Source organism: Ictidomys tridecemlineatus, chromosome 10 (genome assembly GCF_052094955.1).
Source record: "Ictidomys tridecemlineatus isolate mIctTri1 chromosome 10, mIctTri1.hap1, whole genome shotgun sequence".
NCBI lineage: Eukaryota > Metazoa > Chordata > Mammalia > Rodentia > Sciuridae > Ictidomys > Ictidomys tridecemlineatus.
This window is the reverse complement of record NC_135486.1, coordinates 47,066,201-47,204,406: the sequence shown is the minus strand read 5'-3', so window position 1 is coordinate 47,204,406 and position 138,206 is coordinate 47,066,201. Positions and strand designations below refer to the sequence as shown.

The following is a 138,206-nucleotide window of genomic DNA, read 5'->3' as shown; positions in this document are numbered from 1 at the left end:
ACAGGAAGAAGGATGAGGTCAGTACAATAGATATTTTGAGAGACAGACTTTATTCACATAACTTTTATTACAGTATATTGTTATAATTGTTCTATTTTATTAGTTATTGTTGTTAGTCTCTTATTGTCCCTCATTTATAAATTAAACCTTAATGTTTAATTTATAGAAAAACCATAATATACATAGGGTTTGCCACCATCCATTGTTTTAGATATCCCCTCGGGGTCATGGAACTTATCCCCCATGAGTAATGGGAGACTGCTGGAACTATATTGTCATAAATTTGTAGGTGGATCACCTTATAACATAACACTCAACATTTTGACCCACTTTGTTTTTAACTCAGTGGTTCTTCAACATCTACAAAGGTTTTTTTGTTTTGTTTTTTTTAAATACATAACAGCAGTGGAATGCATTACAATTCTTATTACACATATAGGGCACAATTTTCATATCTCTGTATACAAAGTATGATCACGCCAATTTATGCCTTTATACATGTACCCTTTTGTTGTTTTTTTGTATTACAATTCTTAATACACATATATACCACAATTTTTCAAAACTCTGTTTGTATATAAAGTATGTTGACACCCAATTCAAGTCTTCATACAGGTACTTTGTATAATGATGTCCATCACATTCCACTATCCTTGCTAATCCCCTGCCCCCTCCCTTTCCCTTCCACCCCTCTTCTCTATCTAGAATTCATAAATTCCTCCCATGCTCTCGCTCCCTATCCCACTATGAGTCAACCTCCTTATATCAGAAAAAACATTTGTTTTTTGGGGATTGGCTCACTTCACTTAGCATTATCTTCTCCAACACCATCTATTTACCTGAAAATGCCATGATAATGCTGAATAAAATTCCACTGTGTATATATGCCACATTTTTTTATCCATTCATCTACTGAGGGACATCTAGGTTGACTCCACAGTTTAGCTATTGTGAATTGTGCTGCTATAAACATTGATGTGACTGTGTCCCTGTAGTATGCTGTTTTAAAGTCCTTTGGGGTATAGTCCGAGGAGAGAAATAGCTGGGTCAAATTTTGTTTCATGAATTCTAACACTTCAGATGAGATCTTGGTTGGCTTCTCATCTTCATGTGAGCAGAGATAACTAAAACCTTAGGCTGGCACTCACAGGTTTCCTTGGCGTGTAAAACATAGTGAATGGTTGACAACGATTTATGTGATTCAAGTCTAGAGTCAGGAAAAGGGGATTTGGTGTTACAAATCCATATGAATGATTCCTTGATTCTCATTGTATCTAGCCACCCACTCAAAATTTACTTGTCTCTCTTGTCCATCAAGTTCCACATCTCCCAAACTTGGAGCATGTATGCTGTTAAGCCTTCTGTAGACATTATCTCACTCGATTCTTAAAAATCAAGCCCAGGAAGGAGCTATCCTTAGTATTTCCATTTCATGTGGGGAAAGGGAAGTTTAGGATGATTAAGTAACTGTCCAAAGATCACAGTAAGTAGTGCACATTTCATTTGAACATACATTTTTGGCCCCATGCCTTCTTGCTCATTGTTGATGTTAATTTGATGTGTCAACTTGCCTGGGCCATGGAATGCCCAGATATTTTGTTAAACATTATTCTGAGTATGTCTATAGGGGTGTTTTTTGCACAAGATTAACATTTGAACCATTGACTAAGTGAAGCATCCTGCACTTCCCAGGGTGGATGGGCTTTATGTCATCTTTTGGAGACCTGACTAGAACAAAAATCTATATGAGTGAGAGTTCACCCTCTCTGCCTGATGGTTTTCAAGTTGGGATGTTGGTCTTTTCCCGCACTCAGACTGGAACTTATACCATTGGTTCTCTTGATTCTCAGGTCTTCAACCTCAAACTTCAACTACAACACCAGCTCTCTTCCCCAGTTCCAGGTGGAAGGTCATAACACTCACTGGCCTCCATAATTGCATGAGCCAATTAAATAGATAGATAGATAGATAGATAGATAGATAGATAGATAGATAGATAGATACTATGGATGGATGAATGGATGATGGATAGATAGATTATTAATTCTGTTTCTCTAAAGAACCCTAACTAATATGCACATTTCTTCTCCAGTCTCTCCTTGTTTTTCTTCTTTCTATAGATAATGGGCTAGAATTTTACCAGATACCAATGCCCCCTCGTAATACCCTGTTCAAGAATCTTGACTGGTGTTTGCACATGAAATTCTCAGTCGCCATGGACTGAGCCTCCCTGTCTCTACTCAATCACATCCGTTCTCTTCTAGTATGCTCTCTGCCTCTTTCCAGTCCAAGAGTTGAAAATGCCCCTCGAGATGCCTTGGCATACAGGGCCCCACTTTAGCCAGCCCTCTGACTTCACCTCCCTCCCTTCCTTCTTCTTCATTCCCTATGCATCCAGCACCACTGGTCATCTGTCTGTCTCTACAACGTGCTCATTTCAGAGACTTAGCACTTCTGCTTTGTTTCCTCTGCTTAGAACACCCTCCCCTGGAGTTTGGCATGACTACCTTCTGTGTGTGGCTCAGAGTTCAACTCCACTGCTGTGAAAGAGGCTCTCCTTGAAAGCCACTCTCACTTTTTTTTGTTCTTGTTTTTTTTTTAGTTGTAGATGGACGCAATAGTTTTATTTTATTTATTTATTTTTATGTGTTGCTGAGGATTGAACCCAGTGCCTCACACATGCAAGGCAGGCGCTCCACCACTGAGCCACAACCCCAGTTCCCCTACCCCCTACCCCTTCCTTTCTATAACACTACCCTATTTCACTTTCCCTAGCACATTTGTGAGTATTTGAAATGATTTTGTTTATTTTTTACACATGCTTATTTTGTCTATCACCACTGAACCAAATACCAAGAAAACAGCTTCGGCAGGTTCACCGTTATTTCTCTCATAAACAGCACCACGCAATAATGTTCAGTGAAGATGTGTTAGTTGACAACAACCAGGATGTCAGTGTCTTGCTCATTCTTGTCATCCTCTTGCAATAGCTTCATTCCTCCCAAATATACATCCACTGTTTCTTTCACAATCCAAACATGTTCTGTAGATCATCTTGGATGGTCTCATTTCTGACTTCTTTTCCATATCTTTTTTAAAAATCTACAGAAAATCCTCTTATATTGTACGCATTTTTTCCTACACACCTTTTTTATTTGTTTACTTTCCTTTCTGTTTCTGTTTTAGACAGGGTTTTGCTGTTGCATGAGCTGGACTCCAACATGTGGGCTCAAGCATCCTGAATAGCTGGGACCCCCGGCACAAGCCACCGTGCCTGACTACAAACCACTTTTTTGATATCATTTTAAATATGTCACAGTTTAGGGCTAAGTGTCATATAACTTGTTGTTTGTTTGTTTTTTAATTCCAAGAAGATGTGACACAGTAGATAATTTAAAAGGAAAATGTAGGTGTAGTCACCAAAAAAAAAAAAAAGTTTGTCTAAATTTCAAGAAATTCTGTAGGTTTCAGTTCTTCTTTTAAAAAATGAAGGCAATGGCCAGGTGTGGTGGCACACAAGTGTAATTACTGTAATTCTAGTGGCTCAGGAGGCTGAAGCAGGAGGATTGCGAGTTCAAAGCTAATCTCAGGAATTTAGTGAAGCCCTAAGCAAAACCCTGTCTCTAAATAAAATATTTTTTAAAAGGGCTGGGGGTGTGGCTCAGTGGTTACATACCCCTGATTCAATTCCCAGTACCAAAAAGAAAAAGAAAGGCAATGGAGTATTAGTTGGTCTCAAGGGCCCTGTCATACCCCCATGTTCTGTTAAGTCTATCATCCTCCACCCTTGGTGCTAGATGCTTAGAAAATGTAAAGGCTATGTGTCACTACTTCTGCACCATAATCAGAGTCAATAGCAGGTGACAACAAACTCTCAGCAATTTCACTGAGTTAGTAACACACTGGGGAAGAAAGCTTTGCCCCTTTCATCTACTTTATTTCACCAATAAATAGTCAACAGTTATATGAACTCTCAGTATCCTCTGGAGATCAATTATAAGTACCATCACAGGATTGAGAATGAGGAGGACATGGTCACACAGAGCTTAATCTAGGCTCAGTGGCAAAAGAGGAACCAACTTGCAGGACTTGTCAGTGTGTTTCTCATTTTGGTGACGCTATTGATTCAATCATAAACATTAATTCATGAAGTCAGATGTGATTTTTCTCCCTCTAGATGCCCAGAATCTAATTGAAATTTGTCTCAAACCTATGGTGGGTTAGTTTTCTATAGGGTTTAATTAATTACTACAAATTTAGTGGTTTAAAACAAACACTAAATTATTAGGCTGAGATGTTTCTCCAGGCTACTATTTTAATTCTGTATTTCTTTTGTGAAATCAACATTTTCACAAGCTTTCTAGTTGTTTTAGTTTGACTTTTCTTCTTCACTCATCTCTCTCTCTGAGATGTTTTTTCTTACTAGTAGCTGTTGACTTCTATATATTAGAGGTGTATGACAACTGTCCTATTTGCTTTTCTCAGCTGGTGGTTTTCTCCCTTGCTTTAACTCTATCCAAACTTCCTGGAGAGCTGGCCTTCCTATATAGGCCTGTAAGTCAAAGTGTTCATGTCCTCCTCATAGATGTCAATATTATAGTTTGGGTGTTGAATATCCCCCAAAAGTCAAAATGTTAAAGGCTTGGTCCCCAGGGTGGCACTATTGGAAGGTGGTAGACTTTAGGAAGAAAGATCTCTTGTGAGGCTTTTAGGTCACTGGGGTCTCCAAAGGAATTGTGGAACCCTAGCCCCTTCCTCTATCTCTTTCTCTTTTCTTCCTAGCTGATGAGGTATTTTGTTCCACCACACACTGCCACCATGAAGTGCTGCCTCACAACAGGCGCAAAGCTATGGAGCCAAGAGATCATGAACTGGAACCTTCAAAACAGTAAGTCAAAATAAATATTTTCTCTTTGTAAAATTTCCTTGGGTATTTTGTTATAGTGACATAAAGCTGACTAACACAGTCACTATAACATTTTGTATACTAAAGGTGTATTATGGTGCTGTCATTTTTTTTCCTTGTTTGTGCCTTACTTCAGCTTCATTCCTCAACTTCCATGAGAAGTTGGGCCTTGTTATACATGACTAGAAATGTCCATATTATCCTCATAGCCATTGTTATGGGGCAACCCCTTTACTTCTTGCTAGACCCCTTCTGGGCTCTGATTTCCTGTGCTATAATCTACCCATGGAGGTCACACAGTTTCTGCGGTAGTCTTAGCTACATCTACTGATTAGCTTTCCTGGCAGCTGAAACTTTACTCTTCTTAGTTTTAGTTCTTTCCAGATAACCCTCTCAAGACTTAACATGCCAAATGTTAAAAAAGAAAAAGAAAAAAAATGGGAGGAAGGAGGAGGGGATAGTAACATTTAGCCTAACCTACTCCCCATCAGAAATCTATGATCGATTCCATAATGAGTAGGGACTGGTAGTTACAACTCATTATAATTTGCTTTGAAACATATTTAATATAATTGTTTAATAAGCTTATTTCTAGGGTTCTTCCAATGCTTTCAACATAAGCTCCATTATGAAGATAAATCCTCCATGAAGCAGGACTATATCATTGTTCTGTTAATTTTGACATCACCTAAGAACAAGAGAAAAAAGTGGGTGTTTATAGAGCTATCATTTGAACAATGTAATTTTTATCTGATAGCCAATGTTTATAATGTGAAATTTGTCTTATATGGGGCTAAAGATTTTCCAACTAAATGCCAGACCCAACAATTTTACATGATCTTAATGGAAGAAGGGACAACATCTAAAGCCAAAATAGTTATAAGGGGACTCTTTTGCAGGATTCAGTATTTAAAAAAAAAAAAACATAGGTTAAAGCTGAAACTTCCAGAGAAGTCTGAGAGAATAACAAGAATTTCAAAGAGTAGTTGCAGAATGGCTAGAGTCCAGGGTGAAATTAGACTTCTAACAGATGAGACTGGTAATAAACAGGATGTTTAAATCTACAACTGAAAAATAAAGAGTGGGGTGGTGAAAAGCACCAGGCTTCAGTGAAAATGAGGTTATATGAGCTAAAAACAAAAGGAAATAAGAATTGGCCCACACTTATTTTACTCAAGTTTTCTCCATTAGGGAGAATGGTTTTGAAATTACAAATAATATTATAACAAGTAATGTAAATTTGGAGTTCCAACTCAGTATACTCCTGAAGCTACTTAAAAGTAAAAGTGGTTGTTTTAAATTAATTTGGTTCTTAGGCTCAGATTCACTGTTTTTTTTTTTTTTTTATCCCAAAGTGCTTAAAAGCATTCTGATATCATCTTAGATTCATTCTTAACTATACTTTCGGGAATTTATGAAGAATGGGAAAAATTCCAAAATCTAGAGGCAAAAGTAGGCCAAATTTTTAAAAGGTTATAAATTTTAGACTAGTACATATGATATTGGTCCCTGGAAACTCTGGACTGAAGTTTCAAGTCAATCAGTTGTTTGCATTTTGAAAACTTCATAGTATTCCACCACAACAACATTTTTTTTAAAAGAACAAGTTATGTCAAGCTAATCACATTTATTTTTTCCTAAAAAAATTATTATGTAGCTGAGTATGGTGGCACACACCTGTAATCCAAGTTACCCAGAAGGCTGAGGCAGGGAGATTTCAAGTTTGAGGGCAGCCTCAGCATCTTAGTAAGGCCTCAGCAACATAGTGAGACCTTGTCTAGGGAGGAAAGGAAAGAAAAGTACAGGACTGGGGACCTTGTTCAGTGGTAACGTGTCCCTGGGGTCAATCCCCAGTATCCCCCACCCCAGCAAAGGAAAGATTACTAAGTTGATCAAGTAATTTGCTTATTAAATTCACAAATAATTTTCTATGGGGAGGACACCAGGGATGGAATCCATGGCTTCATGCATGCTAGGCAAGCATTCTAACTTTGAGCTACACAAGGAATTTTATTGAACCCGGTGCTAACTGCTAAGAACTTTTCTAGACACTGGCAACCTAGGAGAACAAAATGAAACAAACTCTTGCTTTCAAGAAGCATGAAAGTTAGTGGTGAGGCAGACAAAAAAGGAATAGATATATGATATGTTATGGTTAAGAATGCTGTAAAAAAATAAAGCAGGATAAGAGGATACAAATAAGAGGAGTAACACTGAAAAGCTACATTTTGTTATAAGCAAAGCATTCTAAATGACTGTGTCACTGGAGCAGATCTAAGGAGGGGGACTTCAACTCGGGACAGTAGGGTCGTTGACAAACAACTCAGAAAGGAATTTCAAGACATTGTAGAAGAAGCACAAATAGATTTATTTAGGAAAGCAAGGAGCACAAATTCAAATGATAATGCAGGCTATCTCAAGATAGATCAGGGTGGGAGAGGTGTGTTGGGGGTCCTGGACTTTTCTTCTAAAGGAGACTTGGTAAGGGGTGGGCATGGGAATGTTTGTGGGTATGACATCAATCTGGTGATCCTAGGATGGTTTATGATGGTCTGGCAATTCTCAGGATCCTTAGGTTAACATTTTCTCCATTATCCAATCAATAGATAACATTGAGAAACTACCCTGTATTATAGATTTCTTTCCCCTTTGCTCTATCTATTCTAAACATACATATATTAGTGGGATAAGAGCGCACAGTTTAAGAAATTTTCTTAAATGGGTGAATTTCCAGTAACTTTAAGATTTTAAGTGAATATGTGTATATTTCCCAGAAATTTGGGAGAGTGGCAGGCCTGGGGAAAACACTGGCTTGGGGAGTGAAGGTGCGAGGAAGTTCAGCACAAATTTTTTAGTTTGAAATCATAGTCTCTTTTTCCCTCCTGTTGTTTCTTTTTCATCTCTTATTTCTTCTATTCTATCTCATCTGCATAATGTATTTTTGGACAACATGATGAAATATAGATTGATAATGTAATGTTCTTCAATTGAATTCTTCAACCCTGACACTCAGTAATTGACATGGAAGCAAAGGGTTGGATTCAGGAATGTGCATCCGATTGCTTCTGGTCCAGTCTTGGATTAACACTGGTATTTATAATTTAGATGGAGATGTGGGAAGGCATCATACCAGATGTTCAGGGCAACAAATCTAAGAGGATCAATGGCACAAAACCAACAGAGAAAACCCAGAAGGACTAAATGTTGGTATTAGGGATCTCTGAAAATCTGTTTCTCTCTAAAAGCAACAACACTGGAAAATATAACTAAAAATCATCTTTTTTTAGGACTCTGGAAATTAGCTAAAACATTGCAACAATTGGAGAAGTATTTATACAAGACAAAATGGCTAAATGTTGATAACCCGACTGCAAGCTCTGTGGATCTTGAGCTTTCTGGCTGCTGATCCTCTGATCCTCAGTCACATAGATAGCTTTGGAAACCAACAGCTTTGCCATTATAGTACGATGAAAACCAGCAGTCTAGCAGTCACCACAGTGGGAAGAAGCTCCCCAGAAGTTCCATCCTCAGAGAGCTGCCACTGTTTGACCTGTCTGACAGTGCTCTAGAAAACTCCACCTGCGGAGCAGACCTTTATTTCCTCTAACTCTGAGCTCACTAGTGTGAACAGCCTTTCTCAGGGATATAGGGCAAAACAATCAACAACAATTACTTAATATTGCAGCTGCCTGAAGCTGCAATAACAGTTGGCAGGCAAATAAAACGTTGACCAAAAAAAAGTTAAAAAGGAAAGGCTAGGGAATATTCTGTCCATTGGGGGCTTTTAAAAGCTCTCACAGATTTCTGGAACTCTAGAAGGTCATGTGCATATGAAGAACTGTTCAAAAGCATGAGAAAAGCTAAACAGGCATTAATCACCATTGGCTGAACTTAAGGTTCTGCAAAAGCAGGAAATTAAGACTCAGGTATAATTGTAAACTCTCTGCAAGAGCATTAAAGGTTACAGCTCCAAGGCATACATAGTCACTTGGCAAAGGTGGGGAAAGTTACTGGTGCAAGGCATAGAAGAAACTTTAGGTTCAATAATTAGTTGAACACTAAACTAACCAAGCAAACTTCAGTGGTAAATCATGACTATGAAGAATAAAGACTTTACATAATCAATTCAGGACAGTCACTGCTACTACACAAACATTAAAAAAAATATCAAACCCTATAGAGGTGGGATCTGATTTCTAGAGTTGCCACATTTTACTGCTTAAGATGTAGAGTTTAACACACACATACAAGGCATACAAATAAACAAGAAAGCATACCCGTTACTAGAGCCAAAAAAAAAAAAAAAAGTCAAAAGAAAATGTCCCAGAGGAAGTCCATACTTTGGAAACAATACTATATAAAGATTTTTAAATCAGTTAATTAATATGTTCAAAGAACTAAATGAACATATAAGAATGTTGTACCACCAAATAAAGAATACCAATAAAGAGACACAAATTATAAAAAGAACAAAGTAGAAATTTTGAAGCTGACAAGTAAAATAAGTGAAATAAGATATTTACTAGAGGAATTCAATAGCAGAATGAAGAAATAATGAACTTGCAGGTAGGTCAGCAGAACTTGCAGGTAGTCTGCAGAACAGAAATGAAAATGAATGAAGAATAATGAAGGGACTCGGAGACTTGTGTGGAGCATCACTATTTGCACCAATATATGCATGAGAGTCCCAGAAGGAGAGAAGAGAAATGGCAGAAGAAATGTAAAATGATTGGAAACTTCCCAAATTTGATTTCTTAAAAACACATTGGGTTAGCTATGTTTTTAAGGGGTATATAACTCAATGTTAGAACACTTGACTAGCATAAGAAAGTTTAGTCCCCATCATCACAAAAAACAAATAATATATCTACCCAGCCCTAATCTCAATAAAGTACAAATAGGATAAACTTAAAAGAGTCTTATACCTAAACACGCCATAATCAAAATGTTGAAAGACAAGAACAAAAAGAGAACAGCAAGACAGAAGCAACTCATCACGTATGAGGAATTGTCAATCAGAGAAACAGTGAACCTCTCATTAGAAGCAATGGATGCTAGAGGAAGCTGGATAACATAGTCTATGTGTCAAAAGAAAATGATTATGAATGAAAATAACTACATACAGCAAAATATATTCTTCAGAAAACAATGCAGAAATCAAGACATTTCTGGATCAACAAAACCTGAAAAAAAATCATCACTAGAAGATGTGCCCTATAAATAAACACATAAGGGAATCCTTTAGGCTGAAATAAAAGGACATTAGTTAATAACCTGGATCCACGTGAAAAAAAATAAGGAATGAATACACAAATATAAAAGGCAATATAGCATAAATATAATTTTAGTTTGTAACTCTTCTATATCATTTAAAAGATAACTGCATAAAGCAATAAGTATAAACTCTATTGAAGGTTAGGCATAGTGGCCTGCACCTGTAATCCTAGCAACTCAGGAGACTATGGCAGGAGGTTCACAAGTTCAAGGCCAGCCTTGAAACTTAGTGAGTCCCTGTCTTGAAATAAAAAATCAAAATGGTTAGTGATGTTGCTCAATGGTAGAGTGCCTCTGGGTTCAATCTCAGTGCCAGGGTTGGTGGGGGAACATCACAATTCTGTGAAGATATTATTTATATGGTAATAATACTACAAAGAAGAGTTATGTAAGAGGGAAGTTTTATACACTAATGAAAATTTGTTATAAATCCAAATTAAATTGTTATAAATTAAAACTCAATTACAAGGCAAACACTAATAATATAAATATGTGAAATGACAAGAGAAACAAAAAAGACAAGAGAACTAAAATGGTGCACTAGAAAATATACAAAACAAAAGAAGGCAGTAGTGGAGGAAAAGAAGAGTGCAAACTACCCCAATATGTCAAAAAAGTAATGACAAGGAGGAGGGTAATTACACACTTGTAATCTGGTGGCTCAGGAGGTTGAGGCAGGAGGGTCACGAGTTCAAAGCCAGCTTCAGGAACTTAGCAAGACCTGAGGCAACTCAGAGAGATCTTGTCTCTAAATAAAATACAAAAAAAGGACTGGGGATGTGGCTCAGTGGTTAAGTCCTCCCACCCCCCAGGGTTCAATGGCCAGTATCAAAAAGAAAATAAAAAGTAAAAATGAAAATAAAACCAAAACTTATGAGATATAGCCAAAGCAGTGCTTGGAGTGAAATGTATAGGTAAATTCCTATTTTTTTAAATGAGAGATTTCAATAAGCTAACCTTGCAGGGGCTGGAGTGTGGCTCAGTAGTAGAGCACTTTGCTTCTAGTTTGGCTCTCAACATTGCATGCATTACATGCGCGCGCACACATACACACACAAATTAACCTCCCACCTGAAAACACTGGAAATAGAAGAGCAGGCAACATCCAAAGAAAGCAGAAATTAAGAAATAATAAAGATTAGAGAAGAAATAAATCAACAATAGAAAATAATAGAGAAAAACAAAGGAAACAAAAATTTAGCTTGACGAAATGATTGATAACATTGACAGCTCTTTAGCTAGACTGACCAAAAATTTTTAAAAAGAATTTATCTATCTATAAAGATATATCCTTATATCTATATTTGAGAGAGAGAGAGACTAAAATTAGGATTGAAAGAGGCAACATTATTACTGACCTTATAGAGTAAAAGAAATTTTAAGATAATACTATGAACTTTGATATGCCAACAAATTAGACAAAAATAAGTGAAATGAACAGATTCCTAGAAAGATACAAACCCCTATAACTGGTTCAAGAAGAAAAAGAAAATTCAAGCAGGCATGTAATGACTAAAGAGATTGAATTAGTAATCAATTTTTCCCACTAAAAATCCTGTGACAAAGTTGAGGTCTAGAAGTCTTCACTGCTAAATGCTACTGAATGTTTAAAAAAGCATTAACAAAAGTCCTTCACAAACTCTTCAAAAAAATAAAGGAGAGATAATACTCCCCAACTTTCCATATGGGGCCAATATTGCCTTGATATAAAAACTGAACAAAGATATCACAAGAAAACTATATGACAATATCCCATATGAATATAGATGCAAAAGTTCTCAACAAAATATTAGCAAACAATCCAATCCCATTTAATGTATAAATAGGATTATATTCTATGACCAAGACTTCTTATCTCAGGAATATAAGGTTGGCACAACATACTAAAATCAAACAAGATAGCACACCCTACTAGTAAAGGTAAAACAAAACAAGAAACCATGATTACCTCAATAATAAAAAGTCTTAAATAGAACCAAGTTGGTGGGATCACACTTGCTGATTGACTTTAGATCTTATTACAAACCTGTAGTAATTAAGATAGTATGGTGGGGCTGAGGATAGAGCTCAGTTGGTAGAATGCCTGCCTTGCATACACAAGGTCCTGGGTTCAATCCCCAGCACCACACACACAAAAAAAGATAGTATGGTACTGGCACAAGGGCAGACATGAAGGCAAATACAATAGAAATGACAGTACAGAAATAAATCCTTACACTGGTCAATAGGTTTTTAAATTAATAATCAGAAAACTTTTCACAAAGATGTCATGACAAAGTGGAGGCAGTTGTGACAAATAGATTCAATGAAGAGAGAGTAGTGCTTTTAACAAACGGTGTGTGATGACTAGATATTCACAAAGTGTGAAGCTGTTGTCCTATTTCACATCATATACTCTAATTAACTCAAAATGGATCATTGGCCTAAATATGAGATAAAGCCATAAATGCAGAAAAAAAATTAAGAGTAAATTTTTGTGAACTTGTATAAGCAATGACTTCTTAGATATGACAATAAAGTGTATCAAAAAATAAAGTATGATTATATATATAATTATATTATACTTTATTCTTTTGATTAAAAGAATAAACAAATTAGATTTCATCAAAATTAAAACTCCTGTTTTTCAAAGAAAGCCATTAGTTAGGTAAAAGACAACACATGGAATAAAAGAAAATATTTTGAAATCATATGTCAGATAAAGAACTTGTATAAAGAAAATATAAAGAACTATTACAATTTAACAACACAATCAAATTTCCAAACAGACAAAGAGAATGTGACATTTTCCAAGAACACACATACAGCCAATAAGTATATGAAAAGATGTTCAACATCATTAGTCACTAGGGAAATACGAATCAAAACCACAGTGATACAACTACTTGATACCCCTAAAAACATTTCCCCTTATTTTATTTCCCTGGTACAGACTGTATTCTCTGGGGCATCCTCTGCTCACTCCACCCTGCACTCCATGTTCCTCATTAGCTCCTGCTTGTCCTCAGAGTTCATCCTACCTGATATCACTTCCTGCAAGCCTTCCCCATCTCATTCCCACTCTTTATTTAATGTACACTGGGAACTGCTCTCCTGAGTTCCCAAGCAATCTGGGCTCACCTCAGTCACAGCCTCTAGCATGCTATGTTGTAATTGCTCCTACATACACATCCCTAGCTGAGAATAGTTTCTGGATGAAGACACTTGTTCATTCTGTATCCTCCACACCTAGTATATAGTAAATAGAAAATGCTCAGCAAATGATTTTTCAATGACTAATTGAGGGCTGGGAATATGGTTCAATAGTAGAGCACTCTCCCAGCATGTGCCAGGTCCTGGGTTCAATCCCCAGCTCTGCACATTTAAAAAGCAGTGAAGCATAATGACTTATGAGTCTCTAGACCCACCAAAATGATAATGAAATTGACACAGAAGAGGATAAAAAGCATTGACTGCATTAAAAATATGAAGTGAAAAAAATGATTCCTTGAACTGTATGCTGACCAAATCATCATATAGAACTCCAGATCAAAGGAGTAGCAATAACAAATAATGAAGGACTCAGGGAACACGAAAAGTGCAATAACTGTATTTCATCTCACGTACGGAAAAGATACACAACTGGGCATATTTTGCCTGATACGAAAAATGAAAAACCATGTTCAGACATGATGATTACCCTACTTGATCAGACATTTGAAAACATGGTCCATGTGAAGACAGTATATTGATAGTATACTTTTGAGATTGGGGACTGGGCACAGGGCAAAGAGGTAACCATTGATAGAACTAATGAAAGAAAAGTCACCCAAAAGCAGATTTCAGTCCAGCAAACTTTTTAAAAAGAAAAAACTATTAAAGTGAGCCTCTTTGTGATTTCACTGTCATAAAAAAAATATTTACTGGTAATAGCAGCAGCTAAATTATACTTATTCTTGTTTCAGGTATTTCATTGAAGCTTTTATTTGCATTGTGTCATTTGATCCTAGCAATCTTTTATGCAGAATACACCAGAATTAATCTTTACTGATACTTTCTTTAAAAATCTATTTGGCAAGCTTCATTTCAATGCATTCTGCAAAAGACAGACTGATATGTTCCTTTTAAAATGGTTGAATGTATATGTACAATGACGTTCCCTATTTTATTATTTTCTCCTGTCTTTATTAATTTTGCTTGTTATTGTTATTGCTGAGTTGAATACTTTGGTTTATTTTTTAACCTTTCATTTTCTAAGACACGTGCATTTTAAAACTACAAAATTTCCTCTGAGTATTGCTTTGGCTCTATGCCATTTGTTTTGATAAAAGTTCTTACAATTTATTTTTAAATAGTTTTGCCTCAATTTTACATCCAAGAACCTAAGATATTTTTAAATTTCCAAGTAAATAAGGGTGTGTGTGTGTGTGTGTGTGTGTGTGTGTGTGTAGCTAGCATAGCCATTATTTTGTTAATTTCTATATTTATTGCATTGTATTCAAGAAATGCAACTTTTGAAACTCATTCTCTTTGGAATTTGTTGGTATTTTCCTTGTGGATCAATAAGTGGCCTAATTTTGTGAGCTTCTGTATGTTTTTAAAAAATATGTGGTGGTGGTGGCATCTCTGTTGAACATCAAGTTTTTTTTTCTTTCTTTTTTTAATTTATTTTTGTATATACATGACAATAGTGCAGTGCATCACAATCATGATTATCCATTCACAGCACAATTTTTTGTAACTCTTTGTATAAAGTATGTTCACGCCAAATTATGCCATTATACATGAGCTCTCTTATTTTTTTGCATACAATTCTTTTTTAAATATTTATTTATTTATGTATTTTCGTTTTGAGTTTTAGGTGGACACATTATTTTGTTTTTATGTGGTGCTGAGGATCGAACCCAGTGCCTCATGCATGCTAGGCGAGCACTCTACCACTGAGCCACAACTCCAGCCCTGCATATAATTCTTAATACACCTTTATACCACCGTTTATCATATCTCTGTATAAAAGGTATGTTGAACATCAAATTTTACATATACTTATTAGATGTGTGTCCATTGTTCAAATGCTATCACTATATCATTAATTTTTGTTTATTTAATTTTATTTTTATGTATACAGTTTCTCTTTGTACTTCTATTTGTTGTGTTATGTATATTTTGAAGTTCTTATTAGATGCATGAGGCTAACAACTTCTTTTTTGTCGTTGTGGTGGTTCTGATTAGTTATACATGACAGTAGAACCCATTTTGACACAACAGACATAAATGGAGTACAACTTCTCACTCTTCTGGTTCGTTAACAACTTCTTGCTGGCCTGTGTTCTTTTTTTTTTTTTTTTTTTTAAAGAGAGAGTGAGAGAGGACAGAGAGAGAGAGAGAGAATTTTTTTAATATTTATTTTTTAGTTCTCGGAGGACACAACATCTTTGTTGGTATGTGGTGCTGAGGATCGAACCCGGGCCACACGCATGCCAGGCGAGCGCGCTACCGCTTGAGCCACATCTCCAGCCCTGGCCTGTGTTCTAATCAGCATGAATAAGTCTTTTTTTCCTTTTAGTGCATTTGGCCTTAAATTCTATGTTTGCTTCCCATTAATATTCTCATGCTAGAGTATTTAAATTTAATTTTGCATTTTTGAGTAGTGTTATATTTACATGGCTGAACCTTGAAAAGTTTCAAAAACATATTCAGAGAAGTTTCTCTTTCACTCTGGTATCCCCCTAGCCAGATTTTTCCTTGCCAGACCCAAACCCTATCAGTGTGGATTTGGGGTTGAGCAGGGAAGGCAGACTTACTTGTTTGAATTGCCACCTGATTCAAAACTCTGAATGTGATTTCAGTGACATGGATGCAACTAGGTTTGCAAATTCTCATGTTCAAACCAAAGAGAATTTCTCATGCTTTATCTATCTCAGGGCCTGTGGTCTATGAAAACCATTCCATATTCCAGTATCTACAGCATTTCTAGCTTGTTGGTGGAGAGGGGAAACAGGGAGGCAAAATAGACGTGGAATCAGGGAAGTGTTGACATAGTCCTGAGATAACCCATCTCGAAGACATTTTTCAGTTTTATATCTGAAATGCTCACTCATGAAAGGCTTTTTGATGTTTTAAGACTATTGGGCTCAACCAAATAATCAATCAACAGTTGTAACTGATGTTTATTGTCTTGACACGGATAATCAATGTAGACACAAGCCAGTTCCTACTCTTGGACCCTTGGGATATATAAAATTTAGATAGGGCTAAAAAATATTTACAAAACAAGTAAGTAATAGCAAGAAAAATAAAACCAGGCATCCAGGCATATGCCTTGAATATTTCTGCTGGTCTCAGAAAAGTGCTATTGCAATAATTCACAGAGCCCAATATATAGAGAAGGACATAACAGAGATAGATAGGTTGAGAGAGAGAGAGAGAATTATTTCCTCCTGGCTATTTCTTGCATGGAGCATTTGTAAAACAGCCCCATGATGTTGATGAGAATCACACCCAAAGCATGATTTATGTTATCTAACCACATGCATTGTACCACTCTTGTTCATTTATCATCTTCTAATTTTTTCCTATACTTAATCACGTGCTCTTTTCTTTCTCTCCCTCCCTTTCTCTTTCCTTTCTTTCTCCACTATCCTTCTCCCACCACATCTGATGCAGCATTCCCATCAAGCAGCCTGAGCAAACCCTCCCCTCTGTGGGCCTTCCTCCTGAGAAATTAGGTGGCTGTGTCAATGCCTCTGATGCCTATTTTTACACTCATGTTTGTCCGGAGTCTGACGTGGTTTATCACAGTCTCTCTAAAGGCCTATTGTTCAGCACTTCAAGAAGAATGTTGTTATATTGACTGTTAGTGCGTCAGCCCGGCTCTCTCTGGAGGAGCCCTTGGATGAAATTAGACAATTTCCATTAGGAGACCGTGCATTATTAGTCCCTGGTGCCAAACTGGAGAATGAGCCAAGATGACTATTTCTGGCCAGGCTCACCTCAGGAAGGAACCTTCTTGGCTTTAATGGGATTTTGCTATTGTTGGTTGCCTTCTGTTTGACACCAGGCCAGCCCAGGGTTGGAAATTGTTTAGAAAGCTGCATGAAATATAATAGAGCCCCAGCCATTTGCTGAGGCACATTCCTGCACAATGTTTATTTTGAAGAAGGGAAAAAAATATATTGTCCTTGGCAGACAACAATTAAAGAAAAAAAAAAGAAAGAAAAGAAAGAAAGCAGTAACTTGAATCCCTGACCATATGCTTCTTGTTGCCAGTTGTGTTTAAAAACTCTCTGCTGGTATCACAGAATTTCTCACTAAAGCGATAAATCTCTTGTAATATTTATAAGCGTCTTCATTACAGACCCAGGAAGATATTTAAAGCCATCAAGTCCTTTCAGGTTGAGGTTCTGTGGCATGAGTGGGTGAGAAGGAGAGGAGGAATATTCCAGAATCACACTGGTCCCAATCTGGGTCCCAGATGTCAAGTCTATAAAACTCCTTCTGCCTTTCTCTTGAGTCAAAACAGTTCTAGGAGCTGAGTTTTGAGAGCTGGTTGTATTCTGAGCAAAGTTGATCACAGAAGCAGTGGAGCATGTTGGAAATAAAAATCCTCTTTAGACTTGGGGACATTCTAGGTATCAACCTTTGATCAGCATGGTGGTGAAATTGTTTGGTCTTTGGGTTTGATAAAAACTTGATCACCATCAGGGCTGGGGTTGTGGCTCAAGCGGTAGCGCACTCGCCTGGCATGCGTGCAGCCCAGGTTTGATCCTCAGCACCACATACAAACAAAGATGTTGTGTCTGTCGAAAACTAAAAAATAAATATTAAAAAAAAAAACTTGATCACCATCAGAGTTTGAGTTCAGAGCAAAAGTTGACTCTATTTTGTCATTATTACAAGAACTGTCTAAGGATATTGAAATGCTGGATTTTTTTTTTTTAAAACAAGACTGAAATCCCTAACTCGGTTTCTTACAAATTTATTTAGTGTCACAGGCTTGGTCATCTCTTATTGTCCAACCCTTTCTGGGCCAAGTTTGTATGTGTGTGAAAAAATGATAAACAGAGTAAAACAAAAAAATCTAAGATGGGGTTCAAAAAAGCAATCAAATTCACTTCAAAGAATCCCTTGGTTGAGTTAAAATGCTGTTTCCCAAGACTGTTCAAGGATAAAATCTTCAAGTCTAGAAACCGGTTCCATCAATTGACATTTAGATGTCTTCAGACTTGTCTCCTTTCAATTATGAGGTTAACAACTTGGCCTTTTCCTCTTTACTTCTTTCAATAAATAATATGCACAACTAAGTCTTCACTATCAATGACAATGATGGAAAGAGGGGAAGAAGAGACAATGAAACGGTAGCCACTAAAGCTAACTGCCCAATCAAATTTAGACATGAACCTTCCTCTTTTTCCATGAAATCTTTCATCAAAAATGCTGACCCATTGCCAAAGCTAATGGGTGGTGTGAAAGTCCTGCACGCAGCTCATGTTCAGACTTTTCTAGTTCTTTCTAGGCAATGTGGTCCTCTTTTCACCTGAAGGAGGACAAGGAATGCAGTCACAATTGTAATAAGTTCCATATGGCAGGCAGAATTCTAAGATGATCCCCAAAGGCCAGCCTCCAGTATACATGCTGAACACATTCATTCCCCTCCTTATGAGTGTGGCTGAGTCCTATGAATGGGACAGGACATCACTCCTCTGATTAGGTTACATTATGTGTGTGTGTGTGTGTGTGTGTGTGTGTGTGTGTGTGTGTGTGTGTATTTTTAAAGATGAAGAGATTTTTGCAGCTATAACTGAGATCCCAAATCAATTGAATTTTAGTGAGCCAAAAAGAATGTTCTCTTGTTTGGTCTGATTTAATCAAATGAGAATTCATGAAGGCAAGCCTCAGGACATAGACACTGTTTAGTCATTTTGTACTGCTATAGCAAAGTGCCATAGACTGAGTGGCTTATAAACAATAGAACTTATTCCTTACAGTTCCAGAGGTTAGAAGTCCAAGATCAGGGTACCACTATAGTGAGGTTCTAGTGAGGGTTATCTTCCTGGTTGGCAGATGACTACCTAATTGCTGAGACTCCATGTAATAGAAAGAGAGCTAGAGAGCTTTCTGGGGTAATGGGCCTTAGATATGCAAGATTCATTTGGCAGAGGATGGGCACTAATCCCATTCATGAAGGCTCCACCCTCATGACTGAATTACCTCCCCAAAGCCATGCTTCCTATCATCACACTGGGAGTCGTAACTTTATTACATAAGTTTGGTGGGGGTCATAAACATTCAGTTCATAACACCCACTCTCTTGTGAACTTTGAAGAAACAAAGAGCCAAGTTGTCAGCTGCCGGTGGATAATGATTTTAGTTCTATCATTGTGAGGAATTAAACTTGAATGAATTTGGAAGTGAACCTCCAAATGAGCATGCAGCTGGTCAGCACTTTGCATCTTGTAAGACTCTGAGCTGAGGACCCTGCTGAGCCGTGCCTAGACTCCTGATCACAGAATCTGTGACATAGTAATGTGTTATTTTAAGCCATTAACCTTTGGGACTATGACAATCACCTTTAGACAACTTGACCATTTCTGAAATGATGGAGGCTGAGCCTGAAATCTGCTGTTGCTGTAGGTCTACCCTTGGTTATCTGTGGGGATGACCTCCAGTGAGCTGGAAATTTTTCAGTCAATGCTTCAGGTCTCCCAATAGCCCTCAGCTGGACATGACTGGATTCAGGAACCCAGAAGGACCACTGGCCCTTTCGTTTTTATATATAGTAAGAAATGACACATTTTTGAGACTACACTAGCTTGAGTTTGAGAGTCCTTTTTGATATTTATTAGCCATGTAACTTGGCCAATTCATTTAACCTCTTGGAATTTCTCAGACTTAAAATGGGGGCTGTAATATCATTTTTTAGAGTTATCTTGAGAATTAAATGAATAATCTATGTGAAACCCCTTGCCTGGGGCCTGGAATGTAGTATGTGCTAAATATGTGAATTTTCTTTGAGACTTAGCTTGAAACTCTGTTGGCCTACTGGGTTCATTATCTTGGGCTGGGGCTATAGCTCAGTTGGTAGAGTGCTTCTCTCTCATTATCTCTATTCTGCTTAGTAGTAAGTTACTTTAACTTTTCTCTGTCCCCATTTTATCAAAATACTACTAAAAATAGCATTATTGCTTATTGTATATGGCTGTTTTAAGTAATAAAATAATGCAAATGAAACATTTATCATCTGCACAGCACATGGTAATGCTACTTTTGTGCTATTATTATGCCTCTACTCCCAATTCCCAAACTGAAATCCATCAGTTCCTCCTCCATTGTCTCATGAGCTTTGATTGGATTTCTAAGATAGCACTTCTCATAGTCCCAATATCTGTGTTGTAAGAAGTTACATGCATTTCTTTCTGTCCAGTTTCATCCTTTGCTTTAAGAGAAAGGAATCTATGACTGATACATTTCTTCAATCCACCCAGAGCCCTAGCCATTTCCCTTCCACATAGTAGATGATCAAGAAGTATTGACTTACTGAATTTTTAATTGAACAGAGTCAATATCAGATACTACCTATGCAACCCAAGAAATGGCCGTGATCTGATGGGATCATTTAGTCCTCGATTCTGATCAAATCGCCTCAAGTCAATGCATCTGCAGCCTGGTTTGAAATATCCCTACATAACAGGATGTCCATGCCATTAACCCATCAATCAACCAGGTATTTATTTTCCAGGAATATATTCATCTAGTAGATACTTCAGTGGTGCAAACCAACAGGCAGGAGACAGATTCCTGCCCTTAGAAATCTTCATAGCCAGCTTTAGCAACAGCGAGGTGCTAAGCAACTCAGTGAGACCCTGTCTCTAAATAAAATACAGAATGGGGCTGGAAATGTGGCTCAGTGATCCAGTGGCTCTGAGTTCAGTCCCCAGTCCCCCCCCCCAACAAAAAAGAAAGCTTCATGATATGGTGGCCATATCCTCCTAGACTGGGGGCTCCTTTTGGCTCTAATATCACTCTCCCTGTGCTCCAGCTGTGCTTACACCTTCTCCTCAGGAACCTGCCCAGGACAGCTGCCAGCCATCCTCAGCCACATGAATCTTGCATATTTGAGGCCCATTACCGAGTCACCCCTCAGACCTTGCCTTACTTATGTTCTGCCTGAAAAGCGGATATATTGATGATGAACCGCCTGGTAGGGCAACTGTGAGAAATAACTCATTAACATGGCTGCGCCGAGCAATGAGAAGTCCAGAGAACCCGGCCCAGCCGCTTTCCTCGCACTCCATTCATTTTCAAGGGAAAACAATTCCGATCAGAGCTATAAAAAGAATGCTGAAGATAAAGTATCCCTCGCTCCCCACCTCGGGCTATTTGTTTTCAATGAGGACCAGGGCACTGGCCAGCCTCCTTCTCAGCCTTTATCACACACATTTCTCATCTGTTCTTTTATTCATGCTGGGTCATTTTCATTGTCTCCTGCTCAGAAATGTTTGATAACCATCTAGGCCGAGTGGCATTAGGAAAATCCGCTGTTCAACAAAGGAAACTGCCATTGTGCCCCCAAGCACTTCAAAGCTCCCACAATGTCTTATTTTTATTGTTTCTTTCTTTTTTTTTTTCTTCTTCAAAAGTATGAACAATGTGGTTTGCATCCTAAACCATCTGTGGGAAAATAAATTACTCATTGGTTGATCCTGAGCTGCTGATGACTGACAAAAAGATGTAATTTGTGCTAAGGTTTATAAAAATGCTTTAAATTATTTTCCAAATAGAATACAATAGCAACTGAATAGACCTCATGGCAGATATCAGTAGAAACCAAGGGTCAAAATGTCACTACTAGATTATTCCAGAGTTAATTTTAGCATACCTTTATGTAATTATTAGTTCAGTATAACTGAGAGTTTATTGTATGTTAAATATTATGATATGATAGACCTAAGGAGAAGAGAAAGTGCCCTCATTTTCATAGGAAGGCACTGACATATCTATTAGGCACTATAGCGAAGGACAGCAACCAGGGCCCAATGAATGGTATGGACAATGAGAATAAAATTTCAGTGGACTTAAGACCTTCTCAACTTGGGCCTCACAATTCTAAGAATTACTCTAGATAGCCCATAGGGTTAGTTTAATGAACAAATTCATCAGGACAGAACTGACAACACATTATAGAGACCAGGAATTAAAAGGAATACTGCAAAAGGCAAGGAAGTATAAATTTACACAAAGCAGAATAGTGCAAATCTAGCAAAAGCGGTTTTTCTAGACTTTTTTCCATCTCAATCAACATTTGAGGCCTTTTTCTGTGATATTAATGCCCCTTTATTCAGGTCAGTTCCCTGAACTCTCAAATGAGGGCAGGGAATGTTCCTATCTTGTTCAAACTGTCTCCCTAGCATCTAGCAAGATGCCTGGTACACTGTTATGTCTGCATTTTATGAATGGATTAAGGAATAAAAGCCCCAGTTTAAGACTCATCTTCCATAAGGAACTCAGCATTTCCTTTCTTTTCCTCCATCAACTGCCTTTTTTGTGGACATCACTGGCAAATGTTTGAATTAATCACATTGTTGTTCATATCGCACAATCATCTGCTCTTTTCTTACTTTATTTTACTTTATTATTTCCTCTTCTTATTCCTCTAGATTGACTTTTATTTCTCTTTTTCTCTCTCATCAGCATCCATTCCAGAGAATGCATCTGTAGATCCCATTCCATTCCTTACCATTTTCATGAAAACAGATCTTAGTTATATTGCCATATATAAATAAATATATATATGTAATATATATATATATATATATATATATATATATATATATATGTATTTACATACACATGTATGCAGTCATGCACCACTTAACAATAGAGATACATTCTGAGAAGCATAGTATTAGGCAATTTTGTGCTTATGCAAACATCATAAAGTATATTTACACAAACCTGGATTTTATGTCCTATTACAGATGGATGCTATATGGTTTAGCTTATTGCTCCAAAGTTACAAACCTGTGCAGTATGGTACTGTATTGACCATTCTAGGCAATTGCAATATGAGAGTATTTGTGTATCTAAATAAGGAAAGTGAATGTACCAGGTGATATGCATTTTACAACTCCACTATCATCTTCATGAGACCACCACTGTTTATGTCTGTCATTGACCAAAACAACACCCACTATTACATGGTGAATGACTCTGTGTGTGTGTGTGTTCTTTTTTTAAGATTTTTTTTAAAGATGTATACAATATATTTTATTTATTTATTTATTTATTTTGGTGGTGCTGAGGCTCAAACCCAGTGCCTCACATGCGTGAGGCAAGTGCTCTACCACTGAGCTATAACCCCAGGCCCTGTGTGTTAATTCTGACTCCTGCATCCTATTTCAGTCTTTGTCCATGTCATCTCATGTAATCTTATACTATCCATTCCCTGAGGAATGTACACATGGTTGCCTCTAACTCTTCAGTATTTCAATTGCCCCTACTGGGTAATCAATTCTTTTCCTCTTGATTATGTTGGTAGCTTTTAATTTTGAGTCGATTTCAAAACCAGAAAAGCTGAAATAATTTGTGCAAGGTACTTCCACATACTGTCTACATAGACTTAGCAATCATTTACACTTTGCTACAATTGTTTCAGCATTATCTACTTATTATATATATATATATATATATATATGTGTGTGTGTGTGTGTGTGTGTGTGTGTGTGTGTGTGTGTGTGTGTTTTTAATCATTGGAGAGTAAGTTGGAGATGTCATTAGCCCTTTTATCCCTAAATATCTCAGTGGTTTATTTCCTTAAGAATGTAAACATCCTCTTACATATCAATTTCATTATCAAAATAAGAAAACATGGATACAATACCATTATCTAATCTATAGTGCATATTCCAATTCTATTATTTGTCTCAATATGTATATAAAGCCGGGCACAATGGCACATGGCTGTAATCCAGTTGGCTCAGGAGGCTGAGACAGGATGATCACAGGTTAAAGACAGGCTGGGCAATTTAGTGAGACCCTGTCTCAAAATAAAAAATAAAAAGGGCTGGGCATGTGACTTAATGGTTAAGTGTCCCTGGGTTCAATCCCTAGTACAAAAAAAAAAAAAGAAAAAAAGATATAAAGCTATTTTGGTCTCCCAAGGCAATTTTCATTCCAGGGTTATGCATTGTGTTGTGTTGTGCATATCTCTCTTTTTTTAATTTTAATTTTATTTTTAACTGATATAGAAAAACATAAAAATTGTACCTAATAATGTATTTCTACATCTGACATGTCTCTTCTCTCTCTCTCTCTCTCTCTCTCTCTCTCTCTCTCTCTCTCTCTCTCTCTCTCTCTCTCCCAGGAATAGAACATAGGGGTGCTTAACCACTCAGCCATATCCCCAGCCATTTTTTTAGGGACAGGCTTTCACTGAGTTGCTTAGGGCCTTGCTAAGTTGCTGAGGCTGCTTTGAACTAGATCCTCCTGCCTCAGCCTCCTGAGCTGCTGGGATCACAGGTGTGCAGCAGCACACCAGGCCTCGTTTACTCTCCTTTTATTTTAAATAGTTCCTCCACCCTTTCTCTCAACCTTGATACTTTTGAAGAGTACAGGCCAATTATTCTGCAGAATGTTCTTGTGTTAATTGGTTTTCTGTCACTCTGACGAAATTCTTGCAAAAAACAACTTGAGGAAAGATTTACTTGGGCTCATGTTTCAGAGGTTTTAATCCACAGTTACTTGGATCCATCACTGTGGGTTTGCGGTGAGATAGAACATCACGGTGGGGAACATACAGTAGAGCAGAAATGCTCACCTCATGTTGGATAGACAGCAGAAAGAGAGAGGGAAAGAGAGAGAGGTAGGGAGAGAGAGAGAGGGAAAGATGGGGGAGAGAGAAAAGAGGCTGGTGACAAAATACAAACTTTAAGACAAACCCCCAGTGACCTCCTTCCTCCAACTCGGCCTCTCCAGCTGTCCCCACCACCTCCCCTCAGCACCACCACATGGGTGCCATGCTTTCAACATAGGAGCTTTTGAGGGATATTTAAGATCCAAACCATGACAGACCTTCCATTTGGATTTCTTTAAACATTTTGGATAGTGTCTACCATATAATGGCAGTATTTTTTCTTTAGAAATAATAAGGAGTATATTGGGAGATCTTCTGAGTCTACACAAGTCTTCTGATCCTCCCCCAAGTTTCACTTTTCAGTTTTAGCAGCCATCCATGAATTATTTTCTATCTCCACAATTCCTTTTATCATAAAGAGGAGCCTGCTCTTCGCTCACATTTTTCTACTTATTTACTTTTTATTACTATCAATATGGATTGATGGACTTTTGTTTTAATGAGTTTAACTCATTACTATTACCACTCGATTATAAAATTACCACAGATGTGGCCAGTCACAGCCCCATCACTCTAGCGTCGATATAGTTTTTGATATATTCCCATTATAGGTTAAGGAATTCCTGGCTTTGAGTTCTGGTGCAACATATTCTGGGCTCACCTTGGACTTCTTTCTCAGGCCCAGAATGAGCCTTCCCTCCAAGAAGCCCTGAATTGCTTTAATGGAAAATAGCATATAGAACCAAGATATAGAATTATTGTTACTAACGAGCTTTTAGATCCTCTGGGAGCATCTAAAATGATGTTCATACCAATACCCTAATCTTTTAGTTCATAACGCAGCAAACATTAACTTCTTTTTTTGCTGTATTTGCAACCCCAACAATGGGAAATCTGGCTCCCATTATCCCCGATGTATTTATGCATTTGCTAACCCCTACCATTTTAGTGAGCAAACTTACTGCAATGTGTTATTTCCAGGGATTGAACACAGGGGTGCTTAACCACTGAGCCACATTCCCAGCCTGTTTTCATTTGTGTATTTTGAGACAGGGTCTGTCTAAGTTGCTTAGGGCCTCACTGAGTTGCTGAGGCTGGCTTTGAGCTTGTGATCTTTCTGCCTCAGCCTCCCGAGCCACTGGGATTATAGGTGTGTGCCACTAATGCCAGGCTCCAGATTTTTTTTTTATATATAAAATTTTCAGAAGCAAAATGCACACATTTTAAGTGTACAAGTCAATGAATAGTGGTAAATGAATACACTTACCAGTCCACACAACTATGAAGATTTGAAATATTTCTGTTTTCTCTGAAAGATCATAACCACCTTCATACCACTAGCAACCATTTTTAATTTTTAATTTTTTTCACCATAGATCTTTGTCTATTTGACTTTATATAAATAGAATCATGTGGTACCTACTCTTTTGTTGTTGTTGTTTCTCTTGCTCAGCATGTTTAAGAGATTGATCCATGTTGTTGCATGTTTTAGCAGTTCTTCCTTTTAATTGTTCTATTATGACTATACCACAATTGATTTATCTATTAATCTATTCATAGATGTTGAGTTGTTTCCAGTTGTTGTCTATTATGAACAAAGCTGTTTAAAACATTCTGGTAAAAAGTCTTTTTGTGGACATATGTTTCCTTTCATTAACCTTTTGAAAAAAGGCATTTTTTTTGTTTTGTTTTGATGTCTATTGTTTTTCAATTTTCTTTGTCATTGATTTTTTTCCTCTTATCTCTATTATTTCTCTCCTAATATTTGCCATTAGTTTAATTGTACTTTTTTTCTAGTTTCATAAAGTGAGAGCTCAGATTATTAATACTAGGTCTTTTCCCAATATAAGCATTAAAACTATAGTTTAAAAAGACATAGCTATCTAAAAACTATAGTTTTAATACCAACAGCTATCTCTTTATATATTCATATTCATACCTCTACACAATTTATTGTTAATGATTTTTTAATCTAATTCTTTTGTAGTAAAATGCTTTAAACTTCTGAAATTTATTTATTCAGACTATTATATAGTCCAGCCTGCAGTCTACCTTAGGAAATTTCCATGTGCACTTGAAATGAATGTGTGATCTACAAATTTAGGTAGTCATGTTCTATAAATGTCACTTAGATGAGTTAAAATAAATAAAAAAATAAAATTCAGATCTCCCGTATTTTTACTATTTTTGTTTATTTGTTCTATTAATTTCTGAGAAAGAGGTCAAAAGTATCTCTACTTGTAACTGTGGAATTGTTTATTTTGCTTGTTAGTTTTATCAATTTTGTAATATTGTTATATGTGTACCATTATTATATGTGTACATGCTTAGGATTGATATGTTTCCTGGTAAATTCACACTTTATTATGATGAATTTTATCTCATCTCTGGCATTGCATCAATCCTTGAAGCCTATTTTGCCTGATATTAATATGATAATAATAAATATATAGTTAATATTGCTTTCTTATGTTTATTGTTTGCATTGTATATCAAGGTCCATTCTTTATTTAATTTTTTTTTATGTGGTGCCAGGGATCAAACCTAGTGCCTCATGCATGCTAGGCAGGCACTCTACCACTGAGCCACAACCCTGACCCATGGTCCATTTATTTCCAAGTGGTGTCCTATGCTTAACCACCTCTCTTGTAGACAGCAGGTAGTTTGTTTTTGCCTTTTTATCCACTGTGACTAATGCTGCCTATTAAATTTACCTATTAACATTTAATGTCATTATGAATGCTGTGTTACATACATTTGCTCTTACACTATTTGCTCTTTGTTTTGAATTTCTCCCATTTGTTTTCTGCTTCTTTTTTCTTCTGCTTTGACCAAATTCCCTTAGCATTTCCTTTTATCTCCTCTCCTGGATTTAGATTTACCTGATCGTATTTATTTATCTATTTATTTATTTATTTTTATTTAGTGTTGTAGTTATCCTAGGGATTGCATAAGTATCCTTATCACTCAGAGTTAGCATTGCATGAAATATAGGAACAGTGCAATGTATAGTTTCCTTTATACACCTCCAGCTTTTGTGCTATGTTTGCATATTTTCTCTATATGTTATAAATCCCAAAGAGAATACTCTAATTTTTGCTTTAAATAGTCATGTGTTTTAAAGAAATTAGAGAAAAGTACTTTCAATTCAATCACTGAGTTCTTTATTTCAACTATTATATCTTTCATATCCCATATTTCCATTTGGCTCAAACTCAAAAGTTATTCCCCACTTCACATTTTCAATATCCTTTATTCAGCTTTGAAGATTGTTATTAAATTTAATTTACAATCCTGGCCTTCTCAGTCCATTAATTCTGCTTCCTCTGGTTTTGGCCTTTGTTTCATGATGCTGTTTTCTCTGGAGTTCTCACATTTTTTCTTCTAAAACTTAGTCACTGCAGATTTTTTGGCTATCTTTACTGGTAGTGCACACTTTGTAGGAGGGTCAGAAGCCTAGATTCGAGATTTTATGGCCTCCAAGTGTGTTGGGAAAGGGGGCCTGCCTCAAAGCACTGCAGGGTGATTTTGCAGTTCTGTTGTCATTACCACCCATGGGAACCCACTTCTTGAGGAAATGCCCAGAACCCCCACTTTGGCACTGCTCATTTTCAGAGACCACTTTTCTCCATGGTAATTTTCAAGCTCAACACATCATCAGGGTGCTTGGGTGAGAGATACTCAGAGAGGGCTATCTAGGCAGCCTCCACTTACCACCAAAGTCAGGTATCTAGGATTTTTACTCTGTCATTGAGAGGTATGATTATTTCCCTGTTCTGTAAGATCCATGCAATCAAGAGTGATCTACGTAAGTAAATACAAAGGAAGAAAAGGAACCCAACTGGAAGTGTGTGTGTGTGTGTGTGTGTGTGTGTGTGTGTGTAAATTGGCTCACAGGATTATTGAGGCTGAGAGATTAGAAGGTCTAAGGTTGGCAAGCTGGAGACCCAGGAAAGTGGATGTGTAATTCCAGTCTGAGCCCAAAGGCCTGAGAACCAGGGAAGCTGATGGTGTAGGTTCTAGTCTGAAAGCCAGCAGGCTCAAGACCCAAGAAGAACGGATGTTTCAGTGTAAGTCTTAAGGCAGGAAGAGAGACTGATTTTCCAGCTGAAGCAGACAAGCAGAAGGAGTCTCTTCTTACTGAGCTATTTCATTCTATCCAGACCTTCAACTGAATACACAAGCCCTACCTACATTGGGGAAGGCACTCTGCTTTACTTTGTCTTCAAAAGTTAATCTCATCCAGAAACACCCTGACAGACATAGCCAGTTTAATGTTCAACCAAATATCTGGGCATCCCAGGGCCCAATCAAGTTGACACATAAGATTAAGCACAACACCCTCTCTGGGATGTTTTGTTCTCTTCCATTCTGTGTTGCTGTCCCCCACAATCACCACAATCCCTACTTTCAGGACCAGCAACTCCCTCACACTCCTTAAAGACAGAGATTTGAGAGGAAGCCAACACCCTGATCTAGCTCACTATCTTTGGTGGAAATTAAATTTTTCAAAACATTTAAATTCTACCTCCTTAGGAAACCCCTAAATTGTGGGATCACTCTAAGACATTTTTATAAGTGATGTGGGGTCCTTGTTAACAATTTTCTTAATATTTCTCTGACCTTAAAGAAATGTAAGAGAAAAACACAGACTTGGCTATTTTTAAAATTTTTTTCTTTTTAGTTATACATGACAGTAGAACGTATTTTACCATATACTTTCATGGAGTATAACTTCTCATTCTTTCCATTCTTGTGGTTGTACATGGTGTGAAGTTACACTAGTTGTGTCTTCATGTATGAACATAAGAAAGTTAAGTCTAACTCATTCTACTGTTTTCCCCACTCCCATTTCCCTTCCCTTCTCCCCATTCCCAGTCCAATCAGGTGAATCTCCACTGCCCCGCACACTCCTATTGTGAGTCAGCATCCACATATCAGATAGAACATTCGGCCTTTGGTTTTGGGGTATTGGCTTATTTTACTTAGCATGACAGCCTCCAGTTCTATCCATCTACCAGCAAATGCCATAATTTTACTCCTTGTGGTTGAGTAATATTCCATTGTGTATATGTGCCACATTTTCTTGACCCATTCATCTATTGAAAGGCACCTAGGTTGGTTCCATAGCTTAGCTATTGTGAATTGAGCTGCTATGAACATTGATGTGGCTGCAACAGACTTGCTGTCTACCAAGTTTTATTTGTATGGTTTTTTGTAAGAGTGTGTTTTGTTTTTAATAAATGAATTCTAATTTGAAATTTGATTATCCTAGTCCTAAGAAATACAACAATTTGTGGACAAAAAGAAATCAACTATAGAGAAGTGGAAATTTTGTATAAGACAATTAAGGAGATTCGCTGAGTGATAAATATTGTATTTCAAGTGAGCTTTTAATCCCAAAGGAAAATAATTTTATAGAATTAATGTTATTGACAGTACCTGATTTCTCAACCCTTGAGGGAGATTTCCTAGCCTTCCATCCAAATTTCCCTTTGCCCTCCCCACTCTGCTCCTTTACGTAATGAATGTCTCCAAAACTCCATTTAGAAAAGGCTGCAGAATTTTGACCTTAAATCAGGAGGCTGAGGCAGGAGGATCATGAGTTCAAAGCCAGCCTCAGCAACAGTGAGGCACTAAGCAACTCAGTGAGACCGTGTCTCTAAATAAAATACAAAATAGGGCTGGGGATGTGGTTCAGTGGTTGAGTGCCCCTGAGTTCAATCCCCAGTACAAAAAAAAAAAATGAAAAACTGAAATTCAGATAAATATGCCAGATACCAAAGTGCTGTTGAAACCTAGATCTGGGATCTGGTATGATCTATTTGTATTTGACTTTGTATTTCAGTATGTGTGAAACCACCCCAAAATTTTTGAGGAAAGAGAGAAAGAAGTGAAATTTCCAACTGCATCACTACTCATTCATTTGTCCCATGAAGAGCAGTGGTCTGGCTACTCTCATAGAGGGACACATGCTTAGATTGTCTCACACGTTTTATTTCCTTCGAAACAAGATGGTCTCAAAAGAGGGAAATGGTTGTCAGGACCATGAAAGCCAGTGGTAACTTTGGAAACCCTCTAATGACCTCTTATTTTACAGTGGGGGAAAAGAAGCCCAGGTGGAGTCCATAGTTTATTCAAGATCATTCAGGTGCAGCAGTGGTCTCTCCACTACACCAAGACTCACTTGAATCCTGACTTTTAAAATGTGTCCTTTAAGGCTCTCCTATGTTAAATGGTGTGTGCTGCTCCTATTGACTTCTTAAAATGATTTTTTTTTATTGGTAGTAATGTTTGGATAGAGGGTGAAAGGAAAGTGACCACAACACTCGGAGTGACCAAGAGATTTTTATTGCAGCAATGCAAAAGAGGGGAGAAAGAGAGAGAGTGAGGAAAGAGAGAAGAAAGCGGGGGAGAGCAAAGAGAGAGAGAGAGAAAGAGAGAGAGAGAGAAGAGAGGGAGAGTGGGAGAGCAAGAGAGCAAGAGCAAGAAAGAGAGAGAGCAAGAGAGGAGGACAGAGAGAGCAAGAGCAAGAGAGCAAGAGCAAGAAAGAGAGAGAGCAAGAGAGGAGGACAGAGAGAGCAAGAGCAAGAGAGAAAGACAGAGAGAGCAAGAGAGGGGGGCCCGACAGGAGGGAGTTTTTATAGCCCAAATCTAATGGCGTCTCTGGGTCTGCAAACTACCTTGTTGGCACAAGGGGGCTTAAGTGTTCAGTCTTGAGTGCGGGTTGAATAGTCAGCCTTGAGCGGGGGCTTGGGCATTTGGGCTTGAAGCGAACAGGTGATAAAGAACTAGACAGAGGGTTTGAGAAGCCAGGTCATCCTGCAGCTAACTTTGTTTGGCATGCCCTGCAGACCACTTATTCAGCCTGTCCTGCACCTAACAGAGGGTATACATGAAGAAGTCTAATTTAAAATAATTGACATTAGCTTTTTTGATGAAAGGATCTTATAAAATCATAATTGAGGGAGAGCTACAGAAAGAGGCCAAGGGCACCTTCCTCTGCTTTCACAACTCTGAATGACTGTCAGTGGGTGATTCACTCAATTGTCAATTGCTTTTCTGGAGCCACTATGATGTGCCAGACTATATAAGATACTGGATCTACAGATCTAAAGGACATGGTTCCAGGCAGTTGAGAAGACAGCCCAAGAAATCATGACCTTCTGGCCAGGGTGCCAAATGCCACGATGCAATTCTGTGTGGGTGCTGTGGAAGCAGGCATCCTCACACTCCACTGCATTCCTTACTTATGAGTGTGTCGGGTCTTAGTTACCCATTCTCCCCAGCACCCTACATCTTACCAGTTCAGAAGTTGTTGATGAATGAACACATAGCTAAGTATTCTAGGTGTTAGATACACAGTAGAAGGGGATAAAGGTCCGTATAATTTTGCCTATACCCACAGGTAGCTCACTAGCAGCTACAGAAAACATCTGACCCACAGACTTTTGTAATTGGACATGTCTTGTGTTATTATTTTTTTTAATTGCACTATATCTTACTTTAAAACACTTCCAGCTTTTCTAGTAAGAGCAGAATAGCTGGCAACACTGTGTGCTTCTTTCATAATGATCTGACTGGTTAGAGCTAAGTGGAGCTTAAATCCCGTGATAACTAATTTTGTCTGTTAATGTGATTGAGCTCAGGGCTGCCCAGACAGCCCTGAGTGTGTGTGTGTGTGTGTGTGTGTGTGTGTGTGTGTGTGTGTGTGTGAAGGTGTTTCTGGAAGGTATTAGTATTTGAATTGGTAAAACAAGTAAAGAAGATCCACCCTCACCAGTGCGGGCAGCATCATCTCATTTACTGAGGGCTCCAACAGAACAGAGAAAGGAAGGGGAAATTCTTCCCCTCCCTCCCTCTCTCTCTCTCTCTCTCTCTCTCTCTCTCTCTCTCTCTCTCTCTCTCTCTCTCTCTCTCTCTCTTCTCTCACTTTCTCTTCTTAAGCTGGGACATCCACCTTCTCCTGCCCTCAGACATAGGCTTGGTTCTCAGGTCTCCAGACTCAGACTAATTGAACTCCTAGCTTTCCTGATCTCTAGCTTACGGACAGCAGATGATGGACCTTCTAGGATTAAGCAATAAGCAATTTCCATCGTAAATCTCCTTATGTATACATCTCATTGGTTCTGTATCACTAAGGAAGCCGTTGAACACAGATCCCCTTTGATCATGTGGGGTCCTGGTCCTCTGGTCACAGGAGCCTATACCCCACACCCAGATCTCTTCTCTTGTTTGTGTTATGGATCTTGGCACATTGGATTCTTGGTCTGGATGCCACCGGAGGTTCTTTTAGAGAAGAGCAGGGATGCCTGGGAAAACGGGGAAAGGATCCATAGAATCATAAAGGCCTATGAGTCAGTGAATCCTGAACACAGGGTTGAGCCAAGCTGAAGAGAAAGACATTGGCCTGGAGGAGATGAGAGTCTTTATTGATGCCTCAGTTGGTTCCAGCCACAGTTGTCCCTGAGGATGAGGAAGGCTTTCTCTTCAGTTTTCCTGGTGGGAAAGGAGATTTTCAATCAACCCTGGGTTTTCATTTGGAACTTGAAACTTACCAAACAGCCTCTTTGTTGAGGTTTATTGGAGCTGCAAGGAAGCCCAAGTCCTCTGACCAAACCCCTCCTTTAACATTTAAGGAAACTGAGGCTAAGAGAGGCCAAGGTCACACAGCAAGGGCAAGAGTTGAAACAGAAAACAACTCCTTCTCTATCTGGCCTGTTACTATACCAGAGGGGGGAAAAAAGAAAAAGAAAATAAGGGAGAAAAGGCAGTTGTGAAGAAACAACATGAAAATATGAAACAGTGTCCTGCTTTTACAATAGTCAGAATTCAGGTTTCTTGTTCTTTTTTTTTTGCTTGTGTGGTGCTGGGGATGAATCCAGGGTGCATGTTACACAAGCACTCTACCAACTGAACTATACCCTCTGACCCAGAAGTTTTTTTAAATAAGGAAATGTGTTTTAATAATCCTACTTCTATGGTTGGGGGATCCTTCATGTCCCCAAGGAATCTTAAGAAAACCTGCATTAAATTCTTCTCCAAATCTGTGTGAGTCGTGACAATTATAATAAACTCAGAGTGTGTGTTTTCTTAGAGTTTATTTTTTTAGGGTAGGAAGAGGGGAGCTATGAAAGGACTTGGAAAACTCTACAATTGTAATAAGAATGGGTGCTGATTGGATCATTCCAAAATCAGGCATAGCCTAGTCACATCTATATCTCAGTCAAGAAACTCTATGTAGAGAGTTCCCGGGGAGGGGGGTGTTGAGATGACAGTAGGATTGAGTGGGATGTAAGTGGACTGCTGGTGGCATCATGCCCCTTCCCATGTAGGACATATGTATACACTGCTCCCTTTGCTTGGAACACTATTCGCCACTTCTAGCCCTAACTGCTCACCCCACTTTCACCAGCTGAAGCAGTTACCTTCAGGGTTCAGAGAAAAATGTTCCCTTGGCCCCCTGCACTTCTGCCTCCCCACACTTCTTTTTTTAAACATTTTCTTTCATATTCTTTAGGCTTTATTTTTTATTAGTTGCTCAAGACAATACAATGATCTTGACATATCATACATTTGAATCCAATAGGGTCTGAATTCTCATTTTTCCACGTGTACAGATTGCAGGATCACATTGGTTATACATCCATGTGTCTACATACAGCAATCTACTCATTTGTGTAATTGGCTGCTTAACACCAGGCTTCCTGCTGCATAGTAAGTTCCATGAGGGACCGTGATGCCTGGGTCAGTTTGGCTCATGATTAGCACAGTGTCTGGCCCACAGTAGAGGCTCAATAAGCATTTAGTGAATGACCATAAGATGTCATCTCTGCCTCTAATACCTCACAATTTTTGTAGAGACTGCTTAGAGGACAGCTAAACAGTCAAGAAGCTTTCAACACAGCTACAGTTGCCTCTTCTGCCCCCAAATATGACCTTGAATCATCTCATCTTCCCACTGGCTACTGCTCCCAGGATATAGAGAGGATTGATTGGCCTGAGTTTAAACAAGCACCCTAGACGTAACTTCTAAAGGCATTGATTGACTGCTTGGAAGAAGTGAATTCAGCTCACTGTCCCAGACACTGGTGTGGACACATGGCTAAACAGGATAGAAATGCCCTCCAGGTGGAGCACAGAGATTTCAGGTAGAAACCCCAAAGTGACATCCCAAGGACAGGAGCTCCAAATTGCATGGTTTGGTTTTCTGTTGCACTGCTTCTGTCCTGGACAGTGCTATAGCATGAACTCTTTGCTGTGGTGGGGTAAATTGATTTAATCAGAGTAACAATTCTTTTTTTTTTTTAATCTAAAGCAAGAACTTTATTTTTTTTTTGTATTTTTTATTGGTTGTTCAAAACATTACAAAGCTCATGGCATATCATCTTCCATACATTTGATTCAAGTGGGTTATGAACTCCCATTTTTTACCCCAAATACAAGTTGCAGAATCACATCGGTTACACATCCACATTTTTACATAATGCCATATTAGTGACTGTTGTATTCTGCTACCTTTCCTATCCCCTACTATCCCCCCTCCCCTTCCCTCTCATTTTCCCTCTCTACCCCATCTGCTGTTGTTTAATTCTCTCCCTTGTTTTTTTTCCCCTTTCCCCTCACAAACTCTTATATGTAATTTTGTGTAACAATGAGGGTCTCCTTCCATTTCCACACAGTTTCCCTTCTCTCTCCCTTTCTCTCCCCCCACAGAGTAACAATTCTTCCTAAAAGATTTCCTAAAGAAAAGTTAAACCATTTGCAAACATGAATTTTGAGTCTTTGGTAACAAGTTACTTTCCACACATCTCATGGCACCCAGGCTGATGACCCCTGCCACATAACCAATATTCAGGCACTTAGATGCAGTCTGCAAGGTGTTTTTACTTCCATTATGCTATTAGATCCCCCACAACATTAAGGGTAAGCTTTTTCATCCTACCTGCTTTATGGATGTCCAAATAGATTTAACAAAGGTTTGGAAACCTGCCTGTGCTCACATCGTCAGCAGAGCAGTGCAAGGGTATGGACAGGCTGCAGTCTCTGCCACCTGCCGGTCCCTCTTGCTTATCCCATGAGGGCCAAAGGGTTTTCAACAGAAACAGTTGATGCTGATGTTGGAACCTGGATCCTTGCCTTCCAGCAGGCAGCCAAGCCTGGACATTAGCACATTACCACAGGAGCAATCCCATCATTTCCAGTTGGGAAGTAAGAAAAGAAAAGCTCCCCATGTGTCAATATTGTGGTCTCCTTGTTGTTATTGTTGTCATTGTTTTTTATATATTTAATGTATTGGTGCAGAGGATTAAAAGCAGGGCCTGTAGCATGCTGTGCCTGTGTTCTGCCCCTGAGTCACACTCCCAGCCCCTGACATTGTTATTGAGCTTTCTTGACTCACCCACCCAGAGACCTGACACTCACTCTCTGCAGGTTGTATGTGTGTGTGAAAGGGGAAGACATGCAAGTTGCCTTGTGCGTTTGTACAAGAGGCAAGAGCTTGTGGAAGCCCTGTCCAGGGGCTGGCTTTGGGAAACACATCTGGAGGTCATGTGGAAATGCACTGCAGTTGAGTGGCTATGCAGGGTGGGAGGGGTACAGGGAGGAAGGAGCTGGACCTGCGCCTCAAAATCAGCCTCCAGGTTGTTGTCCTCAGAAGAGGGGATCTCAGGGGAGACCAGAGTCCTGGACACAAAACAAAAGGGTAATAAGGGAGGAAGCAAATGAAATTGCTTATCTCATTTATTTATTTTTCCTTTCCCATTTCCTCTTATGCTCCTTCAACCCAACTTCCCCCAGTCTCTGGTTTCCCGGCCACTATCTGGCCAACAACCTCCCACATTAGCATTCTCAGACCCTCTCTGCTCCTAGTAATCTCTTCTCCAAGCCCTGCTGAGGGCTGTATTTACCACCACACAGGATTTCCGTAGATGATAACAGTGGCAGGGCCTGGTCGCTCCAGAGCTATCCCTCCTTTCTCTTCGGGTGTCTATTTACAGAGAGGGAAGAAGCTTAATTTCTCCCAAGAATATGGTATCCCTTCAGTGTCTTCCCTACACCCAACAACTGAGCAAATCTCTTAGAACACAACACTTCGCTCTCTGTCCCTCCCTCCCTGAATGCTGTGGATCTTGATTTTAAATAAAATGTATATTTAAAAAAATCTTTTTTTGGTCTGTTTTGTCTTGGTCTTCATGTGTGGGTGACCCAAATGGAGATCCAAGACACATAAGAAGCACTGAGGTGAATTGTTTGAGGTCTATTCACTCTGAGGATTGTGGGGAAAGGGCCTCCTGGACAGATCTGGCCAATCCATGAGGGGATGCAGTGCCTCTTATTGACCAATCTCATGGAGCATGTGCCCACCACAGAGTGTTCACTTACTCTGGGGCTGGCTATATCCTGGGACTGTTGGATTTTCACTCAAAAAAAAAAAAATTAAAAAAAAAATATATATATACCCTCACAGGCTTGAGGTATTCTTTGTTTAACTTCTTATCAATGTGACACACACATTCAGAAAAGTACACACTCTACCAGGTCCATATATTTTTCCAAAGCACATGTGCTCAGGCCAATTGGCACTCAGCTTAATAACAGAATCTTTCTCACATTCAGAATCCCTTTCCTAAGCTCTAACCCAGTCCCTCGCCATCCCTCCCCACCCAGGGTAACAGTCCTGACGCATCAGCTCTGCCTCATGGAGTTTAGATTTAAGAAGCCGGGTTCCAGAAGTGCACAGAGAAGAATGGTTTTCCTTAATCAACAGTATCCAGGGTGGTAGGGTAGGAGGGGCCTCATGGAGCCTGATGTGGGTTCTACTTATTTTCAACAGTCAACATCACTTAACTAACTCCTAAACACCACATGAACTGCGAGGGATTTTAGGAAAAGGATCATCTTAGTGAGAATCACAGCAGTGGGCAGATTGCCAAGCGTGGAGTAGAACTGAAATGAGATAAACAAGACAAAGGCATTGTAAAGAGCTAGGAGCTACAAGAAGCCAGGGCCTCCAGGGGTGGACTGCAAAGATGGCAGGAAGTGTAGATATACGTTAATATTTTCCCCAATGGGAGAGAAAACATTTCCAGTCTCTTCCAGCAGTCTTCATCTCAGCATGGGTCTTCACATTTCCCCCATTTCTGAAGACACTATTTTAAGCAAAACTAACCCCTCCACCTCTTAAACAAGCATTGCACAGAAGTATAATGTGAGACACCAGGAGAAATTTTTTTACTGTGGTAAAATAGATATAACACCAAGTTTACTACTAGTACAGTGGCATTTTGTACATTCACAATATTATGTGACCAATACCACTATCTAAAACATTTCTAACACCCCAAAAAGAAACCCTGTACCCATCACATAGTTGATTCCATTCTCAAAACCAGGATTGGAAGCAGGTGGAAGGCTTTAGCTGAAGGTGTGTTGTACAGACCTGAGGGCTCTTCTGTCCTTGTAAGGCAAATGCTAACATTTTCTTATACAATACCCACATATGTAGCTTAATTTTTTTCTAGTAATCACATTAAAAAAGTAGAATTTAACTCTAATAATTAAACAGATGAAGTTAATTCTAACAATTCATTTAATCTAATATATCCAAACTATGATCATTTCAATATGTAATTATTATAAAAAAGATGACGGAGATATCTTATACTCTTTCATTCATACAAAACCTTTGAAATCTTTTGTACATTTCATACAGTCCCAGTGCCCAATGGACACATGTGCTAATGACCGTGTGGCTCTGAACAGTATGTAGAATGCTATCAATGGGCTAAGTCATCTCTTTAAAAGATGATTATTAAGTACACAAGGATTCCAAGGCTATAGTTCTATTTTTGAACATAAATATTTATAGTCTTAATTATAAAAGCAATATATTTGGAAACTATCGACACAAAAATTTTGCACAATCATCAATACAAGAAAAGCTATCACCTTTTGCTCTTGGTATGTCGCGCATCTTGATAGTATGTTTCCCACATTGTGTGCATCATCTAGTGGTTTTTCCTCCCACTCTGGGGTGAAAAACTGAAGTCCCACATGGCCACTCACCCAGAGACAAAGAGTAACTTTTCAAAGGGACATGATTGTGTGTCAGCACACAGGGCCATGTGGAGTGATCTCTGAGAACAGCTGCAGGGTTGTCCTGTGGCCTGGCAACCCTTCTGCCCCATCAGCAATTTTCTAGCAAAGCTGGAGGTTGCAGAGACCAACGCAGACACTGGACTCACAGGGAACCAGGGGAGCAGCTCTGGCAGTTTTAGAGGCCATAATCAGTCAAGCCTTGTGGAAAATAAATCCAGAATGGTCAAACATTTGCTTCTCTTCATGGTCACTCCACTGACACGGCCAGCACATCTTCTCTTGGGCTACCTGGTGTTTATCAGGGCACCATGAAAACTCTCTCTCCCTCAGGGAATCTGTAAAAGGAGGGGAAATGTCCTTTTTCTTGAGGACTCAGGAAGAGGAGAGAAGGCAAGGGATGAATTCACTGTCCTTTCAAAATTCTCTCTAGCCTCCAGCTCTGTGTTAGCTTTCCATCAAAATACCTGAGATAGATCAGCTTGAAGAAAGGACAGGATTTTTTTGACTCCCTATTTGGGAAGTCTCAGTTCATGGTCAGGTGACCTGTTGCTTTTGAGCCTGTAGCCAAGGAGCACATCATGGTGGGAGTGTTGTTGGAGGAAGCTGTCCACTTCATGGTGGCCAGGAAACAGAGAGAGAGAGAGAGAGAGAGAGAGAGAAAGGGGCAAAGGTCCCCATATCCTCTTCAACAGCACTACCCCAATGACCCAACTTCCTTCCACTAGGATTACTTCGGAACATTCAAGATCCAAACAGTAGCAAGATGTTTACAACATTCTCTCTCACATACATGGAGCTCAAGTTTGAAAACATGATCCAGATAGCAAAGAGGTTGGTTAACTGGCTTGTGTCTAAGATCTCTTCTAACCCTACTAGTCCTAGGTGCTAGAATACCATTCTTTCCTCAGTAGACACACACACACACACACACAAAAAAAAAAAAAAAAAAACAGAATACACAGACACACACAGCCTCAGTTCTATTCTGCAGAAAGGCAGGCAAAGAATAAGAGCAGCTCCACTCAGCTTTGTGAACTCTATGGGAAAACACAGAGAGCTGACCAGAAGCACTTTCATTTAACATTCACGCTCAGAAAGAAAACCTAGCAAAAACCAAGCTTGGTATCCAGGAACGTAAAAACATTTTTTTTTTTTAAGAAGCTTGATGCCACAGTGCCCCAAGTTGGGGAAAAAAATGTGCCATTATATATGTTTATAACAACATCTGATTTAATATTATACAGTTTTGCTTAGTCACAAACCAGAACAAATACTTTCAGATTTATTACATCCTTCTATTCAGAGACTTAAGTAATCATAGTTAATAATCCCGCCATTCCACAGCCCAAGGAAAAGCTTTATGATTCTTTGGGACCTAAGACTCCTGAGAGGCAGGTTATTTTCAAGAAGGATTAAAGTTTTTAATGCTTTTGATGAAGCTTGAAATTCATCCTTTCCAGTTTGCATGAAAAGAGCTTCCTCTGAAGCTCAGGCTGGGAGGTGGAAAGAGGACAAGCAGGTGGCACACGGCCTCTCCCTGAGCTCTCAGGGAAGGTGGCAATTGTTCACCAATGTTCTTAAGCCTTACCTTGTCTTCTAAAAAAAAAGAAAGAAAGAAAAAAAAGCAAGACCATGGAACTGTCTCCAATGCTTTCCAAATTGTCAATGCTGTATTGTGAGCCACCTTCTTATGTATTGATTCATTAAAAGGCACTAAGAGATTTTTAAAAAATATTTTTACAAAATATACTTTCTCGTGCATTACCCCACACAGATGTGCACATATGCAGGCATTTATTACCCAATTTGTACACAAATGTTAAGCCCCAAGCATTGCCCTGCTGGCTAGGTTAATCAGGGCTATTTAAGGATGTGGTAGCTAACTCCTGTGCAACTAACCAGGTTGTAGGAATGGTGCCTTCAGAGTTTTCCTGTCTTTCTGGACACAGATGGTCTTCGATGGCATCCAAAGGTGGGCACTGTGGTCCCCAGAGGTCTTCGGGAGGTGTGTTCGGATTGGTATGAGCTCATCACCTAAAATGGGCACATCTTTACTTGTCCATGATGGATTCTCAGAAAGCCAGAATTTGTCACTCTGGTATATTGTTTACACACCATTATGGAGAATGCCTACATTGATGTGGGGTGACTGGGGGGGAGAGTGGGAACCTGGTATCTAGAAAATCAGGTAAGAGTTTAGAACAATTTGGGTCCTTATAAAAAGGAAAATTCAAAAAAAGATAATTGATAGGTCCCACTGCAGACCCACCAATTGGAGATATCTGGGAGCCAGATAAGGGAATATCTACTTTAAACAAGGTTCTCAGGTGATTAAAATTCAGTTAAAATTTATATCAGTCTATAGTCCCTTTTATTACATTGGAAAAAAAAAAACGTTTCAAAGTAAGATTGTGAGATCCAACCAGTTTCCAGTTGAAGATACCTCCACCCTTCAAACAAATTCATGCCAACTTGTTTTTTAGCGACTCATTGTCCAAAGACAAAATCTTTGAGTTCTAATTCTAGCTCCTTACCTATCGTATGGGCAGGTTACTTTACCTTCTCAAACCTCACAGATGTGAGTCATGCATTAGGAGAGGTGTGAGAATAATAGTGAAGCAGCTGCCAAAGACTGACATCCCACCTCACTCACTGGACTGTCAGGAAGATCAAATGGCACATGGTGGGTGACAGGGCTCTGCAGACTTCAAGGTACTTTACAAACGCAAGGGATAATTAGAATGTAGTCCTATTGGATTTTTGCTTGGGGTTTTTAGTGGTGATGGTGGTGTTTTGGTTTTGAGATTGAACTATCTGCTTTAATATTAATAAAAGCTAAGGTTTTATTAGGATATGATTGAGAAGCACAAAAACAACGAATTTTTAATACTAATTTCAGTATCAACTTTATCCACCAACCTTAGGCAACACTGGACAATAGCAGTCCTCTCCCAGTCAGGATGGGGTCTTTGCAGTCAAAATCACCACTTGGACCAAAGGGACCAGAATCCCAGCACCCTGAAGGCAAGCAGAGCCAAAGGAGAAAGGAGAATAGAAAGCATAGCTTAAATCTGCTGCTCCCACGTTTACCAATCTGACCTCCCATGAAGAGGAGGATGTGAGGAGCCCAAGACTAAGTAATGTCCCTTCATTCAGATACATGAGGGATAATGTGATTATGATACTGAGGCAGCTCAAAGGGAGGTTATCAGCTCTTCTCCAGAATTCTTCAATCTTTAATGCTGTGAATCCACTGTGCCTAGCCATTATGCCCACAGTGAGGCCAAAATGGTGGTGGCTCCTCAGAAAGGGTGTTCAGCTCCCACCCCAACAGCAGGTACTTCTCCACTGTCAACCATCCTGGACAGGCAGAGTGGGTTTGGGCCCCCTGTTTCTGAAACGAGTCCCTACAGTTCAATAGGTTCTTTAAGGCTTTTCTGTAGTTATGGCAGAAAACAGAGAACCTCTTCTGTTTTCCACTTCAAGTTACTTCCCACCACGTTGACCAAAGTAACCTACCAGAGGTTATCCAGTAAAATCAAAGGATATCACAAAGGCACTCCAGCAGCCCAGTGACAAACAATAACACAAACCCCCCATTAACCTCCATTACCAGGGAGTCTCAGGTCCCTCCTTACTAATTAAAATAAGTTGAGAAAAGTTAATGCAAGAAATTAAAATCTGAAGTGAAACATCTCCACTCTCAGTCAAGGAACAGTTTCAAAGACACTCAATTTCAATTTCTATTCTCTTTAATCTCGTCTAGATTTCTTAACAGCCTGGGTGAGGGAGGGGCTGGGGCTCTTTCTGTGGTAATCACGTAGGATGTCTTTCCTGGAATCGGCCTTAGGGTTCGGAGTAATTCAGCTCCAAGTCTCTCATGTGTTTCATTTTCTTCTCCTTTATTATTATTTTTAAAATTGTGGTAAGATACACTTAAAAATTCACCACCATAACCGTTTTCGAGTACACAGTTCATAATGTTAAGTACGTTCACATCGTTGTGCAACCAATCTCTAGAACTCTTTTCATCTTGCAAAACTGAAACTCTGTCCCCATGAAACAATGACAACCCACTCCTATTCTCCTAGCGTCTGAAAACTACCCTTGTACTCTCTGTTTCCATGAGTTTGACTACCCTAATTAACCCACGTAAGTGTGATCGTGAGCTATTTATCTTTGAGTGTCTGGTTTATTTTACTTAGCATAATCTTCAGTATTCATCCATGTTGTAGCATGTGCCAGAATTCCCTTCTTTTTTAAAGCTGAATGATATTCCCTTGTGTGCAAAGGCCACACTTTGTTTAATCCTTCATCTGTCCATGGACATGGATAGGTCTGTCTTCTGACCACTGTGAATAATGCTGCTAGGAACACGGGACTCTGTGCCTCACTTTTAAGTTAAACTATCAAAAGTTTGAACAGCCTAGGAGATTATCACAGCACAATTTAGAGAATCATCTCATCCCCATTCCCAGAGAAGTAATTTAGGAAAAATCATGTTCCTAAAGACTAGTGTTATTCCCAAAAGCTCTAACAGGTTCAGAATGGAAGATCTCCCTTGGAGGACTCTCCTAAAGGCAAATGGTTTTAACTGGAGAGCTGATCATTTATAACCAAGTGACCTAATCCCTGGAGAAATTAATTAAGGCATCTTGTTTACGGTGTGTGGAGAGATGAACTCACCGCTGTGAGCACTCTACCTTCTCAGAAACCAACACTTAGGACACGACTGCCTTAAATATATTTTGGCAGTTCAAAATAAAAACACAATTAAAAAGTTTTTCAAACAGGATTTATTTTCTGCCTGAGAAATTTAAAATTGTGGACACCGCTAATAAAGACCATCACTTCTCAGTGTGGTGTAACAAAGAGGAAAATAAAATGTCCACCCTGTCCTGCGGATCAGGCCTGGATCACTGCCTGCTGCCATATGGCTCGCCAACTGGATCCACACAAAAGGTCAGACGCACATGCACAGAACACAGAAAAGAGACTCAATCCACAGGAAGCAAGATATTGGGGGTGGGAGGATAATATAATTAAAATTTTAAGGCACAGTGTCATTTAGAAAAATGTGGGTTGGGCTGCACACTGCTAAGCCTGGAAATCTGTTTTCTTTTCAAAACCCCGTGAGCATGATGAGAAGAATACGGCTTTAAGAACTAAGATTCACCCCATCAGGCATTAATGGTGTCCAGAAAACTATGTGAACCATCTATTCAACATCCTTGAGACGTTTATATCTGTTGAGCTCAAAACCCGAGAGGGGAACATTTTAATTTTCTCTTGTCTTTTGATAGCACATATACAAGATCTCTTAGCCCCCACAAAAAGCTCCAAATAATCTTCTCTAGGACTTCAACTGCCTTAAAATATAGACTTGCATTTATCTTGGCCACATTAACGAGATCTGTTTGACCAATACATTTATATTTATGATGACTAAGGGCAGATTATGGTTGTTAAAACTTGTCCTTGGGACATGAAAACACTCCTCTGTCATTAATACATTTTGTAATATAAACTATGATGTCAGGTCAACGTAAAGGGTAAAAACGTTCCTAAAGTATGCACACATCATTTTTTAAAGCAATTGAGTCTGATGGAATAACAAAGGTCATCATAACAAACCATTACAGCCTTGGTCTTGGCAACTCTGGCCACAGAAGAACCTCCAAGAAACTATCATCATTCCTCCAATGTTATGGCATCCAGACGACAGGAATGGCTCGCAAATGAGTCATACGGGTTCAGATCCGCGGTAGCTATGTGAGCACTAGACGATCAATTATTCATGTGTTTACAAAGAGCTTTCCCAGTTGATGTTAACCAGAGCTGCTTGCAAAGAAGAGCTCTCCATCTGTCCTCAGCCATCCCAGGCCTCCGACTAACAAGCCGCTTTAATTGCTGGACGAGTCATCTGGAAGATGCCCCTCCCCTAGCCCCCGGAGACTCAATCTCTTTATTAGGTGTAAAAATATTAAGTGGAAATAATTATGACAATACTTTATTTGTAGTACTCTCAGGAAACCTGAAAGAGGGAGATCAATCGATGTGAGATTTGATGTAGATCGAACTGGACTTCATCTGGACTGGACTATGATAGACTCAAGTCAGGAACTGGTGAAGAGCATAAAAGAATGAAGGGAAAGAACCAGGGGCTGTGAGTTTCATGAGGGAGATAGACGGGAGAACAGTCTAGAATGTTCTGGGAAGGTATGAGAGTGTGACTGAGGACCACCAAAAATGAATGCATTAAATTGGTCAGGAATGAGTGAACTTGGTCCACCCTATCAAATATGGCCTTGGAAGAAGGTGAATGAGAAGACACTTCTCAGACCCTGTTGTGACTTAACATATACCTACAGGCTGTCCAGGAAGACAAATAATGTGATTAGGGCAGCTTCTGTCTCTGAACATGGCCACAGAGCATGAGAGTCACATTGGGTCCCCGTCAGCTGTGTTTTGAGGGACCGTAAGGTTATAGTCAAAGCTATGGCCTGGATTTCTTCCTCTGAAGAAAGTGCAGTCAGAGCAGACAATTCCAAGAACATTGTGGTACCAAGGCAGATTCTTCCTCTTACTTAAAATTGTGTAATTTAAGATGCTATCACAACTTACTGGTCCAGGTCTGGGAAAAGTGGTAGGAACAAACAATGTCGGTTCTTGCTGATATGAGAGCACACTTTAAAGAGCATATATGTGAATGGTTCAAACCCAAGGACCCTTGAGGTAATTTTGCTCTGCAGAGTGAGAAGTAACTCTAGCTGAGAGGCATTACAACAGAAAAGTAAAGCTAGCAGGCAGCTCTCTGGTGCATGAAGCATCCAGGAGCATGCTCATCACCGAGCATTGTTGTTAGGCCAGGACTGGTGAGAACCTGGGTTCCTCTCTCACCCTGTCAGCCATGCATGCTGCAAAGGGAATGCTTTTTCCTAAAGCCCACAGTTGGAGAGCTGATCTAAAATACTTCCCATCCTTGTGCCCTGGTCAGGGGGAGAAGAGGGAGCATTCCAAAACAGCCCTCCTCCCTGGGGCGGGGCAGGGGGGGGGAGGGCACTTTAACTCCTCCAATCTTCCCATGAAGGCACTGGGATTCCTGGCTCCTGGCTGGGGCTCCTTCTAAAGTCAGATGAGCCTTTCTCAGAAGACAGTCAAAAAGAGATTAGAGGGTAGGGAAGAATTATACACAGTCATCTTTGTGCAGATCTCTTTAGAGCCTTCAACAGGCTGTTCTGTCTTTAAAGAGGAGTGAGGCGTGCTGAACTTCCCAAACTTATTGGCCCATGGAATTATTTGTTAGGAACATCCCTCCAGGCAAATAGTCAGAATTCCACAGACCAATACAACTTTGGGAAATGCAGTGTTCAGCTGTGGTACTGACAACACACTTATCAGAGCTGGAATCAAGGTCGAGAGCCACTCTGGTCACTTTCAACAGACTGTAGCACAGATGGCCTCTGACTTGACAATGTCTCAATTTATGATTTTTTTTGACTTGATGATGATGACAAAATGATGGGCATTCAGTAGACACTGTTGAATTCTGATCTTATCCTGGGCTGGCAACACGTGGTCTGATCCTGCCTCCGCCCACAACTCCCAGTCCGCCATGACCACCAATGTCACAGTGCTCTGTGTTGCTAAGCTAGGATGTTCGGTAGCTGGGCTGTATTAAATGCATTTTTTACTTACAGTATTTTCTACTTACAGTGTGGTCTTATCTGGTTGTAACCCTCTCGTAAGTTGAAGAGCATCTCTGTATCTCTGTATTTTCTGCCATCATGGATTAGCTTGTCACACTCTTGAAATTCTGGGGGCACCTGCCTGAAGCAGCAGCCTGCCATCCCTGTTGATGGCAGCCTCACAGATGGTTTCCTAAAGTCACATTTGGCTAGTCTAGCCCACCTGACCACCCACACAGACTCTCACCAAATTGGCAGCCTTCCCACAAGCTCATCTTCTCACTCTGCCCAGTTATCAGTAGGAGAGGAGGGAAAGGGTGTTTCTCTGCCTGATTTCCATCAGGCACACCTTGTTTTTTTGTGTTTTTTTTTTTCCCTCTATCCTGTGCCTAAGTTGCTACTAGGGGGCTGGAGGTGCAGCTCAGTGGTAGAGCACTTGCCTAGCATGTGTGAAGCTCTAAATTCAGTCCCCAGCACACACACACACACACACACAAAAAAAAAAAAAAAAAAAAACTACTTTGATCTCCTGGTTGCAAGTTTCTAACTTTTTCTAAGGAATGGCATGAAAGTGAGCCTCTAAGGCAGCCCACCCAGCGTCTTTCCCACATGTTCTTTTCAAGATCTCCAGCTTGGGGGGGGTTTGTGGCTCTCTGCAGTGATTGCCCCATAAAGTTGCCTCACAGGATGCAATGGCCATCCATCGAGGGTGGATATTTTGACCTGACCTCAAATGTCCATCACCTGCTATTGTAAGCTCTTTCTCAGGGTTTGTGATGGCCTACATTCCTGATTCTGTATTTTAAGTGGAATTTTGTGCAAATGTTCAGTATCCAAAATAAATGGGACATCAGTTTTGTCTTTGGCATTAACCAACTCATTAAATATAAAATAAACACAAGTAAATGGCTTTTAAATCTCACTGACGGAAAGCTTGGCAACTGCTCTGAGATCCTGGAGGTCACTGGAACCTCTCTCTTCAAACATGCATTTTCTTCTTCTCTGGGGACTCCAAGGAGACTCTCACTAAGTGAGAAGAGAGAGTCTGGGTACCACCTTCCTTTTGAGGGTTGTCCTCCAATGCCAGCTACTCACCCAAGGCCCTGACCTGCCAAAAGTAGTTAGGACTCTGCCTAAAGTAGTTAGGCATGGAGAAGTGGATGTTGATCCTTGCAAGGTGGTAGAAATTCAGGTTTATGGCATTCAGCTGACCAAGCTTATAAATACCTAGAAATATCACCGAACCAAGCTTAGGATTCTGATTGGTCCCTCACTATCAGCTACTCTCAGAGAACCAGTATCCATATAGCTTCCTAAATCCTGTGTGCATTCTGCCATGAGATGTCAAGTCCCCTTCTCTTTGTCTCAGCCTACCTGTAGTTTCAGCATAAAAAGGATTTATTGGGGAAGGTAATGATACAGGTTATGTGGAAAATTGTTTTAATTCTCTACTTCAAGCCAAAGTGTGCAGAAAACAAATTGCAACAATTTGCCCATCAGAAAATACACACTCGGAACTTCACCTAAGAGTTCAGCTAGACTGCAGTGATTACTGACCTTGTTTATAAAACCAAATTGAAAAAATGCCTAGTTTTTAGTAAAAAAGCATGTTTACTCAACAGCCCTTCCAAGATGGATGTTCACCTTGGATGCAGATTTTGAGCAAGTCCATTCTGTAGGAGACCCAGCTCTGGCCAAGTATCAGAATCATTGGCTTTGCTGGTTCATGTCAGTCAGCTTTCAAAGTCTGACTTTGAGCCAGGAAGTTAGTAAGATCTGACTGAATCCAGTCAAAGTAGCTTCCATTCATTTACAGTTTATGGAACATTTCTCACGATTTAGTCAACTCCCTAATACAATCAAAGGACTCAATGACAATGACAGATATTCTCCATCAGATCTTAGAATTATATAATTCCATCAGTAGAAAAATTGGATTTTAAACAGAAAATATGTTTTCTTCTTCTCCATTTGAAGGTTTTCAGTGATTTATTTCAAAACACACAATCATTTTTCTTTCTCTTCACTGACTTCAGAACTTTCTCACCCTGGATTTGAGGAGGAGAATCCAGTTAGGATTTGAGATCCAAGAGATCTCCAGAACCCTCTAGCATGCTTCTGAGTGCTTTCAAAAAATCAAATTCCTACAGCAGAGAACTAAGGGGTACTTGGAATCTACCCTAATCCCTTTACAAAGAAATATTTCCAGATAGAAAACTAAATGAAATTCACTATCTTTCCAACATGGCCCCATCTCGTTTTGGGGTCATTTATTTTCTTGATTACATTAAGAAGGGCATCATTACTTCCCTGGTCAAGGTCAAACCACATCTTAGATAGCATGAAGCCAGATGTCCTTCTTTCTGGTGACACTATTCACTTGTTTATGTTGGGAAAGATTTTGAATCATTAACGGGATGAATTTAATGTGTTGTTTGAATGGCAAAACAATTTTTTTTTGTTCATCTTGCTTTTCACATGATTTAGACTACAGTTTGGTGGCTCTAGTGAATTAGTTTTCTACCCTGACATTTTTGCTATCCTGCAGCCAAAGTCACTGCGCGTGTTGAAGGATTCATCAAATCATCATAGACACTGTCTTAGAAGCAGTAGTACCATATCCAAGATGATCTATGGAAAACCAGTGTCCTGTGTGCTTGCTGCAGTAGGGCTCTTTACATCCTTCAAAACCTAGCCTGAGAAGAAAAGGCTCGAGAAGGGCTCAAGAAGAAAAGTGAAGTTACATTTCAGGCCTTATTTGAGGAACTATTCAATTTCTACTGCATGCCCCATATATGGGGTGAACAAAACATTCCAGAACATTCTTCTGGCTCACCCACTCTTCCTCTTTCTCTTCTCTTTTCCTAAAGGCTCAAGGTGAGATAATGGAGGTTAGCACTCTTGTAGGTGAGTAGAGAAGAAGAAGAAGGAACTATTCAATAATCAAGGTTAAACAGGGAGTTTTCGGAATCCCATCATTTAAGTGACTTACTGAATCCTACTAAATCAACAAGACCATATTTCTTTGCTTTGTGCACTGGGTCCTGTAAGCATTAAGACCTAAGGAAGTAAAAAAAAAAAAGGAATAAAAAAGAAAGAAAGAAAAACTTAGAAATCACAGATCAGAGAAAATGCTGCTGAGGTGTCATTTCTGAAGCACCATATAAGTCAAGAGTTGTCATTTTTCAGGCCATTTCTTTTAAAGACATCAGATATTCCAAAACACATGATTCCCATTACTCTCCCAGCAGGTATACAGGATCTCCCACTTTGACTGTCCCTGGATGGTCCAGAGCAAAATACTGTCCAAAGAGGGGTGATTTTCCATACAGCTTTTGTTCCGAAGGGTCACACTGGCGGTAACTGCAATAAAAGAAGAATCATGATGAGTCATAGCCAAACAGAACCATGTGCCCAAGCAGCATGTACTTCTGGACTGAAGTATTCAATCCACACAGACCGGCCACGTTGCATGGGGAAAAGAGCACCATTCTCATCAGGTCTAGCAGAACAGCGCCTCCTGGTGTTGGGCAGTGGGCAGCCAGCCCAGTGCACAATTGCAGGAGCAGTCTCCCCACAGCTCTTCTCTGCATTAATGTTTCCTTTTTCAGCATTAAGAGATTAAATACTCCATATGCCTAAACATACGGTATCATCTTTCATTTCCCTTGGCTTCTTTCCTCCCGACTCTATGTCTATAACTTGAACCATGATCCTGACAGTTCCTTGAACTTGGAGCCCTGGAGGCATTTTTCTCCTCCTTTCTATGACTGCCTGGTCCTGAGGTTCTTCCTACACAGCATCCACAACATCCAATCTTGCTTCCAGCAAACTCAGATTACACTAGAAGAGCAAACTTTTTTTTTTTTTTTTGATGCCAGGGATCGAACAAAGCAGGACTTAATCTCTGAGCCGCATCCCCAGCCATTTTTTTTTTTTAATTTTTATTTTGAGTTAGGGTCTCACTAAGTTGCTTAGGGCCTCACTAAGTTGCTGAGGCTGGCTTTGAACCTGCAAACCTCCTGCTTTAGATTCCCAAGCCAGAGGGGCAATAACTTCTTCACCAACCTCTCTTTTTCTTTCTTTCTTTTTTTATTATTTATTTTTTAGTTTTCGGTAGACACAACATCTTTTGTTTTTGTATGTGGTGCTAAGGATCAAACCCAGGCCGCATGCATGCCAGGCGAGCGTGCTACCGCTTAAGCCACATCCCCAGCCCCCAACTTCTCTTTTTCATCCCCCAGCTTTAATCTATAGTTAGCACTATATACTGTCTTAATTTTACTCTGGTCTTATCACTCCTTGGCTCCAAAACTTTCAACGACTTCCCTGTGCCCAAAGAATAACATTCCAACTCTTTAGCCTGGTATGCAAGACCCTCTACCTGGCACCAGGGAGTTTTTTCAAACCCACTGCCCACTGCTCCTTATCTGCACCTAGTAGCAATCTGCTAGCAGATTCCTCAGTGCACTTTGACTTTGCTTTGTGTTTTACGACTCAGTGTCCCTCAGTGATTCCTATGGGATTTCCCTCCTTCACTTCTCCACGCATTAGAATAGTACCTTTTCCTCCAGGCCCAACTTAAATGCCACATCTCACAGGCAGGAATCCCACAAAACCCCAAGACAAGAATAATTTCACCCTCCTGATTTCTCCGCCCCTTGAGCCCTCTTGAGTCCAAGGCTCAAATGTCATGGCACCAGTCTGTCTCTTCTACAGAGTCTCTGGGGAGCAAGAATTATGTCCCACTCCCTGATCCTGCTCATACCCAATGCTGGGCTTTGTATGTCACCCACAGTTATTTGTTGAAATGATAAGTGTATTGGTGATCATCTCTATTAAAGAGACTATAAACATCTTTGTCAGGCAAAAAAACTCAAGCAGCCCAGGCGGAATGCACATGAGCAGATGTGTGGAAAAAATACATCCAGGCTTTCCCACATCTCTCTACCAGGAGAAAGATTTCCTTCACTTTCTTATTTACATCATTTTTATATTTAAAACATTATTGCAACCATAAACTTTATTCTGCCTTGCTTTAAAAAAAGAATCTACTACAATAATTTGGAGTATTTTCTTTTCTTTCTTTCTTTCTCCCCATCCCCACCCCCAAGCAGAAATGGCTAGTGAGAACCCAGAGTTAAAACTAGAAGCTCCTCTGGAGCTCCTCAGCTCCTCCCCCTGGCTGTAAACAACATGCCAGTGGGCACCATGTCTGTTTTGGAGTCCTGGCCCAGTGCCTGGTACATTGTAACCACTCAGAAAATTGTTGGCTGTACAAATGAATGAATGAATAAATAAATAAATGAATTATTACAGAGAGTTGCTGGTCCAAGCTGCCTTGCCTTGCCAAGAGTATTCCCTCACCCCATAACCTGCCATGGCCTAAGGCCTGGAAACTCTAGGCATCTCTCCTGGCCTGCCTCTCTTTGGTCAGCAGACAACCGCAGGGACATTTTGGGATCTGTGCCTGTCTGAGAGTGGCATCTTTAGAATCAGGGCTGAGCAGTCACTTTTATGGCTTGGAAATTCTTATTTCCAATCTCTGGAGTCTGTGATCCTGGGCTCCGATTATCAGCGTTCTGTGAGCCACACATTCTTTACATGTATGTGTGAAATACTCCACACATATTATCTCTTTGCTTTCTCTTTGCCTATGTAGATAGAAATTTGTGTCCCTGTTTTATAAATGTGTCTCAGAAGTAACTGACTTGCCCAAGACCCCAGATCTAAGTGGTCAGGCTGGGGCCACAGCTCAGGTCTGACTGACACCACAGTGAGGACTCTTGCCACCCAGATATAATCCCTGGTCACCATATTCCTCCTGAGTACTCCCACAGGCCTGAGAAGAACTAAAGGGTCTAATAGGTTACTCATCTACCAAAGGTTTAGCCACTCGTGCGGTTCACCTGCCCCTCCCCATCAACCACACAGGCACACACTCACTCTCTCTCTCCAGGAAACTGAGGAGTGGAAATCCAAAAATAGCCACTGATGCTCCCAACCCAGTCCCCTTAAACTGTGAAGGGTGGGATGAAGGGCAGGGGTGTAAAAGTGAAGCTCTGTTCATCTAGTTGACAGGTGGCAGTCCATTCTTCTATGTGGGAATAGAAAAAGGAAGAGCTACAGGAATGGAAAGCTGGTTCTTGGCTGGTGCAGCCTGTCAGGACTTCACCACACCTCAGTGGCAGGCATGGCTGCTGGGCTGCTGCGTTGCTGACTCTCATCTCCTCCTGTACCATTATCAGCAGCTGCTGCTGAGGCTGCCCCTGGATGTGGGGAGACTAACTGAGGTCACTAGCGACCCCTTGTGTGAATGATGAGGTACTGCAGTGGAAGCATTGTTCAACTGACTTGAAAAAGGTCCTGTCTCATACATGGATCTTCTATGACTTTTATTTAAAAATAAAGAAAGAAACACACATACACACACACACATATATATGCTTTATCTTTCAGTAAATGTAAAACATAAAATTACACTAATAAGCAGAAAGCCTAAGACATGTTATTTAAACAGATATCTTCAAGGCTAGATATATAGCTCAGTGGTGGAGCTCTTGCCTAGCATGTATGAGGTGTTGGGTTCCAGCTCCAGCACTGAAAAAAAAGAGTCTTTATATTCACAGGGAGTAGTGTGAATGGAAACACCTTGTTACCTGTAAAGTGCTGTGCACCAGTGAGAGCTGCTCATTGTTCACACACCTGGTTTCCTCATTACTAGTCAATGACCAGACTACAGCCACAGGCAGGGTCTCTAGTCATTGCTTAGTACCTTTCCTGGAGATCAGGAGGCCACAAGTCACTCTGGGCACAGGCCACTTCTGAGGACTCAGACCTAACTATGACCAGTTTAGAATGAAGCAGTGTTATAAAGGCCCTTGGAGAAGTGCTGCATCAACACTGCCACCCAGAGGCTGGCAGTGGAACAGGATTAGGTTAAGTTTCATTTAAAGCAGCCTCCAAGATGGAGAGAAGTGTCTTCTGTGTGTTTTTTTTTCTCTCAGCAAGTATCAGTTTTACAAATTAAGACTATCAGTGATCCTAGTATGCATAATAATTCTTCATGGTATTTTATTATCTATTTAAAAATTATATTCATTGCATTATTTCAGTTACCAGAATAAATGTAAGTCCAGTTGTTGCAAATAAACCAACTGAACCCTCAAGAACCTAATCAATTTGTCAATATCACAAATTAGCAGGTGACAGGGGGACCTGGAAGTATCACCTTCTGCCTTTAGCTCAGCACAGCACAGCCCAACACAATTGGCAAGTGGCACACGTCACTACTGTCAGCAGATTCGTGCATGCAGCAAAACTTTTTTGAGCACTTTTGTGGTAAATGTGCTATATTTTTTCTACTAGGAGCAAGATGTTGTAGAAGCAACAATGACAGGCTCTAGCTACTCCCTAAGTCCTGGGGATCAGTGTGTATATCACTCTCCCTTAAGAAAGAAAAGCATAAATTCCATATTTTCCTGTGAGCAGACAAGCTTCCCTGTGCTTCTAACCTATGTTCATTCAGCAATGCAAAGTATATTTCATTCTCTTGCCCTGCTTGTCCAGCTGGGCTGACTGTGGGGATGAACATCAGTAGGTCAGGCCAGGCAAGAGACAGATAGCTCTCTCTGCTGAGCATTGGTAATCTAGCAGCACGCAGCACCCATCCCTGTGCTGCAGCAACACGCAGAGACCGAGGCCAACAGTAGTGTGGCCGAGAGGCTGCTGTGGACACCACTGTGTGTGCTTCTCTTCCCAAGATTTATGCGACGTGCCAGGGCCTTTTTCTTCCCAATTTATGACCACCTGTCCTGAGAAGAACATAAATTACTACAGCCATGGCAATTTAAATCTCAGTAAGAGATAGGAGAAGACACCTAGACTGGCTGCACTGTCTCCTGGGGTATTAGAAGCAATTAGGGCCGGATTGCTGGACTGTATATAGAGCCTGCAAAAGATCAGGGGGTGTATGGGCTCCTCGTGACCTCCGTCTTCCTGCTTTCACTCTGTGTTTAGGGTCAATTATTCTCCTTCTATAAACACAGCCTCCCTATAGAGGGAGGGGCACTAAAGATTCAGAGATGTAGCCCAAATACATGGAGTGCTTTGAGAAGACCATTTCTGCAAACACATAAACTCTCTAAATCCAAAGGGAAAGGATGTCTGATGCCAAGCAACATGTTAGGGAGGAAGAGAGAACAAGATGTATAAAACAGGCTGACAACCAATTCCCCAAGTCACTTGGCTGATTCACACATAGAATCATCCAGTTCCACCCCGTCTCCCTTATTTTATAAAGAACGGCCAGGGCCTGGCTGAAGGGGACGTGCTGATGACAACCATAGCCTGCTGTCCTCGCTCCCCTGCCAGGGCTATTTCCATTGCCCTACCCTGTCTTTTTTCTCCCTGGAGCTCCTCTGTGGCCCAGGGAATAGGAAGACTCAATTCTGGTCTGTTCTGACACTGAGTGAGCACATTTCTAAGAATAGCTATAGTCCATCATCATGGCTTTCCAAAATCCTGCTCCTCCTCCCACAAATGTCTTATAATTGTCCCCTCATTATCCTCTGGAGATACATTCCAAGACCCCCAGTGGATTTCTGTAAATGTGCGTAGTACTGAATCCCACATGCACTGTTTTTTCTCGTACATACATATCTAAGATAAAGTTAATTTACAAATTAGGCACAAAATAAAAGAGTAACAATAATAATAGAACAATTGAAACAATATACCATAACAAGAGTTACTTAAAACTTATGAATTCCTTATTTCTGGAATTTTCCATTTAATATTTTCATGCCCACAGCTGACCACAAGTAACTAAAACCATAGAAACAAAACTGCAGATAAGGGTGAACTACTGTATCAGAAGAATTCTCAAACAGGCAAACAAGTTGATATTTACAATGAACACCATTTACTAACTGTGTGGATCTTACACTTCACATTTTATTATATTTCCTCTGTCACATGTTTACCCATCAATCCACTGATTTTTTTTTTTGCATTTCCAAATATGTTGCAAAAATCAATACACTTAACTTCTAAATAATTCATTTATTTACTGTCTTGTTTTGTTGGCAAAATGTACATGGAGTGAAATGTATCAATCTTAAATGTTCCATAGTATTAACTTTCTATATAAAAGTTAATTAATGTTGCTTAAGTGTAGAAAAATATATAACATCTCTCAACATGATGGTATTTGCCTTAGGGTGGTCTATATGCTACTCTTTGAATGTTCCTGAAAACTCAAGGCCCATACACCCCCTGATCTTTTGCAGGCTCCATATACATAATTCTATCACTAAAAGAACACCCTCACTGCCATATTGGTTTTACACCCTGTACACCTTGGATCTACTCACGAATATTGATATATTTTTGAAAAGTAAAATCAAATAAGCAAAAACAAAGAAGTAAATGCTATGTATGTATGCAATTAAAAGCAGACATTTGGATGCCAAAGGTATAGATCAGTTATAAAGTGTTTGTACGACATGTGTAAGACCCTGGGTTTCATCCCTAGCACTGCAAAAAAAAAAAAAAGAACTAAAAATTAAAAAAAAAATCAATGTTATTCACCCAAGACTTCCTCTAGTCCCACAAACCTCCTTTCTCCTTTATACTCCTTAACTTCCCTAAATCTACCTTGTTTGACTCACTCCTGACCTTCCTCATTGTGCTAGGTAGCTTAGGCCCTTGCCTACCATCTCTCTACCTTGCTTTAGCCTGGCCCTCACACTAGAACACATCTCATAGACACAGGTGCTGACCAGAGAAGGCAGGCCCAGCGCCTTATACTTAGGGGCAATACTCAAGCTGGAACAACAACATTCCAGCACAGAGCGTCAGCTTGCTCAGGGATGGATGAGATAGTAGCTTCTGGACAGTAGAATGGCAGAGAGCAATGGGTACTGACCAAGAAAACCAAATCATTGGCCCACAAGGGGCCAAGAGTTTGGAATAAGATGGAAGGAAGGGAAGGCAACAGACTCATCCCAGGTCTCATTCCAGGTAATGAGTCTACTATACAAATGCCAAGCATAAGCTCTCCTTCATGTCCTCTCTCATGATGGATCTCACACACAATGGCTTATGTCAATGGTATGCCTTCCTCAAGTCTTCCAGGCCTTCACCTAAAGCAGTCCCTGCCTTCCCCCAGCCTCCCATCCACAGGTGACACCTGGGGTCACTTGGCCCAAAGTCAAGAGTGTTGGGGCTGTAGAGATGAGACCTGACACTCTGCTCATGACTACATATAACATGGAAGGGACCAATAAAAATGAGCATAATTAGTTCACTTTCAGAGTTTCAGCAATTTCCTGGTTCCCAGAGTTGGCAGATAACAGAATGGAAGTGTGTGGATCCTAAACTGTTATTGTTGTTGTTGTTTTTGCAAAAGTAGATTTAAGACTACAGAGAAGTATAATTTTTCCATAATTCTATTACTAAAAGAACACCCCCACTGCCATGTCGGTTTTACTTCCTTTCCACCTTGTATCTACTCACGTACATTGTAATATTTTTGAAAAATAAAATCAAATAGGCAAAGACAAAGAAGTAAATGCTACATATGCAATTTTATAATCAGCTTTGCAAAATTAATGTTATCTTGGTTTTTGTATACAATTTAAAATTATTCTCTTTAATTGTGTCTTTCGCTTAAAAATTTTTTTCTTATGAAATACTAAAATAAACATTAAAGTAGAAAGGATAATGCAATGAACCCCCACATAATTCACCCGAATTTTGTTTATCAAAATTTTTGAGATTTTTTTCATATCTTCATATATCTTTTTTTTTTTTTGCTAAAATAAAGTAGAGCAGATCCCAGACATCACTCAACTTCACTTCATATACGACTTCATATACACTTCAACAGACTTCTCTAAATTATATTAACATTTGGGTTGGAGGTGTTGCTCAGTGGTAGAGCACTTGCCTAGCATGCATAAGGCCCTGGGTTCCAACCTCAGCACCACAAACAAATAAACAAACAAATATATTAATATTTTTTACATAAGCACAATGCCTTTATGACACCTAACAAACTGATGTTATCTAATAATTGGTCCATAATAAAGATTGCCAAAATGTTCATTTGAATCATGAATTTCTAAACAAAAAAAAAAAAAAAATAAGATGATTCCTACCAGCACACATCCTGTAACCAAAGCACCAGCTTCCCATGTGCCAAGCCATCAGGACCCTGTAGCTTCAATGTGTGGTGTTCCCACTGATTCCTCTTGTAAATATTTAGCAATAAATATCACTTCCACCCCAGGAACCCAAACCTCACAGATGAAACCCCATCTGCCTAGTTCTACCTCTTGAGCGTTTCCAGCGGCTCCTTCCTGCTCATGATGCCAGTGTCCGGGTCCACTGTGGTTAACATGCACCTGGACACAGAGACACACACAGAATCACACAGGGGACAAAGTAAAGTAGGCCTTCACCTAAAGCAACCCCTCCCTATCCCCACAGGACAGGAAAGAGCCTTACCTGGAACAAGCCATCACCCTTTTCAGTTCCACATCCCCAATAAGAAGTTCATTCCAAGAATCCTAGGAGAAAAAGCACAATTTCTATAAGCCCTCACCCAGACAGACTGCGTGGACACTTCCCGATGTTGACCCCTAATAACAACACTTATATAAAAAAATGGCTGACTTATCTCAGTCCTGAGATAAGATAACTGCTACCCACGCAGTTTTATGTTCCCTCTCCCTCTGCCTTTGATGTCCGTTCATTCACCTGAGAAGAAATGTTTCTCTCAACTCACTTGTAAAACTGACATAGAAACTCACCTCCTTCAGACCTCTCTGACCCATCTCACTTGACTCTTGGGGGTTGGGGGATGGAGATCTGTTGAGGGGGAACTACCCATTACTCTGAGTCGTACCAAATCCTTTATGCATGCTTAAGGCTATGTGAATTAAGCCCCTGAAGTCACAGCATATATGGACCCTGTATTTCTCCTGAGTAGATAGGAAGATATGAAAGGCAGGACCTTATTTGTCACTGATCTCCACGGGCACATTCACAAAGTGCTCCAGCTACTCCTGCCAGCTGAGGCAGCTTCTCAGACACTGGCCTGTGAGCTGGGGCAAGTGAAGTCCAGTTTTCAAGACAAATCAAGTCAATGGACTGAGATCTTCAAATCCATCAAGGAGACAGGGCATACATAGATGAAAAGTCAAAGACCAATAAGTACTCTTTTTTAAAATTTCCAGGAAACTCAAGAAAAAGCACGATAAAGCAGAATGCTGTGTGTTGATTTCACTGCGCAGGCAACAATCGTTCTGGGAGTTTAGAGGAATACAGTCCAGGCTGATCTGGTGAGGGAAAAGTTTTATGAACTAGGTGAAATGGGATCTGAGTTTTATTTTATTTTTTTTTTTTGAACCCATCAGATCTACCCCCTAGAGTTGCCTGGGGAGGCTGATGGTGACTCTGGAGAAAATAGGGAATGCACAGGGGAAGGGTGTGATTACAAGGGATCCTCCTCTCCTCTCAGCTCACCCCAGAGAGACCGTTACTCCATTCAGTCTCTTGACTTTGTCATACTGGAAATTCACTTTTCTCAGCTGACTCAGTAGAAGTGAGCTCTAGTTCCTCAGAGCCAGGATATTTCTGCTTTGAGTAGCATTTCTTTTTATTTGTGCACTTTGCCTTTTGGAAAGTACCTCCAAACTCTAGAGCACTCAAGGCTCTGGCCAAACATCTTGTCATAGAGATGTGGCCTCCTGGCAGGTAGGGTCAGTGACTCTGCAGACAAGGGAGCAGTAGGTAGGCACGGCACCACAGGCCTGGCTAGTGCATCCTGATGGGCACCGGTGTCTCCTGGGACAGGGACTCAAAGAATCCCCCATAAAAAAGAGTTGGCCTTTGTCCTGAAGAACCGGATCTCCCTAGATCAGTCACATGTACATTCCTAGTCTTTTGTGCCTCAAGTAGGAAAGGTCTAAATTTCCTGGCTTAAAGGCGGGATTTGAAATGTATATGCCATTTATTTTATAGATTGTCTGATATTTCCTCATGATTAAATTTAGACCATGTGTTTTTGTTTGTTTGTTACTATTTTATTTTGTTTGTTTTTTCCATGCTGGGGATTGAACCCAGGGCTTTGTACGTGCTAGAAAGGTGCTTGATCTGAGTTCTAGAGGGAGGAAAGGTAAGGGGACTCCAGCCATCGAGCGCAGTAGCAGAAAGAAGAACACTGAGGAGCCCAAGGGCATGGGATTAGAGTCCTGACCTTCTTACCTTTGGAGAGAAGTGTTCGCCTCCTGAGGGCTGGGGACAAAGATATAAAACAGACCCCCTGGAAATTTATTTCTGATAGTGTGTATTGTTCATGATATGTGTATTGTAGGCTTTTGTTTTTCTTTGCTTTAAATCATAAAATGGCTTTCTTAACTGTATGCTTTGAACAGACTGGAAAATGGCACAGAAGCTACCAGCAGCCACAGCCTGTGATTATTTATCCACCAGGGGGCACTGTGGCCATAAAAACGCTTTTTTTTTTTTTTTTTAAAGGAGAGAGATGAGGAGTGCCATTAGAGATAATTATAAATTAGAGAAATATTTCCAGGGCACCCTCTACATGAAATAAAAAAAACCATCAGGGATTGAGACACCAGAAAAATAAGGTAAAAATTCCACTGTAAGCAAATTATCTACTTACCCAATGTGAGGAAAAGAAGAAAACTAGTCTGTTGAACTCACACTATAACCCATGAAAGCAAAACAGGTCACACTACTGGAAGTGATCAGTTCAAACAGGAAAAGTCCCCGTATGGGAGAGGTGGAAACACAGCAGAGCATGGCCTGGGCCTGACCACTGGTGAGATTTTCACAGGGGAGGTAGCTTCACTGGGCTAGGAGGTCAGGAGTTTTAAAGGGGACTGGGGCAAGAGTCTAGGTGACCAGAAGTCAGGAGAATACATATTAGGTTCTAGATCCAGTGTGCATTTTGGAGCTTCTTATTGGAAATAAAGTCAGGAAAGCAAATTGTGGTGAAATTATCAAAGAACAATGGGAAGTTTGGACCTTTTGAGAAATGGGAAGCCACTGAAGGCTCTTGAGCAATGAAGGCTTTTGTGATGATCTGTCACAAACTATAGAGGGGAAGAGCTCATACTGGTGCTGAGGGAGGCCTGGCTGTGGCAACAGGGGCTGGGGAGCAACAGTGCAGAGGGAGCCTCCAAGGGAAACGCTTAAGCTAAAAATCTGAGTCAAAGAAAGAATGTGGCACCCTTGACAGAAATTGCAAGGTCAAGAAGAAGAGCATGGGTGGGTGCTGGGGATCTGGGAACACATAAGCCACCTGCTAAGTCAACAGAGCCCAGCACTGCCAAGGAGCTGAGGGTTGGTCCTGCAGGGTGATGGTGTTTTTCATACCCAATGAAGACACCTACAGGCCAACAAGAGGTGGCCCTGGAAGGGTTTTAGGGCAACAATCCCTCCAGCTCCCCATCTAGCAGCCATGTTATAAATACCCATCATCCCCAAGGGAGTGATCATTCTCAAAGGCCTCAGACCTTGAATTCCCTCCTTGCAAACAGTGCATCTGCCTCACCCACACTCATAGCTTCCATAAGAGTCTGCTCTTATTAGGTGCTCAATAAATCTAAACACTGAATTATTGTATGGTCAACAAATAACGCACCTTTTGGAATAATCTAATACAATGCCAAGGACTCTCATATCTTAAAAAAAAAAAAAAAGAGTTAAATCCAAGAAAAGAGACAAGGCAAAGCATTACCTCTGCATAGACACCACATCCTGAAATTACAATATTGGGCCTGAAGTTAGATGCTTTAACTTTCTTCTCCAGCCTGGAGTTGAGATCCTCCAGGGATGCCTCAGAGAGGACCAAGAAAGGGCTGGCATCCGAGTAGGCAACCTGAAAAGGAAACGGGCATCCTTATAATGTGTGTCACAGAAGCATCTCAGAAGTTACTAGTGTCTAGTGCCCGGAAACCCCTTTCCCTACACATGTACACACACACATGATCACACTAATGCACAATCTTTCCAAGTGTTTTTCCTTTCATAGAAAAGTCACATCAATGCAAAATCTCAACTAGCCTTGCAGAATTGCACGGTGGCCTGAAGAAAGCAAGGAATCCTAGAACTGCCATTAGGGACATCACATCACCTTCCAAGCCTCCAATATTCCAGTGTTTATGAAGGTAGGCCATAAGGTTTGATGGCCTCGTTACGTTTGACAAAATGTTCACTGATTGCATAGATACCTGTGTTTCATGCAACCTGCAAATTAATGTTAAATTTTTTTAAATGTTGAGAATAGTATGTGATGCTACCAACCTTACTTTCATAATGAATCCCTACAGCCTTATTCCCTTGAGGATCTGTCTAATCATTTGAAGTCTGCAAATCCCTATACCCACACCGACTTGCATGACTGTAACATGACATACGGTTGCAAACAAACTTTAAAATTTTGGACTCTGAGAAGTTACAGAATGAATAAAAAAGATACTGATGGAGAATATTTTGAACCACTACTGGCATCAGATGCTTACCCAAACAGGAAACTAGATGCTCATGGGCAAAATGCAAGAGTCCTCCAAAACAAGAAACAGAATACTGTTCTCATGGGAAGGGCTACTTTTCTGCCTTTTGCTTGGGATCTGAGCAGCCTAGAGTCTGCCTGGTAAAATGACAGTGCTTAGTCCATCAAAGATGCCACTGGTGTCTCAAGGGCTAAGCAGCTGCTCTCTACCCACAGAGCAAGCTTCGCCTTTCACCTGGTCTGTGGGTCGGAATGGGTCCTCGATTTGGTGAGAATTTCTTGGTTGCATGCGGGGCTCGAAGTGCACCAGGCGGTAGGACTGTGTCTTCAGGAAGCTGGTTATCCATTGAGCTGCGGCATCCCCACAGTCCCTACCCTGGATCTCCAGGCCATGCACCCTGCACAGGGGACAGGGCAAAGGGCGGGCATAGATTTGAAGATTTGAGCAACCTGACACACTATGTCCAAGATATATCAGAAGAGCTGCAATATCCCAGCTGCTGTATTGCTATGGTTCTTCATTGTCAGAGAACCTCCTTTTAGCCCAGCCCTGCCTCGCCAATGTGTAAGCCTAAATGAAAAAGAAAGCACATTGTAAACCTTGCTTTTCCTGATTGTAAAACTGACTGATGTATCCTTGTATTTCCCTACCTGGATGCAATGCAAGGAAGATGAAATGTGGTAGTATTTAAAATGTACCCAGCTGGGTGCAGCGTATACACTGTAATCCCAGTGACTCAGGAAGCTGAGGCAAGGGGATTGCAAATTTGAGGCCAGTTTATGCAATTTAGCAAGACCCTGTCTCAATAAATAAATAAGTAAATAAACAGGGCTGGGGATGTGACTCAGTGGTAGAACATCTCTGGGTTTAATCCCCAGTACTACCAAAAAAAAATATATATATACTAAGTATACTGAGTTCCCCAGAAGAAAACTAGGGTATCAGTCTAAAGTAAGTTTATAATTGCTGTAAAATCTGGTTTACCCAGCTCTATTCAAGAGCAACCAAAAATATTTACTGACATTCATGACTATACTTGGCCAGTACATGATAATTAAACTATTTTCATATATGTTACTACTAAGATGTAGTAACATATATGAAAATGGTCTATACAATAAAAAAGTTATTGATAACATTAAAAATCAACTTGGATTTGTTGCCAGCAATAACTTTGAAGGATTTGAAGTATTTCCTTCCTAATACATAGCTGTGTGCAGGACTGTGAGGAGGTATGAATTTCTCAGCTGCGAGAGGAAATAAATGCTATAGTGTAGGCACTCCAAAGTGAGGCACCATTAATAACCGTTGTAGGAGTTCAGGATAACCATAGGTGCCACATGGGAAGATCCTTAAGTTAATGGTGAACTGCACAGAGAGAAAGCAATTCTCTTCAGCTTAGTGATGTCTGTAACTTTTAGTAACACTTGATAATCATCTCATTTAATGAAGAAAGAACAAACTGCAGGTCCAGAGACTTCTATAAGCAATGGTTTCTAGATAGAATTTAGTTCCATATTAGCTGTAGTAACTTAATCTTTGCTTCCAGCCAGGTGCAGTGGCACATGCTTGTAATCCCAGTGGCTCGGGAGGCCAAGGCAGCAGAATTTCAAGTTCAAATACAGCCTCAGCAACTTAGTGAGACACTAAGCAACTTAGCAAGACCCTGTCCTTAAATAAAATATAAAAAGAGCTGGGGGTGTAGCTCAGTGGGTAAGCACCCCTGAGTTCAATCCCTCATACCAAAAAAATTGCTTCTATATCTCAAAAATTATATAGGTAGCTATTTGCTTCCTTTTGAAATAAATGTGTCTAAGGTTTTTTTGGTTTTCTTTTGTTTCTGGGGAACTGGAGATTGAATCCAAGAGTACTCTTCCACTGAATCACATCTCCAGTCTCTTTTATTTTAATTTTTTTATTTTGAGATAGGGTCTTGCTAAGTCTTGACCTTGAAATTGCAATCCTCCTGCTCAGGTGAACAATTGTCATTAAAAGATGAATCAATGTAAAGAGAACTATTAAGGAAATAAAGATATAGATATTTTGTTGTCTGGCCTAAATCATGATCATATTCTGCAAATGCTTAAAGTTTGGGAAAGCATAGTCAGGTTGATCTAATTATCCTCTTTCCACAAATGACTTGCTCCAGGATCTTGGTGACATTTACTTATCCTGAGACTCAATTTCTTCACCTATTAAATGGGGATTGAAAAAAAACTTAGTTGCGAAGATTAAGGACAATCTAAAAGAAGTCCCAAAACAATTCTTAGGTTTGGAAAATGTTTCAGTAGATGGTAACATTTATTCTAGCACTCCCTCTCAGTTATTTTAAGTTATGTATTTATTTCATGAAGTAAATATTTAACCAAACAAAAGCATCTATTCTCTAATAATAACCTACAAATAAATTTCTATATTGTAAAACAAATTGAGTACAGTATCCTATGTTTTTATATAATTTTATATAATTACTCTGTATATAAAGTGGGGAATGATTACTTACAGTGCCTTGGATCACTACAACAAGCAGTGAGATCAGTTGCATTTAGAGTTTGCATGAATTTTTTAAGACTTTTTAATGAAAGTATGATATTCATTTTACAGATAGGTACTGCCATTCCATGTGACTTGATGCCTTTTCACACACTCCTATTACACCTGTCCTTAACTGACCTCCTGAGAGTCAGAGGGCTGAGTACACACTCAGGCCCTATGAAGAATGAGACTGTTTTATCAGCAAAGACCAGGAGTGTCTGCCTGACTCTTTTCTGGATCAAGGTAAAGAATAAATATAATGAATAAAAGAAACATACCAAAACTCATTTATCCAAATGGCCATTTACCTTTTTAAAGTAATCACCTTCGGAAGTAGCATAGTCATTTCAACCTAAAATTAATCATATCTACTTACTACTTCTTTTAAGTCTACTTCATTGTTTAAATTCAGCAATAATCCTACCTGGGTTGATGACCTTCTTATTCATAGGACTCAGTTCTGAATGACTTTTCTAATTTTTCCATAAATTGAATTCACAGTAAGAGGGTAAAGATTTTCACTACTGAGTATGTGCATATGTATGTGGTTTAATGTTCAATATGTGAATTTTGGAAGCATCTTAATAACAGCAGTTCTACCCAAATCTGTATATACAGCCAGCCTTGAAGGTCACTTCCTTGTTGGATGCCTCTTTATTGGTGTCTGTGAAAAAAAAGTCAGCCTCCTTCCCCCAAGTCAAACCTTACCAGACCTCCCTACCACCATCACCGAGGCTCCCTCTTGGTCCTGCCCTTCAGAAGCCAAGCCCAGGGCTCTCCTCTGTTGCATTTATGAGATTTATGGGTGGGTAGAGGAGCAGGGAGCAGAAGATGCAGTTATGGTTTGGCTGTGAGGCATCCTGTGTTTATGCAGGAATGTTCCGAGGTAAAGTGATTGGATTGTGAGGGTTGTAACCTAATGGGTCCATTCTAGTTTGAATGACTAAGTGGTAACTGTAGACACATTGGCGTAGCTAGAGAAGGTGGTCACTGGGGACATGCTCTGGATGGGCTCATCTTCTCTCTGGCCCCTTCCCCACTCCCTTTCTGCTTCCTGACCCCACCAACAAGAGACAAGCAGCTTTCCTCCACTGGACCTTTCCCTGTGATGTATTGCTTTACCTTGGGCCCAGAGCAAGGGAGTCAACCGTCTATAAGCTGAAACCATGAGTCCCAAATGAACTTTTCCTCTTCTAAGTTGTTCTTGTGGGGTATTTTGGTTACAGCAGATGCAAAAGCTGATTAAAACAGCTGCTTAGACTCCTCAGGCAATTGTTAGATTTTTACTGAGTTAGAGCATTTGCATCTATTTTGGGTCATTTTGTAAACACTTCACCTCATGACTCCATGCTTATTTACATGGCAATTTCTATGTATAGGTCCTGAGTTCTGGTTCATAATCACTCAAAACTTGGGGAAAATTTGTTGTCTTCTTCCTGCTTATCACATTTCTCCTCAGTTGTAAGCAGCCATAATTGTGCTATTAGATCCAGCGTTCCCATTCACACATTCTCTCAGATAATCCAATCAATAAAAAAAGAGAGAGAAAAGTTCCAAATGTTCCTGAAATATCGAGCCACCAAGATTATAGGTGTGCACCACCGTGCCAAGCCTCTAATTGCATTCTAATTAATATGTTTAGAAACATTGTGACTTTTTTTAAAAAAAAGTTCTTTGTTCTTTTTAGTTATACATGACATATCATACATACATGGAGTATGATTTCTCATTTTTGTGGTTGTACATGATGTGGAGTTACACTGGTCGTGTATTCATATAAAAGGAAGACCCCAAGTTCAAAGACAGCCTCAGCAACTTAGCAAGGCCCTCTGGAACTTAGCAAGACACTGTCTCTAAATAAAATACAATAAAAAGGGCTGGCGATGTGGCTCAGTGATTGAGCACCCCTGGGTTCAATCCCCAATACCAAAAAAAAAAAAAATCAATAGATATGCTCATAAATTAATGCTTTAAAAAGTTAGTAAAACCTTTCTGCAAACCAACAGCAACATGTATCAAAAATCTGTAGGATCCATACTCTTATTCCAAACAAAACTATTGCTAGTAGTTTTTCCCTAAGTAAATAATAAAAGATATGAACCAAGTCTTATGTCAAGGTATTCCTCACATTCTTCTTTATACCTGAAAAAAAGGTGGTAAATAATTCAAATGTTTAAACATGGGGACATGTTAAAATGCATTAGTGAACACCCACAGAATAAAATAGTATGCCAATATGAAAAATGGCATTTTTCGAAGATTTTTTTAATGACATGAAAAAATACTCACTATGTCAACTTAAGTATATAAGCAGAATTCAAGACTGGCTTTATAATATTATATAAATATGATTTTAAAAGTAGTAGCCAAGGGGACCATAAAGAAAATATGCTAAAATATTAATCATGGTTATTTCACATAGTTTTTGTTCTCTTCTTTTTTTTTTTTTTTTGGCATTTTTCCATATTGCTATGTTTAAGTCTAAGATATTTTTTTTTTTTTTTTTTTTTTTTGCTGTTGGCTGCACAACTCAGTCCTGAGTCTTGGTTTGTGAAGGTGTCAGGCCACAGGGAGACCTTGAAAGCAGACCTGCTCTATTTTAACTTAACGCCACCTGGACTTTAGTCTGTTGGCCTTGAAATCACCAGGGCTCTCTGGCCAGCCACTTACTTACACTTTGTGGACTATGATCTGTGTGTATAGGGCTTAGGGCTCTAATTTAGTGCCTCTTCCAGGAACATGCACCCTTGAAATAGTCAAGGAAAAAAACAGCAGCTCCTAAAATGACATCTATACTGTCATTTATACTGTGTCATTTCAAATGGGTGGCACTTAAGTAGGGGATGGGTTTGGGGATGTGGGAATTGACTAGTGCATTGTGATTCTCTGCTCTAGTCCTCCTTAAACAACTTTGGGAGAATTAATTGGGGTGAGTCTCATGGGTAGCATTTTATTCTTTTTTTTTAATTTTTATTGTTGGTTGTTCAAAACATTACATAGTTCTTGATATATCATATTTCACACTTTGATTCAAGTGGGTTATGAACTCCCATTTTTACCCCGTATACAGATTGCAGAATCACATCAGTTTAAGTCTAAGATATTATAGGAGCTATATCAGTATTGCATTTTATGAACTTTTCAGAGTCCTCAAGACATTTTTCAGCTCTGTTTTTTGATGTAGTATTACATCTTCTGATAGACTAGGGTCTACATTTAACATTCACATTACATTTGAATTTGAAATGCAACAGGAGTATAATTGAAGTTAACTTAATTTTCCCATAATGGGATAAAAAACTCGAGATATGATCTCTTAGAGACAAATCCAATTTTCGCAGGATGATTGCTTCCCTCCAGCCCTTTGATGTTGAGAACAGAACATCTCTACAGAGCATGCTCCTGGACTGAATGTCCACACTGACTACTGGGAAGTTAATGCCAGATCACTCCCTTGGTTGCAGCTGTTCCTTTCTATTTTAGAACTCCCTTTCATTAGAACTAAACATCATAGTTCTAACATGATAGTGTATTTTCGTGGTCATTTGCAACTTCTTTCTGAACTCAGTTTTACGATATATCCAGATTTTCCAAACCACGTAAGGAGAGTCTTAAGACAATACATAGCTATATCTCAACCTCACTTTTTCCAGGACCCTCTCTCCACCTGCCACCACCCCATTCCTGTCCATCTTTTATTCTTCTCTTGGAGACACATTAATACATGTTTGCTCCCACTGTTTCCTTCAGGGAACTTTCACATCTCTCAACCCAACACAAGCTTCTGATTCTGTCTCCATGCTTCTTCTGTTAGATTTACATGGTGCTGAGGACTTAGCCCTGCATATATTACATCAGCAATCAATGGTTAATTATTAATAACATTTTTTAATAATTAAAAATTATTTTTAAAAATGTTATTTTAAATGTTAAAATTATTTTTTTAAATGTTTAAAAATTAAACAAAAGAGGATTCCCTCTCTAGTTTACATTTTCCCAAAATAGCATGAATATTTATTTATTAAGGCAAGGGCTAAGACCTGCCCTGTCCTTACCTGCACTTGCGCACAGCATTTGTGGTGGGTATTTTGATGGGCAGCAGCAGATCCTTCGTGCAGGCTGCACTCAGAGTCAGGGTCTCACGGTCACAGGTCAGGGAAATCAGGACCAAGCGAGGTTCCTGTCGAGCAGTAACCATGTTCCCATCTTCATTGATCACAAGCCAAAACCTGACATTTTCAAAACACAGGATATGTGTGGATCACTATGACAGGAAGCCAGTCTCTACAAGAGCTGCAATTATACACAGTCATTGTTGATTTCCTCCCTGTAAACCTGGGATGTGTGAATTTGCATGTGTCTATCTGCCTGTAACCAACTCAGCAGCAAGCAAGTGTGAGCCTATCAGCTAATTTCGAAGGGATAAATAATTACTCAAGCACCCAGTACAGTGTGCAGAACATTTTGAGCTCCTTGATGGCACAAAAATCAAAGATGCTAATTGTATTTTCATCTCAATTGACATCTCAGTTGCTGATCACTTTCATTAAACATGCCCCAAGGAGATGATGGGAATCTATTTCTCTGGAAGATTGGAAGGGAACAAGAAAGTACTGTGCTGGCCCCTAGTAGGAAATAGGCTCTCAGCAACAGAAAGACTGTTCCTAATATTGTTCACAGAGCATAGAGTTCAGCTGAGCACTTGCAATTTGCCTTGCCAATTCCACCCCCCAATCTTTTTTTTTTTAACTTAATTTCAATATTCAGTGCTGTGAATTCTGCAATTTGCTAAAAAGTTTATTGTCCATCTGGACAATATTTTTCCTGGCTCAGTACTCCTGGTTTTTAAATACTTCCTGGAAAAAAAGGTAAATGGAGAAATACAGAGTACCATTTCCAAAAAAAGAACAACACATTTGTGTAGGTTCACTACTAAAGAAGCAAAACCTATTGGTATTTTGGTCATTTTAGCATGCACTGATCAAGTGATTACAATTACAGAAGTGAGCTTGTGCTTTGGGGGTCCTCAGACATGAGGAAAAAATAGCAAATATTTTAGATCATTGAAACTATTTCTTGTATCACCTCCAGCAGGATATCATGGTTGAACTATTCAACTACACCAGGAAATATGGTCAGCATAAGCCCTTTCCCTTACTGCTTTTTAATCAGCCCTTCATTCTGCACAGTCTGAACCCTGCCCTGTCTCAAATCCTTGGGATAACACACGAGTATTCTCTCTAGTAATCCTTCCTGGTAGTAACAACAGTTTAATCATTCTAAAGTACAAGTCTGATCTTTGTATCCTCTCATCCAAAATCCCTCCATGGTTCCTACTTTCAGGATAAAATTCTAACTGTCAAGTAAAGCATGCAAGTCCTTATAATCCAACGGCTTTCCTGCTGTTCTTACCTCCCCATGCATTTACAGACATTGGCATTTTTAAAATATGCTTTCAATGGCAGTGAAACACATATGGCATAAATACCCATCATACTCCTATGTACAGACCCCAAAGAATTGAAAACAAGGCGTCACACAGACACTTGCTCATGGATGTCCATCACAGCAGTATTCCAATGTTATAAGGTATTAATAACTCCAGTCTCCATCAATGGGAAAAAAATTTTAATGTGATTCTAACCATTTTGACCATCCTAATCATTTTGAAGTGCATAATTTAGTGGCATTAAGTACATTCACAATGTTGTGCGACCATTACAGCTCTTTCCAAAACTTTTCATCATACCAAACAGAAATTCTGTACCCACTAATGCAATAGCTCTCCATGCTTGCCCTCCCTCATTTTCCAGTAATCCTTAATCCCCTTTCTGCCTCTATGACTATTCTAGATATTTCATATAACTGGAATCATGCAACATTTGTGCTTTCATGTCATGCTTATCTGAATTAGCATTATGTTTTCAATATCTACCCATGTTATGGCGTGTAACAGAACACTCCTTGTCATGGCTTATTGATATTCTACTGGATGTATAAACCACATTTCATTTATCTATCCATCCATCAACAGACACTTGGGTTGCTTCTACCTTTAAGCTATTGTGAATAATGCTACCATGGACATTCAACATTCAATGTTCTAGAGAATATTTGTCATGTTCTAGTCTCTATTTTCAGTTCCTTTGGACAAATACCTCACAGTATGCCAGTCTTACCCCAGCATGTCCTCTTAAGCCAAGAATATATATTTTTTTATTTCCTCCCTGTAAAGTATTCCTCTCCTAACTTACTTGCAAGGAAAGTTCCTAATCATTTTCCAATTTTCAGCTTAAGACATTCCTTACTCTGTGAAGTCCTTGGGGAGCACCTCCAACAGCTCCTTCCTGTGTGTTCCCTTACGCTTGTCACAATCCCACTGAGTCAGGACTATAGGCTTTTGTTGGTTTTTCTTGATCTCACTTTCTAGGAGTATACGATAGCAAACATAAAGAATTTATCATAGGGTCTGGTATAAATGCCAGCTCTTATTATCTTCTATTATACTATGAGCTTAAATGTTTTCTGAATTGATACGGTAGTAAAATTACAATGCCCTTTGACTCTGGGGTCTACAAAAACAAATTAATTATTGCCTGTATTCTTGATGATTGCCATTCTGACTGGAGTAAGATGAAATCTTAGAGTAATTTTGATTTGCAGTTCTCTAATTGCTAGAGATGTTAAACATTTTTTTCATATATTTGGTTTTTTTAAATTAATTGATTGTATTTTTTAAATACATGTATCTCTTCTTCTGTGAAGTGTCTGTTCAGTTCCCTAGCCCGTTTATTGATTGGGTTATTTGGTTTTTGGGTGTTAACTTTTTTGAGTTCTTTATAGATCCTAGAGATTAATGCTTTATCTGAGGTGCATGTGGTAAAGATTTTTTTCCCATTCTGTAGGCTCTATCTTCATGATATTCATTGTTTCTTTTGCTGAGAAGAAGGTTTTTAGTTTAAATTCACCCCTTTTATTGATTCTTGATTTTACTTCTTGCACTTTAGGGGTCTTGTTAAGGAAGTCAGATCCTAGGCCGATGGGGTGAAGATTTGGGCCTACTTTTTCTTCTAGTAAGTGCAGGGTGCCTAAGTTTTGATCCACTTTGAGTTGAGTTTAGTGCAGGGTGAAGGATAGAAGTTTAATTACATTTTGTTACACGTGTCTTTCCATTTTTTCCAGCACCATTTGTTAAATAGGCTATCTTTTCTCCAGTGAATGTATTTGTGTGGGTTTGTTTCTATGTCTTCTATTCTGTACCTTTGGTCTATGTGTCTGTTTCAGTGCCAATACCATGCCATTTTATATAGGCAACAATAAATGTTGGCAAGGATGTGGGGAAAAAAGATACACTCATACATTGCTGGTTGGAGTGCAAATTGGTGCAACCACTATGAAAAGCATTATAGAGATTCCTCAGAAAACTCGGAATGGAACTACCATTTGACAGAGCTAGCCCACTCTTCAGTTTATATAGAACAGACTTAAAATCAGCATACTACAGCAACAGGGCCATGTCAGTGTTTATAACAGCTCAATTCACAATAGCTAAACTGTGGAACCAACCTAGGTGTCCTTCAACAGATGAATGAATAAAAAAAAAAATGTGGTACATATATTTGATGTACTATTTCTCGGCTTTAAAGAATGAAATTATGGCATTTGCTGGTAAATGGACAGAATTGGAAAATATCATGCTAAGCGAAATAAGGCAATCTCCAAAACACAAAAGCCAAATGTTTTCTCTGACATGTAGATGCTAATTCACAATGAGGTGGGGGGGTGCTAGGGAAGAACAGAGTTACTTTAGATCAGGTAGAGGGAAGTGAAGGGAGGGGAGAGGATATGTTGATAGAAAGGATAGTAGAATGAAACAAACATTATTACCTTATGTACATATTTGACGCATGACCTATGTGATTCTACAGCATGTACAATCAGAAAAATGAGAAACTAAATCCCATTTATGTGGTACATATATATTTATGATAGGTCAAAGTGCATAAATACATTCTACTGTCATGTATAACTAATTAAAACAAATTAAATTTTTTAAAAAATCTATTTCAAAAAATAAATAAATAAATTCTACCATTTTTCAGAGTCCACTGTACAAATCATGGAACATTTAGGATTCTGGGCCTTCTTCCTGAAGCAAAGGTGCATAGGCTACAGCCCATGTCAGTCCTGTGTTACTTGCTTGAAGTTTTGAGGCTGATCTGGGAGGAAGAAGTTTGAAGTGCAGCCTTTCAATAAGGCCGAGAGTGGGCTTGAGGCCAGACCCAAAAGAGGACAAAGCTGTTGGCTCAGAAGCTTTGAAACCTTCTTTGAACTCCAGCTGTCATCATGCAGAGAGGGCATTAATAAAGCCACTGTTAACAAAGCCCCAATGTGCTAATGAAAACAGGAAGGAGTCCTGCTTTGGCTGCTGTGTAACTACGAATCTTAGTTTCTTTATCTACAAAAAAAAAAAAAAAAGTTTGAGAAAATCAGGAAAAATAAAATGCAACAGCATTTTTTAGGCTGCCAGCAGGTATTCAATTGCTGCCATAATTATGTGCTTGGCCTTGCTGGGATCTTGGAGGACTAATATTTAAGAGACCTGAACCAATCCTTTGAAGATGCTAGATGGAGATTTAAAAATTTGCTCATAAAGGAGCACAAAAAGCAGGAAATCCGGAAAACGCAGAGGCTCAAGGTCCCAAACCCTCAGGGTCTGCTGTTGTGGGTGAGACTATTTATTTATTTATTCATTCATTCATTCATTCACCCATCCATTCATTCATTCATTCATTCTCCCTCTTTTTCCTTGTCTCACTCCTCTCCCAGTTTCTTTGTAAAGGAAGAAGGACCTATCAGAGACCTCTGCGGACCTTCCCAGCAGCGCTCAGTGTCCCAACCCGCGTCAGCCGAGCCGGGGCTCTGCTTACCTGTCCCGCAGGTGACCGCACCGCAGCCCCATGGCTGTGCATTCCGCCTCGCTCACCGACAGCCCTTTGCAGGACTTGATCGGGTAGATCCACAGCTGCGCCACGGTGCCCACCTGCTGCAGCGGCCGGCGCTTCCTGGGCCGCGCTCGGCGCCAGGCGACAGCCCCCAGAGCCACCGTGGCCAGACCTAGGGCAGCGACGCTGAGCCAAGGTCGAGGCTGCGCCGGGAGGCCGAGGCGGGCCAGCGCCGAGGAACCGGCGGTACCCATGGCCCGAGATGCCCGGGGCGGCGGGAAAGCCCGCGTGGATGGACACTAGGCAGCGGTGGGGCCGGGGCGCGGCGCAAACCCCAGGCCACAGGGAACGTGCGGTCTCAGGCCCGGAGCCCAAAGGGCGTGCAGCTCCTGAGCTCTAACCGGCCAATCAGAGCTCCGCGTCCTTCTTCTGGGAGCTGGTGTGGGAGGTGGTAGCTCAGCTTCCAGTTTTTGCCCTGCCTTCCCCATTTCCCGCGGCCTGTGGCTTCAAGGCAATACGTCCCTCTCCGTGTTCCTGCCAGTGCCTCGTTTATTAACGTATTTGTGGCGTTGTTTGCTTGAACCAAAAAAACTGCGTGATTTTGAATTAGAAATCAGTCAGCGAAGCCTCAGAACTGGAAGGGCCTTGGCTGGGACCCTGCAAGCCTGGGGCTCTGGCTGAGAAGGTTGGTACTAGGACAGGCTTTTTCCACCCTGAGGACTGTGACCTCAGTCACTTGCCACTTACAAACGAGGTCATTATTTTAACCATTTTGGTGAAAGAAAATGAAGAAGAAATCCTTCCTTATGTGGAATATCTGCACAAACTTAAATTGAGCAACAAGAAACCACTTATGGCAATTTTGAAATAATTATTACGTTTTTATAGGTCTAGTCTTTTGAAAATAAAAATAGGTGAATGATTACAATCCTTCTAGAGGGATTATAATAATTATATAAAAGGTATGCAAGGATATGTGATATATAAGCTCTTGATTATTATTTCCGACCTATTTTGATGCACCTGTGTCAATTTTGTTCAAATATTCAGAGTTGAAAACTTGGGACTTAATGAGATAACCAACAAAGCCACCACTATCAGAGTGATTTAGGAGGCTGAGTTGTGTTACAGAAAAAAGAAATTATTCCCACACTTATTAAAATTTTAAAGAAGACTATTCAAATTATTGGGTGTATAGCTCAGTGGTAGAGCACTTGTGTAGCATGCATGAATGATGTCATAAGTTCCATCCCCAGCATGGGTGAAAAATAGTATTCTTACAGGGGTATTACAATAGGAGATGGAGATTGCGCTCAATTCTTCATTACAGAAAAGATATCTGGGGACTTATAGGCAAGGGGCATAAGGGTCAGTAGATAGAAAACCACTACCAGGAGACATCAAGGGGAATGAGACTCTTGCTAAACAAGGAGCTCAAAGTGCAATTGAGGGAAAGGTGAAAGTTGAGGAATTTGAGCCAATATCCACAGTGATGAGCTATCAAGGGTGGGGGAATTCTATCTAAACTGACTTAGCAAGATTCTTGCTAAGAACCTGATTCCACAGGCCTGGGAGGGGTGGGGGGTTGGGGAGTGGAACCAAGGTTGAGGCCTAGTCAAGAAAAGGATCTAAAGTGAAGTTTGGTCAAGGAGTCTTTGTCAGGCTCAGGTAAACCACTAGTCCCTTGGTCTAAAACTGTTCATGCAGAGAGAACATGTCTGGGAATAGAGAAGGGAGAATTCTCAAAGGGGAATAGACCTTTTTCCTTTAGTAGGTAATTCATTTCTGGGCCCTTAAGTACTCAGGAAGGATCCTTCTAGAACATTGTTCCTCATCATAGATGTACAAGCCCAAACAGATGCTATCCTCTCTTCCAATCCTGGATCACCCTCACCCTCACTCCTATGAAATCCAGAAATTGTGTTCAAAGTGCAGAGGTCACTGTTTCTCCAACTATTGGGATGCATTAATCATCTAGACTCTTCCAGGGTTGGCTGGAGGGAGAAGAAGGTTGGGTAAATCTTTCCTCCCTGAAAGAAGTGTTGATTGATTATGGTGTGCCACCGAGGATGTGGGTGAAGTGTGACTCATTAGTATGGCACAGGACTTGAGTTCTGTGTTCTCCACAGAAAGACAGCTCCGAGAGACTGACGCCTATGTGTTTCTGTCTGTCTCCCTCCTTAATCTCTTTGGAAAGTTAAAAGGGAAAATATGGCTTTTTTTTTTTAATGGTTGACTTTAAAGTTAGCATGACATTCTCATTTCATCACTTCACAAAATGTACCAGCAGGACGGCTTGATTACTTACTACTCTCACCTCACAGGGTGCCAGGGATGAAGGTTAACTTCAGTCCCAGAAACTTGTGAAAGAAAACAAAGAAGAAAAATGGAGAAGGAAGAAATACCTGCTCCTTATTATTTACCACTAGGAAGTGTCCTCATCTCAGACCAGCCATCTGTGTACCTGCAGTTCCTGACACCCACACCCACCAGTGACAGGAGGTAATGTCTGTGGAGTCAGAGTGAGTTCAGAAAGGGTCAAGGAAAATGAATGACAGTGACTGATGTTCTAAGATACAATCAGCAAAGCCCTGGAAGACTCAGAAACACCAAAGACAAAATAGGACTGAGATTTACATTTATTAATCATAAAAAAACAGAAGATTATAAGTGGGTCAATCATTTATATATTACTTCAGTGAGCATTTTTTTTTTGCTTAGTCATCAAAACAGTTCATTTTTCTTTGTCGTAAAAAATACACATGTATTTTTAAAAAATGGGTTCATGCTTTCTTCTTTCCGTTCCTTGTCTCAAAATCCCATTTTCTTCTAAATTCCATTTTCCTCTTTATCTTCCTGGGAATTCCATGGGATGTATTGTCAGACATAAACAAATTGTTTTCATAGAGCTTAACAGAGGCATAGTCAAATGTAAAAACAAGGTCTAGAAAATAATTTCTATACTCAAATATGACCCTGATTCCACAATGATAGGGTAAAAAAAAAAAAAAACACCAATAGATGAGTGAAACATCAATAGGGCTCAAGAGACAGCTCAAGAACAACTGTTAGGCACTTGTGAGCAGGTTAACATGTAAAGGAGCACCAGGAAACAATTTTGTTGCTTGTATTTCTCCTAAAATGAAAAATGATAGGCAAAAAGTATATACATTTAAAATATTTTCTTGAAGTTTTTTGTTGTTGTTGTTGTTTGTTTATTTGTTTTTAACTGACTTTAAACTTTCTTTAAACTCATCAATATTAGAGTCAGGGATTAGAAAATATGACAGTTATAGTAACATTCAAAATAATTTTATAGACAATTTTGTTCATTTAAAAGCCTTTCATTACCTAAAATTTATATTCCATCGTATTCTCAAATGACTTCCAAATACTTTTTCTTGCATTAACTCAGAGCATACATAACTCTGAAAAGTCAAAAAATAGAGAGTCAATCAATTCCAGGAGAAAAATGGTTCGAGGCCGGGTGATAGGGATTTGCTGAGGTATTGTTGATGCTGTTGATAAAATCCTGATGGATGCCTCCTGGATGATAAAAGCTGGATAAATAACAAGAAATTCTGATTATTTGGTTATTTAGTCTACTGATCATAAATAATTAAAGTACCCACAAAATACTTATTGAGGTTACAATGCAGGCAATATAAACTATGTTGTGCCCAAGTGCCAACATGGAATAAAGCAGCCTGTTAAGATTGAGTTCTATGTATATACACACTTTCTTTATCCATTCATTTATTGAAGGGCACCTAGGTTGGTTCCATAGCTTAATTATTGTGAATGGAGCTGTCTATAAACACTGATGTGGCTGCATTACTCTAGTATGCTGATTTTAAGTCCTTTGAGTATAAATCAAGGAGTGGGATAAAATATACTCTACTGTCATATATATCTAAAAACAACAAATAAAAAAAATTGAGTTCTGGCAAGGGCCCAGAGCAAGAGGTCTTTCTTACATGATGCTATGGTTTGAGAGTGTTTGCTAAGGGTTCTCATGTTGGAGGTGTGATCCCCAATGTAGAAAAGGGATCTTTAAGAAGTAGGCCTTCTTAAAGAGAAGTGGCTGAGTCATTAAGGGTGTGTCCTTGAAGAACCTTGAGGTAGTTCTTATGGAATCCCAGTTATCTCAAAAGTAAGTTGTTAATAAGCAAGTGAAATGGGCCCCTCCCTATTCTCTGGCTTCTTGTTTCACCAGGTGATCTCTCCACATGCTCCTGCCCTGATGTCATCCACATGCTGTGACACAGCCAAGGAGACCCTTATCAGAGGCCAAACTGCGGGGGAATCACCCAATCTTGGACTTTTAGCCTTCCAAACTAAGCTAAACAAACTTCTCTTTATTATAAAGTATCCAGGATATTTTGTTGTAGCAACAGAAAATGTACTAATCACACAACATGTTGGGAATGTAGAATGGAAACAACCCTGGAAAACAATTGGTAAGATGCTAAATAATATGCCTACACTCCACGGGCCAATAATTCTACTTTCAGGAATCCAACTTACAGAACAATCCTTTAATTTTTAAATGTCCTTATCCACTATAATATTATTTATAATAAAAGTTGATATAATCCAAGTGTCAAATACTGAAAAATTGTTTTTAAAAAGTATCAATCACTATATAATTCAGTGTTATAAAACCATCAAAGATGAATTTGAATAGATTGGAGAGTTCCACACCAACCTATGCTTACAAATCATATATATATGTACATATATACACATACACACACAAAAAAAAATATATAATGGCTACATTACAAAAACAAAAATTCCTACCATAATGAAGTTTATAAACAGTGATCAAAGGTGATTTCTTTCTTTTACTTTTCTGGCATTTTATAAATTTGCCATGGTGAACATATGCTGCCATTATAATAAAACATATAAACTTTAGTATATTTAAATTTGAACTAGATAGACAACTCGAATCACCTGTATTAACCCAAGTGCATGTATTAACTGATTTTTCTTTTTAAGGCTTTAGAGGTCTTTCAATTTATCCCATAAAGCTGGTCCTCCAGTATGCATATACTATGGTGGGCTTGTACTTAAAATAAATAAGCAACACTGTGTTATTTTTAAAACCCCTAAGCAAGAGTCATAACCAGCAAAGAAACCTCTCAGTGTCTGTGGGGGTGGGCAGCAGGAAGACCTCCTCCAGACTTCTCCTCTTCTTCTGCGAGGTACCCGAGGAAGCAATGTTCAGAGCCAGGAAGCACAAGGGCACATTTGGAAATGCCCAGGATTTGTGTGAGGAGTGAAGGGAGCTTAGGGCCCCATGGCAAACAGTATCTGGGACACACTGAGGATCTATCTGGGCATTCTGCACCTCCCTCTCCTTGTCCACAACTTCCTCCCTCCTTCAATCACATGCCATCACCCCCGCCTGGCCTTCACCTCTCCTCTCACCTCCCTCCACACCATCCCACCCATGGGTCTCAGGACCATCTGCCAAAAGCTTAGCTTTGATTATGTTTGGCTTTAAACATATTCCACACACCGACCTTTATTGCAAACTTACTTTCAAGAACCTACCATACCTGGCTTCATCCCTCTTCTCCATCCTCATCTCCCTTAGTCCCTGCCCCAGCGTCCTCCTTGGTCCCTACAAAGGTAAGAACTTGTAGGAGCTTCCATCCTAATAGACCCCTAGAGCACTCTGTGGTCTTCCTTCCTCAGCACGTTCAGGCTATATCTATCCTCAAGCTTTCCTTCATCATCCCACCAGAAAGACCGTCTATCTCCTGTGAACCCACAGAGAACCCTGTCTGTCCTAAGTTACAGCTATTTCTTTATACATACAAATGTATGCCTCTGTGTCGGGCGAAGAGCATGTCTCCTGCCTCTACCTCTTATCGCCTCTGTGGCACTAGGTTAGTTGACTATCTGAGCCTTTGTTTCTTGCCTATTATTATTTCTAAGTCATAGAGATTCTAAAAGGATGATAAAAGATGACACATTATCTTAGGATCTTTAATATAAAAAGCATTCTGGGAGCTGAGAAATTGGAGGTCATTTGAATTAATCTTAGATGATCCTTGCCTCTCCTCCATTGCAAGAGAGCATCGGATTGGGTCACCTGGAGTTCCCTTAACTGTTAAGGGGACTGGGTGAGTCTGTGACCAAGTGACCTGGAGGACCTCTAATTGTTAAGGTCTCTCAGAGACCACTTGATTCAGGCTTTGATCCAGGTCCAGTCAATCATCACTGGAACAGCAGGACAATGGATCAGTTCCATTTATGTTAGATGGCTCAGATTTGGATTCACTCTTCCTGCAAATGGGGGACTTTAGAAATGGCAGGAACTTAGAAATTTCAATTTCCTTTCTAATATTCACTGTATTTCATCAAACTCAAGATACACCAAATGTAAGATATACCATTATTTTATGCATCATGAAGATTTTTTTAAAAAGGTATTCAAAATGCTATAAGAAACTGTGTAATTTTAAAGATGTTAAAACAGACATCTTAGAGCTGATGAAATATGGTTAGAAATATGGTTACTTGAATACCTACTTATAAAAGGTAGCCAATGCACAATTTTTTCCTTTTTGCCTACCTCAAGAGTAAAGCCCATCTCACCTTTATACCCCTTACAGTATCTCAGACTGAGCTATGATGCAATGATGACAATAAAAATCATAGCTATGGGCTGGGGATGTGGCTCAAGTGGTAGTGCGCTCGCCTGGCATGCGTGCAGCCCGGGTTCGATCCTCAGCACCACATACAAACAAAGATGTTGTGTCCGCCGAGAACTAAAAAATAAATATTAAAAATTCTCTCTCTCTCTCTCTCTCTCTCTCTCTCTCTCTCTCTCTCTCTCTCTCCTCTCTCACTCTCTCTTTAAAAAAAATCATAGCTATTATTTAATGAGCACTTTCTATGTGCCTGCTATAATGCAGTAATTTTATATGGATTAATACTGAAAATAACTTTTATTGGTTGTTTTGGTAAGAACTAGCATCATTCTCGCTGTGCAGAAAAGGATACTGATACTTAGCTTAAATAACTCAACCAAGAAGGAAGATGTTAGAACTACAAATCCAAGGCTGTCTAATGCTCAATCTAGGCCTGTCTGGACCACCTTTGCACATCATCAGTCAGATGGGTGGAACCATCACATCAGTAGTGAGAAGTTCAGGCCAGAATAAGAAAGAAGGATGGTCAAGGTTTTTAGAGATAAAGATATTTTAAGAGGGTCATAGATTTTATAGAGGAGTTAACTCAAAACTTCAATGTGAGGTCTTCCAACTGACTTTCTTATTCCTATAATATGAGGGTCAGGCATACACCTCCAGGACTCAGGGTTTTTCTGGTCCAGGGAAATCAATGTGAGCACATTATTTTCTACCTCATGCTTCAGGATGCAGTCACCTTGAGGCATTGATTTTTTTTTTTTTCAAACTCAAACTACATTTTAAAAAACATGTTTGATTTTTTTTAAAAAAAGCATTTGATTTAAATATTTTTCCCAAGTTGATTTTGAATAATTTACACACTTCCCCTTCACTTTTCTATCTAAGACAGAAAAAATAAATATATAACTCTGGAGAATGGCTCACCTTCACCTCCTTATTCCTTATGGATATTCCTTAATGAACTGGAAACATATACCTGTCTTTGCCAGGGTTCTCCATCTGCATTTTATAATTGAATGGGAAGGAAGGATGGAGAAAGCTAGGTGGAAATACATAATTACAGAGGGGAATAGAAATGAAGGGCATTTTCCAATTCCAAAGACCAGAATATAAAATATTCACTCAAAAATTAAAGCAGCACAATAAAAAAATTATATTAACACAAGAAAATCCAGCTTTGAGAACCTGAGTACTTGAAGCAAAACTAACCTTTCACGTGTCACCCCAGCAGATCCTTTACTGTACCATCTGATACACAGGGTCGCCAACTTTCAGGTTTCCAATTTTTTCCACTGAATAATAAATTCCAAAAAGTGGGGATGACTTGTATATTTTTTTCTCAGATGGATCACACAGACGGTAGCTGAAAGAAGCAGACATTCCTCATCAGGCACAAAAAGGAAATAACAATCTAGTTGCTCTCCATAGAGCCCAAGGTTTCAGTCTGGTTATTTATACATCAATAGCAAGCCCTTTTCTAAAATGGTAACACAGAAATCTGTGGATAATTAGTCCAATTGTAAGTAATCCTGATTTTTCTAGAAGTAATAACCTGAGAGTATGAACAATTTTTTCATGCCTTCAGTTTGAAGCTAAAAAGAAAAAAAAAACACTTGCACATGTAATCAGAATATAAATATTTTGCTTACATGAGTACCTTCAACTTTATAGCTCCCTGAAACAAATGCTCATGAAATCTCAAAATGGAACTGCCCTGATCTCTAAACCTTTTGTTTAATGCACTTGAGCACTCTGCTTTCCAACCCCTCCAAGTTTACAAGATAAAGTTGGAGTTCATTGGTGAACAAAAATTAAGGCACAGATGCAGTGGGCAGGCAGGGGTCTGGCTTACGGGTGAAATTATTTTTTTTTTCCCCAAAGGTCCATCTAAAGAAAAGAAAATTAACTTCACTGAATCTTAAACAGCAAAGGACAAAAACAAAACAGAACAGTACATCCAAAGACTTCATCAAATAACCTTTTCTCAAATACCCATTAGAAACAAACAACAAAATAAAGTAGAAAAAAATAGAATACAACACTAAAAAATGTTAACTTAGGTTTTTTTCTTTTTCTTTTTTTTTGTTTTGTTTTGTTTTTGTTTTGGGTTTTTGTGTGTGCAGGGAATCAAACTCAGGGCCTTGTACATGCTTAGCCAAGTGCTCTACCACTGAACTAGACTTCCAGCTCTTGACTTAGGTCTAAAAACACATTCTACTGAGGACTAAGTTAGTGAAACTTCTTTAAATAATAAAATAATAATAATAATCCTGACATTAAAAGAGCTCCTCTGGGCATCGTAGGGCATGCCTACATCCCAGCAGCTCAGGAGGCTGAGGCAGGAGGATCATGAGTTCAAAGCCAGCCTCAGCAACAGCGAGGTATTAAGCAACTCAGAGTCTGTCTCTAAATAAAATACAAAATAAGGCTGGGGGTGTGGCTCGGTGGTCAAATACCCCTAAATTCAATCATGGTAACCACCCCCCTCCCAAAAAAGAATCTCCCAGGTATACAAACTGACAACCCATTCCATTCCACTTTTTCTAATATTTCATTATGCAATTCAAATTATTCTCATATATCTCGCTGTTGATTCTAATAAAGGAATTTGAGTTGAAATAAACATAATTAAATAAGTACCTGAGGCCTCCATTTGGAAGTATAAATATAAATATTATTAAAAATTGATAAGAAGCTGGGCTTGGAATTGGGATACAGTGGAACAGATTCCCATGAGCATGGAGAAGACTTCCAATTACCCTGTGGTGAACATGATGTGGCCGGGCAGACTGTGACATGTGGCAGAGGCCAGGTGCCATAGTGCTGGTGGAATCGGCAAGCCCAGCCAGTGGTAATGCAGAAAATGAAACAGCCACTGATGGCCCCAGTGGGCAGCCTCTAGCAAGGCCAGCCAGGGACCAAGTTCACCCTATTCCATTGGTCAAGTGTAGTTGGCGAACTTGGGGAAAATAATTTGGGACAGAAGTCAGCAGGGGCCAAGAGAACCCAGATGTGTTAGGAGCTGGCAGGAGCCATGAGAGCTTAGATGTGCTGGGATCTGGCAGGGGGCAAGAGACTTCAGGATGTGATAGGGCCTGTTACCGACGTCGGTGAACCAGAAACAAGCCCATACCTTGGAGGTAAGGCACCTGTACTGTCCAGTGCTTGTTACACTAATGGCTCTAGCCATGGACAACTGACTGTGCAGATGGCAGTCACTGTGGAGCCAGAAACAGACTCTGTCTGGTTTGATACCAGTGCAGGACAAAGTAGCCAGTGAGCTGAGCTACACGCTGTCTGGATGATGATAGCAAATGAAGCATCCTCCATAGCAATATGTACCAACAGCTGTGCTATATATTGGGTGCAAGTTCTGTGGCAAGAACTCTGGGAGTTAAGCCACCAGGAACAGGTGACTCTAGGGCATGTTACTGGCCATCCCCTGTGACTAGCCCAGGGACTCATGAAGCAGATGTTTTTGCTAAGGTGCGGTGGTTAGAGCAGGCCCCTCCCACCAACCTGGCAGTACAGGTGTGAAAATGGTATGTCAAACAATGGGGCCTGGCTTTAATGTTGGATGCCCTGGTAGAGGCCTTTCAGGCCTGTGTGGTTCATGCTCAGAAATATCCACACCCCTGACACCTGGGAGCCACAGATGGTCAAGTAATGTGTGGATGTGTCCCCCTGACAGGATGGCAGGATTACATTGGCCCTTGACTGAGGCTGAAGTGGTCCATGTTTGCCTTGATAACAGTTGATATGGCTACAGGCTTGGTGTTTGCCTGGCCCAAAGGTCAAGCAAACCAGCTCACTGTGATTCACACCCTGACAGTGTTGACAGCCTGTACAGCTGGCCCATCACAATAGTGAGTGACCCAGATACTCATTTCACGGGTCAGGATGTACAGTGATGGGACCTCAGGTATGATTCAATGGAAGCTGCACGTCCCATATCACCCACAGGCTGCAGGCCTAATAGGGATAAAACAACCTGCTTAAGCAAGGACTTAGGACTGCAGTCAACACCCCCTCCATGGGGTGATTCACAGCACCTGTGGGCAACTGTGAGAGCTCTGAACAAGTGTGAATGGCCCCATGAGAGGCACCAGCTCCTGCGGAGGCTTTGCGGCACCACATAGCAGCACCAGTGCAGGTCCAGGTGACAACAAAGGGTGTCGTACTTAAGCCTATGTTTGGGCAGCCAGGGAATGTTCATTTGCCCACTCCCATTGGATTGAATCAGGGGAAAACTGTGGAGTGGACCTGGCCCTGGGCAATAAAGGACCCCACATGGGTTGGGTATCCCTGCTAGCCCCATGGGGAAAAGGTTTGGAGGGTGACCTCCTTGTAATACCATAGGTGACTAGTGAATCCCCTTCCCATCGCCCCTCCGCGGCCCATACAAGTGACTTGGCCAGGCCCTGTGGCTGGGACACAGATTTTAAAAGGCTGGGGTTGTGGCTCAGTGATAGAGCGCTTGCCTAGCATGTGTGGGGCAGTGGGTTCGATCCTCAGCACTGCATAAAAAAATAAATAAATAAAATAAAGGTATAAAAATTTTTTAAAATAAATAAATCATGTTTATTATTTTCCTCCAGCCAATTCGAAGTTCCCGAGTGCTAGTGCACACAGAACCTGTTGGAGTTCAGGATCAAGCTATGAGTGTGGGAGCACCCAGGAGAGCTGCCACAGGCAGCCACCGTGCTTTCCAGGACTCAAAGCTGCATGCATTCTCCCAGATGGAAGTGATTTACCTGTACCTGTACCTGTACCTGTAAGTGCTTTGTCCTTTCATCTGTAGGTGTGTCCTTGCCATCACTGTTGTGGACTGGACACACACCTACACCAGAGTAGCAAACACATCTGCCTGCTGAGTATGCACGGAAGTCCCTGTGAGTTCTACTGCCAGACTACCCAGGTGGATCCAGACTATATCCCCAAACAAGTGGACGTGACTGGGAAAGTCTTTTATTGCCACCTCAATATGGGATGAAACTGGAGGTGGTTTTTAGTAACCCCAGATGCTGGGACTTGTTTTCTGATTCTATGTTTTTGTAGCTTACATTGTTGTTATGGCCTATGGATGCAGGATCTGCCCTCCTCCCTAAAGGATCATCGTGGAAGACCTCCAACACAGGGATTGTGTGGTGAGGAATCCCTATAGAGCGGGTTCAAGATGGCCATAGTTAGGCTCCCTTGCCAGGGCTTCTGGCAGGCTACGTTTTTAGTATGTAACCAAAGTCATGAACACCCTGATTCAGCATATGTACCAAAGGTCATAAACATGTGCTTGTGAGCATGCGCTCAGTTATGTAACCTGTTGGCAGTGTGCCTCTTTTTCTGGCTTGCACACATTTAAAAAAAAGGCCTATGGAAAGACTCAAGGTACAAAATGGGGCTGAGGCTGGCAGCTGGGGGCTACTGCCACCTCTGAATAAAGAATGTCTACTACTTAAGCTGTGCATGGTGGTACAGACCTATATAATCCCAGCAAGTCAGGAGGCTGAGCCAGAAGCATGGTAAGTTAATCTTGGCAATTTAGCAAGGCCTTGTCTCAAAAAAATAAAAAGGGCTGAGAATGTGGCTCAGTGGGCAAGCTCCCCTGGGTTCAACCCCAGCAATTAATTAATTAATTAATTAATTAATTAATTAATAAAAAGAATGTCTACTATCCCCCCATGCACAGGAAAGAATCTGGGCACATGCTCAGAAACTCCTGAGTTGCTGTAATCTCAGCAACTCAGGAGGCTGAAGCAGGAGGATCACAAACTCAAGGCCAGCCTCAGTAATTTAGTCTGTGTCTCAAAATAAAAATTTTAAAAGGGCTGGGGATAAAGCTCAATGGCAGAACATCCCTGGGTTCAATCACCAGAACTACAAAAATAAAACAACAAAAAAATGATATGAGAGACATTTAAACTTCAGAATGGAATATTATATAACTAAAAATTTATAAAAGCACCAAAGGTGAAATCATTTATAATAATTGATAGGCATGCAGAGTGGCAGGGGCTCTGGAATGAAAGGTCACATGCACCTCATGGCTGACATAGCACCCAACCCTCAGGTCCATATGGTATTTGGATAATATTAAAAACACTGGACTTGTTGTTCTACCTCTTCAGGGTTTCCAGCGGCTCCTTCCTGTCTATGATTCCAGTATCTGGGTCCACCGTGGTCATAATGCACCTGTCACACAATAACCATGGGTTAGGTGACATTCAAGAACCAATGGCACTGTGCACATATTATTCAATTATGCTTTGTGTTATATATATTTACATGTACAGAAAAAAATGCTGGTTAGAAATATTGAAAATTAAAGGTTATTGTTTTGAAATTTAAAAAAAGAACCAATAGGCATTCCGTACCCCAAAGGTGAAATTTAGTGAGAATCCTTACCTGGGGCAAGCCAAGACCTTCTTCATTTCTACATCACCAATGACGAGTTCATCCCAGCAATCCTAGAAGGAAAGAAAAGGTATATTTTAAGAGGAAGGCTTCTTGGATCTTGTTGTTCATTTTTTTGGCTGGTACCAACTATGAATCAAGCAGAAGAAAACAGCACAAGAAGACATCAAGAACTGTCACATGTGGATGGGTCCAGGGTTCACTTCTTCCCAGAACTAGGGATTGAACCCAGGGCCTCATGCATGCTAGGCAAATGCTCTACCACTGAGCCATGACCCCAGCCTCAGGGGTCTACCTCTTGAGTCAGACTCAAAACCCTGATTCTGTCATCACAGCAAGAACAGACTTCCTACAGAGTGGCAGTTTGCCATAACCATCAGAATTAACGAAAAGACTAATTTACTGGTATACAACGAGATCTACAGCTTGCAAGATAAGCCCACTCTTTCCTCATGGCTAAGCTATGATGGAAGGGAAGCTAAAACTGAGGTTCTTTGATGAGTGGGACATCCCCCAAGGGGAGTCAGTCATGATTCACTATCCAACACTGCTACCTCCTGACCTCGCACTGACATTCCACGGCCACTGGCTGTGCCTTGCTTGAACAGCCGGCACCACCAACATTTGCCTAGGGTCTTCAACTAATCTTCACACCTCCAAGGGAGCTACTATCAAGATCCCTATTTTATCCCAAGAGACAGAAGCCTAGAGAGATTACAAAATTTTTCTTAGCGTCACACAAAGAGGATGTAGTAGGGCAGCTAAATCAGAAAATCTTTCTGATTATAAAAGCAGGACTTTTAACTACCCAGCTCCTAATTCCCCCATACATACTCATACACATGCACATACACACAGATACATACACACGAACATGCACACATATACACAAACACATACACACAAACATATACACATATATAAACATGCATATAGGCACATATACAGAAACATATGGACATCTATACATACACATATGAGAAAAATGGACTAATTATATGTACACATATAATTTTTTTATTTTCATATACAGACACTCATTTACATACAGTACTCCTTTGGCATCCAGTGAAATTGCTTTCAGGACCCCCTTTGGATACCAAAATCTGCAATGCTTAAGTCCCTAATACAAAAAGGCCTAGTATTTTCTCATAATCTATGCACATCTTCCCATATACTTTAAATAATCTCTGGATTACGTATATAACCTAATATAATGTAAATGCTATGTAAATAGTTGTTTAGGAAATAATGACAAAAAAGGTCTGCACACATTGCAATTTTTTTCTGAATATCTTTGATCTGCAGTTGGCTGAATTTGCAGACATAGAGGGCTGACTGTGCACATATATACAACTAGATACATGAACCCATATATGGAGGTTATATGGACAATATTATAGGGGAGGCAAAATTTACCTCTGTTCCTTTAGGGATTTTCAGCTCAGCCTGAGGATTAAGTTGACATAAAACATATCAATAGGAGAAAGGCATGCAAATTTATTTACTACAATTCACTTTGTACAGGAGCCTTCATAATGAAATTAAGACCCAAAGACAGAGAGTTGAACACGAATACTGAGTTGGACAAAGAGTAGTAAAATTATGAAAACGTGACAGGTCAGAGGGTCTGGGCAAGGGCAGCCAATGGGGTAGAGAAGTGACTTGGAAGAGTTAGCTCCCCAAGGCTGGTTTGTACAGACCCCCCCCCCCAGCCTCAGCTTCCCCTCCCTGATAAGAAGGGGACTTTCTTCATATCCTTTTGGGGAATGCATCTTTCTCATGGGAACTTCACCTCCTGCTTTTAAGGAACAGGACAAAGGTCAGTGTGATCCCCTTGCATCTGCTGTTTTCAAGGGCCTTTACTTCAAAATAATGAATATGTAAGAACTACCTTTAATAGCATATATGACATTACATCCTTGTGGGAGGGGGCATGTAGAGCTATATAAAGACCAAGGCCTCTCTTGCTAACTGGGAAGCCATCGGGGTTCTTCATCTTTAAGGCACCCATGCCATCTCTGCTGAGACCTACTGATTTAAAGCTTGAACTTCACATGACAATCTGCTGTCCTGTTCTCCAGGTGACAAGCAGGAGGCATGAGGGATGGGGCTCACTACAGGCTCCTTGGACAACACCACCATCTATAATTGGAGCAAATAATGTTCTTGAAGCTGCTTCCTGATATTGAAACAGAATGACTTTGGAGACCCCACTAAAATTGAGAGCAACTTCCTTATGCTGAAAATAAAACCTCAGGGTCTGTCCCTGGCCCCCACTCGGCCCCTGGCTTGGATTGGCCACAGAAGCTGAGAGTGAGACTGCCCTGCCCTGGCCTGTCTAGCATAAGTGAACTAAATCTGCTTCTGTGTATCACCTGGCTTTCTTTTTTCTATAAATTATGACTGCTTTTGTGGGACCAGGTGACAAGCAATCTAGCTGTTTCTCCCCACTTTGATCAAACAGCATAAAATTCACTCTTTCTTTTTCCTGTTTCTTAATGCAAGTAATCAGCTAAATCCAGCCAGTCAGGATCCAGACAGGGTCCCTGGGCTTGGCTGCCATTAGTAGTATCAACTCAGGTGAGTTTCTGAAGACCCCGAGTCTAAGGGATTTAATGAGAAATCAGTCTAAGGAAATTAAATCTATCCCTGAGCATCTGCTGCTTTGCTCCCCCTCAGAGGGCATGAGAGAAGGCTGAAGCCTCCCCCTGCAAGAGACAGAGTAGAGCACAGGGTAGGGGTTAACACCACTCCATTTCTCCCTGTGCTGCTGACGACCACATTCTGCCTGGTCCTCTTTCAGAGGCAAACTCCCGCCTGACCCCTAATACCCCGAAAGTTCTCTGATACCTACTTGGTGTCTTCAAAACTCAGAAATCTCTCACCTGATATGACCACAGCCAGACTGAGGGAAAGAACTCTATGAATGCCCTGGGTTCCCAGCCATACTTTAGGAAACTGTTTCTGGGTGGAAAGGAGTTACATCTTCCAAACAACTAGTTGGCAGATGAACTTGTAACCTTTGTAAAATTCAAGGACACAGCATGTACCGAATGGAATCTCCATATCCAAGTCAAGACTGATTACACTCAGGGTTCAAAACAGCAAACCTACTGGTGGACCGTGCTGTCTCCCTTGGGGTATGACAGAATACTACAGCTCCAGTCCAGGGAAGGGAAGGGCTGGACGCCCTTCACCACACGGGGGCGCTGCGGCCACAGGAAAGGGAGCAACAGCACAACCAAGCAGGGCTGAAGGAATCCCATGCCCCAAGCGCCTTATGTTCAATTGCCTTTTCCAAGTGAGGACGAATTTAATATTTCAAAGTCACATATCTGTGAATATTCTACATCATGACTATGCTAGACATCAGCGAAGTCTGTAAAGTGCAGTTAGATTTCCTAGCTCAACAAGACAGATTCAGGTCATCTGCTCTTACGCTGTTACCAGGGTTGACTGCTTAGTCGGGATTCCTAAGAACTATCTGTCTGCAGCACCCCCAGTAATCAGCCAGCTCTTATTACTTTCTGCAATATTAATCACTAAAGTCATTCCTCCTAATCTGATCATTTTTTCACATCTTGGTGTAAAACATTATCTACAGTGGAAAAAACTGAGCTAGTTATGTTTAAATGTAATTAATTCAGTTCTTAAAGGAAAATAAATTTTAAATGACTGAAAAAAATATTTGAGCTTTACCTTTCTGTTGTGTTCCACCAGACCACATAATTTACTGAGTTATACTATCCAGCAAGGTCCCAAGGTCATCTCGGAACATAAAAACAAACGCTGGAGGCAGGCAGTGCGCCCCTGCTGGTTAACAGCCTATCTGCAGTCTGACAAAATCCAGGTCTCTGGGAACATTTAGAGTCAAGAGAGAAAACCACGGAATTTTTTAAATGAAAGAAGAGAAACTTCCAGATAAATGGAGAATCGTTACACATCAGGGCCTCAGCTTTGTGGAATTCATCCTTACAAAAGACATCTGAGAGTAAGATGGAAAGACAGCACAAGCTAGAATGAGTGGCCTGCTTTGGCAATGGGCTATGAAAGGGATTATCCTTTCATGTCCAGATCAGATCATCCATTCAAATCAGATGGACAGCCTTTGGGAGGCCACCTACTGCACCATCTTGGCCCTTTCTTCCCTCCTAATCTCAAGCCCAAGTTTAGTGTGTCTTTTTTCCAGCTCCTGACTTTCTAACAGCTACTCAAAAGTTACTCTATTGTATGTGGGATGTGGTAACACATGCCTAAGGTCTCAATGGCTGGGGAGGCTATGGACAGAAGATCACAAGTTCAAGACCAGCCTCAGCAACTTAGAGAGGCCCTGTCTTAAAATAATAAATAAAAAGGCTGGGGATATAGCCCAGTTGGTAGTGTGCTTGTCTCACATGCACAAGACCCTAGGTTCAATCCCCAGCACCACAAATAATAATAACAAATAAATAAAGGGCTGGGGATGTGGCTCAGTGGTAAAGTGCCCCTGGGTTCAATCCTCAGTACCAACAAAACCAAAAATTTCTCTACTGTATTGTACATAAAATTGATAGAAGCAATTTTAACCATTGTGGCATAAATTGAGGGAATGAAGAAGCAAATAAACAAAACTTTTTGGTTTGTTGAAATCCCTAGCAATTTTCCTGATTTGTTATTGATGACCCCACATGATTACAGTAAGTTCAAAAAGTCAGCAACTAATAACAGGCTAAATACACATGGGGTGTATGGACAACAATTACTACTAGGACAATAAAAAGAAGGATGTGAACCTGTATTAACACTGAATAATGTTAAGATGTTGCTGAGTGAAAATAGTACAGTATACACACACGCACACACTCTCAGAGTCATGTATTTCTTAACAGCGATACATTCTGAGAAAGTGTCATTAGGCAATATTGTCATTGTGCAAACATCTAACACAGATGGAATAGCCTACTCCACCACTAGGCTGTATGGCCTCTTAATGGCAACAAGAGCAGTGCATCTCGTTCACTTAGGGGCCATCTAATTGTATCCAGTGTAATCAAGATATATGGTAAACAGGGATGTATGAGGCTGCTGCTACTGTAACACAGCATCTGGTTTTCCAGTAAACTTTTTTAATAAGTGAAAGGAATATACTTACAATAACAATAAAATTACAGTTCAATGCATAAACCAAAGGCACAGTCTTTTAATTGTATGTGCTATCTTTTTCTACAACTGTCAGCCCAGTAGGTTTCTTTATACCAGCATCACCAAGAGCAGGGGAGTAATGCCTTGCCCTATAGCATTATGATGACTACATTGTCACTAGGCAACAGGAACTTTTCAGTTCCTTTCTAATCTATGGGACCATGGTTGTACCTGCATAAGCCATCCAATGTTGACCAAATGTCCAATCTGTATAAATAACTGTGTATCATTTATAGAAATATATCTGCAAAGCTTCCACCCAAGATTTTTAAGTTATTTGACATTTTAGGACAATTCTTAATTTTCTTTTTTTTTAATTTAAAAGAATCACTATAATCCCAACCATGCATTTAAAAAAAAAATCATCCTAGTCTAGCTAGTCTAATTTCAGATTCCTCTGACACCAAATACGTACTCTTTTCCAACACTTTCTGCAATTTTGTGACATCAACTGGGCATCTCTCAATTCAGTTCAATTCTAACACATTGAGGGCTCAGTCCCACAAGAGTGTCCCCACTTCAGATGCCACTGTCAAGACCAGGCTACCCTTGCTTCTTAGCAAATACTTAGCTGTTCCCACATCCTCTCTTCAGGTTATTTTGTTTAATTTTTGTACTGAGGATTTAACCCAGGGATGTTTTACCACTGAGCTACAGCCCCAGTTCTTTTTATTATTTTGAGACAGGGCCTCACTAAGTTGCTGAGGGGCTTAGTAAATCACTGAGGTTGGCCTCAAAAATACGATCCTCCTGCCTCAGCCTCCCAAGTTGCTGGGATTACAGGCGTGCACCACCCACCATGTCTGACCTCTCTAAAAAGGTTTGACAATGTACAGAATGACTCCCAGAATTCAGAAAGCACTTTACTGTTAACAGCCTATTAATAAGGAATTTAACTCTGAAAAAGGCAAATGGAAGAGCTGCATAGGGTAAGGGGTAGGGTCAAGTCCCTAGACCCTCTCAGGCACACCACCTTCTCAGCACCTCTAATTTTGCCAGCTCGGAAGCTCTCTGAACTCCTTCTTTCAGTGGTTTAACAGAGGTTTCATTTTTTTTGCACAGCAAGGCCATCACAGAGCCAAAGTGACCACAGATGTCCTCGATCACTGGTTCTTGTGATTATGCCAGAAAGATTTCAGACATGTCGTTCAGGGTAGCAGGCATGAGTTTATTAGAAAGGATAGGAAAAAGGGACATTCTCAAGGGAGACAGTGGGTTATATCAGAGAAGAGAGGGACCGTGCACCCCTCCTGCCCTCCAGTTTCATTGGGGGTTCCAGGGAAGTTTCCAGAAAGTCCATCCAGGTCCTCCTCTTGACTTCTGACTGATGGCAGGGTTGCATTAGGCTTCCAAATACCCAGTGTGCATGATCTTACCCCATAGAGGGTAAGATCATTATAATGACATGCTAAAGATCCAAGCAATGCTGGATCACTTTGGCCATGCTAATTGAACTTGTTATTGCAGATTTGATGGTTAGAAGGTTTTGCTTTTAATTACTCTGTCTCTCTGAGTTCTGGAATCTGGTCTGTGGAAAGGTTACAAAAATCCTCCCCTTCAGGGTGTGTTCTTCTTATGGGCAAGGAGGAGCCTTTTGGGTCTGCATTTCTCTGGCAAGTAGCAGGTTGTTCACTGAGGAATGTACTTTGCCCTACTGACTTATTCAGATAGGACCACAGGTAAATTGCTTAAAAAACAACAATAAAAAGCATGTGGAGATCAGTGTAGTGGGCCCTGTTGATAGAATTTCCTCTTCATCTCATGTTCCCACCACTCTCGTCTGTCACCAGTCTCATAAGCATGATGGATGAGATCGTCGGCCACCGATGACCGAACTCAACCTCTAGACCCTCTCCCTTTCATCAGGTTCAAGGCAGCACCTGAAAGTCCCATCCCTTTAATCATGGTTTGGCTTTTCAGGTGACCAACCCCATCCTAAAGCTATCTAGACACCTTCCACTCCCCTCAAGAGCTGATTCCTTACCATAAACTCAGGTACGATTGGGAGGGGCTCATTGTGAATAACAAAAGATGTTCATCTCACTCTTCTCACTCAACAAATTCCAAGAATCAGGAGCTCTGTGCCAGCAACCAGAGACAAAGACCAAATATATATTTTCCCCTTGTACCGTATAGCTGACCTGACTCAAAGATTGTTTCTCCACTTCTAAGGCATACAAGCAAACGAGTGTTCCTTAATGTCCTAGTCCAAAATTTGATCACTCTCCCTACAAAAAACCCACTGGCATTTTTCCCTGCACTTGGATCCAGTTCCTAGCAAATCTTCAGTACATCCTATACAACAGAGCGTACCCTGAGGGCTCCTTTCTCCTGAGCTCTGGGAAGAGTGATGTCTCATCTTAGACGTCATCAGTACTGCAATGCCTCAGTCCCCCTTGATGCAGAGACACTGGGAGACAGACACACTGAGTTCACTTCTATAATTTTGATATCTATCTCAGAGCTCAGCACCCAGGAACTTCTTTCTGCAAACATGAATGTTTCAGAACTTTGACATTGAGAGTATGAACTTGCAGGATGTGAGTTTCTTCAGATGAAGTAAAACTAGCATATTAAATGACTAGATTTCCTTCAGCAACTGAATAAGGCAGGAGGCCACACACCCAGCTTTACCAACTTAACTGAGACATTACTTTCCAGTTATCAAATTATAATCTTTTAAAGATTATAGATTGCTGGCAATGGTATAATGAAGAGGCTCAGTTTGTGGGAAGGCAAACTGGTAGAAGGTTTCTGGAAAGTAACTTGGTGATACACATGCAGAATCTTTAAAACGCTGATTTAGTATTTTTTAAGAATAAATTTAGAAATGTAGAAGAAGACTGTTTTATAAAACATTAATTATGTAACGGAAAATGGAAAACTGTCTACAGGCTCAATAACAAAGGAATAGTTAAGTAAGTTATTGCAGAATCATATGATGCACTAATAGGAAGCTCTAAAGCCATTGCTAGTGACGGATTTGCAAAGCAGGATGTTTGCCATATACCATTAAGTGAAATGATGGGGGTTGGGGATGAAGCTCTGTGGTAGAGTACTTGCCCAGAATGTGCAAGGTCCTGGTTTCAACCCTAGCACCACAATCAATCAATCAATCAATCAATAATGTGAAAATGGTGGAGTTTATATCCATGATATTGGAAACACAACACAAAGTAATCTTACGCCACCTTTGATAGTAAAATGTGATGGATTTTTTTTTTTTTTTACTTTCACTAAACTTCACTTAATTTTTCAAATTACATACAGAAAATACAGAGGTTGTATTACTAGTTTCTTTTTGGTTTTTTTTTTTTTTTTGCAGTTCTAGGGATGGAACCCAGGGCCTTGTGCATGCTAGGCAAGGGCTCTCCCATTAAGTTTCACCCCCATCCAGGATGTGTTACTTTAAAAATTACTTTTATACTAAAAACAAAAACAAAAAACCCTAACTTTATCCAAAAAAGTTTCTTGAATTGAATCATTAAAAAGCTTTCCAGAGCCCTGATTCCCTGAGGCTTTCTTGAGACCCCATGTGTGAACAGCACTGTGTAGAGAAGCAGTATATTTTATCCTTAAATTACAAGTATCCTCATGTTACTCAATAGCAGGCATATGCACCTACAGAAACACAAGAGGCACATTTCTAATTTTGCACTTGACTTGCAATATCCTAATTTTATAATATTGCCCTGAAATGCATAACAAATTGCCAGGAGAAAGTTTGTTGTTTGGGATACTCGGACCTGGAAAATCTTGGGGAAAGGACAGGATAACAGATTAAGACTTTCTTTAAAGCTAGCTGACTTCCGTTCCTGGAACACCACTTGCTTTTAGGAACACCAGTAGCAGTAGGCTACACAAAGGAAAGAAGAGATCTTGAGACATGGCCGTTGATGTCTGATGTGTCTGCACTGATTCGGACACTTAGTGAAGCCGATGTGGTTGTACATGTACCACTCACATACCAAGGGAAGTTAAAACCAGGAGAATTATGGTGCCCAAGTGGACAAAAGACATCCTAGTCCCCCCTTGGGGCTTGGGTCCTGATTGTCAGAGATGCTAAGGGACCCCACACTGCAACAGCAGGGTCAGTGGGGGCCAGGTGGGACTACCAAGCCAGTTCACAAACAGCGGCAACCTGGGATGCACTGGCTGCTCTTTCACACCTTTGGTCCAGGCCGTGAGTCACAGCACTCCAGAGGGCAGGGATGGAAAGATGTGGGTGGTAAGGTTCCCATGAGATGAGTCCTACCCACTTCTACCCTTCCATCTCTACGTCAGCATTCGTAGTTAATGGGCTTGTCTCTTGGGTGACATGGTAAAGCAAGTGACTATTCCTCAATTGAGATTTATGAACATGTGTTCATGTACGGTACTGCTCAAAAGGAATACCCACGTACAATTGTCATCAAAGACTTAGGGTCTCCTCAATCAGAGATGACAACATGTAGAGATGGGTGAGCTGCGATCAATTCAAAAAGCAAATCCTTGCCTCTGATTCAGTTCAACAGGTCTCCCATAAAATCCCTGTTCGCACAGGGTCAGGGGTAAACTAGAAAAAGGTATTGTGAAAGAAATTCTGAGAAATCGTTCTTAAGCAATTTGAGGATTAAATGAGTTCATTTACAAAAGAGCTGGAACATAGCTCGGTCCGCCCTTGGGTATTCTCAGGTTCACTCAACTGCAGATCAAAAGATTGCACCTGTACTGAGCACGGATAGATTCTTTTTGTCATTATTCCTGAAGCAATACAGTATAATAACTATTTGCATAGCACGTACATTACATTAGGTATGGTAAGTAATCTATAAATGATTTAAAGTGTTCAGGAAGATGTACACACACATGCACATACTAACAGAGAGAAGAAAACGCCCAAGGAATTATACAATTCCAAGACTGCAAAGAACCTTTAAAATCTTGATATTAAACCTGCTAACGTTTAATATCAAAAAGTATTGCTCAGGGAGGTTTAAAACAAACTCACCAGGGAAGAACCACCCTGGTTTCAGGCACAAATGTACCTCCTGCTGATTGCATTTGTTCCAAGTGTGACTGAATCAAAGTCCGTTTACTCGCCACTCCAAAAAAAACAGCCCCATGAATGGAGGACACATTTTGGGACAAAGATAAAGATTTATTCAGTAAGCCAGCAAGTCTGGGGAGATGGTGGATCAGCTTGCAGAAACACTATCTTAGCCCAGGTTAAACTCCTTGTATCTTTAGGAGGAAATGACTAAGGCAATCTGATGGCTGGTAATCTGTTGATCTGTATCGGTCTTGAGTGGGGAGGGGAGAAGTGTAGAAATTTTGGGTAAATCAACCTTGTGCTGCTAGTTTAAATGATGAGCCAGGGCTGCGTGCTCAGGGTGGCATGGGATTTTTCTATGCAAATGACAACCATCAGTGTGGCTACACCAAGAAAACCCGAGGAATGCAGTTTTCATGCTAGAATCACCTGGGGAGCTTTAAAAGCTCCTTCTGCCCAGGCTACATCTCAGACAGAAGTATCAGCCTTGCTTGAGGCTCCCAGGTGGTCCAGTGCGCAGCCGGCATGAGATCCGCTGGCCGGGGGGACCTCTGTGCATCTCTTCTTACTTTACCTTTCACTCAGTATCCTGGCCACGGGCTTCCCAAGGGGTGCCTCCTTCACTCAGGGTCTGCAGTAGGAAACACTGAAGGAGGTGGGGGAGAGCCCCCCAGAAGCAGCCTCTTCTCTTCTTGATAGAAAAGGGGCTTGACACGCCTCAACTCCCTCTTTCCCAGCACCTAAGAGTGACTCTGGCAAATATTTCAAGTTACTGAGATGTAAACCAAAAAGAAAACATAGGAGATCTCCTTAAGTAAAGAAATTCTGTCAACAAATTCTTAAGAAATCCCTCATCCCTGTCCCCCTTTTTTAATCATTTTGGCTTCTAACAGTATGGAGATTCCTCAGAAAACTAGGAATGGAACCACCATTTCACCCAGTTATCCCACTCCTTGGCATATACTCAAAAAGACTTAAAATCAGCATAGTTTAGTGATACAGTCATATCAATGTTTACAGCAGCTCAATTCACAATAGCTAAGTTATGGAACCAACCTAGGTGCCACCTTCAACAGATGAATGAATCAAGAAAATGTGGTGTATATATACATAATGGAATATTACTTAGCCATAAAGAAGAATGAAGATTATGGCATTTGCTGGTAAATGGATGGAACTGGAGACTATCATGCTAAGTAAAATTAGTCAATCCCCAAAACCAAAGGCCAAATGTTCTCTCCAATATGCAGATGCTGACTCACAATAGATAGGATGGGGGGAGGGAGAAGGGGAGTTTTACCAGATTGGACAGGGCAGAGTCAGGGGAAGGGAAGGGGAATGGAAATGGGAAGGACAATAGAATGAATCAGACATGATTTCCCTATATTAATATATGAATACATAATGAGTATAACTCTACATCATTTGCATCCCCCAAAACGGGAAGTTATACTCCATGTATATATGACATGTCAAAATACATTTTACTGTCATGTATAACTAAAAAAGAACAAATAAAAAAATTAAAAGAAAAAACAAGACATTGTGTTTTGGTGACCTCAGGAAAAACAAACAAACAAAATGCTACCTACCTAATTAACTATGGAGCATCTTCCAATGTGACCTATAGTGAAAATTACATTTTACATTATTTCCTAATCCTCTCTCTCATTCACACACAGCATATAACAAACAAAAGTTGTGCTAAACACTCCTAATCCTTCTACATATTGTTTACTCTAATACCTTCTAATACTTTTACTATATTCTATTCCTTTTTTTTTTTTTAAATATTGGTCTGGACCCACTAAAGTGGTACTATAACCCAATAATGAGTTGTGATTCAATCTGCAAAAGGGTATCAAGAAGAATTAAATGAAATAATGCAAACAAAGGGTTTGGTCCAGTGCCTGCTACCTTGTTCAATAATGTGAGCCACAGTGTTACTAGGAGTGCAGTGAGGCACGCCTGTAATCCCAGCAACTCCAGAGGCTGAGGCAGGAAGACCACAAGTTCAAGGTTGGCCTAAACAACTTAGTGAGACTGTCTCAAAGTAAAAAGGACTGGGAATGTAGTTCAATGATAAAGTGCTCCTGAGTTTAATCCCTAGTACCAAAAAAAAAAAAAAACCTCAAAAAGTATTTATATATATACATATTACATATAGTTATTATCATTATTAATAGCTCAAATCCCTGAAGCCAGGTAGAAATAACTGTTCTTTTAGCAGGAAAAAAAAGTGTCATCCAAGCAGCCAAATAAAACCTCATTAGACCCATCTCAGGTCATCAGGAACTAAAAAAAAATCTGGTTAATGACGATTTGCCAAAATTCTGTATCTCACCAGTTAGAAAGGATAGGGCTGGGAAGAGCCAATTCACACAGCCAGTGAGTGGCGGAGCTGGGATTCAAACCAAAACTGCCTGACTTCAAAAGCAGTTGTAGAACAGAAGCAGATTTTTCTCTAGAAGTTTCTTTTTTAAAAAATATTTATTTATTTACTTACGTTTTGGTACTGGGGGTTGAACCCAGGGGCACTTCACCACTGAGCCACGTCCCCAACCCTTTTCAATATTTAAAGACAAGGCCTTGCTGAGTTGCTTGAGGCCTAAGTTGCTGATCTTCCTGCCTCAGCCTCCCAAGTCTCTGGATTACAGGCATCTGCCTCAGTGCCTGGCTCTAGTTCTTTCGTGATGTGGAGCGAGGACTGACACCAACAAGGCATCCCAAAGAAAATGTCAAGTCCAGCTCAGGAGGACAGTGAACAAAGTTCAAGAAACAGTGACCCCCACAATGGTCAACCACAGAGATAAGAAGTACCGGTCAATGTCTTTATTTCTAAACTTCATTGCTCTGCATTCCCAGAACTCAAACACACCACACTGGCCCAAGCTTTTTGAAATCTGCTGAATATTCTGAGTTACATGAAAAAAAAAAAAGTACTTTTGGGCCACAAAGAGTAAATATTGCACAATACATTCTCCTATTGCTCTATATTTTTTGCAATGATAATAAAAAAATAATAATAATAATAAAATAACAATAGCCTGAATTTTTGCACCATGCTTAGGTTTGCTATTTTTTGTTATAAGTTGTTCTATTAAATATTTATGTGCATTATCATTTTCCATTAATATTTAATAGAGTACCACTCATTGAAAAGGTTATAGTTTTGTAATGGCACCAAGAAGACAGGTTAATGCATCAGGCTCTTAACTACAGGGCTTCCTAATATAAGGCAGAATAAATCAGCAATATAGCATCATTTCATACTAAGGAGTTTTTTTTTTTCTTTAATGTGCATAACCAGAGGACTTTCCAGAAAATTAAGAGTGTCTGACCTTATTTACCATTTCTGTTAGCCAATCCCAATGCAGGAATAAAAGAAGGAACTTGAGAGTACATTTTGTCATTTTTTAAAAAAAGACTCTACCCGTTCAGATTGCCTGAAAACAGGATTAGGGTTTCATTAGCCTTAAGTTAAGTTTAAGGCACAGTACAGCAAAAATTCTTCAGCCAGGGATGAAAGCAACTTTCTAATTTTCTTGACTCAAGATCTCAACCCAAAATTAATACCAAAACAATTTACCCTTCAGTGGAGACAAATCAAGAAAAAGCATGCTCCCTAAAAGAAATTTTCTCAGAAAATATTGGATAAACTTAAAGAGCTCTAAGAAGGAACTTTTGCTTCATGAACTAATTTCTTATCCAATCTTTATGACTCCTTTCTTTCTTTCTTTCTTTTTTTTTTTTTTTTGTACCAGGGATTGAACCCTGGGATGCTTAACCACTGAGACATATCCCCAGTCCTTTTAAATCTTTTTAATCTTTTATTTAAAGACAGGGTGTCGCTGAGTTGCTTGGGGCAACATTAAGCTGCTAAGGCTGGCTTTGAACTTGTGATCCTCCTGCCTCAGCCTCCAGAGCCAGGGGGATTACAGGTGTACGCCAGGCACCCAGCTTCTATTCTTAGATACACTCTACTAGTCATTTTCCCAGAATTAAATGAGGCTTGATGTTCCTTTTGTTCTTAAAGCGTCCCCGATTGTCTACAGCTCAGGTTTCATCGAACCTGGATTTACTATTGGGGGAGAAAGAAAGAGACCTGAGTGGCTGAGTCCCTTGGGGCCTCTTCCCCTCCAACATCTTTCACAGCCTCCTCATTTCTTACCTTCACCATTCCTACATCTCCTCACTCAGAGCCTCTCCAGGTACCCTCAGCAGGAAATTCATCTGGCCTGGTGCTGCCAATGAAGAATCACAGACCTTACCTGGATGCTGCTATAGGCTTCAGGTAAGGCCTGCTAAGATGCATTTTAGAAAAGAGACCACCTGGTGATTGACCGCGGCGTTGGCCTATCTGCCTCAGGCTTTCCTCCTTTCAATGCACTTGCCAGAGTAACTGCGTCTGGCACACTGTAGGCATTCAGCAGATATTTGTTGGAGGAATGCCAATCATAACTTCCTTGTTCAGAATCATTACCAGCTCCTCTATATTCACAGTTTAAAATCCATGTTCCTTGCTGTGGTAGCAGTCCCCCACCCAGCCTCCTCCTGCTGTTTCTCTTTCCCTCCGGTACTCCTGTGATTCTGAGATACTCCATGGCACCTCTTTGATTACGGCCTCTCCTGCGTAGGCCTTCCAACTGGGTGCTTCCTTTACCCACAAAGACCTTCCAACTTCTCCAGCCTAAACCACAGAAGACCCAAATACACAGATGTATAGCACTGCTCCTGGTGGCTTGATCTGTCACCTCTGCACTCCCATACCTCCCTTCCTCAGGCAGATTTAAGCATTTTCCACTTCTAGGCATCCCTGGTACATTGTAAGTGTGTACACTAAGACATTTCTCATGCTGGGCTGTCATTTCTCATGGCTGTGTCTATCATACTGGAACATCCTGAAGGGCAAGAGCCCCATCTTTTCATCTCTATATTCAGGGATCCTAGACACCATGCCTGGCCCATAACAGAGCATGAATTTGTTAAAATTTAACAATGTTGGGGTATAGTTCAGTGGTAGAGCACAAGCTTAGCACATACAAGGCCTTAGTTCAGCTCCCAACCCGCACTGCAAAATAAATAAATAACTATAGAGCAAATGACAAGATAAAAATCAATAAGCAGACAACTTCCGTATGCACTGATATTTTTAAATTATCAGATAATAGAATAATGATCAAATATTTCTTGCACATATCTAAAGATTTGAACTAGGTTCTTCGAAAAAGGTTTAACCTAAAGGACAATATTTGCCAACCAATGAGAGGAGGACATTGTATTCACACTAAAGGAAGTGCAGTCATCCACAGGAGCAAAGAATTGGGCTACTGGAGAGCTGTTCTTCTCAGAGTTAACGACTTGGGTCTCTACACTGGAATCACCGCCCCCACTCTGCAGAGTCTCACACTGCAAGTCTTGGTTCTAATGCCACTTACCTGTTGTACAAAGTTATACATTTCAGAGCCTCTGTTTCCTTATAAAAAGGGGCTAATAATACAGACTCCCTGCACAGGGTCAACCAATTATTGAGGATCCAATAATTACATGAAGTGATTAATTCGTTCAGTTAATGATATCTGTCATTGTTACTTCCCATACTCAAAATGTCTAGCCTCCCCCTCCCATGCTTAATGTCTGACTGCTGATGGTTCCTAGGACCCAGCAACACCCAGTTAGGTGCATGTCCTGTGCAGATTACAGGATCATGACTGGCTTCTGATGTAGTTGTCCCTTTAAGGCCACAATGGGGTGTGCTTGAAGAGGGTGGAAATTTTTGCTGCCAGTTACATTATGAGAGTATGTAGGTGTTCTGGAAGAGAACTCAGGCCACAGTAAACAGTGTCTCCAGGGGCACTGTTCAAAGGCAGATTCCCTCTATCCTTCAATTTGGGGCCCGGGACTCAAATCTTTGAGAGCACTTCTGGGTGGTGCCGAAAAGTAGGAAATGGCTGTTTTCTTTATCTTTATTTCCCTTTAGTTCTCCCTGAGCTGTGATTATATATTCCAGCCTCAGAATTGCTGTGATTTGGAGTCTTCTATGCCCTGGAGCCAACATATTAAAGGGTGAGCAGCGCCCCCTTGAGGCCAGGGAGCTGAGGGCAGTAGAAATAAATGAGCAACTCCACAAAGTTGGTGAACTGGAAGGAAGGACTTGGAGAACCTGAGTCAGTGCAGATCCCTAAGCCTCTCCAAGCACAAGTCAGCAGGTCACTTACCTCCTCAAAAGCATCACAGCCTGTCACCACGATATTTGGCCTGAAGTACTCCATATTCACTTTCTTCTCCAGTCTGGTATTCAAATCTTCCAGGGAGGCTTCTGAGAGGATCAGGATTGGGCTGCAGTCTGGATAAGCCACCTGTCCAAGAACACAACACCATCAGACCTCTCAATACCATGAAATTGCTTAGACCAGCCGTAAAGCTAAGCCAAGTCCAGAATCAAACCCATTCAAGTGTAGAAGAGGGAAGTGGTATTCAGGAGGCAGAGGTGAGTGTGGGCTTAGAAACTAGCCAGGTTCAGCACTGAAACATGGTTCCTATCCACACACACAGTGACAGGACAGCAGCCTGGACTGGCTCCTGGCTAAAATTACTTTCCAGACTTCCTCTCCCATGTTTCTCACCCCTGTCCCCAGCAGCAGTCCTTCCCTCTTCCTCATCAGAGAAACATCTGCTGCCAATCAGCTACCCTCTAGTAAGAACTAGTTCAACAATACCCATTCACTCAGGATGTGTTTATTAAGCACCTATGGGGAGCAGGCACTCTTCTAGATGAGGAAATAGCAGTGAACAAAACAGATAAAACCCCCTACCCTCAAAGAACTTGTAGTTCCATGGCTACAGGTAGCAAATTCCCAGGGTACTTGCATCTTAAGCACTGGTTCACTGGCCTTGGTCAAAGGCCTTGGTCTTTGGACCATGGTTGATACAGAGGCAGTTTTCGTTGGGAGGAAGTCCCTTCCAAGGCCCTGAAATAAGCATGCTGCACAACGGGAAGCCTGCAGAAAGCCTGCTTCTGCTATTTCAGGAAACCTTGATTTAGTCCCAACCTTCTCACTTTTGCTTCTCTGGTTTTCTCCTAAGTCTCCGTCTACCTGTAAGTCACCTCAGGCTCTGCCTCCAGCAACATCTCCCGTGTTCTGTCCTCCTCCGTGCATGTTGACACAGCTCTCTTTCCACTTTCCTCTCTATCCGTGGTATCTCTACCCAGGTTGTACTTTTAGGACCACCCGCCTGGCCGCTACCATGGTTTCCTAACTGGGGCCACCAGAGAGGTTCTTGTGGGCTAGGAAGAGAGCTAGAAAGACAAGTGTGGTTGGTGGACATGAAGAGGATCTGTGAGCTCACCTGGTAATTCTGTACCGAAGGGAAAATTTTCTTTGACGCTCTTCCCTTCATGCTTGTTTCAAATTGAACCAACCTGTAGGATTCCGTTTTCAAATAGTTGGTGAACCACTGAGCGACCTCATCACCACAGTCTCTGCCTTTAATGTCAAGGCCAAATAGCCTAGAAAGGTCACAAGAACACAGGATGATTTTCTTTTGTGTGTGTGTGTGTGTGTGTGTGTGTGTGTGGTGCTGGGGATTGAACCCAGAACCTTGTACATGTGAGGCAAGCACTCTACCAACTGAGCTATATCCCCAGCCCCACAGGGTGACTTTCTTACGTGAATGCACTGTACAATGCAGAGTGGCTACTGAATGGACCTTAGGCCAAATCGAGGCAGCAGCAGAGCCCAGTTGGGGAGGGTGTAGAATGTACTCTGAGAAGAGCTTCCCAAATCCTAATGTGCATATAAAACATCCCGGTCTCCTTTCCACCCAGGGTTTGTGCTTCCCTAGAGTGCTGCCTGTGCAATGAAGTGGAGATCCTTGAAGAAAAAAGTTGCTTACTGTCAATGACAGAGTAAGTCTGCCAGGTCACCAACTGATCCCATCACTCAACCCATTAAACATTGACCCACAAACTTCTAACTCTGAATTGCAATGGCTTTTCTCCTCCGTGAATTTATTTGCCTCAAAACATGTTATTTGTGGAAGTGTTTCCCCTGCCTGCACATAGGCACTAAAAGCAAAAGCCTGGGCAGCAGGTGAGCTCACATCCCAGCACCTATCTTTGTGTGACCGTGATAGAAGGGTTAGTATCCTAATTTGTAAAGTGGAATTGATGATATTCCCCTCAAAGATTTGCTTAAGATAATTAAGTGAAATACTGTGTTCAGCAAACTAGTGTCTCAGACTTTTTGAAACATTGGGGAAATATAAAGGATGGATTTCAGCTCAGAAGTTCTGTTTGAAAATCATAAGATTAGGGCCCAGGGAATAACCTGAGGCTCTCCCCTGAGCCCTGGCATCTTTTCACAACACCCATTCCCACGCACTTAAAAAGCTCAGCTTAGGGGCTGGAGGTGTAGCTCAGTAATAGAGCCTGGATTCCCCTCCTAAAGGAAGAAAGGAAGGGAGGGAGGGAGGGAAGAGGAAGAAAGGAAAAAAAGAGAGAGGGAGGAAGGAGGAAGGAAGGAGAGCAGGCAGGCAGACATGCTCAGCTGGTTACCAAAGTATCCGCAACATATCATGACAAACATTTAAGTCTCCAGAACTTCACATCAAAGGGCAAGACCAGGGAACTTGACAGTCCATCCGAGGTCCCCAGACCAAATGGAAGCCAAGGCCTAAGGTCTCTGGCCAGAGATGAAAATCCCCACCACCACCTCCTGCAAAGGTACCTAAGAATGGACTGCAGACCTCAGAAGCTACACTCACCTTGGAAAGCTCCACATCTCTATCATCCAGCGCCAAGACACAGTTGGCAACATCTCCAGTAACCCCCTGTCTGCCTGGCTGGGGGGCTGACAATTCTAAATAAAGGTGCATCCAACTTGAATGATGGGCACATGGGCACCTGTACCCTTTTTATACTTAAATTAATAATGCTTTCTATTCTCTGTATTTTTGATGCTTTGACATTTGGGGGCCTTGCTGATGTTAAAGGGACTGCTCCTGGGCCAGCCAATTAGTAGGCTAATTACCTATGTTATAGTTTGGATATAAGATATCCCCCACCAGAAAGCTCATGTCAGTCCATGCAGGGATGTCTAAAGGTGAAACGATTGGATGAGAGATGTAACTGTATCTGTGGATTAATCCATTTTATGTCCTAACAATTTGAATGGACTACTAGGCAGGTGGGGTATGGCTGGAGGAAGTAGGTCACTAGGAAAGTATCCTTGGGAATCATACCTTGCCCCCTGGCTGTCATGTGTGCTTGCTGTAGTTTTCTCTCTCTCTCTTCTCCTCTCTCTCTCTCTCTCTCTCTCTCTCTCTCTCTCTCTCTCTCTCTCTCTCTCTCTCTCCTGCCATGAGCTGAGCAGCTTTCTAACAACATGATGTTCTGCCTCACCTCAGGATCCAAATCAATGGAGTCAGCCAGGCATCGACCTAGACCTCTAAGTTGTCCTTGTCATGTATTTTGGTCACCACTATAAAAAGCAGACTAACACAGCCTGCAAATATGACTTGCCCTTTGACCTACCCAGGGCCTATACCTCAACCACCTCCTGTATTGAGTTCTTATCCTTAGGCCACTATTGCTCTGCCCTAATTGCCCCAGGGGTAAGTACCAGATATTCTAGAAACAACTTCTATATCCCAGAGCCTGCTGAAATTGTTCAAACCGGCATATCCTAAGCCTGCAAACCCTGCCTTGCAGAAACTACAGTAAAGGCTCTTGCTAGTATTTACCCCTTGCTCCATCTGCTCCCTGATCAACCCTGGTGGTTTTGTATATGGCCCTTGTGGTAGACTGAACCTTCTCCACAGATCCATTAGCATAAGCAGTTTCTTTCTTTGTGATAGACATTTTCGTGTCTGTGTATCTGGATATACCCAATTAAAACTAGTCCTGGGTACCCTTAAAATAATACTCTGCAGTGCCTACTGGCGCTTGAGCATTTCCTGCTCCCAAGCCAGAATATGCTTCTCTTATTAAACATTTCCTTTGCTAATTCCATCATCTACTGTACAAACTAGCAAACACAAGCAGGAGACTTAAGAAAAATCAGGTCTGTTGCAGTACCCGGATGTCCCCAAGGAGTCACCTGCAGTCATGGAGCGGGTTTGAAGAAGGCTGCTTAACAGGCAAAACCAGCTGTTCCATGTCGGGAGCCTTGAGGATCAGGCTGTTGTTCTCATAAGTGATGGAGACCAGCACAAGACGAGGCTCCTGCCGGGCAGTAATCATGTGTCCATCTTCCTTAATCACCAGCCAAAACCTTCAGAGAAGCAAATGAGAACACACTCAGAAAACTCCCCTCCACCCTCTCAAGCGTTTTCCTTTAGCTTTTTAGCCCCTCAAAACCCTCCATCTTTCCTGACTGGGGATCCAACAAATATTTCCTAGACAATTATTAGCTAGGTCCAATTCTTTGGGTCTAAACACTGCTGTCCCCAAAAGGAGCTGGCTGCTTATCTGGGGGCGAGCCTGAGCTGCCCAGTCGGGGATACCTTTATCTACAAGATAGCTAGATTTGGATTGCACCCCATGAATGATCACTCCCAGGGGAAAAAAAATTTCAAAATCACTATCTGCAGAGAAGTGGTGCAGGTGAGGAACTCTGTGGGCAAGGATGAGTGGGAAGCAAATGAAAGCAAGAGGCTTTCCAGGTGTGAGCAGGATGGAAGGACAGCTCCTTTCTTCCAGAATGAGGGGCAGCTCCCTCCCCCAGAATATTCCAAAATATGACTGGAGCCAAATGGGACTGTCTGAGGTTACTCCATGGGGACTCCCACGTCAGCACACATGGGGGGCTCTGTCCCTGCCCTTTCCAGTCTTACATCAGGAACCTCCCTATCAGCACAGTCCTTGCAGGTTCCAACTAAACTGTCCCTGTAATGAAGCCAGCAGACAATAGCAGTAGCCCATGCCCTCCCACCACCACCAACTGGCATGCATGATGGTGTAAGAGTATGGCAGTGGAAAGGCACACTAGAAATTGGCTTGACTACTCTCTTCTCAAGATCTGGCGATATTGGTCAGTAAGTCCCACCCTTCTGAGGAGGTCACCTTTCTTTCTAGATGTCTTTGGTTTCCAGGGTTCTCTGATCTGCTCAGACCTGGAGTGGGTTCTGTAACTCAGGGAATCCCTGCCTAATTCATAGTCCTTCCCTTGGGGCTGACCCCATTCCCTATTTCCAGTCTTATCCATAGGTGCAGAGACCTGGATCACTCTGTGCTGTGGTTTAAATGTGTTCCTCAGATTTTCATGTGTTGGAAACTTAATCCTCAAATTCCTGTGGTAATGGTATTTGAAGGTGAGACCTTTGGGAAATAACTGAATGAATCCATTCATAGACTAATGGGTTATCAAGGGAGTAGTTTTGCTCTAAAAGTGAGCTCTTTCTGGCATGCATGTGATCCCTTCTGCCATGTTATGATGCAGCAAGAAGCCCTCACCAGATGCCAGCACCATGCTCCTGGATTTCCCAGCCTCTAGAACCAAAATAAACCTTCATTATCTATAAACTGCCTAATCTCAGATATTTTGTTTTAGCAATAGAAAATGGACTAAGACATTCGCTTTGGTTAAACTCCCCAAAGCCTATACCATGGCTTCCAACATGCCCCATACCCAGATAAGACTACCTCTGAGATCTGCACACAACCAGACAGGTGTCTAAACAGGAATGACATCTGTCTACACATCATTTCTGACAGTTCCTCCCTGGGTCTTTTCATCTCCCATCTAACCCTTACAACCTTAGACCTTCACAGTGTCTCACGACCCCACCCTTAGCTCCAGCCTGTTGTATAATAACATGGGAGTCAATTTCTGGAATTAACAGTGGGAAGTGGTAGCTAGAGGTTTTTAACTACAGTTACAAGGGCAAGTGGCAACTTTCAGTGAGTTCAACATTGGGGAAGACAGAGACAAGGATAAAAGGTAAAAGCTTGCCATCTGTAAAATTCCCCCGCCACCTCATCACCCTGTCACCTGAGTAATGATATCCTTCACTTCCTACAGACAAATGATACCCAGTGAATGAATAATTAGCTCTGTTCCACCAGATCTGAGAGAAAGGGTAAGACTGGAGGGTGGGTTTTATGACGGAGTTATTAAAACCTAGTTGGTAATACTAAAAGTCAGCACCTTAATTTTAAGGGTAAATCAACAACATGTGGTAGGGGGATGAGTGTAAAAGCCCAGAGCTCAGATTTCCCAAAAGAGCAACAGTGTCTTGAGTCACCAACGGTTTCCCAAGATACAAACTGGTCTGGGGAGCTGGAAGGACAGAGAGGAGGTGTGGGAGGCCAACCTTAGGAGTGACTGAGTTACACTCCCCAGCTGGGTGCTGAGGCGCTCAGTCACAGAAATGGGTGTGTCTTGCTACAGCCCCATGGGTGAAGCTATGCTCACCTGTTCCTTTGTAATATAACCCCTTGCCCTGTTTAGGATAGAATCTTCCATGGAAATGCCCTGTGTGTGACCCCTTCTCTTACTGTGTCCTTGGGTGTGGCCTACCCAGGTGTCAGTCAACCTGCTGACAGTGGACATCATGAAGACAGACTCAGCCCCCTGAAACCTGACCCCTTGCCTCATTTGAATAGCTTCTCCTCAATAAAAGGGGTCAGCGAGTGCTCTCACTCTCTCTCTTTCTGCAGACCCTTAAGGTCAGAGGAGCCGTCACAGAGACCCCTGAGCCTTCAGAAACCCGGCAAGGAGGAAAACAGGAACAGAGATAAGTGATCAATTCACACATGAATGGGGATTTACAAGGTCAGGGAATGGGAGGCCATGCCCTCCCAGCATCACAAAGCTAGCATTCAGCTGGGTAGCTTTAAACACCTCAAAGCTCAGGGTGGCTGCCAGGTTCAAGCACAATATTCCAAGAGCTTTGAACAAAATTCTTCTAGCAGTTTGCAGCAGAGAGCACTTAGAAGAAAATCTTAGCTTCAAACAGTTCCTAAAACAAAAGGTGCAGGCTGGAATTAAATAAAGGAGGCCTGCATTCTAGGTGTAGTTGTGTTACCTTATTCTCAAGTCCAGAGAACAGCAGCCATTGAGCAGAGTTCTTTCTGGAAAGCCTGCTCTGAATATCAATTGCCCTTTGATAAATAAAGGGCGCGGTCAGAACAACAAGTTCAACTTTTTAATTTTTTTTTTCCCAAATGAGAAAACTAAAGCTCAGAGGTTAAATAACTTTGTCCAAGGTTTTCTGATCCTCTGTGAAATCCTGACACTTCTACCTACCACACTGGTTTCACAGAAAGAGCATGAATGCTGTACTCACACAGGAGTTCAAATCCCTCTAGCACATATTGGGTTTATGATCTGGGGTGAGATACTCATCCTTCAGACACTGGTTCCTTCTTTGCAGGATGGGGATAGTGATATCTAGCCCATAAGAATGTTGACGTTTAAATCAGCTAATCTACGGGACTGAATTTAGCTCAGCATCTATTGCATTGTATATCATGGCCCTCTCTCCACCTCAATCTTCACCCCACCCCTGCTCAAGAATGTATTGCTCAGAACAAGTGAAAATGAACCCAGTTCTACTTCTTTTAGGATTCCCACAGTAGCAGAAGCCAAGGACACAAGCATAAGCAAAGGACACATACTTTCTTCTCATGGTAGCAACAGATACTGCAAAGCAGTGTCAATAGGAAAATGACAGGAATTCTGATAGTCCGAGGAAGCACAAACAAGAACTGGAAATCTCTGAAATAACCTCAGTGTCTCAAGTGGGGAAGAAAGCAGCACATGCCCTTTTTTTGGGGGGGATATGCATTATGAGATTCTACTTCTCCCAGTTTGTTGGAGGATGCCCAGTACCACTGTGCCTGAAGTCTCGCTAGCAATAGGCAGACTTTTCTAATCCTTCATACTTGAATAAGCTTTAAGCCTTTTCTCGCTCTTAATAGCCCCAGATAAGATTCTTCACAGTGTCAGAATCACCTGGTAGAAACTCTCCACACAAACTGACATTACCCTTGGCAATTCTCATTCATTTAGACTGGGATGGGAATCTCAGGAAAGGGTAGTTTGAAAAAAATATCTCCGGTATTAGAAATCTGGAATGAGGGTAGGGAACAGAATATTGCCCTTGAGTTAGGTGGTGTGTACACACAACACTTCTCTAAGAAAGTTGAAGTTTTCCACATTTCTTTAAAGAATAGCAATCCTCAAAGAACAGTGCATACATGTGTCCTGGCACGAAACTAGGGCAACAAATGGCCCTCTGCTAGAAAGTTCCTTGAATTATCTATCTGCAACCCTCCCCACCTCCACAGACACAGGACCATGGCTAAACCAAACCCAGTTATCTTCATCCTAAAAATTAAATTTCTATGCAACATGCATTCCCTATGTAGGTAGGGAATTTGTCCAAAGTTTTCACCACTCTGTCTCTTCCTCTGGGAGAAGAGGACACACTGCTATTCCCTTTGGTAACATAAAAATCAAAATGGCTGCAGATTGGGCAAAAGAAAAGCAAAAATCCTTTTCTAAGTCTCAGACATTTACTAACAGGGGTAAATTGCTACATGGATATCATGTCAAGAAATACCCTGGCCACCAATTTTGCCTCCTTACCTGGACCTTTCAGTGAACTTACCAAACTTACAACCACTCTTATCTGCCTCGGCTTTTAATCACTGGACTTGATGAAGACCCAAGCCCACTTTCCTTCAGTGGAACGCTAGTCTAGTCTAGCCTGTTTCCAATGTGCACATCTACTCTACATTCCCATAAAACTGTTTTTATTTTAACCTCGTTTATGATTTCTTGGTTTATACATTAGCAGCAAGTACACACCTGAGGCTAACTTCATACCTGCCACTCACAGTACTACCAGCTACCTCCTCTCCCCAGCAGAAGACTCCATTCTACTGATTACTCATTAAAACCTCAAGCCTCCCAAACATGATCCAGAGAACGGAAGTGGGAGTAACAAGCCCCAAAAAGGCCCACACCAGTGTCCTGGATCAACGCTCAGTTCTGTTTTATTCCTATTTAGTGTCAACAGCATTTTGTTTTTCTGCTATGGCCCTCACAGATAGAATCACAAACCTTGTGGGGCACAGTGACACCATCTGTAATCCCAGCTACTCAGAAGGCTGAGTGGGGAGGATCACAAGTTCAAGGCCAACCTGGGCAATTTAGTGAGACCCTGTCTCAGAATAAAAAAATATAAAGGTCTGGGTTTAATCTTCAATGGGGGAGGGGGGCAGTCACAAGCTTTACAGCTAGCAAAAAAAAAAAAAAAAAAAAAAATCACCAGGTCAGAGTCCTACTGCTCCAGAGGAAAGGTGCAACCTCTCATTCTCTCCTGCAAGAGGCAGGAACTTGCCCTATCCACTTTACCAAAACTGAATCAGGCAAAAGTTTACAGCTAAAGATCAAAGGTTCAACAGACAGGGAAATTCGGGTGGTAGCTCTCTATTCTTAAATCAAGTGGCACACCCCTGTTCTCCTTCTATTAGCCCCTAGGCAGGTACTTTAATAGCAATCATAGAGTCACTCTGACTCAGTCTTTTTAGAATAAAAAGTTTACTCTTAAAACTTTGCTCTCTGTAACACTAAATTCTCCACCCCGGAGGCGTTCCCCACTGCTGTTGCAAAGCATGATCTACTACTAAGCTTGCTCCGGACCCTGCCCGCCAGTACACGTGATGAGTTCTTCCTACACCAATATGTATGCCTTTCCCCAATAAAGGGCCCTTGCTTTCTGTGTCCTGCAGAGAACACGTGCTCCTTTTACCTTCGGCAAGTGATAAGCCTTTCTTCACTCTGCCAGCTGTTCGTATCAGCTTTGCACTTGACCAAGGGGCAAAGCCACAACATTTGTTATGCTTCTGGACAGCACAAGGTCCCACCTCCCTCCACCTTCCCGGGGTCCCGGTAAGGTGCAGCGCAGGGACTCGGGGTACCTGTCTCGAAGGTTGCCACAGCGCAGCCCCATGGTGGTGCACTCCGCCTCGTTCACCTGCACCCCCTTGCAGGACTTGATCGGGTAGATCGAGATCTGGGCCACGGTGCCCACCTGCTGCAGCCGCCGGCGCCGCCTGGGTCGTGCGTGACGCCAAGCGACGGTCCCCAGCGCCACCGCGGCCAGACTCAGGGCTGCGACCCCGAGCCACGAGGGCCGGGTCTGCGCGGGGAGACCGAGACGAGCCAGCGCCGAGCCTGCGGCGCCCATGATCTGCGGTGGCGGGCACAGGCCTGGGTGATTGGGCCTGGAAGGGCGAGGAGGGGTTTAAGACTCAGGGAGGGTGGGGAGGAGCCAAAGATGGCTCAACCACGGGCCAGTCAACTCCTGGACCCGACGCGGAGGACGACGCGGCAGCCGGGCAGCGAGGCAGAGCGACTGGGGTCCCCTGGGCGTCTCTGGGTGGCGCGGCTCCCAAAGCAAGCGATGGATCCGCCCAGTTTCCCTGGATTGGTCCCTTTCTCTTCACTTCCCACTCTGTGTCCGCTCCAAGGCGTCAGTCACGCAACGTCACCTTTCAGCCAGTTGCCTCTACTGGGAGCGCGCTTTAGTTGATCCTAAAGGCGGGTTGAAGAAAGGAAGATTTTAACACATTTGGGAAAAAAATCTTTCCTCCCTGGTCGCTGTGAGAACTGCAGAACTTTCAGCAAATAACCACTGCTTGTCGACTGGAGCAAACTCTGGCAAGACTTCTAGCAGCACACACACACACACACACACACACACACACACACACACACACACCAATTAAAATGTCTGCCTAAGAATGCTCAAGGCTGCAAAAATTTACTTTGTTCCGGACAACACCTTACTGTGGGTCCCTGACCCACTTTCTTAGAACATTTGCTAAAAGGGTCTTGCAATTGTAAATCCTTCCCTGGGTGCTTTGAGTGTGTGTGTTCTTCGATTCTCTCTGATGATTATGTAACGACTTCCAGACAGGACAAGGCCCCACCTCCTTCACCCTTCCTGGGAACGGCTTAAAGGAATGGCTTTAAAATGTAATCACCAGGGAGGATAGGGCCTGGTTGTCCTAGTCTCTGTGGGGAGGTCAGAACCTAAACCTCATTAACTGCCAGCTAACAGACATGGCTGGTCCACTATAATTATACTGACCATCCCTTGACAGTTTTCTACTTGTACTTCCACTGGCCACCCAACCCCCACACTCACTCCCTCATTTTCCCTTCATTCATCCAGTCACCTCTGCCCAAATCAGAATGGGGCTCAGCTCTTTCCTAGGGTCATAGATGAGTAAAGTCTGTTTTCATGCTTTAAAGAATGCCCAGCTTTGTTTATCTTTAAAAGCTCCATTTGAGCAAGCTGCTGGGCTAATGGTGGATTTTTCTTGCATAACTTAAGGTTTGAGGTCCCTGGTTTATTTTTCAAAAGATGGTCCCTTAAGTTGTGGCCCAGTTCTAGGTGAACTTAAAGAAGCCACCTATGGGCTCCTCATAAGTCCAGACACATCACCCTCTGGAGAAGAGCCCAGAGGGTGTGGGAGAAGATTCAAGGAAGGAGACAGAAACAGAGGAGTTACCATCTCTTAGGCTAGTTTTTTTTTTTTTTAAGTGAACAAAACTGGGCCTGTGTTTCCCTTACCCCCTCCAGCCCCCCCCCAAAAAAAGAAAACAGAAACCCAAACAAAACAAAAAAGCCACCCTGTTTGAAATCCCAGGCCAGCAGAATTCAGCTCTTTAGTCCCCACACATTATCATCATGCTCCACAGCTAAGACTTCCGGATTTGTTTTTAAGAATAGTGTTATAAATAAGGTGTATGTGCACTTATATCTGATCTTCTCTGGCCCTCCAGACTTAAGGAAAGCTAGAGACACTCTTGCCCAAAAGTCGGCTGTCAGAGCTGTGTGCCTGTAAAGTCATTGTCTCATTAGCAATCAGTATCCTAAGACTTAAACTTTAAATGAAGCTGACTCTCCACCCAGGAGTTCCCAGAGCCCCCAAAAGACTGATGCACGTCTAGAGGATAATGTTGAAGACAATGCATGGTCAAGACATAGGGGAAGTGAGACAGAGAGAAGCTAAATCTTTGGATAACACTGTTTTCAGAGGATGAAGCTTTTAAGTTGAGACTTGAACATGAAGGGGTGGGGGGACACAGGAGGAAACTCTGTATAGTAGGAGGAGCACATGTGATGACTTAAAGAAATTGAAGGAATGAGAGAGAGTGTGGCATATCTGGAAAACTACCAGCAAGTCAGCTTTATTAGAATATTCCAGTTCATGGGCCTGTGGCAGGAATTGAGGCAGGATGGGTGAGTGGGGGACACCTAGGGATTTGGACAGCAGTAAATATGTTCAGATGGATGTTAGAACGGAAACTCTGACTGATCCAGGAAGCAAGGAATGAGACCAAAGAAGGAATGACTGACTAGATGAGGCACAAATGCCCTAATTTCTGCTGAAGTAGATAACAAGAAGGACGGAGATGGATTTGTGGCTAGGGAAGATAGCAGACAGAATAAGCAAGAGGTAGTGAGGAAGAAACACTGAGACGAAGGGAGGGAAGGAGCCCAAGGTAATTTTAGCTCTCTGGCATCGAAGTCTGGATTTGGGAGTGGGGGGTGCCATACATTCTCTGAGATAAAAAATTCAAGAGGATAATATGGTCTGGGGAGAAAGATAATGGTCCCTTGTCATTGATTTCAGGCATTTATGAAACATCCAGGGAAAAAGGCTATCTGGACTGGAACTTTCTGGGCTTCTACCTCCCTTTGTCTGTAACATGATGGGGATATATCTCTAAGATATTCACTCTAATACTGTATTTCCTAAATCCTTGCTGGTGTTGGGTTCCACAGCCAACCAAATGAGGGACTTTACCATGGCAGTACGAAGTTTCACCTATTCTCACCCACTAATACCCATCACCTAGCCAGCTGTGGTCTCATTCTACAATGTTGGAGGGCTAGGGATGATTTCAGGGGAGTAAGGAAATTTCTTATCGTAACGTGTACAATTTACCGACCTAGCCTCGTCACTTGAAAAGGTTGAGAATCCATTGACTAGTCACCTGTTCACTTGTTTGCATTTATTTATTTATTTGTTTGTTTGTTTTTTGTTTGTTTCAGCACTGGGGATCGAGTCAGGGGCCCACACATGCTAAGCAAGGGCTCTCCCATGAGCTACATCCCTAGCACTTTTGTAAAATATATTTTATTTTGAGACAGGATCTTACTAAGTTGCTCATGCTGGTCTTAAATTTGCAATCCTCTTGCCTCAGCCTATCCAGTAGCTGGGATTACAGGTATGTGCCTCTGTGCCCAGCTTTCCTTTAGTTTTCAATGATTAACTTATCTTTTTCTTGTTGATTATATCTTTATAGCCCTCGGTAAAAGAAAAGAATTATCCTTTTAAGCCAAACAATAGTGATGCACACCTGTGATCACAACTACTTGACAGGCTTAGGCAGAAGGATCACAATTTCAAGGCCAGCCTCAGCTACTTAGCAAGTCCCTATCGGAAAATGAAAAATAAAAAGAATTGGAAATGTAGCTCAGAGATAAAGTGTCCCTGAATTCAGTTCTCAACACCAAAAGATAAAGCAAAAAAAAAAAAAATGAAAAAGAAAATTACCTTTTTATCATATGTATTTCAGAGTCTTCTAATGTTTTTCCTTTACTTTGTAACATTTTGGCAACCTCTGCTTAAAAAGAAAGACTCTTTCTAGTGAATAAATAAGCCATTGTTGTATGCCTAGAACCACTACTGTATCCAAATAAAACTTTATTATTAGAAAAAAAAAAAGTAAGAAAGAATCCTAAAAAACAAATATTATCCTTGCCCAGCCAGAAGAGACCTCATCAGGTATATTAGTTAAGGCCACTCAGTAGTCTATCTGTCCTGGGGAGATAAACAAATAGATTATCAGGCTGTGATGATAATCAACCTTAAACTCATATAGAAAGGTTTGCATCAGGGGCTGGGGTTGTGGCTCAGTGGCAGAGTGATTGCCTCACACATAAGAGGCGCTGAGTTTGATCTGAAGCACTACTACATAAAAAAAATAAAAATTAATAAATAAATAAATAAATAAACAGGGGTTGGGGTTGTGGCTTAGAGGTAGAGCGCTTGCCTAGCATGTGTGAGGCCCTAGGTTCAATTCTCAGCACCATATAAAAATAAATGCATAAAATAAAGGTATTGTGTCCAACTAAACTAAAAAGTAAATAAAAACAAATAAACAAAATAAAAACATTAAACAACAAACAAAAGATTTACATCAGCGTAGGCTAAAATGTTACAACATTAACCATTACCATAGGGATCAAGCCCTCACCTACCTATAAACTTTTAAACACAGGGTCCAGGCATGTTAGCTACTTAGTGTTCATAGTCAAAAATAGACAAACCAGCTTTACCCTTTCAAGGAAATGGTTACAATTTTTCCTGGTTAACTAAATTAAATCAGGATCAGAAGCACTTAAATATTTATCAAGCATATGTTCTGGCTCCCATGTTCCCACAAAGGTGGGTGTCTGACTCTACTCCTGAGAGGATCGCCAATGGCCCAGCAAGTGTTGAAACTGGGTAGAGCTGGGTACCCAGAGATGACCACTGTGAACGCCTGCTGGATCCTCACAGCATACCATTTGCAGTAAACCTATACTCTTAGCATTTAATGCTTCAGAGTAAGAAAGTGGGCATTCTCTGACTACCGTGGTTGAAAGGCTAGTTTATCTTATCAATTAATAGTAGAGGTAGAACCCTTGTTTTCCAAGTCTTAACTACTAGCGAGCAATCAATGGTAGATTACAGGTTACCGTTTTATTTGGCCTATGCCCTGGAACACATTACCTGGTTCATACCAGCTTTAACCCTTGACATCTCCCAGACTATTCCTAGGAAATGGAACATTAGAAGACTCCTCCTCACCCTGCATCTAGGTACTAACTATTACAGCATAACATTACATAAATGTCATTACAACATGACCTCTTGTCCCCAAACCCCACCACTGTAATATTATCACACCTCAATTCCCAACTTCCACAACTTTTTTCTCTGATAGTTGAAACCTTTCCTCCTACCAAAGGCTTCAGACTTACCCTTCCTCAGCTAAGATTGTAGAATAAACCTTCCAGGCTGGGTCTAGAAGTTCTTTGGAGAAATATCTATTCTGTTTATAAATACTGACCAAGTGGCAGAGCTGAGCTCTCCGAACCTCTTCTGGTTCTGAGTGTTGCCTGGTTCATGAATGGTTCTTTGCTCAAAAAAGCTCTTATTCAATTTAGTTATTTAAAATTTTTCTTATTGCAAGTGCAATCAATGAGATAATAGTTGGTTTCAATCGTAATGGAATTAAAAAGCAGTATTATCAGCCTTGCAGAAGAACATTGCAATTTCTAATATATTTGCAAACAGACATGTAGGTATAAAATGTACTTTATTTCATTTAATTCTGATACTTCTTCATTGATCAGATATTCACAGTGTTTTTTCCTCTAGACAGTTGACAGGAAGGAGGGGGGTCTTGCTTGCTCCCTCATGATGACTCTGTTCTAATGCTCATCTCAGGTGAGTTTCCAGACTTAGGTAACACCATCTCCCAGAAACCAATTTCATCCCTTTTTCTTTGAGTTTGGAGCAGGAGTGTTGTGCTCAATTTGGATCTTTGTTGTCATAGAATGACATTAAGACAGTAACATCTAGTGAGACATGTGCATAGATTACATAGATAAAGAAGAGTGCATTTAAATATCTGTAAGAGTTGTGATTCTGCTGGTGAGGAAGAATTTGGAAAGAATGCAGAATAAAATCAAGCAGTGGATTGTTTTGGATTCAGTCAAGTACTAAAGCAGCCTGGCTATGGTTATATATTCCTTAGTAGAGAAAATTAACTTTTATGAACCATGAACCAGGAAGGAAGATCTAGAGTGGGTTAAAAGTGGTAGACCATGTGCTTAGCATGCACAAGGCCTGGGTTCAATCCCCAGTACCAAAAAAAAAAAAAAAAAAAATAGTTGAAGGAGATTTTTGAACTTGAAATTTCAGTTAAAATGTACAGATTTTTAAAAGTAGCCTCTTTAGGGCCTTATAATATAGTGGACATTCCACAATCACCTCAGTATTGTATATTATGATGTCAGTAAGAATCTGAGTTAATATAATTCTGATAATGATAATAACACTCTCCATTTATAGGACTTTACATTTCCAAAGTCATTTGACATTCAGTGAGGTAGGGATTGAGGTTTGAAAGAAAGCTGGAAGTTGCCCTGTGGGGGAGGGTTTGTGCCTGGACCACCCGGGGGAGCTGGATGTCTCTGTAAAGTCCCCATTTAGGACTGGTCAAGGAAAATTCATCACAGCTCAGAGTCTGTTTTCAGCCTTTTACGGTAGAAAGGCTAATTTTGCTGTGTCAACAGTTGCTTGGGCTCAGAAGCAGATGATTAAAACATCCATGCCATTTTATTCTTCTAGTGAGAAACATCTTTACATGCTCACAATATTTTCATTTCCTCCCAGTGGGAATTTGAACAGGGAGCCTAAGGCAGCTTCAGGACGTTCTTTGGGTATTAGTTGGGGGACTCCCTCCTGTTACAAGGAGATGAACACTGAGATTGGGTTAGAGTTGGGAGTTTGGGGTCTGTTTATCCAGAGAAGTAATGACTTGGTCATCAAAAGTGAGTCCCAGATTTCCTCAGAAGGACTCCAGGGGAACAAGTATGAGAGGTGATGTTCATGGAGTGAGCAGTGGTCATTCAAACCTGCCATGTGCCAGACACTAGTATGTAGTCTTTAATATGACTGAGGGAGACAGAATCTCTGACCTCAAGAAGTCAGTAGACTGCTAAGGCTGTCCATCAGCAAACAAGCAATTAGGTCACTAAATGAGAAGAGTTGGAGGAGAAGAGCAGAGGGCCTTAGAAGCCCACCAGGCACAGGAGCAAAGAGGAGGCCTGATTGATGAGAAACATTGTCAAAGGAAGAAGGGGCAGGCTAGGGTGACAGGATTTTGAGAAGCTAAATTCAATCCTGGCAAGAAAGTAGAGGGAAGGATAAAAGAAAAGAGAGGCTAGAGAAGGTAAACAAGCACAGAGGGTGGGAACAATTACACTGTGTAAAGGAATGTGGACTTCATCCAGAGAATATAAAAAAAAAAAAAAATGAGTATCGTTATTGGCTGATAAGAAGAGAAACTGGGTGGCTGGAAACATGGAAGAGATGGAAACTTTTCATTTGGACACATTTACACTTTTTAATCTTGAATTATGAAAACTATGACTTATTCAAAAAGTTGGAAGATTTATTTTAAAAGATTTTTAAATTATGTTAGCTAGAATGAGTCTTGCAGTCACTAGGCTTCAGGTTAGCGAAACAGCAAATATACCTCACCAGCTTCCCATCTACCAGATGTTTTCAAAGTTTTATAGCTATAACACCTTTGCGTAGATTTCCAACGTCAAAAGATGTGTAAACAAATAATTATACAGAAGCAATTTAATAACTGTTTTATTAGAGCTCTAGGCTTGGGACTTTGAAAGCACAGATTGGGTGCTGGGCAACTCTCTCTGCCTGAAGACTGGAGGTAGGTAATATGTAAATGAGGTTTTGAAGAATGTATAGAAGCTTCAAAAATGGAAAAGAGGGAGAGCAATTCATCAAAGAATTATACAACTTTCTGAAAAGCCCTGTAATGTTTTGGAGAAAAAGAGAGTGGGCTTCCCTGATCCACAGGGAATGAATGGTAGAAGAGTCTAACAGGCATGATGAAGGCAAGTGTGCAGACTTTGAATGCTGTTTCCAAGAGTGTGAATTTCTAACATGTTCAGATATACCATCTTGGACATTGGTATTCTGGAAGTTAGCAAATCTATATCTCTAACAAAATTGATTTTTTTCCCCATGTAGAAGAAAAATATTAATGGAAATCGTGTTTTCTATATCTTGAGTTTCCCTTCCCATACTTTTTACTGAAATCTTCTAATTTCTGCTGGCTAATATAAGAAGTAAGAAATAAATAAATAAATCAGTATCTAGGAAAAAATATAATTGAGAAAATTCAAGTGCAAGTGAATAGGCTTAGTATCTTTTTCTTCTTGTCAAATGTGTTCATGGCTGTGCTTTTTATAATGTTGTATTTGATATTTTCTGTTACCAAGGTTGTTCCTCCTTTCTGTGTAGGGATGAACTGTTATCAGCGTTTCCTGATGGTTTGCAACAAAAAAAAAAAATCAATGCTTCCTGAGGGTTTGCGACACAAACTCTGTCCCATGGCTTGTTTTATTTGGCTTAAATACCGTTGTTTCAATTGGGAAATGTCTAGCTTGTCTTGAGAAATCAAAATATCTGGCAATATGGAGTCTATATTCTGCAATGACAACAATCCAGTGGACGTGACTGGAGCCTGCTGGGCTTAGGCTTCATCCCCCACGTGGTGGACCCAGCCCCACCTCCCGGGGTTGGTCCTGACCCCGCTGGCTCTCCGGTTTCCCCCGGGTTGGAATGGGGTTTCCCAGGCATTTGCTCCATGCTCCCACCAGGGGGCGCTGTGACCAGAATTTTGGATGGGAGACTGGGGAGGAGGTGCTTGGAGCTGCTTCCACCAACAAAGGGAGAGGAAACCCTCCTTTCCTTCCTGGCGAATAAGTCCTAAGGAACAACTTCACGTGACCCAACCCAACGATGGGACGGGACTAAGAGCCATTTATAGGCCAAATATTTTGAAAGAGACTGAGGAGAAGCAAAGCCACACCTCAGTCACTCTGGACGTGTGAATGATGCTTTGCAGTCTGCAAAGCTGGGTCAGACCGCGTGTCACTGGGGCGTCACAGCAATCCTGCGACAGAAGTAGGGTATGGAGTCTCACTCACGTCCCTCCAGACACTCAGAGCTCCTGTCTCTCCTGAGAGCCCTCACCCAGCAAAAAGGAGGCAGGTTCCCTGCGCTGATCGCTTCCTTACACTGTCCTTTTTGGAGGAGGGGGACAAGAAGGAACAAAGACCCCAAAGAGAAAGGGCCAGGAATCTGTGCTAGAGGAAGGGAGCAAGGAGTGAACAGGCCATTAATAAGGTGGCCTTTGTAAGGTGCTCATCCATGGGCTGGGGCTACCCCAGGCACAGAAAAAAAAAAAATCTGTTTATATTTGTTATGTAAATGGCCCAAGGAATTCGCTGTGTCTTTCCCTGTATATGGGTAGGGCGTTGGTATTCCTTTCATATCAGGCCCAAAGTTGCTGAGACTTGGGCTGAAAACACTGAGGCTGGGGACTTTCTCACCTCTGGCCAACCTGTCCTGGATGTCCCCTGAACTCCTTCAGTGGCCGTGACCCCTCGCGTGCTTTGTGACTTTGATTTTGAAGATGTTATCAGCCAGGATGCAGAATCCTGCTTCCTTGCCCAGCCTTCAGTTGCTTTTTCGCTGTTTGTTTTCTTTGGCGGCTCTGGGGAGATTGGCTTTTCATCTGAGCAGCACGTGTGCCTGCTCAGAGTGAAGGAAGGAGGTTTTGGCAGGATATGGTTGTCTGGGAAGGGAAGAGAATCCTTGCTTGGGGTCATCCTTTCCAAAACATGCCCTATAAGTTAAATGCTTATTGATATTTTCCCTCCAGCCCACCCTTTTCCAACTCCTTCCCAAGAAGAAAATATACAATGTCCCTTAACTCAAAACATCATTCGTGAATATAACCAGAAAATAATAACGTAGAAATGACCTACTCTAACACTTGTTTTATAAGCACTGTCCTTTTATTTCTTAAATTGAGATACAATTCACGTAACATACAATTCATCATTTTAAAGAGCACAATACAGTGTTTTTTAGTACATTCACTGTATTGTGCAACCATCACTTCATATTGTTCCAGAGTATTTCCATTACTACAAATAGAAACCCCATACCTATTAGTACTCTGTCCCATGCAGTCCCACTCATTCCTACCATTATTCCCTAGCAACCACTTTTTGTCAGTATGGATTTGCCTCTCCTGGACATTTCATATAAATGAATCATGCAATGTGTGACTTTTTGTTTTTCATATTTTTCACTTAACGTTATCAGGTGCAAACATGTTGTAGCATGTAACTTCCATTCCCTTTTATGTCAGAATATTTGTTCATTGTACGCAAATAGTACTGTTGTTTATCCATTTCATCAGAGACAGTCATTGAATCCAGGTATGATGGCACACACTATAATCTCAGCAGCTTAGGAGGCTGAGGCAGGAGGATCTCAAGTTCAAAGCCAGCCTCAGAAAAATGAGGCACTAAAGCAACTCAGTGAGACTCTGTCTCTAAATAAAATACAAAATTAGGCTGGGGATGTGGTTCAGTGGCCAAGTGCCTTGAGTTCAATCTCTGGTAATTCCCACCAAAAAAAAAAAAAAATCATTGAAATTGTTTTTGAGGGCTATTATAATAATGTTATATTTGTGTAGAAGTTTTGTGACAATATATGTTTCCAATTTCCTTGGGCATACACTAGCATAGACTTATAGGGTCATATGGTAACTCTATGTTTAACTTTTTGGGACACTCTGGAACTATTTTCCACAGTGGCTGCACCCTTTTACATGTCCACCAGTAATAAGTGAAACTGACTTTTTTTCTTGACCCAATGTAATAGACTATTAAATTTAATCATAGACCAAATTTAATAGACTATGTAGGTGAACATACATTCGGAGAGGACTTATTCCATGGATATTTGCACATGCTGATGAGGAGATTACTGGCAGTAACTTTCAGTATGCTGGATAGTTCATCCCTAGCCATGGAAATGAAAATGGAGCTAGGTAGGACAGTGGGCAGCATGGAGCAGATATGTATATCTCTTACCCTTACCAATTTAGGAACTGTGTTTGGGTTTTCAGAAGATGGGGAAGAGGTCTGAGAACATTCACTTGATGTCCACTCTTGAATGGGCAAGAAGAGGGTAGGCCTGCATTTCTTCTCTTCCCTGGAAGATTTCTGGGATCTCTTGGGACATAGACCTCAGAGGACAGCTGTAGTTGGAATAATGCCTTTATAAGTGTGTGAAGAGTTGAGGAATTGTGGAGTGGGACTTTTCTCTAGACTTGCCCCTGTTTCATGTTAGCTTCCAAGTACACAGTGAAGCAGAACATTGTCCTTATCAACTGATTTTATTTTTAAAAATGGATTCAAGGCATTATGATAGGAATTCCATTGGCTGATTAGGAAGGTCATATTCAAAACAGCTCTTCTATTGAATGATAGCTAGAGTTGATTCATGGATGTGGAGTGGAAATATAGAACTTCACTCTTTTTAAGCACAGGAACGCCAAATGTGGAATGTCAATGCGAGACCATCTCAGTCCATCCTTGATCCGCCTGAGAAACATAATAGGAAATGAATTCATTTGAACGATGTGCTGAAGCATTTGTTGACATTAACAGAAAAAAATTTGGCTGATTTTAGATTAAAACTTCTAACAAAAGAGAATGCTCATGGGGGTGGAGAATACTTTAAAACCAAACTTTACAATTGTTACCCTATAAAGAGGTTTTGTGCGTGTGTGTGTGTGTGTGTGTGTGTGTGTGTGTAGCAAATATTAAATGTCAAATCAACTCTTTTGCTTCAGATAAGTCACTTGAACCTTTGAAAGTGTGAAAATCAATTTCTCTCTACCTTTTTCAGTGATCAGAAGAGGGAACTAGCCAATTTAGTAATGCCTGCCCCATCCTTTCTCTTCATGATCTTCCCTACAATTCTCTCTTTTAGTGTTGTTTATATTGACACATATGAAATATAACTTTTGCATTTATTTATGCAAGATTCCCTAGGCTAACTGTTATGACTCATATATTGACCACCTCATCCCTAATGCAGCAATATTCAGAGGTGGGATTTTCAGGAAGTGATTGGCTCATGAGGGCTCTGAACTCATCAGTGGATTAATCTACGGATGCATTAATAATTTTATGGCATTATGGGGAGGTGGTGGAAATTTTAGGAAATTATGAGGGTTAGTTGAAGGATGTTTTAGTCGGCTTTTTCTTTGCTGTGACCAAAAGACCCAATAAGAACAACATAGAGGAGAAAAAAATGTATTTGGGGCTCATGGTTTCAGAGCTCTCAGTCCATAGATAGCTGATTCTACTGCTTGGGCCCAAGATGAGTCAGACCATCACAGTGGAAGAGTGTGATAGAAAGAAAGCAACTCAGAACACAGCAACAAAGAAGCAGAGAGAGCTCTGCAGACCAGGGACAAAACACATACCCCAAAGGCACACCCCCAATGACCTATCTCCTCCAATCACACCATACTCACCTACAATTGCTGCCCAGTTAATCAATATCAGGGAATTAATGCATGGATTAGGGTAAGACTCTCATAGCCTAATCATTCCACTTCTGAAGTTTCTTGCGCTGTCTCACACATGAGCTTTTGGGGGCCACCTCCTATCACAATAGAGGATGTAGGTTGCTGAGGACATGCCCTGGAATAGTATTTTTTTTGTGTGTTCTATGTCCACTCTTCCCGGCTGCCCTGAGCTGAGCAGCTTTGCTGCCCCACACTCTTCCAGTATGATGTTTCTCTCTTGGAGCCGGTCAACCATGACCTCTGAATTCATGAGCCAAAATAAATCTTTCCTCCTCTAAGTTTTTTCCTCAGGTACTTGTCACAGTGATAAAAAGTTGACTAACACAGTTACAAAATTAATCTGGGGGCATTTTTTTTCTCACTAGAAGTTTACAATCAAATGTATAAAATATATGTATAGGTGAATAAATATAATACAAAGTGGGAAGTATGAAAGTCATGTGGGTTAGAGAAGATTATAGTAAGAAAATATAGGTCTTACCTATAGAAACCTTGGAAAAAGTTTACTACTTGAGCTTGGTTTAACATCATACAGATTCCACTTCTAGAATCCATTCATAGGATAACCAAATGTACCTGGTAAAAACTAGGAATCTAATGATAAACAAGGCAGAAACAATCCTGACTTCTGGGTGGCCCAAATCAATAGTTTTCTAAGTTTCTTAGGGCTAAACTTTTTGTGATATCCCCAGGCCCCAAAGAAAAAGTGACTAGAAAGAAGAGTCTGGGGAACTATAATAATACTATAAAAGCATACTAAGTTTCCAGGAACCGTGGACTAGATAACTGAGATACTTACAAGAATGTTTTTGGCAGCATTATTGATGACCGCCAAAAACAACCCAAATATCCATTCATTGAGGAATGGATAAATTGTGGTGTGTTCACACAGCAAATTAATGTACAGCAATAAAAATGAAAAACTATGGTTGTACCACTCCAAAGTGAATGACCCTTAAAAACAGTGAGCTAAAGAATCCAGACATTAAGATAACATACACTGTATGATTCCATCCCTCTAAAGTTCAAAAGCAAGAAACACTAAAGCATAATGTTAAGGTATACACAAGATGGCGGTAAAACTCTAGGGAGAAGCAAGCAAGTGTCCCCCGAACCATCAGGCCATGGTTTCCTTTAGAGAGGAGAACAGGTGATGGGACTGGAAGGAGCACGAGGGACTTCTAGGGCTTAGCATGATCTTTTCTAAGTTAGTGACAGAAATATTTCCTTTGTAATGATTTGCCCACTATACCATTATGTTTTCTGCAGTCTGTGTATGTGTTGAGAAAAACTAAAACGAGGAACTCATACCCGTACCAGCCTAGAGACAGGACAGCAGAAGGGTGTCCAACACCCATCATGTTCTGGAGCATTGTACAAGCATTTAACAGGGCTGGACAACAGAAACCAAGGGGACCATGATCCTTGGGTTGGGGCTTTGAGGCTACAAGAATGAGGGAAGAACCAGCTTCTCCTACTATGATAGAGGTTGAGATCCAATTCTCAAATGAATTGAAGAGACCTCCCACCTCCAACAACACACACACCGGCTTCCAGCCCAATTCCAGCATTTGTGGCTGGGGGAGAACCAGCCCTTCACCTGACATAACCAAGAACTGAGTTTCACTCTTTGCAAGAGCAGCAACAGGATCTATATCATCACTGGTGAGTTCAGCCACCTCAGTGTTTTACCAGGATCAATGGCCTTCAGCCTGTCCTGCAGCTAGTCTGCAGAAGACTATCTCCGTCTCTGGCAGGGCTGACTACAAGGAATCAGCCTCAGCTCTCATGTGTTATATTTCACAATTAAAGAAAAAGAAAAATGGAAAGGAAGACACCGTAGGCAGAAGAAACCCCCATCCTAATTCCTAGCACCTGTGAATGTTACTTAGGTGTCAAAAGAGATTTATCAAATGTGATTCAGTTAAAGATCTTGAGATGGGGAGATTATTCTGGATTATCCAAGTGAGCCCAATGTAAGAGTAGAATCTTGTAAGGGAACGAGGGAGGTAAAATAATCAGAGGAGATGGAATGGTGGCAGGAGAGACTGGACTGATGTGACTGCTAGATTTGAAAAAATGGAAGAGGGCTACGAGGAAAGGACTATGGGCAGCCTCTAGAGGCTGGAAAAATAATATCAGAAGGGAATTTTAGGAAGTTCCCAAATACATGAAAGTTGAGTAACACATTTCTAAAATAACAATGGGCCAAGGAAGAAATCACAAGGGAAATTAGAAAATACGTTCAGATGAAGGGAAACAACATACCCAAAATCATTTGACCAAATTAAAGCAGCATTTAGGGGGGAAATGCTGAGAGACGTAAATGTCAGAAGCATCTCAAGTCAGTATCGTAACCCTGTCCCTTAAGACATGAGAAAAAGAGGAACAAACTAAAACTAAAGGAAGCAGAAGGGAGGGAAAGATCAAGGTTAGAGCAGAAATAAATGAAATTGAGACAAGAGAAACAACAGAAAAAAGAAATGAAGACAAACGTTTGTTTTTTGAGATCAATAAAATTGACAAACCTTTAGCCAGACTGACAAGAAAAAAATACTCATTTATAAAATCAGTCATGAAAGACCATGAGAAGAAGATCACCATTAAACAGGGTGGAGAGGGGGGAGGGAAAGAGAGAGAGAAGGGAAATTGCATGGTAAAGGAAGGAGACCCTCATTGTTATACAAAATTACATATAAGAGGATGTGAGGGGAAAGGGGAAAAAAAAACAAGAGAGAGAAATGAAGTACAGTAGATGGGGTAGAGAGAGAAGATGGGAGGGGAGGGGAGGGCAGGGGAGGGGGGATAGTAGAGGATAGGAAAGGCAGCAGAATACAACAGACACTAGTATGGCAATATGTAAAAACGTGGATGTGTAACCGATGTGATTCTGCAATATGTATACGGGGTAAAAATGGGAGTTCATAATCTGCTTGAATCAAATGTATGAAATATGATATGTCAAGAGCTTTGTAATGTTTTGAACAACTAATAATAAAAAAAGAAAATAAATAAAATAAAATCAGTCATGAAAGAGGAGACATCACTACTGATCTTACAGAAATGAAAGACTTACAAGAGAGTTCTATGAAAACCGTGTGCCAAGAAGTTAGATAACTTTAAGTGAAACTGGCAGATTCCTAGAAAGACAAAAACTGACTCAAGGAGAATTTTTAAAAATCGAAGTAGACCTATAATAAGACTTTAAATTTAGTAATTATTTCCCACAGAGAAAAAAAACTTCACTGATAAATTCTCCAAAATACATTGTCCTACAGCCAATTTTTAGAAACTCCTCAAAAAAAACAGAAGAGAAGGGAACACTTCTTAACTCATTCTATGAGGTTAGTGTTACCCTGGTACCCAAACCAGAGGAATATGCCACTATCACTTATGAAAATAGATGTGAAAATCTTCAATACAATACTAGCAAACTATGTTGAACAACATATGGCCATGTGGAATTATTCCAGGAGTATAGTTGTTTTAACATCCAAAAATCAGTTAATGCAATAATAGACAATACTGATAAATCACAAAAAACACATGATCATGTCCATAGATGCAGAAAATGTCTTGGACAAAAATCCAATATCATTTCATGACAAAAATCCTCATCAGGGGCTGGGGTTGTGGCTCAGTGGTAGAGCACTTGCCTAGCACGTGTGAGGCACTGGGTTCGGTCCTCAGCACCACATACAAATAAAATAAATAAGATAAAGGTATTGTGTCCATCTACAAGAAAATAAAATAAAATAAAATAAAAGTCCTCATCAAACTAGGAATGGAAGAAAATTTCCTAAATCTGAATAACTGCATCTATGAAAAAAAAATGTACTCACTGATGAAAGACTGAATTCTTTTCTCCTTAAATAAGAATTAAGATAGAATGTCTGTTTTTATTGTTTTAATCCAACATTGTACTGAATGCTCTTGTTAGGACAACTAGGCAAGAAAAAGAAATAAACAGCATTCATACTGAAAGAAAAGGAGTAAAACTATTTACAGATAACAAGATCTTCCCTATAAAAAATCCCCAGTAATCCCTAAAAAACTACTAAACATAGTAAGTGAATTTAGAAAGGTAGCAGAATACAAAATCAATATACAAAACATATTTATTTATTTTTATACATTACCAAATGAACAGTCTGTAATGAAATTAAGAAAACAACTCCACTTACAAGAACATCAAAAAGAATAAAATATCTAGGAATAAAATTAACAAAAAAGTGCAAAGCTTATAATTTGAAAACTACAAAACAACCACTGAGCCACTTCCCCAGCTGTTTTTATTTTTTATATTGAGACAGGGTCTCTTAAGTTGCTTAGGTCCTTGATAAGTTGCTGAGGCTGATTTTGAACTTGCAATCCTCCTCCCTCAGCCTCCTGAGCTGCTGGGATTACATGCATATGCCACTGTACTAGGCTCAATTGATTTGTGACATGAGTCCCAAAACAATTTAATTTGGGTAAAAGACAACAAATATTTTCAACAAATGATGTTGTAATAAATAGATATGACATTTAAAGTGCATCACACAGGACTGGGGATGTGGCTCAGCAATAGAGCACTTGCCTAGCATGCATGAGGCCCTGGGTTTTATTCTCAGAACTACAAAAAAAGAGAGAGAGAGAGAGAGAGAGAGAGAGAGAGAGAGAGAGAGAGAGAGAGAGAGAGAAAGAAAAAGAAAAAGAAAGAAAGAAAAAGAAAAAAAAAGGATAAAATGGACCATACAGAGATAATTTAACTCTAGTGGATTATAGACCTACTGTAAGAGATAAAACTACAAAAACTCTTAGAGGAAAAGAGAATCATTTAAATAAAAATAGAAATCATGGCTTTGTTAAAATTAAAAACTCCTCCACTTAAGGATACTGTCAGGAGATTGAAAGGATAACCCACAGAATGAAAGATAATATTTTAAAAATACATATCTGATAAAGGATTTATGTCTGCAATAAATAAAGAACTATCACAATTCAACAAGAAAAAGAAAAATAACTCAATTTAAAAGCAAAAGATGTGAATAGATTTTACTTCAGAGAAGATACACAGATAAATAATATGCATAAGAATAAATGTACAACATTGTTAGTTAGCTATTGGAGAAATGCAAATGCAAACCATACCAAGGTATTCCCTTACGCTGGGAAATAGCTATCAAAAAAATAAATAAAAGATAGATAATAAGTGTTGATGAAGAGGTAGGAGAAACTGGAACCCTGATGAGACCGTAAAATGGTTCAGTTACTGTGGGAAGCAGCTGGACAATTCCCTGAAATGTGAAATTTATGAATGTGAAAATTCATTAATTGAAAGTTGAGAGGAGCTGGGAGTGTGGTCTTGCAGCTGGGTCCCGTCATGCACAGAAGGCATTGAAGTGAGAAGGACGAGCTTAGAAAGTTTGGCTTTTGCCAAGGGGTTGTGTAAGAAAGCAATTGAAATTTAAGAACATATCAATTTTATAGGTTAAAATGGTGTCTTTTGTGCTAATATGCATTTCTGTTATTAATGAGGATGTATTTGCAACACTTTTTCCTTTCTAATTTATGAGTTCTATGTAAATTACTTAGTACGTGACCCATAATACACAAATGCGTATCTAGACGTGTTAATATTTAACTCACAATTCTATGGGGATTTGAGGCAAGGATATGACATAGTACATCATGACTTTTTTTTTTTTTTTTTAACAGAGATAGCACATTGTCCCAGCATCATTTGTCAAGTAAACCACTCTTTTCTGCACAGATTTCAAGTGTCAATTTTATCACTTAAGTAGCAGCTCCAAGTCGAGGGCCTCCGTCCTCTGGCTTCTCCAGCAAGATAGCGCAACACAGTTTGGGAAGCATCTTGCAAAGACCTATCCAGAAAGAACACTATAGTGCTAAGAGAAGACCAGGGCACATGCCACACAATATAAGACTTTGCAGAAAACATCGAACGATGCGTTTGCCCCCTCAGTGTCTCTAGGTGGTAGAGTCACCATTATTTTTCACTTTCCTGTTTTCTTCTGTTCAAATCTTCTGTGAAAAATATTCAGAAGACAAACAATAAGCCGTTAGAAGATGGAAAACAGTTCCTGGATTTTTATTTTATTCATGTTTGTTTTTTGTGGTTCTAAGGATTGATCCAACCCTTCCTTTCAGGACATTTAAATCCTTCATGTCTGGGTCCACCATGTAGCATTATTCGGGGTTGAGGGGCCGCTAGAGATGTGCAAAGTGGATCTGGGCTGGATTCAAGAGCAACCCTCTAGGTTGTGACCTTTGCATCCCCACTCAGTCCTGATCTACCTCAACTTTATTTCTATGGGTGCGGCATGTCCTTGTCTCTTCCCTTGTTGGGGGATTCCCCAGGAGAACCACCCTTTAATTGAATAACAATATGTCGGGTGCAGGGAGTTTGGTAGAAGGTGCTGCAGGTATTTCCTCAGGGAGAAAGGAAGCCCACAGACCCTCCTGATGGTTCAGGCCAATCTCTCTTTGGAAGAAATACAAAGTAGCTTTTTTCTGAGTTTTGGAGAAATCAAGTGGGGGACCTTTAAAAAGGAAGAGGGGTGCTGGTAGCGGGGAGCCGTCTGTGTAAAGCCCCTCTGGACAACCAGCGTAAGGTGTATGTGTGGGAACTGGAGCAGAAAATGCATTTGGGTTTCACTTGGAGGGAAGGCCTGGCCAAGAAGGTGGGTGTGGAATCTGTTGGACCTAAGCAGTATTGGAGGGCCGTGTGCACTTGTGAGGTTTCTCTGCCTCCGTTCTTCCTTTAAACAATAAGGCTAATACATCTATGTCCCTGGGATGCTACAAGGATTAAATGACAAGCTACCAAAATCTAACAGGGGCTGGATTTTTTTCCCTTGGTTTTTTTTTTGTTTGTTTGTTTGTTTGGTTGTTTGGTTGTTTTAGTTATTCTTGACAGTAGAATCCATTTTGATATATTTCTATAAGCATGAAACATACCTTATTCCCAGTATTGTGAATATACATGATGGTGAGATTCACTGTGGTATATTCATATATGTACGTAGGAAAGTTAGGTCAGATTCATTCCACTGTCTTTCTTATTCCTATCTCCCCTCCCATCTCTTCATTCTACTTTGTCTGATCCACCGAACTTCTTTCTTCCCCTCTTTCCCCCCTTATTGTGGGTTAACATGCACATATCAGAGAAAATATTTGACCTTTGGTTTTGGGGATTGGCTTATTTCACTTAGCATGGTTGTCTCCAGATCCATCCATTTACTGGTGTATGTCATAAAGTCATTCTTCTTTATGGCTGAATAATATTCCATTGTGTATACCACAATTTCATTATCCATTCATCCGTTGATGGGTTGGTTCCATAGAGTAGCCATTGTGCATGGAGCTACTATAAACATTGATGTAGCTACATCACTATAGTGTGCTTATTTTAACTCCTTTGGATATATACTGAAGAGTGAGATAACTGGATCAAATGGTGGTTCCACTCCTAGTTTTTGAAGGAATCTCCATATTGCTTTCCAGAGTGGTTACACTAATTTGCAGTCCCACCAACAAAGGATGAGTTTTTCCCCCACATCCTTGCTAATATTTATTGTTACTTATATTGATAATTGTCGTTCTGGTTAAAGTGAAGTGAAATCTCAGTGTAGTTTTTTTTTTTTTTTTTGTACTGGGGATTGAACCCAGGGGTGCTTAACCACTAAGCCAAATCTCCAGCCTTTAAAATATTTTATTTAGAGACGGGGTCTCCCTAAGTTGGGTAGGGTCTCCCTAAGTTGCTAAGCTAAGCTTGAACTCATGATCTTCCTGCCTCAGCCCCCTGAGCTTCTGGGATTACAGGCATGCGCTACACCTCCTGGCTCAGTGTAGTTTTAATTTACATTTTTCTAATTACTAGAGATGTTGAACATATTTTGTCTATTTGTTGACCAATCATAGTTCTTCTTTTGAGAAGTTTAGTTCCTTTGCCCATTTTTTATTTGATGGGTTGTTTTTTGTTTGTTTGTTTGTTTGTTTTTCATGTTAGAGCTTTTTTGAGTTCTTTGTATATCCTGGGAATTAATGCCTTATCTGAGGTGCAGGTGGCAAAGATTTTTCTCCCATTCTGTAGGCTCTCTCTTCATGTTCTTGATTGCTTCCTTTGCGGTGAAGGGGCTAGACTTTATGGAGCATGGATGGTGCTTTCCTGCACACTGCCCTGACTCATGTGCACATAAGACAAGACCCCTGTCCCCCTCAGGGGCCTGGGATGTGCCATTAAGCAGACCCCAGTGCAGGAAGCTGGGTACAGTAAGTCTCTGCCTCCCTCATGGAAACCAAGGTCAGGCCAGCTTTGTGGCTGCTCAGGCTCCACGGTAAAAATGACAGCACAGGAAACCCTGGGGCTTCTGCAGAAAACCCCTGGTGTTGGCCCTGCCCGTTGTTTTCCTGGCCCCGCATGGAGGCATTGTGCACATTAAACAAACAAACAGCAGCCTTTTGGCCTTAAGCTCAAAAGGTTTTTTCGGCTCCCTTCTGTTTCTCCCCAGCTGCTGCCATCCCTGTGGCCCAGGTACACCCTGAGCAAGTTCTTGGGTGACTTTCTTGCCTGCAGCCTCATGCCCACATCAGCAAATCCTGGCATTTCTGTTCTATCCGTAGAACTCCGCAGACCCTGTTTCCCATCAGACCTGGCCACCAGCGGTCCCTCTGGGAGAACCTAATGGCCTTGTCCACTCTTCCCACTTCAGCAGTGCCCACCCCAGGCCTGTCCTGTTCCCACAGCAGCTAGGTGGGCCTTGTCCAACCATGGCATGGATCCCATTGCCTTCCCCTGCCTGTCTAATGTCTGCCCTTCATGTCCCCTCCCTTCCCAGCCTCAGGGGGCCCTTTTCTGCGGGCCTAGCTTCCCTGCTGGACTTGTCCCCACCTTCTCTCTACAGTGCTGGGCCCTGGCCACCCTGGCTTCCCTTTCTCCAACGATGCAGCTCTTCTGCCCTCCTGGAGGCCTCCTCGCTCCTGGCGGCCCTGAGCAGCTCTGCCCTGACTGGACGCCTGCACCCGGCCATCATGTCCTCCGACAGGCCTCCCTGCCCACCACTGGAGGCTAGAGTCCCATGGTTTGCTTCCTCCACAGCGGTTGTCTGTTCATTTGTCTCTTATGCTTGGTGTGTCCCTCACTATGAGGGCAAGGGGCAGGCACCACGACCTTGGTTACTGTGCGGTGCCAGGGTTGGGTGCAGAGTAGATGCTCATTAACACTTGCTGAATAGCCCAGGGACGAAATAAGTCAAAAGTGGAAAGAATTGATAAAGGAGTGATATAACATAGAGCCAGGCGCCCTTCTTTGAAGATGCAAAGGCAGGGGATAGGACACCCGTATCAGACTTCAGGCCGGCTTAGAGCCCCAGAAATGCTCCTGGAAACCTTGAGTGCTGACCTGTGGTAACCTTGAGTGCTGACCTTGGCCGAGAACTCCGCATCGAATCTGGATGCCAGCACCTCCTCCCTGGGCAATCTACAGTGTGTCTGTCCTTGTTCACTGGAGGAGATAGGAAAACCCAAACAATAAAAAGAGAAGTACTTTCCCTGCCGTCACACACTCACCACAGAACCCTTCTGACACCGCGCGTGTCCCCCACAGAGCAGCTCTCAGTGGACACTGCTCTCAACCTGGAGTCAGAGTCAGATCCCTCAGGATTTGACAAGACTGCCTCCTACTTCAGACACCCATTCCAAGTAAGAGGTTGTCACCCTGACTTCTGACTGACCTGCTCTAAATGGGGGTTCCTGTGGCTGCTCTCACACAGGTTTGGGTAACTTGCCAGGATGGCTCATGGAATTCTGGGAAACACTTCACTGATGTTTGCCAGTTTGTGATCTTAATAAAAGAAATGGAAAGGATACGAATAAATAGCCAAGTGGAGAAAGAGATACAGAGGCCAGCGCCCGAGCACAGGAGTGTGTCCTCATGGAGTCGGGGTTCACCATCTCCCAGCAGGTGGACGGGCCTGTCAACCTTGAGGTTTTCCAGACCCCAGGGTTTGGGATTTTTTTAATGGAAGCTTCATGATTCAGATATGTTCAATTATTAACTCAATCTCCAGCCCCTCTCCCCGTCCCAGAGAATGGGGTCAGGGAGGATTTGAAAAGTCCAAACTTCTGATTGTGGCTTAGTCCTTCTGGTGACCAGTCCCCACCTAGGAGTCCACCAAGAGTCGCTTCATTTGAACAAAGAATATGTTCCTATCACCTAGGAAACGCTAAGAGACTTTGGAACCCTGTGTCATTTGAACAAAAAAAGATACTCCTATGGCTTGGAAATCGTAAAGGTCATAGAGCTCTGTGCCAGGAACTGAGAGCAGAGATCAAATATAGCTTCACTATTATATCCGTGCTGTGGCTTGAATATGTCGTCTCCAGATTCAGATGTTGCCAGTGTGATAATATGAAAAGGTAGAATGTCCAAGAGGAGATGAGGCCATGAGGGCTGCTTCTGTGTGAATGGGATTAGGTGCCCTTAGAAAGGGCCTTGACGGACAGTGTGCATCTCTCTTCACCTTCTGCCTTCTGCTATGGAAGACATAGCATTTTTTCCCTCCAGAGGACACACCACAAGGCGCCATCTTGTCAGCAGAGACCTGACTCCTCAGACAAGCAAATGTCCCAGTACCTTGATCTAGAGAATTCCCAGCCTCTAGAACTGTGAGTAAATAAGTTTGTGTTGAAAGATTACCTAAGGGCTGAGTGGGCGGCTCATTGATAGAGTACCTGCCTAGCATACATGAGGCCCTGAGTTCCATCTCCAGTTCCATAAAATAAAACAATAAAAATTACCTAGTTGGGGGAATTCTCTTACAGCAGCAGTAATAAACTCAGACACAATATCATTGTCAGTCATCAGCAAATGCTCGCTGAGCGCCAGCTTTGCCCAGGCAATCTCGAAGGCACTGAAGATTCAGGAATTATTCCTGCTCTCACAGAGACTACGTTCCCGGGGTAGGGAGTGGCTTCCAAACCAGTGAGCAAAACACATACCGACTGGACAGCAGTGAGCAGGGTTGTGGTGACATCACACCCTCAGAGGATGGTGGCCTGGGGCCAGGCAAGTTCCTCACTTTGCCTTGGTGTCTTCATCTGTGAAACAGGCTAATGAGAGTCCCTCATTTTAGGGCCAGGCCCTGTTCTCCTCTGTCTTCACCACAGCCAACAAAGCCAGAAGAGTGGCCCCTTGCTAATCCATGACACTCAAGTCCTGCTCCCTGAGCTTGCTTCCTCCCTCTGTCCCCCCAACCCCCACTGGGCATCATGCTCTACCGCTCCTTGGTCAGGCCAGACAACACACAGGAAAAACACCATCCACCTCTGAGTGATACCTAGGCAAGCCCAAGCCCTGAGCTGTAGCTGGGGGTTCTGCCCTCCCTGCCACCCACACACTTTCTAGACATTCTGGGGAAGGGGTTTCTAAGTGCAGCTGCAAGGTCACTAAGAATGACTTTTCTGTGGTATCAGCAAGGGCCCAAGGACCTTACTGAGAGCCTACTTCCTTGTTCCTGAGCAGAGCTGTCAACGGAAGTGCCCAGTGCCCACACTGTCTACAGATTTGTGTTTATGTTGTGGTTTTATCTTGGACATAAACAATAAGTGGGCAAATTGAGCGCTAGATGTACCACCAAGCTTCCTTTAGAGATTCATGCCATTTCATTTCTTCCTCTTTTCTGTTCTACACTTTGCTCACCAAACATCCAGCCCCTGCTGCATGCAAACCCCAGGCTGGGAACAGAACAGTACTGGGAACAACAGCTGTGAACAGCAAATCTTAAAATGCATCAGAGTAAAATAGGAGGGGCTGAGAATTGGGACATGCATGATGCTGCTCTGCTGGAATAAGGTTTCATCCCAACCCCTGGGGTCAGCAAATGTTTCATTCCTGCAGAGTTCTTGTGCTTTGCCAGGGAAGCTGAGGTTGGAGAGAGGAATGGAATTCCAAGTACAGCAGGTATGAGGCAGACAGCAGGGCTGGGCCGAAGGCTCTCCTGGGCAGTCCTCCTGCCCTGGGAACCCTGGTCTTGGAGGAAACACAGGATGGAGGGTGTGGTGGGTTGGGGAAAACAACAGCAGTGCCAGAAAAACAACTCTGGATGCCTACCCTTGGCGGGACAGAGGCTGCCTGGGAAGCGATTCCCATTGTTTCTGTTTCCTCCATGGGGGCCTGTTTGAGAGGAGGCCATGGGCCTGCTAATTGTCAGAGTGGCCCTGAGAGCTCCTTAAGAAGTCAAGAGGGAGGCCGAATAGGAAATGGCCACCTTCAAAGATACAAAAGATAAGCAATGATCAAGTGAAACAAGCCATAATTTGGGGACAACAATAGATTCAGAATAACAAGGCTGGAAGGGGCTAACATACCATCTACTTGAACCTCGTCATTTTTGCAGAATAAGATGCCCAGCTCCAGAGACATTTGAAGCCCACACAGCCAATAGTTCTCCTGACTCACATTAGAGTGCTCAGATTACTTCCTGGGGCTGAGAGCAGCCGGAAAAGAAAGTTCTACGTGCCTTCTCCTTCCAAATGCAATTCCCAACAAGTCAGGACAACCTGCCCTTATGCTTTTGATGAGCTCATAGCCCAGGGGTTCAGCAGGGCCTCCGGGTGACTGCTGCTGCACCACTCGTGACCTTGGAGATGAAGGTCAGGGTGAGACACTTAACTGCTCACCTGCATGGCTTTAAGTCCCAGATATCTGGGAGACCTGTTTCCAGCCCCAGCTAATCAGGAGAGCACACAGGTGAGGCAGTGCTCACAGCAGAAGGAGTCTCCTCCA

The 138,206-nt window shown here is 41.0% G+C and overlaps 2 protein-coding genes and 1 long non-coding RNA gene across 5 annotated transcripts; 1 reads left to right on the top strand and 2 right to left on the bottom strand.

Moving 5' to 3' along the window:
- Nucleotides 1–49,973: 49,973 nt before the first annotated feature.
- On the bottom strand, nt 49,974–74,310 carry Mtarc1 (mitochondrial amidoxime-reducing component 1). 2 transcript variants are annotated; one of them, XM_005335857.5, is made up of 7 exons: nt 73,812–74,310; nt 68,937–69,110; nt 62,581–62,743; nt 61,572–61,712; nt 58,310–58,371; nt 58,135–58,206; nt 49,974–50,161 (listed from the first exon to the last, which is right to left on the bottom strand). In XM_005335857.5, exons 1-7 carry the CDS (start codon nt 74,078–74,080, stop codon nt 50,035–50,037), a joined length of 1,008 nt encoding a protein of 335 aa, XP_005335914.2. In that variant the 5' UTR covers nt 74,081–74,310; the 3' UTR covers nt 49,974–50,034. The 2 variants fall into 2 exon arrangements, with proteins under 2 accessions (XP_005335914.2, XP_040132769.2); XM_040276835.2 differs by lacking the exon at nt 73,812–74,310 and adding an exon at nt 72,974–73,335.
- LOC120887233 (uncharacterized) lies at nt 73,267–74,813 on the top strand. The gene is made up of 2 exons (XR_005730352.2): nt 73,267–73,609; nt 73,711–74,813. It is a non-coding gene; the product is annotated as an uncharacterized LOC120887233 (long non-coding RNA).
- Nucleotides 74,814–76,447: 1,634 nt separating this feature from the next.
- Mtarc2 (mitochondrial amidoxime reducing component 2) lies at nt 76,448–113,565 on the bottom strand. Of its 2 annotated transcripts, none has more exons than XM_005335858.5 (8): nt 113,053–113,549; nt 107,222–107,395; nt 104,472–104,631; nt 103,340–103,480; nt 86,897–86,958; nt 86,612–86,683; nt 81,704–81,857; nt 76,448–77,386 (listed from the first exon to the last, which is right to left on the bottom strand). In XM_005335858.5, exons 1-7 carry the CDS (start codon nt 113,319–113,321, stop codon nt 81,731–81,733), a joined length of 1,005 nt encoding a protein of 334 aa, XP_005335915.2. In that variant the 5' UTR covers nt 113,322–113,549; the 3' UTR covers nt 76,448–77,386; nt 81,704–81,730. The 2 variants fall into 2 exon arrangements, with proteins under 2 accessions (XP_005335915.2, XP_077878980.1); XM_078022854.1 differs by lacking the exon at nt 76,448–77,386 and adding an exon at nt 79,792–79,804 and having other exon boundaries at nt 113,053–113,565.
- Nucleotides 113,566–138,206: the final 24,641 nt, after the last annotated feature.

What these genes read in the sequence shown, in the direction of transcription:
- Mtarc1 (XM_005335857.5), bottom strand. Translation starts at nt 74,080, where the DNA reads ATGGGTACCGCCGGTTCCTCGGCGCTGGCCCGCCTCGGCCTCCCGGCG. An exon ending in CATTCCGACCCACAGACCAG is followed by an intron (nt 61,713 to 62,580) that starts GTGAAAGGCGAA and finishes TTTCCTTTTCAG; the next exon opens with GTTGCCTACTCGGATGCCAG. An exon ending in CCGCTGGAAACGCTCAAGAG is followed by an intron (nt 50,162 to 58,134) that starts GTAGAACTAGGC and finishes CTTTTATTGCAG; the next exon opens with TTACCGCCAGTGTGACCCTT.
- Mtarc2 (XM_078022854.1), bottom strand. Translation starts at nt 113,321, where the DNA reads ATGGGCGCCGCAGGCTCGGCGCTGGCTCGTCTCGGTCTCCCCGCGCAG. An exon ending in TGTGGCAACCTTCGAGACAG is followed by an intron (nt 107,396 to 113,052) that starts GTACCCCGAGTC and finishes GCTTCTCTGAAG; the next exon opens with GTTTTGGCTGGTGATTAAGG. An exon ending in CTTCGGTACAGAATTACCAG is followed by an intron (nt 103,481 to 104,471) that starts GTGAGCTCACAG and finishes GTTCTTGGACAG; the next exon opens with GTGGCTTATCCAGACTGCAG.